Here is a 144179-nt window from a genome sequence, read left to right as displayed (position 1 = left end):
CCCCGCATTCACACTTGATGGTAGACTCTGAGTCATCTGAGGTCGTGCAGCTGCAGGTGTGTATGTTCTGCCCATGCATTCCTGCCTGAAAACAAAGTTACTTTGTGTACAGTACTTGCTGATGCATCTTTATGCTGAGAAATTTGTTTGGTGTTATCGCTGGTGGACATAAGTGCCTGGGCTATAGTTATGGCTTTACTCAAGTTCGGTGTTTCAACAGTCAATAGTTTGCGAAGGATAACCTCATGGCCAATGCTAAGCACAAAAAAGTCTCTTAGCATTTGCTCCAGGAATCCACCGAATTAGTAATGTCCTGCAAGGCACCTTAGTTCGGCGACATAGCTCGCCACTTCCTGGCCTTCAGACCGTTGACATGTATAAAATCGATACCTTGCCATCAGAACACTCTCCTTCGGATTTAGATACTCTCGGACCAGCGTACATAGTTCTTCATACAATTTAGTTGTTAGTTTCACAGGAGCAAGAAGATTCTTCATGAGGCCATAGGTTGTTGCCCCGCAGACGGTGAGGAGGATCGCCCTTCGTTTGGCAGCGTTCTCATTCCCTTCCATCTTGTTGGCCACGAAGCATTGGTCAAGTCGCTCCACAAAGGCTTCCCAATTGTCACCTTCTGAGAATTTCTCCAGGATACCAAAAGTTCTCTGCATTTTCGCGTGATGGTTCATTATCTATTACTCGTCGCCAGTTGTTATGTCTCAAATAAGGCGACGTGACTGAGTACTGTAGACTTGAGTAAATGTGACCTTAGTCTCTTTATTCTGACTCTAGAGTGCCGACACAGCATGGGAGGCCTGCTTATATGCAGTGCTACTAAGGGAGCTGGGATTCCTTGGGACTCCAACAGATGCGTCCTTGGTGGCACTAGAATGCTGGTTGCAAGGTGTTGCATACATAACAGTAAGAAGCATAGAGGAATCCGCTTCCCGCATTACTGACAACTCTGTGCACACCATGGAGCCCATCATTGCCAGTATGTAGACGATGGTGGACTCCCAGAGAGACCGTGCAGATCCAGACTGATACGTCCTTACTATACAGTATAAATGCACACGAGGCCCATGCTTGAGAGAAGGTCAGTCTGTGACCTGTCCTTTATTCCTTAGCACTCAAGTGCAGGAAGTGGGTGGAGCTTCCCCTTTTATATCTGAAGGTCTAGGTTAGGAGTGTCTCCCACAAGTTCACCACCTAGTGGTCAGTGTTCTCATGGTGTACAACTTAGGTCAGTTTATACATGGGTTACAATGCTGGTTGAATACATGACACAGACCTCATGTCGTGTGTCATGCACAATGTGGCAGCTGCCTTTGTGGCACAGGCAGAAACGACCCAATATCTTAGTGATGTAATGGAGAGGATGGCTGGTGGCATGGAAACTCAGACTCTCATGTTCTCATGCAGTCTCAGCAAGATGCCACGCAGCATCTTACTGCTGTCATGTAGTCAGTGGCTGGTGGCATTGAGTCTGCGGCAGCCTCACAGGGTGCTACACAATTTCCACGGCAGGGCAAAAATGGGTCACTGCGCATGGCGATGACGTCATCATCGCCAGCGCAGCGGTTCGGTGCGCTACTGGTGGGAGCGGGGCACTGCCGGTTTTCGCCTCTGCTAACTACTGGGCAATTTTATGGGAGATGGTAGCATGACCCCCCCTCTACAGCGAAGAAATCGTTTGCGCACCGTTAGCTCCTCCGGGGGGGAGCCAGCGGGAAGTGTAAATGATGCGACTGTCTCCCCCTTAGTCTTAAGTTAATTAAAAGCCTATTAAATTTAGGCATGCCAGGGCAGCTCAGTCCCACAGAATGCACATCCTGTGCCACATGTGCAGGAGGTGTCATCAGCTTGAGGAGTTTAAGCTCCGGGTTTTGGAGCTTGAGCAGCAGCTGGCTTCAATGCGGTTTATTCGTGAGGCTGAGAGCTTTGTGGAAAGCACGTTTCAGGTGGTGGTCATCCCATATGCAAGAGCATGCAGGCAGAGAGAGAATGGATTACCACCAGACAGAAGAGGAGGACCAGGCAGGTAGTGCAGGAGTCCCCTGAATGCATCTCTCTCTCCAACCAGTATTCGGTTCCGAGTACTGGCTAGGACAATGGTTCCTCTGGGGAGTACAGCTAGAGCCAAGTCCGCAGCACCAAGGGTGGCTCAGCTGTACAGAGGGGGAGGAAGAAGAGTGGGAGAGCAATAGTGGTAGAGGATTCAATAGTTAGATGAGCAGACAGGCTTTTCTGCGGCCGCAGACATGACTCCAAGACTGTATATTGCTCCCTGGTGCCAGGGTTAAGGATGTCTGAGCGGCTGCAGAACATTTTGAGGGGACAGGGTGAACAGCTAGAGGTCATGGTCCATATCAGTACCAACAACATAGGTAGAAAGAGGGATGAGGTCCTGCAGGCAGATTTTAGGGAGCTAGGAAAGAGATTAAAAAGCAGGACCTCAACGGCAGTAATCTCTGGATTACTCTCGGTGCCACGCACGAGTGAGTATAAAAATAGGAGGATAGAGCAGTTAAAAGCACCGCTGGAGAGATGGTGCAGGAGTGAGGGCTTCAGAATCCTGTGGCATTGGGACCGGTTCTGGGGGAGATGGGACCTGTACGGGTTGCACCTCAACAAAGCGGGAACCAATATCCCCGCAGGGAGTTTTGCTAGTGCTGCTGGGGAGGGTTTAAACTAATTTGGCTGGGGTTGGGCACCAGGATGTAACATTAGAAAGGGAAAATAAAGTGCTCAAATGATTGAGAGATGGAGAGCACTGAAGTAAGAAATAGTAAGTTATTAGGTGGGGTCCAACTAAGAGAGAATACAGGATAGTCTAAGATGGGTTTGCAGTGTATGTATGTGAACACACAAAGCGTAGTTAACAGGATAGGTGAACTGCAGGCACACATAGTTACATGGGAATATGATGTTGTGGTAATAACTGAGATCTGGCTCAAATTGGGTATTAAATATTCCTGGTTATAAGATATTCAGGAAAGATAGGGAAGGAAAGATAGGAGGTGGTGTAGCAGTAATGGTTAAGGAGAATGTTACAGTGCTGGAAAGGGAGGATATCCTGGAGGGGTCAAGGACAGAATCTATATGGCTAGAGTTAAGAAATAATAGAGGTGCCATTACACTACTAGATGTATTTATATAGACCACCAAATAGTGGGAAAGATACGGAGGAGCAAATTTGCAGAGAAATTGCAGAGAGGTGCAAGAACAGTAGAGTAGTAATAATGGGAGACTTCAACTATCCGCATATAGGCTGGGATCATAATAGTTTTAAGGACAGAGAAAGGGAAGAATTTCAGAAGTGCGTTCAGGAGAACTTTCTTGATTTGTATGTTTCCGGCCCAACAAGGCAGGAGGCATTGCTGGATCTGGTTCTGGGGAATGAGGTAGGTCAAATGGAGCAAGTGTCAGGAGGGGAACATTTTGGGAACAGTGATCATAGTATCATAAGGTTTAGATTTGCTATGGAAAAGGACAAGGAGCAATCTAGAGTAAAAATGTTTAACTGGGGGATGGCCAATTTCAGTAGGATGAGAACGGATCTGGCAAGGGTAAACTGGAAACAAAGATTGGCAGGCAAAACTGTAATGGAACAACAGGCTGCCTTTAAAGAGGAAATAGTTCGGCTACATTCAGTTGAGCTACATTCCCACTAGGGGGAAAGGAAGGGCAACTAAAGTCAGGGCTCCCTGAATGATGAAGGTATATAAATAGTAAAAATGTAGTAAGGCGGGTGGGGGCGGCGGAGGGGGGTGATTAGAGACCGAAAAGGAGATCTATGCATGGAAGCAGCAGGTATGTCTGAGGTACTAAATGAGTACTTTGCATCTGTCTTCACCAAGGAAGAAGATGCTGCCACAGACATAGTGAAGGAGGAGGTAGTAGGATAAAAATTGATAAAGAAGAGGTATTAGAAAGGCTGGCTGTACTTGAAGTAGATAAATCACCAGGAACGGATGAGATGCATTTTAAGATGCTGAGGGAATTGAGGGTGGAAATCAACTGGTCTAATATTCCAATCCCCCAGCGACACGAGGGTGGTGCCAGAGGACTGGAGAATTACAAATGTTACACCATTGTTCAAAAAATGGTGTAAAGATAAACCCAACAACTACAAGCCAGTCAGTTTAACCTCGGTAGCGGGGAAGCTGTTAGAAACAGTATTCAGGGACAAAATTAACAGTCACTTAGATAGGTGTGGATTAATTAAGGAAAGCCAGCACGAATTTGTTAAAGGCAAATTGTGTTTAACCAACTTGATCGAGTTTTCTGATGAGATAACAGAGAGGGTTGATGAGGGTAATGCAGCCGACGTAGTATACGTAGATTTCCAAAAGGCATTTGACAAAGTTCTATAAAGTTGAAGCCCATGGAATAAAAGGGATATTGGCAGCACGGATACAAAATTGGCTAAGTGACAGGAAACAGAGGACTAGACTTTCCACTTTGCTTGCTAGGGCCCAATAAATGCGATGTTCTAGCCTTAGCGATGTTTCAGCCTTCATGATCGTTGGACCATTGCCCATTTTTCGGCTCGGCGATAGCTCAGCGATGTGAACTGGGTGAATGAGAGCCCAGAGATGTGACATCACCCAGCGATCGCGCAGCGATGGTGAAGGCAAAAGCTTCCCTAGCAACGGGCTTCTGCGCATGCGTGTTTTTTTTTGGTGGACATATTTTCCTGCGTTTCGGGAGGTCAGGGGTCATCCACACATGCGCAGAAGGGGGAGAGAGATCGAGAGAGGATAGAGAGAGAGAAGGAAGGCAGAGACAGAGAGGAGAGAGAAAAGAGAGAGAGAGATAGAAAGAGAGGTAAAGAATATGTCTGACAGTGATGAAAGTGTTAGAGATGAGGAGAAGGGGAGGAATAGGTCCAAACCCTTTTCGGATGAGGTCAACGAGGCCCTTGTTCCGGAGGGATCCACTCCCTGTGGGCCCAATGGACCGGGGTTGGGGGGGGGGGCGTGGGGAGCGTGGTGGGAAGCCAGTACCATGGGCATACCATCAGATATGGAGCAAGATCTCCGCTATCGTCTTGTCTGCATCCCATGAAGCCAGGGGATCCGACCAGTGCCGCAAGCAATGGAACAGTCTTGTGGCTTCAGCAAGAGTAAGTACGATTTTATATTGTAATGATGCAAATTCTAAGTATAATTTAAATTGTAATAGTCAATCTCCTGGATTGAATGTAAGCTTGTTATTGTAACATATTTAAGATATATCATCCCCACTAAGAGCTGGACATGGCTATGAACCTGTGCCCTTTTTAAGTCTCTGGCTGCTGTCACTTACACAGGGACCCAGCATGGACTGGGAGCGAGCTGCCTTTGCTCACTGTCTGGCCTGGGACAATTTTGGACATTAGCTACTGTCATTGCCAAGTTCAATGTAGATTGTATTTGAGAGAGATGTTTGTGTTAAACATTAGTTCCTAAACACACTGATCTTTGTTATAACCGTGCATCAGTTGTGGACACAAATCCTATTACCACATAACGTTGGAAACTGTTGTCTATAAATGATATAATCTAGTCAAGTAGCTTATGCCATGCTCTTTTCACGTTTGCAGGGGAAGATATCTCATAATCAGGCGCAGCAGAGGCGCACAGGAGGAGGCCCTGCTGTAATACACCTGTAATACTGACTGGCCTTGAGGAATGTGCTGCAGCACTAGTGGGGGCCCACAGTCGCGTGGTCACCACCCGTGGTGTTGCCGGACCCTCCCATGCGTCACGTGATAATGTATCAAGCAGTGTTAAAGTAAGGTAACATCATTTCATTATAATAGAGTCGACGAATGATGTCATATTATGCATGCAGCCTCTGCGACTCTGTGCTACTCTCAGGTTGACAACATGAAAACATAAGAACATAAGAGCAGGTCATCTGGCCATCTGTCCCCTTCTCTATCCACACCCCGTAAACCCTCGCTCCCTTATCATTCTGTCTATCTGCGACTGATCCAGCCTCCACAGCTCGCTGGCACAGTGAATTCCACATAGATGTACCACCATATGTACTACCACATGATGCATTATTATGTAACGTCTCTCGCTCACAGTTATTGGAGTAGTGCTGTACCTCCTACGTATCCCTTCTATTCTAATAAGCTTAATTGTGTTTTGCAGGACTCCCAGCTCCAGAGACGCCAATGGAGGACACACCCTCACATACACTTGCCCCACTGCATGTGTCATTCACCACAGGTGGTGAAGAGGAGACCACCGAGCCAGAGGAGGAGGAATACTTGGAGACAGAGGAGGATGCCCCTTGCATCCCTCTGCCTGCTGAACCTGCGGCTACGACGTTGATTTCCACCGAAGAGATAGCGACAACAAGCGGCATGCAGTTGGCGACACCAAGGTGCACACCGGTGCTGTCGCCGAACCCACGGAGGCCAGGTCAGCAGCTTGAGCAAAGGCCTACCCTGGACGATCGTGTAGAGAGCCTGGCACGACTGTGCGAGGAGTCTGTCCCGATCAATCACGAGCAGCTCCAGGTGTTTGTGGGGTTCACGGAGGAATTCTCCCGGGTGTCTGCTCGCCAAGCAGAGGCGACGCAGCAGATGATCCACGAGTTACGTGGAAACACTGTCTCCCCTCATGCATTGCGGCATGCTTTTTTGGCGGCACACGGTGCTGCACCCCAAGATTCCGTGACCACATGCACCAGCACACAGGCGGGTCCGGAGGAAGCATCACCTCCTGACTCGGGAGACGATCCCCCTGTTTTGTCTTCCCCTCCAACAGCCCCCCAACAGGCGATCGTGCCACCATATCCCCCAGCATGGCAGGAAGTCTTGCCTTTGCCCACTGCACACCAGCTTCGTAGCAGTACCCGGGGACCAAAATGGGTGGGTGAGGTAAGGAGACGGGGGTGTCCAGGATCTGGAGGGAAACATGGCTGCAGGTAAGGAGGGGGGAGACCATGCTAAGGAAGCACTATTCAGCTAGCGCCTTACATTAGAACATAAGCAATAGGATCAGGAGTAGGCCACCTGGCCCCTCGAGTCTGCTCCGCCATTTAATAAGATCATGGATGATCTGATCATGGACTCAGCTCCACTTCACTGTCCACTCCCCATAACCCTTTATTCCCTTATCTTTCAAAGATCTGTCTATCTCCACCTTAAATATATTCAATGACCCGGCCTCCACAGCTCGCTGGGGCAGAGAATTCCATAGATTTGCAACCGTGGCTCCTTATTCTGAGACTATGGGCTAGACTTTCCACTTTTTTTGCATCGATACTGTCCACTTAACGTCCATTTTAGCGCAGAGATGAGATATAATGCCCAGATAGCACCCATTTAGGCACAAAATGGAAACTAACACCCATGTATCGATCACTTATCACCCAGCGGAACTTTCACAGTGGCTTAACGGCGAGAAATAATACCACCCGCCCACTTTTTATTGGCTTAAAGATCAGAATGGGCAAAACTAACGCCGAAAATATCGCTGAGCGTTACTTTCAGCATGTACTTAACGCCGGGAAATAATAATAACGCCCGCCCACTTTTTTAGCATGAAGATCAGATTTGCCAAAACTAACACCCAAAATATCACTGAGCGTTACTTTCGGCACCTCGCACACATATTGCCAAAAATAATTATTGCCAAAAAACCGTTGTTAAAAAGTTGCTCTCACCTGAACTAATAACAGCGGTATGGATGCCATTTTCTAACTTACAGGTCGCTTCATTTAAAGGGCTGCTTCAACTTCTGGGGAGTTTGAGGTAGTGTGGAGCTCTTTAAAGGTGATTTGAACATCTGAACAAACATGTTATCATACAGTGGACGATTGGAATTTAGTTTAGGTGTCTTAGTGGGAACCATTATTGTTTGTGAGCAATAGATATAATACTGATCGTTATTGGAATGGGGCCTGTCATTTCTCAGCCTGTCTTGATGACTATGCACATGCTGCAGACTAGAGATGGCAGAAGGTATATTCAACAGCATTATTTGCCCAGTCTAAGATGTGCCAGACTGCTGAGGAGGACGAGACCTTACACCCCAAGCACTTACAGGGAGAAGCAGTCTTACCTGAACTTGTCCGATAACACGTGCCATTGGAGACTGCACTTCTACAAAGAAGTTTTCAGTGAGATATGCCAGCTCATCAGGGGAGATGTGCAGCCTGCCAGCACCATCAGGACTGCACTGTCCATCGTGGTCAAGGTCACCGCGGCACTGTTGTACGCGTCCAGTTCCTTTCAGGCCTCAGCTGGCGACATTTATGGTATATATCAGCATACTACACATTGCTGCATTCGACAGGTCACTGAAGCCTTTTACGCACGCAGGATGGGCTTCCCTATGACCAGGGAGGCACAGACTGAGAGGGCTCTAGGATTCTACCAATTTGCTAACTTCTCCAAGGTGCAGGGAGCAATAGACTGTACGCACATCACTATGCGGACACTTTTTCAGGATGCAGAGGTTTTTTGGAACCGAAATGGATTCCACTCCCCGAATGTGCAACTCCTTGTTGATTACCAGCAAATTATAATGGCAGTGAATGCTAAATTTCCGGGCAGCATCCATGATGCTCACATCCTGTGTGAGAGCGCTGTATCTGACATGTTTACCAGTCAGCCATAAGGTCAATGCTGGATGCTTGGTGACAAAGGATATGGCCTCGCCATCTGGCTGATGACCCCCCTGTGTAACACCCAGACAGAAGCCGAGAAGTGATACAACGAGAGCCACAGAACCACATGCAGTATTGTCGAAAAAACCGTTGGAGTGCTTAAGCAGTGTTTTAGATGCCTGGACCACTCAGGAAGCAAGCTACAATACCACTCTGAACAGGTAGCTCAATTCGTGGTGTGCTCTGTGTTGCACAACTTGGCCATCAGGAGGGGACAAAAATTGCCAGAAGGGACTGCCAGTCCACCTTAGGAGAGAAAGGAAGAGGAGGACGAGGAGGTGGATGCTGACCTCGGGCCAGACATTCAGGCTGACATTCAAACCATGCCCCCGCCCCCCCTCTAGACCACAGGAAGGGGCCCGTGGTGGCTACATAGCTGCAAGACTCTTACGTCAGCAGCTCATAAAAGAGCGCATTGTTTGAAATAACGTTGCTGGTATTTACAAAGCTGCATCACTGCTGTGTCTGCAGCTCATACATCAATGGTGGGCATCACCTTGGTAACAGTTACATTTTAAGTTGATTCATGTTAAGTTTAATTATCTCCTTTCATGTTAAGGAATCATCAAAACAGTGCAGCTATCTGAGACAATGCGCAACAAGGTTAAGTTGCAAGTGCAAGGCATTCTTGAATTGGAAACAGCAAGACAACTCAAGTGCAAGAAAGCAGACCTACAGATGTTTGAAGGCCGAGGTCCAACAAAAAACTTGCAACCTAAAGAACAGATGGTGGGTGGAGAAAGCGCAGGAGATCCAGCAACTAGCCAGCAACCAGGATGGGCATGGATTCTTCAGTCATCATCATAGGCAGCCCCTTGAGATCGAGGAAGACGTGCTTCCACTCTAAAAGTGAGTTCTCAGGTGGCTGCACAGTCCAATGCGGGGCCTACAGTCTCTGTAACAGGTGGGGTAAACAGTGGTTGAAGGAAAGGGCGGGTGGGAAGCCTGGGTTGACGCACGCTCCTTCCGCTGTCAGCGCTTGATTTCTGCATGCTCTCGGCGACGAGACTCGAGGTGCTCAGCATCCTCCTGGATGCTCTTCCTCCATTTTGGGTGGTCTTGGGCCAGGGATTGCCAGGTGCCGGTGGGGATGTTGCACTTTATCAAGGAGGCTTTGAGGGTGTCCTTGAAACGTTTCCTCTGTCCACCTGGGACTCGCTTGCCGTGTCGGAGCTCCGAGTACAGCGCTTGCTTTGGGAGTCTCATGTTAGGCATGTGGATGATGTGGCTCGCCCAACGAAGCTGGTCGAGTGTGGTCAGTGCTTCGATGCTGGGGATGTTGGCCTGAGCGAGAACATTGACGTTGGTGCGTCTATCCTCCCAGTGGATTTGCAGGATCTTGCGGAGGCAGCATTTGTGGTACTTCTCCAGTGCTTTGAGATGTCTGCTGTATATGGTCCACATCTCTGAGCCATATAGGAGGGCGGCTATCACTACTGCCCTGTAGACTATAAGCTTGGTGCCAGATTTGAGGTCCTGGTCTTCAAACACTCTCTTCCCCAGGCAATCGAAGGCTGCGCTGGCACACTGGAGGCAGTGTTGGACCTTGTCATCGATGTCTGCTCTTGCTCATCTCACCAACGCTTTTCTCGATCTTCCTTGCTGCAATGTTCTATCTCACTCTCAACAAGCTCCCCGCTGGATTGGAACTAAACAAGAGAACCAATGGGAACCTGTTCAACCTTCGCCGCCTCCTGGCTAGATGAAGGTCGTCCCATCCTCTGCCGTTGGACTACAGTATGCGGACAATGCTTGCATCTGCGCACACTCAGAGGCTGAACTCCAAGTCATCGTCAACACCTTCACTGAGGCGTATGAAAGCATGGGCCTTACGCTAAACATCCGTAAGACAAAGGTCCTCCACCAACCTGACCTCGCCACACAGCACTGTTTCCCCGGTCATCAAAATCCACGGCGCGGCCTTGGACAACATGGACCATATTCCATACCTCGGGAGCCTACTATTCTTCAGTGCAGTAAAGACCACCTGTGGCCCAAGCACCTAAGGTCCTTACCCCATTGTGGTCCAAGAATGGAGAAGTTCTCATCAAGGACAGAGAGACAGTCAGTGCTCATTGGAAGGAGCACTTCGAGGATCTCCTGAACCGAGACTCTGTCATCGACGTGAGTGTACTCGTCTCCATCCCGCAGTATGCTACCCGCCATCACCTCAGTACAACCCCAACCTTACATGAGGTTGAAAAGGCCATTCGACAACTGAGGAACAACAAAGCCCCAGGAGCAGATGGAATACCCGTCAAAGCAATAAAACATGGCACTTTGGTGCGAATACATGAGCTCATTTCTCTTATTTGGAAGGAGGAGAGCATGCCAGGGGATCTCAGAGACGCCGTAATGGTGACCACCTTCAAGAAAGGGGATAAGTCCAATTGAGGTAACTACAGAGGAATTTCCCTGCTGTCTACGACAGGGAAAGTTATCACAAGAATCTTTCTCAACCGACTTGCCCCTGTGACAGAAGAGCTCTTCCCAGAGTCAATGCGGATTCGCCCACTAAGGGGCAGACTGAACATGATCTTCACCACGAGACAAATTCAAGAGAACTGCACGGAATAACACCAATCTCTGTACATGGTCTTCTTTGACCTGACAAAGACCTTCGACACTGTCAACTGTGAGGGGTTATGGAGCAACCTCTTCAAATTCAGCTGTCCTCAAAAGTTTGTCACCATTCTCCACTTGCTTCATGATGACATGCAAGCCGTGATCCTGACCAACAGATCCACCACAGACCCAATTTATGTATGAACCAGGATGAAGCAAGGCTGTGTCATTGCACCAACGTTGTTCTCAATCTTCCTTGCTACAAAGCTACATAGAAACATAGAAACATAGAAAATAGGTGCAGGAGCAGGCCATTCAGCCCTTCTAGCCTGCACCGCCATTCAATGAGTTCATGGCTGAACATGAAACTTCAGTACCCCCTTCCTGCTTTCTCGCCATAACCCTTGATCCCCCGAGTAGTAAGGACTTCATCTAACTCCCTTTTGAATATATTTAGTGAATTGGCCTCAACTACTTTCTGTGGTAGAGAATTCCACAGGTTCACCACTCTCTGGGTGAAGAAGTTTCTCCTCATCTCGGTCGTAAATGGCTTACCCCTTATCCTCAGACTGTGACCCCTGGTTCTGGACTTCCCGTCTCACCATCAGTAAGCTTCCCGCTAGAGTAGAGATAATCTATAGAACAAACGGGAAACTGTTCAACCTCTGTCACCTTCAGACCAGATCCAAGGTCATGCCATCCTCTGTCATCGACTCACAATTTGCAGATGACGCTTACATCTGCGCTCACTCGGAGGACGAACTCCAAACCGTCGTCAATATGTTCACCGTAGGAGAGCATAGGCCTTACACTAAACATCCGTAAAACAAAAGTGCTCTATCAACCTGCCCCCGCAACACAGCACTGCCCCCCGATTAGCAAAATCCATGTTGAGGCCTTGGACAACTTAGACCATTTTCCATACCTTGGGAGCCCACTGTCAACAAGGGCAGATGTCGATGACAAGGTCCAACACTGCCTTCAGTGTACCAGCGCAGCCTTTGGTCGCCTAAGGAAGAGAGTGTTTGAAGACGAGAACCATAAAACCATCACAATGCTCATGGTCTACAGAGCAATAGTGATACTTGCCCTCATATATGCTTCTGAGACATGGACTATATACAGCAACTGTGGTGTCCTTACACCTTACTATAGAATCATATGAGGCATGTACTGCAGACAAAGTCACTACGTGACCTGAACCTTTATTCCCAGGACCAAGAAGTGCTGCCCCTGTGTGGGACCTCCCTTTATATACCTGGATGACCAGGTGAGGAGTGTCTCCCACAAGTTCACCCCCTGTGGTCAAGGTGTATACAGTGTACAGTGTTGTTACATAAGGGTTACAGTTATGTGAAGGTTACAAACATGACATCACCGACCCCCAACGGGTCAAAGATTGAGTCTTTCAGGCGATCGATGCTCTCTTGTGGAGCGCCGCAGTTGGGGCTCTGGTGATTGGGCCTTGGCATGCGTCTCTGTCACCTGAGGTGATTCCGGCCTGTCCGGGCTGGCCGCAGGGACTGTGCATGCTGGTGAATGTCCTTATTGCTCGTTCACTGGCAGTGGTGTAGGTGACATCTCATGATCTTCCTCAGATTCCTCTGTGTCCATGCTGAACCTTTTCTTTACTTGGTCCAGATGTTTGCGGCATATCTGCCCATTGCTAAGTCTGACCACTATGATCCTATTCCCCTCTTTGCCAGTTACAGTACCCTTAAGCCACTTGGGTCCCAAAGCATGATTGAGAACGAATACAGTTTCATCGCTTTCTATGCATCTCCCCACTGAGTTGCGATCATGGCACTCGATTTGGGACTGCCGCTTGCCCTCAACAATGTCTGACAGGGCTGGATGAATGAGGGACAGCCGCGTTTTAAGCGTGTGTTTCATGAGTAGTTCCGCGGGCGGGACTCCCGTGAGCGAATGCGGCCAGGACCTATAGGCCAGCAGGAGGCGCGATAGGCGGTACTGAAGGGAGGGTCCTTGAATCCAGAGCATGCTCTGTTTTATGATTTGAACCACACTTTCCACCTGGCCATTGGAAGCCGGCTTGAACGGTGCTATCCTGACGTGTTTGATACCATTACCCGACATAAACTCCTGGAATTCATAGCTAGTGAAACACGGGCCGTTGTCGCTAAACATGATGTCCGGCAAGCCGTGGGTCGCAAAGACCGTACGCAGACTCTCCATGGTGCTGGATGTCGTGCATGAATTCAACATGATGCACTCGATCCATTTCGAGTATGCATCGACAACAATCAGGAACATTTTTCCCATGAACGGGCCCGCGTGACTACGTGACCATGGCCTGGTGGGCCAGGGCCACAGGCTGAGTGGGGCCTCCCTGGGGGCATTGCCCAGCTGGGCACACGTCGTGCACCTGTGAACACAGGTCTGAGTCAATCCCGGCCACCATACATGTGACTGGGCAATGGCCTTCATTAGCACGATGCTTGGGTGCTCGCTGTGGAGTTCCCTGATGAATGCTTCCCTTCCCTTCTGGGGGCATGACTATCTGGCTGCCCCATAGCAGTCAGTCGGCTTGGATGGAGAGCTCGTCCATCCATCTGTGAAACGGCCTGACCTCCTCGGGGCACGTTCCGTGTGCGGGCGCCCAATCCCCAGTCAGGACACATTTCTTTATCAGGGATAGGAGGGGATCTCTGTTGGTCCAGATTTTGATCTGGCGGGCTGTGATGGGGGAGCCTGTGGTGTCGAAAGCCTCAACGGCCATGACCATCTCCGCGCTTTGCTCCGACGCCCCCTCGGTGGTCACCAGTGAGAGCCTGCTGAGCGCGTCAGCGCAATTTTCGGTGCCTGGCCGGTGCCGTATGGTGTAGTCATACGCATCCAGTGTGAGAGCCCATCGCTGTATGCGAGCTGACGCATTGGCATTGACAGCCTTGCTGTCGGACAACAGGGATGTTAACAGTTTGTGGTCCGTTTCTAACTCGAACCTTCTGCCGAAAAGGTACTGGTGCATCTTTTTCACCCCGTAGACACATGCGAGTGCTTCCTTTTCAACCATCCCATATCCCCGTTCTGCCTGGGAGAGCAACCTGGAGGCATAAGCCACAGGTTGGAGTTGGCCCTCATCATTACTCTGCTGCAACACGCACCCAACCCCATAGGATGATGCATCACAGGTTAAAACCAGTTTCTTACAGGGGTTGTACAAGGTCAACAGCTTGTAAGAGCAAAATAGATTCCACGCCCGATTGAAAGCCCGTTCTTGACAGTCACCCCAAAACCATTCACAACCCTTACGCAGGAGCACATTCAGCGGCTCCAACAATGTGCTTAAGTTCGGCAGAAAGTTCCCAAAGTAGTTCAATAGTCCCAGAAATGACCGCAACTCTGATGTGTTGCCGGGCCTAGGCGCATGACGGATCGCCTCCGTTTTGGATTCGGTAGGCCGGATCCTGTCTGCGGCAACCCTCCTGCCCAAAAACTCGACCTCTGTGGCCAAAAACACACACTTGGACTTCTTTAGTCGCAATCCTACTCGGTCCAGTCGGCGTAGCACCTCCTCCAGGTTGTGGAGGTGTTCCTCGGTGTCTCGACCCATGATTAGGATGTCATCTTGGAATACGATTGTTCCAGGGATGGATTTAAGCAAGCTTTCCATGTTCCTCTGGAAGATAGCGGCCGCTGAACGAATGCCAAATGGACACCTGTTGTAAACGAATAGCCTCTTGTGCGTAGTGATGGTGGTCAGAAGCTTGGATTCTTCAGCCAGTTCCTGAGTCACGTAGACTGAAGTGAGGTCCAACTTGGTGAACAGCTTGCCACCTGCCAGCGTGGCAAAAAGATCCTCCGCTCTCGGAAGCGGGTATTGGTCCTGTAGTGACACTCGGTTGATGGTGGCCTTGTAGTCGCCACAAATCCTGACCGAGCCATCCGCTTTAAGGACAGGAACGATGGGGCTTGCCCAGTCACTGAATTCAACAGGTGAAATTATGCCCTCTCTTAGCAGCCTGTCCAACTCACTCTCACTTCTCTCACGCATCACATACGGCACGGCTCTGGCTTTGTGGTGCACTGTTCTGGCATCTGGGATGATGCGTATCACTACTTTGGTGCCCTTAAAAGTCCCGACACCTGGTTGAAAAAGTGGCTTGAATTTCTGTAGGACCTGTGAGCATGAACTTCGCTCCACAGATGAAATGGCGTGCACACCCCCCATTTCCAATTCATCTCAGCTAACCAGCTCCTCCCCAAGAGCGCGGGACCATTCGCCGGGACAATCCAGAGTGGCAGCCGGTTCTCCGATCCATTGTGTGTGACCACCAAGTTTGCACTGCCTAAAACTGGGATGATCTCTCTGGTGTATGTCCATAACTGCGTGTCAATGCGTTCCAGTTTTGGCCTGTTAGCTTTGAGCGGCCATAGTTTTTCAAATTTTTGGTCACTCATAAGTGGCTGGCTGGCTCCTATGTCCAGCTCCATGCGTGCCGGGATGCCATTTAATAGAACTTTCATCATCATAGGTGGCGTTTTGGTATACGAGCTGTGAACGTCTGCCACATGAACCCGCTGGACTTCAGCGTCTATAGCTTTGCCCCAAGCATCAACCTGCCTTGCAGACCCCTTGTCTGGTTCCTCTGCCTCGTAAACTAGCCTCGCTGCGGGCTTTCTGTACATTCTGGCCAGATGTCCACTGAAGTTATAGTTTCTGCAGATAAATTGCTGAAACCGACAGGTTCTCACAGCATGTTTGCCACCGCACCTCCAGCATGAGCTGAGATTTTTGTGAACAAAGGAACTGTTAACAGGCATTCCTCTCTGATTGTCTCTTTGATTACTCCTGATCACTCTGTTGCTGAGTGTCAATGTCCCATCCCGGGACGCATTGTCCCTTGTGATGGCGTGAATTGCCGATCCCCCTGCCATTGTCTCTGTTGCTGGCCCACCCTAGAGCCTGTTGCTGCCTGGACGGTATCGAATTGTCCTTGCCTGCCTGCGGGGTTCTGAATCTCGTTTACAATGTTAACTCCCTGGTCCATCGCCACGTTGGAACCAGAGCTGTGCGTGTAAATTATCTTGGTCTCCTCTTCCCCTGCCATGAAGGTCTGAGCTATCAATGTTGCCCTTTCCAAAGTCAAGTCCTTGGTCTCAATAAGCTTCCTGAAAATCCCGGCATGACCAATGCCCTCAATGAAGAAATCCCTTAACATCTCCCCCCTGCAGGAGTCTGTTAACTTACAGAGGCTGGCCAAACGCCGAAGGTCCACAACGAAGTCCGATATGCTTTGTCCCTCCCGACGCCGGTGTGTGTAGAACCGGTGCTGGGCCATTTGTATACTGCTCGCCGGTTTGAGGTGCTCATCGATCAGAGTGCTGAGCTCTTCAAAAGACTTGTCCGCCAGCTTCTCGGGTGCGAGCAGGTCTTTCATCAGCGCATACGTCTTGGATCCACAACTGGTCAGTAGATGCGCCCTCCGCTTGCCAGCTGCTTCCTCTCCCAGCCAGTCCTTCGTGACAAAGCTCTGCTGGAGCCTCTCAACGAAATCATCCCAGTCCTCACCAACACAATACTTTTCCTCTGTGCTACCAGTGGCCATCCTCGTGGGTCGTTGATTCCCGTTTCTCGTCGCCAAATGTGGTGTCCTTACAACTTACTATAGAATCATACAAAGCATGTACTGCAGATAAAGTCACTACGTGACCTGAACCTTTATTTCCAGGACCAAGAAGTGATGACACTGCGTGGGACCTCCCTTTATATACCTGGATGACAAGATGAGGAGTGTCTCCCACAAGTTCATCCCCTGTGGTCAAGGTGTGCATTACTCAGGTGTATACAGTGTACAGTGTTGTTACATAAGGGTTACAGTTATGTGAAGGTTACAAACATGTCAGCAGCCACAGCAGCCACTGGAGAAGTACCACCATCGCTGCCTCTGAAAGATCCTACAAATTCATTGGCAGGATAGGCGAATCAACATCAGTGTTCTCGTCCAGGCCAACATCCTCAGCATGGAAGCATTGACAACACTCGGTCAGCTCCGATGGACGGGCCACATCGTCCGCATGCCCGATACGAGATTCCCAAAACAAGCGCTCTACTTGGAGATCCGACACGGCAAATGAGCCCCAGGTGGGCAGAGGAAACACTACTAGGACACACTCAAGGCCTCCTTGAAGAAACATAGAAACATAGAAATCTACAGCGCAGAAGGAGGCCATTTTGGCCCATCGTGTCCGCGCCGGCTGACAAAGAGCCACACGTCCCTGAAGGCTATATATAAACCTATGAACAATGGCAGAAAGGTAAAGAGCACCTAGCCCAACCAGTCCACCCCACACAACTGCGACACCCCTTGCACCAAAACTACACTCCAACCCAACCAGAGTCATGTGATCTCCTGGGAGAGGCAAAAACCAGATAAAAATCTACACTCCAACCCAACCAGAGTCATGTGATCTCCTGGGAGAGGCAAAAACCAGATAAAAACACAGGCCAATTGGGGAAAAAAAAATCTGGGAAAATTCCTTTCTGACCCATCCAGGTGATCGAATCTAGTCCAGTAGATCACCTTGGCCGTATTTGATTCCCTGCAGTACTTACTATCATATCTGTGCCAGCCAACAAGAGGTTATCCAGTCTAATCCCACTTACCAGCTCTAGGTCCGTAACCCTGCAGGTTATGACAATTTAAGTGCCCATCCAAGCACCTTTTTAAATGTGGTGAGCGTTTCTGCATCCACCACTCTTCCAGGCAGTGAGTTCCAGATCCCCACAACCGTCTGCGTGAAAAAGCCTTCACTCAAATCCCCTCTGAACCTTCTACCAATCACCTTAAAACTATGCCCCCTCGTAATTGACCCCTCCACCAAGGGAACTAGACCCTTGCTATCCACTATATCCAGGCCCCTCAAAGTTTTGTACACCTCAATGAGGTCTTCGCTCAGCCTCCTCTGTTCCAATGAGAACAAACCCAGCCTGTCCAATCTGTCTTCATGGCTAAGATCCTCCATTCCAGGCAGCATCCTTGTAAATCTCCTCTGCACCCTCTCTTCTGCAATCACCTCCTTCCTATAATACGGCGACCAGAACTGCACGTAGTACTCCAGCTGATGCCTAACCAGAATATTATACAATTTAAGCATAACCTCCCTGCTCTTGTATTCTATGCTTCAGCCAATAAAGGCAAGCATTCCTTATGCCTTCTTAACCATTTTATCCACCTGGCCTGCTACTTTCAGGAATCTGTGGACAAGCACTCCAAGGTCCCTTTGATCATCTACACTTCTAAGTGGCCTATCGTTTAATGTGTATACCATTTCCTTATTAGCCCTTCCAAAGTGCATTACTTCACACTTCTCAGAATTAAATTCCATTTGCCACTGCTTGACCCACCTGACCAGTAGATTGATATCCTCCTGCAGTCCATGACTTTCCTCTTCATTATCAACCACACAGCCAATTTTAGTGTAATCTGCAAACTTCTTAATCATATTCAAATCTAGATCATTGATGTATACCACAAAAAGCAATGGATCCAGTACTGAGCCCTGCGTAAACTTGTGGAAACATCCTTCCAGTCACAAAAACATCCATTAACTATTACCTTTTGCTTCCTACCTCTAAGCCAATTTTGGATCCAACTTGCCACTTTGCCATGGATCCCATGGGCTTTAACCTTCATGACCAGTCTACTATGTGGGACCTTATCAAAAGCTTTGCTAAAGTCCATAAACACTATATTGTATGCACTATCCTCATCGACCCTCCTGGTTACCTCCTCAAAAAATTCAATCAGATTAATCAAACACGATTGTCCCTTAACAAATGAATCCTTGCCTTTCCAAATGTAGATTAATCCTGTCTTTCAGGATTTTTTCCAATAATTTTCCCACCACTGAGGTTAGGCTGACAGGCCTGTAATTACTCGGCCTATCTTTTTCTCCCTTATTAAACAAGGTTACCACGTTAGCAGTCCTGCAGTGCTCCGGCACCATGCCCAAATCCAAAGAGGACTGGAAAATGATGGTTACAGCCTCTGCTATTTCCTCTTTTACTTCGCTCAACAGCTTGGGATGCATTTCATCTGGGCCTGGGGACTTATCTACTTTCAAAGCTGCTAAAACCCCTTAATACCTTCTCTCTCACTATGCTTATTTCATCCAGAATTTCACACTCATCCTTGATAGCAGTATCAGCATTGCCCCTTTCCTTTGTGAAAACAGACGCAAAGTATTCATTAAGAACCATTCCAACATTTTCCGTCTTCACACAAAGTTTACCCTCATGGTCTCTAATAGGCCCAATCCTTTCTTTACTTATCCTCTTGCTCTTAATATATTTATAGAACATCTTTGGGTTTTCCTTAATTTTACTAGCCAAGAATTTGTCATGCTCCCTCTTAGGATTCCTAATATCCTTTTTAATTTTACTTCTTAACTTTCTATTTTCTTCCAAAGATTCTACAGTATTTAGCTGTCGCTATATGACATAAGCATCCCTTTTTTTCTTTATCCTCCCGTGTTAGGCCCGAGACATCCAAGGGGCTCTAGAATTGTTATTCCCACCCTTTTTCTTTAAGGGCACATATTTGGCCTGAGCCTTCTGGATCTCCCCCTTGAATGCCTCCCACTGTTCCGACATTGATTTATCTACAAGTAACTGTTTCCATTCCACTGTGGCCAAATTTCCTCAATTTGGTACTTTTATTCTTGGTCTATCCTTGTCCTTATCCATAACTAACTTGAATCTGACTGAATTATGGTAACTGGCATCCAAGTGCTCTCCCACTAATACCACTTCAACCTGCACAGCTTCATTCCCCAAAACTAAATCCAAAACCGCCCCCTCTCGTGTTAGGCTTGTTACATACTGACTAAAAAAGTTCTCTTGAATGCATTTTAAGAATTCCGCATGCTCTACACCCTTCACACTATATTTGTCCCAATCAATATTAGGATAGTTAAAATCCCCTACTATTATTGCCCTGTAGTTTTTGGACTTCACAGCAAATTGCCTACATTTTTGCTCCTCTATCTCCCTCCCAGTGCTTGGGGGTCTATAATACACGCCCAGCAGTGTGATCGTCTCTTATTTATTTTTCAATTCAACTCATATGGCCTCATTTGATGATCCCTCTAACATACCATCCTTCCTCACTGCTATAATAGTTTCTTTAATCAATATCGAGACCGCTCCCTCTTTTTACCCCCCTCTCTGTCTTGTCTAAAAATCCTGGAACCTGGAATATTGATCTGCCAAACTCGCCCCTCTTTCAGCCATGTCTCTGTAATGGTTATAATAGCATACTCCCAAGTGTTTACCTGTGTTCTTAGCTCATCCGTCTTATTCCTTGCATTAAAGTATATACCATTTAGCACAGGACGACCTCCTCAATTACTACTTACTAACCCTTGTTTCCTCTGTCTTCCAGATTCACTTTCTAAATTCTTGCTATGCAATTTCAGCTTTACTTCCTTCCCCATTGAATATGTTCTCAGGTTCCCATTCCCCTGCCAAGCTAGTTTAAACTCTCCCCAACAGCACTAGCAAATCTCCCCGCGAGGATATTGGTCCTGGTGCTGTTGAGGTGCAACCCATCCGGTTTGTACAGGTCCCACCTGCCTCAGAAGCGGTCCCAATGCCTCAAGAATTTAAAACCCTCCCTCCTACACCAACTCTCCAGCCACGCGTTCATCCTCTCTATCCTTCTATTCTTGTACTCATTAGCACGTGGCACCGGTAGTAACCCAGAGATTACTACCTTTGAAGTCCTACCCTTTAATTTTCTTCCTAGCTCTTTAAATTCTGCCTGTAGGACCTCATCCCTCTTTCTACCTATGTCATTGGTCCCGATATGGACCACGACCTCTAGCTGTTTACCCTCTTCCCCCCAGAATGCCCTGCATCTGCTCTGTGACATCCTTGACCCTGGCACCAGGGAGGCACCATACCATTCTGGAGTCACGTCTGCAGCCACAGAAACACCTCTCTGTTCCCCTAACTATTGAATCCACTATCACTAGAGCTCTTTTATTCTTCGTCCCTCCCCTCTGTGCAGCTGAGCCACCTGTGGTGCTTTGGAATTGGCTCTGGCTGCACTTCCCAGAGGCACTGGTACTCAGAGTCAATATCGGTTTGAAAGCGAGATGGACTCACAGGGGAACTCCTGCACTACCTGCCTAGCGTTCTTACTCTGTCTGGTGGTCACTCACTTCCCCATTGCCTGCATGCTTTTAAGCTGCCGGGTGACCACCTCCTGAAACGTGCTATCCACGTAGCTCTCAGCCTCGCGGATGCACCGTATTGACTCCAGCCGCTGCTCAAGCTCTGAAACGTGGAGCTCGAATAGTTGAAGCTGGAGACACCTCCTGCACACATGGTTGTCTAGGCTGTGCGAAGCATCCAGGACTTCCCACATGCCGCGAATGTGCACTCCACAGGATTGAGCTACCCTGCCATCCCTCTAATTAAACTTACCTATTTTAAAATCTAATTAAAAGAAAAAGAGAGATACTTACCAATCAAACAGCCAACCACTTACCTGCCCAGACGAGAGCTCTGAGATCCTCATTAGAATTGAACTCCTCACCGACCTTCAGGCCTCCTGCTCCTCGGACCTCCTGAACTCATGGACCTCCTGAACTTATGGAACTCCCGAACTCTCAGACCTTCCGAACTCACTGACCACCCAAACTCATGGAACTCACAGAACTCCCGAACTCACGGACCTCCCAAACTCACAGACCTCCCGATCTCCGGAACTCATCGAATTCGCAGAACTTTCTCGCCTCCCGAACTCTCGGACATCCCAAACTCACGGAACTCCCAACAAGAAGTGCAACATCCCCACCAACACCTGGGAATCCCTGGCGCAAGATCGCTCAAAGCTGAAGAGAATAATTTGGGAAGGCGTCGAACACCGCGAGTCTCTTTGTCGGGAGCAAGTAGAGACCAAGCGCAAATGGTGGAAGGAGCGCATAACATAAGAACATAAGAATTAGGAGCAGGAGTAAACCATTCGGCCCCTTGAGCTTGCTCTGCCATTCAATGAGATCATAGCTAATCTTCTACCTCAACTCCACTTTTCAGCACTATCCCGATATTCCTTGATTCCCTTGTAAGGTTACTAACCTTCAGAAAAACGCAGACCATGAACTAAAAAATTAATTGATTCAAACTTTTTAAGAACATTTTGTGGTCAAGGACATAAAACTGACTTCATGCATAACAACAATGGAGTTGTTATATGAGGCTTGAACTTGATTGACAAGGGTGGGGAAAACAGCCACTGGAAACATCAAGTCTGTAAAAAGACCGGGCAACAAAGGACCCCTAGGGAATGCAAATATTTGGATAACAGCATTCAGCATAAGGAAATATCTTTGCATTGTCGACTCAGTGTGCAAATTAGTAGCCATTCAAACTCATCACCAACCAGTTAAACAGATTACCACATCGATAATTGAATCTCGCTCTAGCGGGAAACTTATTCAAATCCTGGATATAAATATACAGACACAGACACACAAGCAGGTTACACAGGAAGAAACAACAAGCAGGCATGGAAGGAAAGGAACAGAAGCTGCAGACAACAGCCAGAAAATGAACTAACAGGTCACGGAATCAACGACCACGAATCTCTGGTGATTGTATGTCTAAAGTCAAATTTCTCTCAGCAGTCTAGTCCTGTAGTTTTAGTCGGTTTTTGTTGCATAATTAAACTGATATTGGGTTAAGCCTAACATTTTGTGTCACATGTTGTCCTTTCCCACTATAAGTTCCGAGGTCTAAGAATCAGAGTAGAGTGAACAAAACAAACACCTTACAAGGAGTAGGCCATTCGGCCCTTTGAGCCTGCTCTGCCATTCAATGAGATCATGGCTAATCTTCTACCTCAAGTCCATTTTCCAGCACTATCCCGATATTCCTTGATTTCCTTAATATCCAAAAATCTATTGATCTTTGTCTTGAATATACTCAACGACTGAGCATCCACAGCCCTCTGGGGTGGAGAATTCCAAAGATTCACCACCCTCTGAATGAAGAAATTTCTCCTCATCTCAGTCCTAAATGGCCGACCCCTTATGCTGAGACTGTGGCCCCTGTTTCTAGACTCCACAGCCAGAGGAAACATCCTCTCTGCATCTACCCTGTCAAGCCCTGTAAGAATGTTGTATGTTTCAATGAGATCATCTCTCATTCTTCTAAATTCTAGAGAATACAGACCTAGTCTGCTCAATCTCTCCTCAAAGGACAATCCCCACATTCCAGGAATCAGGCTGGTGAACCTTCGTTACACTCCCTCTATGGCAAGTATATCCTTCTTTAGGTAAGAAGACCAAAACTGTACACAATACTCCAGGTGTGGTCTCACCAGGGCCCTATATAATTGCAGTAAGACATCTTTACTCATACGCAATTCCTCTTGTAATAAAAGCCAACATACCATTTGCTTTCTTAATTCCTTGCAAGTTAACTTTCAGTGATTCATATACAAGGCCACCCAGGTCCCTCTGAACACGAGCATTTCCCAATCTCTCACCGTTCAGAAAATACTGTTCTATTTTTCCTTCCAAAGTGAATAACTTCACATTTCTCCACATTACATTTGCCATGTTCTTGCCCACTCACTTAGCCTGTCTATATCCCTTTGAAATCACTTTGCATCCTTCTCACAACTTACATTCTCCCCTAGCTTTGAATCATCAGCAAACTTGGATTATATTACATTTGGTCCCCTTATCCAAATCATTGATAGGATTGTGATTGGCTGAGGCCAAAGTACTGACCCTTGCAGTACCCCACTAGTTACAGCTTGCCAACCCGAAAATTACCCATTTATTCCTACTCTCTGTTTTCTGTCCGTTAACCAATCCTCAATCTATGCTGCTATATTACTCCCAATCCCAAGATCCCTAATTTCGTTTAATAACCTCTTGTTTAATAACCCAAGCACTTTCACAAACCGGCACTTCAACCAATGTCCTTTCAATCACCGTCAGCACAACCTGCAACAGAGACTGTAGTTCCCGCATCGAACTTATCAGTCATCTGAAAACTCATTTTTAATGTGGAAGCAAGTCATCCTCGACTTTGAGGGATTGCCTAAGAAGATTGACTTCAGGAAGACATAGACAGGCTGAACACGTGGCAGATGAAATTTAATGCAGAAAAATGTGAAGTCATTTATTTTGCTAGAAAAAATGAGGAGAGGACATATAAACTAAATGGTACAATCCTAAAGGAGGTGCACAAACACAGAGACCTGGGGGTATGTGTGCACAATTATTGAAGGCGGTAGGGCAGGTTAAGAAAGCAGTTAAAAAGGCTAATGGGATCCTGGGCTTCATGAATAGAGGTATAGAGTACAAAAGTGTGGAAATTATAATGAACCTGTATAAAACACTGTTTCGGCCCCAACTGGAGTACTGTGTCCAATTCTGGGTACCACACTTTAGGAAGGATGTGAGAGCCTTAGAGAAGGTGCAGAAAAGATTTACGTGAATGATTCCAGGAATGAGGGACTTCAGTTACATTGATAGACTGGAGAAGTTGGGGTTGTTCTCCTTGGAACTGAGGAGATTTGATAGAGGAGTTCAAAATCATGAAGTCTGGACAGAGCAAGTCTGGAGAAAAACTGTTCCCATTCGCAGAAGGGTCGAGAACCCAAAGACACAGATTTAAGATGATTGGCAAAAGAACCAAAAGCGATGTAAGAAAATCTTTTTTATGCAGCGAGTGTTTGGGATCTGGAATACACTGACTGAAAGGGTGGTGGGGGTAGTCTCAATCCTATCTTTCAAAAGGGAGTTGGATAAGTATTTGAAGGAAATAAATTGTTGGGTTACGGGGAAAGGGCAGGGGAGTAGGACGAGCTGAGAGCCGGCACGGGCTCAACGGGCTGAATGGCCTTCTTCCATTCTGTAACCATTCTTCTAAGGCTAATTCCTGGGAGCCAATTTTAAATCAGCGCAGAAATGGGTGACCCAAATTGGGCAGCAACCCCTGAAGTCATGAAGGAAGTAAGGCCAAGAACAATTTGGGCTTTTCAACCTGGAAAGAAAGCCTGTAAGAGGATTTTGGTGTATAAAATTGTAAATGTTATGGAAAAGGTAAATGTGGAATACTAATTGTGGGAGTAGGAAATGGTTCAAACTAGTACAAAGGAACATTAGTACTAGGAAGTTCTTCATGTCGAGGATAACCAACATTTCCAGATGGTGGGAGTAAAAAAACCTGGATGACTGCAAAGAAAATTAGATATTGCATTGGAGCACTCTATGGTGCTTGCAGATGGATGAAATAATAGGGAACCAATGGTCTTCCTCATCTGAATTTATCTCGTGATTCTTGCTTTAGGGTTGTAAGAACAATTTTAAAAAGTTTGGGAACCCTTCGTGTTGGGGTTCAAGACCAAGTGGGAATGTGGGCTTCTGCAATATACCGCCACCTACAGTTGCGGAAGAACACTCCGTTTTAATAGTCGCCGTTTGGGAGATGAGGCGGGGCGAAGGAGATCAACGGCTTTGCGTGATGACATCGGTGCGCCGGGAGTTTGTCCCGGAGGAGCTGTCGGAACGGGGAGTGAGGAAGGTAGAGAACGAAGGAACACGCACACTGCTAAGTGCTTGCTCGCGGTGTTCTCTTCGATCGACAACAATCAGACGAAGATAACGGTCCGTCCTTCTGGAGCGCATTCGATTTTCAATTAGAACGAGATCGAGAGAAGGAAAGAGAAGCTTCTGTCGGGATTAGGCGGCGCGAGCCCCGTTGAGAGGGCACGTTGTTTGAAAACAAGCTGAGAAAATGAGCAGAAGTTACAGCAAATCCAGCACGCTGAGGTGCTTGGACAGGGTGGCCGTGGAAGTAAAGAGTAAGGTGAGTGAGTAAATAAAAGTCTGCACCCCCTCCCCCACCCCACTCCAGGGTGAGTGATGGGAATGGGTCTTCCTCGGTCGAGGGGCGATGAGCCGAGATCGGGGTTAGAGTGGGAGTCGGGCTTTAAATGGGCGCTACTTGTTGCACGGCCGCGCTGCTTACTGCCTTGCACTCTCCAACCTCCTGCGTCTATTTAAATCTGGAGCGCAACATGTAGGTGCAAATGGCAGATTTTAAACTCGTTCTCTGAGAGGGGTGGGGAGAGTTGTTTCAGAAATAACACATTTTGAAAACTTTTCTCATTTAGTTTTTTTTCTTTATCATTGTAATTATATCTTCCAAGAAACTTCGATGTGAATCAACGATCCATTTATTTTTTTTTCTCTCTCGTAAAAGTTCAGGGCCAACATCTGGAACGTGTTATGTCCCTCCTTGTCTCACTCAATTGCCCCTCTTCCCTTCCTCTCCCCTCCCCCGAAAAGCACTTGGGCACTTCGGAGAGTAAGGTGGTGGAACAGACAAGGCAAGGCCACTTAGCAAAATTGCTTATCGAACTCCTGGAGAGAGTTGTTTCCCCTCTCTCTCACATAGGAAGAAGCTCATCACAGACGTTTTTTGTGATCTGTTTTCCCAGGGTCAACTGCAGAGAGATAAATTGGATGCAGGAGTTTGTGTGTGTGTGTGTATGTGTGTGTGTGTGTTCATTTGATACCAGAGCTGCAGTTCCTGTTTGTAAGTGGATAGTTGCTACAATTCCCAGACCAGTTTTGTTTGATCTGATGTGCCGTCTCTGCCCTTGCCGCAGCTCATCCGCTGCTGAAGCCCTTATCCATGCCTTTGTTACTTCTAGACTTGACTATTCCAACGCCGTCTTCCCACATTCTACCCTACGTAAACTAGTCGTGATCCAAAACTCGGCTGCCCGTGTCCTAACTCGCATCAAGTCCCGCTCGTCCATCACCCCTGTGCTCGCTGACCTACATTGGCTCCTGGTTAAGAAACGCCTCGATTTCAAAGTTCTCATCCTTGTTTTCAAATCTCTTTATGGCCTTGCCCCTCCCCTATCTCTGTAATCTCCTCCAACCCCACAACCCCCTGAGATATCTGCGTACCTCTAATTTTGCCCTCTTGAGCATCCCTGATTATATCGCTCAACCATTGGTGGCTGTGCCTTCTGTTGTCTAGGCCTTGAGAAGCTCTGGAATTCCCTGCCTAAATCTCTGCCCCTCCACCCCTCTCTTCCTTCAAGATGCTCCTTAAAACCTACCTTTTTGACGAAGCTTTTGGTCACATGTCCTAATTTCTCCTTATGCGGTGAGGTGTCAAATTTTTTAATCTTATAATACTCCTGTAAAGCGCCTTGGGACATTTCACTACGTTAAAGGCGTTGCATAAATGCAAGTTGTTGCCATCTTGGGCTGTATTTGTACGGTAAAGTGGTTTTAAAAAAAAAAATCGTACTGGATACAGAATTTTTGCAGCAATTTTCAAGTTGTTTCTTGATCTGAAAGCACTAATCATTTCAGACCTTGAATATATGATGGTGTTTGCATACAGCCAGCTCTGACCATCACTGTTAATTGACCCAAAGAATGGGTTTTTATTTACATCATCTTCACATTTCTACATGTATGAAGTTGTGTTTATTCAGCTTCACATGCCGAGGCCACTTCCTTATTTAGTCCTTCAGTCTCCACAACTGAAGTTTTCTTGGTCATGTTTTCTAACGTTTGTTTTGCAAACCATAAGTAAGGCACCACCAATAATCCATCTCTTAACAGTTCAAACTGCCTTGTGCTCCAGCATGGTTTGTTCCATCTTGTCAGAACTTACACATATTTCACCTCTAATTTGAGTAGCTCCTGCTTAATTCTGGAACATTAGGACCAGAACATCATTCAATTAAAATGAAGTAATTGTTCTCCTGTCAGAGGCCACTAAATATGGCAAGTCCTTGCAAACTACCGCCCCATCTCCAACCTCTGTTTTCTCTCGAGTACTTGAACGTGTTGTCACCCATTTTTCTCAATGCCCTGTTTGAACCCCTCAAATCAGCTCTCTGCCACTGCCACTACACTGAAACAGCCCTTATCAAAGTCACAAATGACATCCATATGACTGACCGTGGTAAACTATCCCCCCTCATCCTTCTCTGCCTGTCTGCAGTCTTTGGCATGGTTGACCGCATCATCTTCCTCTAATGCCTGTTGTCCAGTTGGGTGGGGCTGCCCTTGCCTGGTTCCATTCCTATCCAATTGTAGCCAGAGTATCACGTCCAATGGCTTCTCTACCCACTTCTGCACCATTACCTCTGGAAGCCCCAAGGATCTATTTCTCCACCCTCTTATTTCTCATCTACGTGCTGACCCTTGACGACATCATCCAAAAACATGTCCAGTTCCACATGTTCATCCTACCTCACCACCACTTCTCTTGACCCTTCCATTGCCTCTGATTTGTCATGCCACTTGTCTGACATCCAGTACTGGATGAGCAGAAATTTCCTACAAATAAATATTTGGAAAACCAAAGCAATTGTCTTTGGTCCACTCCATCCATCTCCCTGTCTACTGTCTGAGGCTGAACCAGACTGTTCGCAACCTTGGCCTCCAATGTGAGCTTCAACCCCATATCCGCTCCATCACTGAGACCACCTACTTCCATCTCCCGTAACATTGTCTGCCCCTGCCTCAGCTCATCTGCTGCAGAAACCCTCATCCATACGTTTGTTACCTCTAGACTCGACTATTCCAATGCTGTCCTGGCTGGCCTCCCACCTTGCACCCTCTGTAAACTTGAGCTCTTCCAAAATTCTGCTACCATTATCCTAACTCGCACCAAGTCCTGTTTATCTATCACCCCTGTGCTCACTGACTGCTACATTGGCTCCCAGTCTGGCAATGCCTCAGTTTTAAAATTCTCCTTGCTTTCAAATCCCCCAGTGGTCTTGCCCCACCTCTGTAACCTCCGACAGCCCTATAAACCTCCGAGATCTCTACGTTCCTCCAATTCTGGCTTCTTGCGCATCCCTGGTTTTAATCGCTCCATCAGTGGTGGCTATGCCTTTAGCTGCCTAGGCCCTAATTTTTGGAATTCCCGCCCTAAACCTCTCTGCCTTTCTACCTCTCCTCCTTTAAGACGCTACTTAAAACCTACCTCTTTGACCAAGCTTTTGGTCACCTGTCCTAATATCGCCTTACATGGCTTGGTGTCAAATTTTCTTTGATACCACTCCGGTGAAGTGCCTGGGGACGTTTTTCTACATTAAAAGCACTATATAAATGCAAGTTGTTGTAACTGTGTTAAATCTCCTATCAAAATTGATGAATAGAAGGAAAATACCACCAAATACTAAAATGGCAAAGTTCCTTTTATGCACTGTTGGGTTTTGCATTTTACTTTCCCTCCACAGTCGGCCTGTCCTATCAGTGGAAAGCACAAATTGGTTCAGGACACTTGAGTTATAAAAACATTCAAATAAATGTCAGGAATCATCCTACAGGCTATAAGTTAGCTTGTGGTATTGTGGAATCTGCCCTGTTTAAACTGCAGGGTGGATTCCACCACACCACAGGTGACACCACAAAACAATCTCTGGCTAAGTATGGTCCGTACAGATCAGCAACATGAAAACAACACTGCTCATGTATGTGTTCAGCCTGCCCATGCTCAAAAAGAAGTGGCTGACAGGTGTTGGCCCATGCTGACCCGGTTCCTATTTTAGCCTAACATCTATGGTTGGGAAAATGTTGGAGTCCATTATTAAAGAAGCAGCAGCAGGACATTTGGAAAAGCATCATTCAGTCAGGCAGATTCCTGGTGCATGAAACACAAAAGGTTAGCATACAGGTACAGCAAGTGATCAAAAAGGCCAATGAAATCTTGGCCTTTATTGCAAAGGGGATGGAGTATAAAAGCAGGGAAGTCTTGCTACAGTTATACAGGATATTGGTGAGGCCACACCTGGAATACTGCATATAGTTTTGGTTTCCATATTTAAGAAAGGATATACTTGCTTTGGAGGCAGGTCAGAGAAGGTTCACTAGGTTGATTCTGGAGATGAGGGGGTTGACTTATGAGAATAGGTTTAGAAGGTTGAGAGGTGATCTTATCGAAACGTATAAGATTATGAGGGGGCTTGACAAGGTGGATGCAGAGAGGATGGAGCAATAATTCCGATGTCCCAGGCCCGTACAAAATTTCTACGGACCCGGAAAGGCATCAGAAAAGCTGGTTTTCAGCGCGCAATGCGCAGCGTCGAGGAGGTGCGTGGAGAGGCATGAGTTTCGGGGTCGGCGAGAGGCCTATAAAGGCCCAACGCGGCGGCAGTCGGGAGCAGTGTCGAGGAGGTGCGTGGAGAGGCGTAAGTTCCGGGGTCGGCGAGAGGCCTATAAAGGCCCAACGCGGCGGCAGTCGGGAGCAGCGTCGAGGAGGTGCGTGGAGAGGCGTGCTTGTGCAGCTACAGGGAGAAGGCAAAAAGAAGTAGAAAGGAATCAAAAGGTGATGTCACAGCCAAGGGGGTAAGTGATTGGCTGGTGATTTGGTGAGTAGTTTTTCTTTTTTCTCTTAGATAACAGTGAGTAAACTTTAGCATTGTTGTTGCTTATCAAAGGGTTAAGTCATGGCAGGAGAGCTCGGTCACGTGTTATGCTCCTCCTGTACCATGTGGGAAATCAGGGACGACACCAGTGTTCCTGACGACTACGTGTGCGGGAAGTGTATCTGCCTCCAGCTCCTGACGGACAGCGTTGCGAAGTTGGAGCTGAGGGTGGATTCACTCTGGAGCATCCACGATGCTGGGAATGACGTGAGTAGCACGTGTAGCGAGTTGGTCGTACCGCAGGGAAAGGGTTCACAGCCAGATAGGGAATGGAAGACCAGCAGGAAGAGCAGTGCAATGAAGGTAGTGCAGGGGTCCCCTGTGGTCATCCCCCTGCAAAACAGATACACTGCTTTGGGTACTGTTGCGGGGGATGACTCATCAGGGGAGGGCAGCAGCAGCCAAGTTCATGGCACGTGGCTGGCTCTGTTGCACAGGAAGGCAGGAAAAAGAGTGGGAGAGCGATAGTGATAGGGGATTCAATTGTGAGGGGAATAGATAGGCGTTTCTGCGGCCGCAACCGAGACTCCAGGATGGTATGTTGCCTCCCTGGTGCAAGGGTCAAGGATGTCTCGGAGCGGGTGCAGGACATTCTAAAAAGGGAGGGAGAACAGCCAGTTGTCATGGTGCACATTGGTACCAACGACATAGGTAAAAAACGGTATGAGGTCCTACGAAACGAATTTAAGGAGCTAGGAGCTAAATTAAAAAGTAGGACCTCAAAAGTAGTAATCTCGGGATTGCTACCAGTGCCACGTGCTAGTCAGATTAGGAATCGCAGGATAGCGCAGATGAATACGTGGCTTGAGCAGTGGTGCAGCAGGGAGGGATTCAAATTCCTGGGGCATTGGAACCGGTTCTGGGGGAGGTGGGACCAGTACAAACCGGACGGTCTGCACCTGGGCAGGACCGGAACTAATGTCCTAGGGGGAGTGTTTGCTAGTGCTGTTGGGGAGGAGTTAAACTAATCTGGCAGGGGGATGGGAACCAATGCAGGGAGACAGAGGGAAACAAAAAGGAGGCAAAAGCAAAAGACAGAAAGGAGATGAGGAAAAGTGGAGGGCAGAGAAACCCAAGGCAAAGAACAAAAAGGGAAACTGTACAGCAAAATTGTAAAGGACAAAGGGTGTTAAAAAAACATGCCTGAAGGCTTTGTGTCTTAATGCAAGGAGTATCTGTAATAAGGTGGATGAATTAACTGTGCAAATAGATGTTAACAAATATGATGTGATTGGAATTACAGAGACGTGGCTCCAGGATGATCAGGGCTGGGAACTCAACATCCAGGGGTATTCAACATTCAAGAAGGATAGAATAAAAAGAAAAGGAGGTGGGGTAGCATTGCTGGTTAAGGAGGAGATTAATGCAATAGTTAGGAAGGACATTAGCTTGGATGATGTGGAAATCTATATGGGTAGAGCTGCAGAACACCAAAGGGCAAAAAACGTTAGTGGGAGTTGTGTACAGACCTCCAAACAGTAGTAGTGATGTTGGGGAGGGCATCAAACAGGAAATTAGGGGTGCATGCAATAAAGGTGCAGCAGTTATAATGGGTGACTTTAATATGCACATAGATTGGGCTAACCAAACTGGAAGCAATACGGTGGAGGAGGATTTGCTGGAGTGCAGAAGGGATGGTTTTCTAGACCAATATGTCGAGGAACCAACTAGGAGGGAGGCCATCTTAGACTGGGTGTTGTGTAATGAGAGAGGATTAATTAGCAATCTCGTTGTGCGAGGCCCCTTGGGGAAGAGTGACCATAATATGGTGGAATTCTGCATTAGGATGGAGAATGAAACAGTTAATTCAGAGACCATGGTCCAGAACTTAAAGAAGGGTAACTTTGAAGGTATGAGGCGTGAATTGGCTAGGATAGATTGGCGATTGATACTTAAGGGGTTGACTGTGGATGGGCAATGGCAGACATTTAGAGACCACATGGATGAACTACAACAATTGTACATTCCTGTCTGGCGTAAAAATAAAAAAGGGAAGGTGGCTCAACCGTGGCTATCAAGGGAAATCAGGGATGGTATTAAAGCTAAGGAAGTGGCATACAAATTGGCCAGAAATAGCAGCGAACCCGGGGACTGGGAGAAATTTAGCACTCAGCAGAGGAGGACAAAGGGTTTGATTAGGGCAGGGAAAATGGAGTACGAGAAGAAGCTTGCAGGGAACATTAAGACGGATTGCAAAAGTTTCTACAGATATGTAAAGAGAAAAAGGTTAGTAAAGACAAACGTTGGTCCCCTGCAGTCAGAATCAGGGGAAGTCATAACGGGGAACAAAGAAATGGCAGACAATTGAACAAGTACTTTGATTCGGTATTCACTAAGGAGGACACAAACAACCTTCCGGATATAAAAGAGGTCAGAGGGTCTAGTAAGGAGGAGGAACTGAGGGAAATCCTTATTAGTCGGGAAATTGTGTTGGGAAAATTGATGGGATTGAAGGCCGATAAATCCCCAGGGCCTGATGTACTGCATCCTAGAGTACTTAAGGAAGTGGCCTTGGAAATAGCGGATGCATTGACAGTCATTTTCCAACATTCCATTGACTCTGGATCAGTTCCTATCGAGTGGAGGGTAGCCAATGAAACCCCACTTTTTTAAAAAAAGGAGGGAGAAAACAGGGAATTATAGACCGGTCAGCCTGACATCGGTGGTGGGTAAAGTGATGGAATCAATTATTAAGGATGTCATAGCAGCGCATTTGGAAAGAGGTGACATGATAGGTCCAAGTCAGCATGGATTTGTGAAAGGGAAATCATGCTTGACAAATCTTCTGGAATTTTTTGAGGATGTTTCCAGTAGAGTGGACAAGGGAGAACTAGTTGATGTGGTATATTTGGACTTTCAGAAGGCTTTCGACAAAGTCCCACACAAGAGATTAATGTGCAAAGTTAAAGCACATGGGATTGGGGGTAGTGTGCTGACATGGATTGAGAACTGGTTGTCAGACAGGAAGCAAAGAGTAGGAGTAAAGGGGGCCTTTTCAGAATGGCAGGCAGTGACTAGTGGGGTACCGCAAGGTTCTGTGCTGGGGCCCCAGCTGTTTACACTGTATATTAATGATTTAGACAAGGGGATTAAATGTAGTATCTCCAAATTTGCGGATGACACTAAGTTGGGTGGCAGTGTGAGCTGCGAGGAGGATGCTATGAGGCTGCAGAGCGACTTGGTTAGGTGAGTGGGCAAATGCATGGCAGATGAAGTATAATGTGGATAAATGTGAGGTTATCCACTTTGGTGGTAAAAACAGAGAGACAGACTATTATCTGAATGGTGACAGATTAAGAAAAGGGGAGGTGCAACGAGACCTGGGTGTCATGGTACATCAGTCATTGAAGGTTGGCATGCAGGTACAGCAGGCGGTTAAGAAAGCAAATGGCATGTTGGCCTTCATAGCGAGGGGATTTGAGTACAGGGGCAGGGAGGTGTTGCTGCAGTTGTACAGGGCCTTGGTGAGGCCACACCTGGAGTATTGTGTACAGTTTTGGTCTCCTAACCTGAGGAAGGACATTCTTGCTATTGAGGGAGTGCAGCGAAGGTTCACCAGACTGATTCCTGGGATGTAGGGACTGACCTATCAAGAAAGACTGGATCAACTGGGCTTGTATTCACTGGAGTTCAGAAGAATGAGAGGGGACCTCATAGAAACGTTTAAAATTCTGATGGGTTTAGACAGGTTAGATGCAGGAAGAATGTTCCCAATGTTGGGGAAGTCCAGAACCAGGGGACACAGTCTAAGAATAAGGGGTAAGCCATTTAGGACCGAGATGAGGAGAAACTTCTTCACCCAGAGAGTGGTGAACCTATGGAATTCTCTACCTCAGAAAGTTGTTGAGGCCAATTCACTAAATATATTCAAAAAGGAGTTCGATGAAGTCCTTACTACTAGGGGGATCAAGGGGTATGGCGAGAAAGCAGGAATGGGGTCCTGAAGTTGCATGTTCAGCCATGAACTCATTGAATGGCGGTGCAGGCTAGAAGGGCCGAATGGCCTACTCCTGCACCTATTTTCTATGTTTCTATGTTTCTATCAGTGAAGCTGGAGCTTGACCGATCGTAGCCAGATCGGGTGCGAGGACAGTTGTATGTGCAAGTTTGGGCTATTTACCCATATCTTGCACGGCAAATGTCCTCAAAACTCTTGCGCCTGTAAATGCAGGCACGTAGCCTACTTTTACATGTGTAAGAGTTTAAAAACCTAGAAAAAACATGATTAAAATTTAAAAAACATATTTATGTTAAAACCTTGCCCACTCAGATAATATTATTTTAAACCCTAACCCTAACTTTTATTAAAAATTGGCAATTTTTTCATGTTTTTTTTTTAGTAGTTTGAGTTTTTTTTTAAATGTTTTATGTATTTTGGGGGATTTTTCTCATTCATTGCAATAGGAGTTTCGTAACTTACAAAACTCCTATTAGTGAATGAGAAAATACTTACCTGTGATTGGGTGTCCAGGCACACGTGACTCCTGCGCACATCCCTACGAGCACGTGCTGCGCGTCGCAGGGAGAGGAAGCCTGTGGATCAGGAGTTCAAGCGGGCGCAGCAGCTTCAAGTAAGTGCGCATTTTATTTCTAATCTTTATTGATTTGCCCATCGGAACTTCTGCCCCGATGTTTCCACTGATAGGGGAGACTAGAACTAGGGGGCATGATCTTTGAATAATGGGCCGCCCATTTAAAACTGAGATGAGGAGGAATTTCTTCTGAGGGTTGTAAATCTGTGGAATTCGCTGCCTCAGAGAACTGTGGAAGCTGGGTCATTGAATAAATTTAAGACAGAGAGACAGTTTCTTAACCGATAAGGGAATAAAGGGTTATGGGGAGCGGGCAGGGAAGCTGACCTGAGTCCATGATCGGATCAGCCATGATCGTATTAAATGGCGGAGCAGGCTCGATGGGCCGTATGCCCTACTCCTGCTCCTATTTCTTATGTTCACATGTTGGTGCAGGAAAACGAGTGCCACTTGAAGTAAATCTCTGCACTTTGGGGTGATTGCGCTTATTTTGCATAAGATCACCATTAATTCTGTGTCAGCTATCACTATGGTATATTTATAGATATTATCTGGTGCTATATGGAAATATAGCATGCTAATGAGTTTGGATGAAGGTTCTTACCCAATATGTTAAATGATTGACGCAGTATATTTTCTGTTTTTTACTCTACGCTTCACATTTCCATACATTAAGCCTGGTGTTTGGTACAGTCATGAAGTATATAACATTGCAGTAGTACTGTATTCAGAACTAGTCACTTGGGATTGAATGTTGGTTTCAGTTCTGGAAGGTTGTCTGATTTTTTTTTTCTTAATGGAGTTAAGTACTCTTATTGACTATGATTCACTGTTTGAAAGGCTGTATATTACAGAGGTTATAAATAGTTAAAAGATTATCTGGTTTTTATATTTCTTTTTCAAAGTCATTTTTATTGCCTCGTTTCCTGCTAGGCTGCTTCATAACATCACCACGGAATGTCATTTTCGTGTTTGGAGTGGATTTGTTGGAAGCACTGGGGGCCATAAGTTAGAACTAGCCTGAGAACCAAGCAGCTTTCTAGTGGATGGCGGGGTGGGTGGTTGGGGGCGTGGCAGAGAGTTGTGGCTCCAGATCAGATTAGCCTTCTGGCTAGTCTAAAGTGATGGCACTTCTTGCTTTCAGTAGAAGTGCAGTAAGAAGGGTGACCTGACATGGTAGTCTCCATCTCGTCAGGTGGTTCTCCACACATAAGAAAAGGAGTAGGCCATTCAGTCTCTCGAGCATGTTCAGCCATTCATATTTCAGTACCAATAAGTAATTGGCATTTGGAATCAATGTGTGTTGCTTATTGAAAAATACAAGTTCCCTTCTTTCTCTTCTCCCCCCGCCCCCTTTAAATTTTTAAAATTTTAATAATGAGCTGCTCTTCCAATGTTTTCAAGTTGCTCCTTTTTGAGAGATGTTAGGCAAATGGTGACTTTACATCAGCATGGTCATCATTGTATATCATGTGTTTTAAGCTTTAAATTAATCTTGAGCCATGAAGAAGACTCCTTTGTTGGCACAGTTCCTGACACTTTGGACAGGACAGAACAGTAACTGAGGAAAGAAAAGCTTCAATTACTGGTAAGGGTGGTACTAGCTACTCATCTCAGACTGCTAGCTGCAGTATGCATTTGGAGCTTATAGTATGCTGTTTTATTACTGTCTTGCTGCAATTGGGACTGTCGCATTCAGGAGAGAATTCTGCAGTTGCTTGTTTGTACCCAAAGTTCTTCTCCCACCCAATTAATTTTGAGTCTATGCATAGAAGCACCCTTATTTTTGGTACATTTTAATCGGCTCTTGATAAGTTTGTATAAAAGTGTTCAGGAGGTCTAGTGAAGTCCCTGAGCACTTTGTGGACTTGGTTTGACGCCAGGGGCTGCAATCATGTTCCATGCAGTATCAAACCCAAATGGAATGAGACTACTTCCTCCAGGAAGGTCTACAATCATGCTCTCCAGAGTTGGGATGGAACTCAATTTCAGAATTATACAGCAATATTTTGTTGTTGTAAAATAGAAATCAGTTTGCAGCAGTACTAAGATTGCAGTGTAAACTTAATTTTGAATGAAACCTACACTGATTAGATTTAGACTCTCCAATTATAATTTGTGAACCTTCCTGAAACATTATTTTAAATTATACAAATCTACTTAGTGAATAATCCTCAAAATTTATGTTATTTTAACTTGTGTTATCGTTGTCCCAGGGAATGAACACCTGAGCCACTTACACCACAGATGATAGATTCATCTGGAGTAATCCTTCCCCTACACCCCCTCTTTTGCTGGATACTGAATTGACTTGCACAACCTACTTTTGCATCAGGATAGAACTAATGTCTGATGTGAATATCCTGCTGTCTTTTGGGCTACAATGAGTTTACCTATTAATGTTGAATGACCAAGAGATGAGTGTACATCACTGTGAATATACATTGCTTGGATTGTGCTGCTTTCTAACGTTAGTGCACATTTTTGTTAATTTTGTAACCGCATTTGAAGACATTGATTTGGGAGGAACTCCTTTCATTTGCTTTAGAGATGTGAAGTGTTGAAAAAGTAGTCTTCTGTAGGGGAGGAAGTGAAGAGTGATGTGGAAATGCGTCTTCAAGTGGTATTAATAAAGTTCTTATAAATTATTTCTCTAAAAATGTAATTATAGGTGTCATTAAAAACAGAATGTTCTGATTAAGTACATTTTGAGATTAGGAAACCATGCTCTCAGCTGGTTGAGGATCAGGATAATTTACAAACTTTGAGACGGTCTCAAGTTCTGTAATTAGCCAGTAGTGTCTTTTTTTTCTTAAACTCAACTGGTTCCAACATTTTTCTAAACTTGCATCTTTTTCATTAAAAATGGGCATATCAATAATAGCTGTAGAGTTTGATGCTGAGATACTTAACTTGAAGTGTTTATGGGCCAGGAATAAAAATGATTTTTGAAACTATACATATCTGAGATGTAGGCATTATCCTGTTTATGTTCAGTAACTATACTGATATTTCTATTTTGCTGTAATAAATATTCAAAAATGTTTAACATTAATTTACCTTGACAAGATTATATAATGTGAGAATGCATGGAGTAATGTCTTAGTGTGTACATACTTCAGTATATCAAACTTGCATCTTTCAATCAATTTTGACTTACAGCTAACCTGTGCAAAGTGTTTACCCAGTAAAGAAGCACAGACTTGGGTCACCCTCTTGACTTGCTAATGGTTTAGTGGGTTTTCAAAATGAGGCATACAAACCGGGAAGGTTCCAGATTTAACCCCTTTTATGAGTTAGATAATATTGGCAGGAGTGACAATTTGTCTTAATGGCTCTGAAGGAGAATATTGATCAGGGTTCCAGTTCTTGGTTGATATCCACCAAACTTTCTTCACAGGCAAGTAATATCAGGATTGACCTCAGCTGACTTCCTCTGACCAGCCTCACAATTGAAGAAAAGCCACTTATGTGAGGTATTGGCAGACAACTACCATTCTAGAATTGCACCCCACCCAACATTCGATGGCCTGGATTTTGCGGCCAGCGGCAAAGAACTTTATTAATACCACTTGAAGACTCTAATTTCCACACCTCATTCATTAGCCTTACAGTTACCCACAGACTTTTCGTGGACTTTTCAGCAGCAATTTAAGGTTACTAGAGATTCTTTTCAGCGTTTAACTGCGCCTGTGTGGATGCTGGCATTTGCTGTCCCATTTACTCCATAATAACGATAAGTGCTGTTAGCCTCATCGGTATTCCTACAGCAAAATTTGGGCCAATATCTTCAGTTAAAGGAAAGGGGAGAAAATTATGCAGATGAGGAAAGTTTGAATCTTGTGAGCAGGAGTAGCTGGGTTTAAGCTAGTGGAAAGGCCTATATGTTTAAATGTTATTTGTTACAGGAGTCTTGCTATGGTATAATCCCTATTTACTGAATAGAGGAAAATATGCTGTCACTGCAGAGAATAGGCAGAGAGGGGAAATTCCTCATTATCAAGTACTTATCTATTTGAGTTTGTTTTTGGAATGGTGATATGCAGTACAAATATCTATGCATGCAGCATGCTGTGTTGCTGAAGCTAGGAACATAGGAGACCTTCATGGTTGAGGTGCGCATGATGTGCTGGAAAGGATTGCATTTCATGTTTAGAGAGCTCTATTGAAAACTCAGAAGTATCCCAATCCAGTTTAAGACTACTGGATTATCCAAGATTGTGTTGAAGATGGTGAGAAAAATGCTTTTTTTCATATCCTCGCATAATGTCTTAAACTGAAGATATTGTGGGAAATGTCTTGATGACCAGATATCGTCAACTGGTAGGTCCCAGTCAACCTCATTGTAGTCCTAAAAACTGATTTACAAACTTATTCAGACCATAACTGTATTGTATCTTTGAGGCATGGGTATTATTGGACAGAACTGCCGGCTCCTTAAGCGTCATTACTGAAATAATCCCAAACGTAAAAGTCCAAATTGATATTAAAAATTATGATTAAAGTTCAGTTGATCCTTTATATTGGAACAAGTACTCTACTCCGAGCTGCTTCACGGCAGGCGAGCTCCAGGAGGGCAGAGAAAAAGCTTCAAGGACACGCTCCAATTTTCCTTGAAAAATATAATATCCCCACCAACTCTTGGGAATCCCTGGCCCAAGACCGCTCAAAGTGGAGGAGAAGCATCTGAGAAGGCGTCCCGCCGAACACTTAGAGTCTTTTCGCCGGCAGCACGTGGAAACCAAGTACAACAGCAGAAGGGGCGTATGACAAATCAAGCGACCCACCCACCCGTCCCGCTAACCACCATCTGCCCCATCTGTGACAGAGGCTGTAGATCCCTCAACAGTCTCATCAGTAACCTTGGAACTCATCCTCGATTCTGGGGGACTGCCTGAGAAGAGAAGAAACTCTTAGAACCAACCTAGTTGCTTGTTCTGAAAATTTATAAAGAGAACTGAATCAACAAAAGTGGCTCAGTTTGCTTTAATAAACAATGAAATTAGATAATTGAAACAAAAAACTCTTAATTTATTCTGAATTTTATGAATTTGTAGCTCCCAATAGCAAACCAGCTTCACACCCTAATTTGTGGTGCCAAACTAAAATGGTTCTTGCAGTGCTTTTCTCTTCCTTAGTGAACCCGCCCTGCTTGCACGACTGTGTCTATCTACTGCTGTTTGTTTACCTATTCTGAAAAGCTGCCGAGTCTTGTTTCTTGGAGTGAGAGAGCTCTTACAAAACTAGTTCTGGTTTTTAAATTTGGAAATAAAAACTGCTTGTCCCAGCCCGTTTTTTGCCAGTCACGAACAGGTGATCTCTCTAGTTATCAGTTCAAGTTCATGCAACTCTTTTTTTTAACCATTTAAAATAATTGAGATGTATTTCAGAACTGATTGATGCGACTTTTGTTTGTCTTGTATTACTCCTGTAAAGCACCTTGGGGCGTTTTACTATGTTAAAGCTGCTGTATAAATGCAAATTGTTATGTTAGGAGTTGATTAGTGTTGCCTTGCTGAATGAGGATTGCACATGTTTTTAGTCAATTGCAAAGTTGGCTAATGGTTGGGCTATTTATGGATCTTTCAGATAAAGTATTTGGTATCCACCATTTTTATTGTGTAATTGCAGTTAAATGTTTTGATAGCATCTTTTTATGAAACCAGTTTCAACAACTGCCTCTTCAGCTTTAAGTGCTGCTATCTTCCTTCTTGGGCAGTCCTTCGGAGTTGAGGATGACTTGCTTCCACACTAAAAATGAGTTCTCAGGTGACTGAAGAGTCCAATGTGGGACCTACCGTCTCTGTCACAGGTGGTTGGAGGAGCGGGAGATTGGGGTGCCTGGATTGCCGCGTACTCCTTCCGCTGTCGATGCTTGGCTTCAGGTCAGGCAGTATCAGTTGGCGAGAGGCGGGAGCAGCGTCGGAGCGGCCTATAAAGGGTCAGCGGGTGTTCCACAGGCAGCGGCAGTTGGCGAGAGGCGGGAGCAGCATCGGAGCGGCCTATAAAGGCCCAGCGGGTGTTCCACAGGCAGCTGCAGTTGGCGAGAGGCGGGAGCAGCATCGGAGCGGCCTATAAAAGGTGTACTTGTGCAGCTACAGCGGGGAGAGAAGGCAAAAAAGAAGTAGAAAGGAATCAAAAGGTGACGTCACAGCCAAGGGGGTAAGTGATTGGCTGGTGATTGGTGAGTAGCTTTTCTTTTTCTTTTTTATATCAGTAAGTAAACTGTAACATTGCTGTTACCAATTTAAGGGTATCTAAGGGATAAGGCATGGCAGGAGAGCTTGGTCACGTGTTATGCTCCTCCTGTACCATGTGGGAACTCAGGGACACTTCCGGTGTCCCTGACGACTACGTGAGTGAGAAGTGTATCCGCCTCCATCTCCTGACGGACCGCGTTGCGGATTTGGAGCTGAGGGTGGATTCACTCTGGAGCATCCACGATGCTGAGAATGACATAAGTGGCACGTGTAGTGAGTTGGTCTTACCGCATGAGAAGGATCCACAGCCAGCTAGCAAATGGAAGACCAACAGGAAGAGTAGTACAAAGAAGGTAGTGCAGGGGTCCCATCTGGTCATCCCCCTGCAAAACAGATACACTGCTTTGAGTGCTGTTGAGGGAGATGACTCATCAGGGGAGAGCAGCAGCAGCCAAGTTCATGGCACCGTGGCTGGCTCTGATGTACAGGAGGGCATGAAAAAGAGTGGGAGAGCAATAGTGACAGGGGATTCAATCATAAGGGGAATAGATAGGCGTTTCTGTGGCTGCAACTGAGACTCCAGGATGGTATTTTGCCTCCCTGGTGCAAGGGTCAAGGATGTCTCCGAGCGAGTGCAGGACATTCTAAAAAGGGAGGGAGAACAGCCAGTTGTCGTGGTGCACATTGGTACCAACGGCATAGGTAAAAAAAGGGATGAGGTCCTACGAGACTAATTTAAGGAGCTAGGAGCTAAATTAAAAAGTAGAACCTCAAAAGTAGTAATCTCGGGATTGCTAGTCAGAGTAGGAATCGCAGGATAGCACCGATGAATACGTGGCTTGAGCAGTGGTGCAGCAGGGAGGGATTCAAATTCGTGGGGCATTGGAACAGGTTCTGGGGGAGGTGGGACCAGTACAAACTGGACGGTCTGCACTTGGGCAGGACTGGAACCAATGTCCTAGGGGGAGTGTTTGCTAGTGCTGTTGGGGAGGAGTTAAACTAATATGGCAGGGGGATGGGAACCAATACAGGGAGACAGAGGGAAACAAAAAGGAGACAAAAACAAAAGACAGAAAAGAGATGAGTAAAAGTGGAGAGCAGAGAAACCAAAGGCAAGAAACAAAAAGGACCACTGAATATAAAAGGGCTGCAGGAGGGGTCAAAACTAAAAATCATGGTTTAAAAACTAGGATGAAAACACTCTACCTAAATGTACGCAGCATTCGAAATAAAGTAAATGAGTTGACGGCACAAATCATTACAAATAGGTATGATTTGGTGGCCATTAGAGAAACATGGTTGCAGGGTGGCCAAGACTGGGAATTAAACATACAGGGGTATCTGACGATTCAGAAAGATAGGCAAGAAGGGAAAGGAGGTGGGGTAGCTCTGTTAATAAAAGATGATATCAGGGCAGTTGTGAGGGATGATATTGGCTGTAATGAACAAAATGTTGAATCATTGTGGGTGGAGATGAGAGATAGTAAGGGGAAAAAGTCACTGGTTGGCGTAGTTTATAGGCCCCCAAATAATAACTTCACGGTGGGGCGGGCAATAATCAAGGGAATAATGGAGGCATGTGAAAAAGGAACGGCAGTAGTCATGGGGGATTTTAACCTACATATCGATTGGTCAAATCGCACGGGCTAGCCTGGAGGAGGAATTCATAGAATGCATACGGGATTGTTTCTTAGAACAGTATGTAACAGAACCTACAAGGGAGCAAGCCATCTTAGATCTGGTCCTGTGTAATGAGACAGGAAAAATAAACGATCTCCTCGTAAAAGATCCTCTCGGAATGAGTGATCACAATATGGTTGAATTTGTAATACAGATTGAGGATGAGGAAGTTGTTTCAGAAACGAGAGTACTATGCTTAAACAAAGGGGACTACAGTGGGATGAGGGCAGAGTTGGCTAAAGTAGACTGGAAACAAGGACTAAACGGTGGCACAATTGAGGAACAGTGGAGGACTTTTAAGGAGCTCTTTCATAGTGCGCAACAAAAATATATTTCAGTGAAAAAGAAGGGCGGCAAGAGAAGGGATAACCAGCCGTGGATAACCAAGGAAATAAAGGAAAGTATCAAATCAAAGACCAATGCATATAAGGTGGCCAAGGTTAGTGGGAAACTAGAGGATTGGGAAAATTTTAAGCAACAGCAAAGAATGACTAAAAAAGCAATAAAGAAAGGGAAGATAGATTACGAAGGTAAACTTGCGCAAAACATAAAAACAGATAGTAAAAGCTTTTACAGATATATAAAACGGAAAAGAGTGACTAAAGTAAATGTTGGTCCCTTAGAAGATGAAAAGGGTGATTTAATAATGGGAAATGTGGAAATGGCTGAGACCTTAAACAATTATTTTGCTTCCGTCTTCACAGTGGAAGACACAAAAACCATGCCAAAATTTGCAGGCCACAGGAATGTGGGAAGGGAGGACCCTGAGACAATCACTATCACTAGGGGGGTAGTGCTGGACAGGCTAATGGGACTGAAGGTAGACAAGTCCCCTGGTCCTGATGAAATACATCCTAGGGTATTAAAAGATATGGCGGAAGTTATAGCAGATGCATTAGTTATAATCTACCAAAATTCTCTGGACTCTGGGGAGGTACCAGCGGATTGGAAAGCAGCTAATGTAATGCCTCTGTTTAAAAAAGGGGGCAGGCAAAAGGCAAGTAACTATAGGCCGGTTAGTTTAACATCTGTAGTGGGGAAAATGCTTGAAACTATCATTAAGGAAGAAATAGCGGGACATCTGGATAGGAATAGTGCAATCAAGCAGACGCAGCATGGATTCATGAAAGGGAAATAATGTTTAACTAACTTACTGGAATTCTTTGAGGATATAACGAGCATGGTGGATAGAGGTGTACCGATGGATGTGGTGTATTTAGATTTCCAAAAGGCATTCGATAAGGTGCCACACAAAAGGTTACTGCAGAAGATAAAGGTACGCGGAGTCAGAGGAAATGTATTTGCATGGATAGAGAATTGGCTGGCGAACAGAAAGCAGAGGGTCGGTATAAATGGGTCCTTTTCTGGTTGGAAATCAGTGGTTAGTGGTGTGCCACAGGGATCAGTACTGGGACCACAACTGTTTACAATATACATAGATGACCTAGAAGAGGGGACAGAGTGTAGTGCAACAAAATTTGCAGATGTCACTAAGATGCGTGGGAAAGCGGGTTGTGTAGAGGACTCCGAGACTGCAAGGAGATTTGGATAGGTTAAGCGAATGGGCTAAGGTTTGGCAGATGGAATACAATGTCGGAAAGTGTGAGGTCATCCACCTTGGGGGAAAAAAAACAGTAAAAGGGAATATTATTTGAATGGGGAGAAATTACAACATGCTGTGGTGCAGAGGGACCTGGGGGTCCTTGTGCATGAAACTCTTTTGGAGTTTACCTGAAAAAAAACATAAACATTAAACCGTGCCACCCACCCTGGATGACACACTAGACATTTACAAGGCCCTTTTTTTCCTTTTTTGTGTTTTTCTTTTTTTTTGGGGGCACTAAAATCAAATTTTTTCCTCCAGTGCCCCCTATAAAAAGGGAGGGGGACACGAAAAGCACCGGCAATTAAAACAAATTAAACTTTAAAACATAAAATCAAATTAAAATTTGGTTGCCGGGCGTGACGATGCACTCCAGTTCCTCCGGTGCCCACCTCTCACGGAAGGCCGCGAGCGTACCGGTGGACACCGCGTGCTCCATCTCCAAGGACACCCTGGCGCGGATGTATGCGCGGAAGAGAGGCAGGCAGTCAGGTTGAACGACCCCCTCGACCGTCCGCTGCCTGGACCGGCTGATGGCACCCTTGGCCGTGCCCAGGAGCAGTCCTACGAGGAGGCCCTCGGACCTACCCGCTCCCCTCCGCACAGGGTGCCCAAAGATCAGGAGAGTGGGACTGAAGTGCAGCCTCCTTGTGCATGAAACTCTTTTAAGTTTACCTGCAAAACATAAAAACATTAAACGGTGCCACCCGACCTGGGTGACACTCCAGACATTACAAGGCCCTTTTTTTTTTTTCCCCCCTTTTTTTTTTTTTTGTTTTTTTTTGTGTTTTTCTTTTTTGGTTTTTTTTTTTTGGGCACTAAATTCACAATTTTCCCCAGTGCCCCCTATAAAAGGGAAGGGGGACACTAAAAGCACCGGCAATTAAAACAAATTAAACTTAAAACGTAAAATCAAATTAAAATTTGGTTGCCGGGCGTGATGATGCACTCCAGTCCCTCCGGTGCCCACCTCTCGCGGAAGGCCGCGAGCGTACCGGTGGACACCGCGTGCTCCATCTCCAAGGACACCCTGGCGCGGATGTATGCGCGGAAGAGAGGCAGGCAGTCAGGTTGAACGACCCCCTCGACCGTCCGCTGCCTGGACCGGCTGATGGCACCCTTGGCCGTGCCCAGGAGCAGTCCTACGAGGAGGCCCTCGGACCTACCCGCTCCCCTCCGCACAGGGTGCCCAAAGATCAGGAGAGTGGGACTGAAGTGCAGCCTCCTTGTGCATGAATCCCAAAAGGTTAGTTTGCAGGTGCAGCAGGTAATCAGGAAGGCGAATGGAATGTTGGCCTTCATTGCGAGAGGGATGGAGTACAAAAGCAGGGAGGTCTTGCTGCAACTGTATAAGGTAAGGCCACACCTGGAGTACTGCGTGCAGTTTTGGTCACCTTACTTAAGGAAGGATATACTAGCTTTGGAAGGGGTACAGAGACGATTCACTAGGCTGATTCCAGAAATGAGGAGGTTACCTTATGATGATAGATTGAGTAGACTGGGTCTTTACTCCTTGGAGTTCAGAAGGATGAGGGGTGATCTTATAGAAACATTTAAAATAATGAAAGGGATAGACAAGATAGAGGCAGAGAGGTTGTTTCCACTGGTAAGGGAGACTAGAACTAGGGGGCACAGCCTCAAAATACGGAGGAGCCAATTTAAAACAGAGTTGAGAAAGAATTTCTTCTCCCAGAGGGTTGTGAATCTGTGGAATTCTCTGCCCAAGGAAGCAGTTGAGGCTAGCTCATTGAATGTTTTCAAGTCAAAGATAGATAGATTTTTAAGCAATAAGGGAATTAAGGGTTACGGGGAGAGGGCGGGTAAGTGGAGCTGAGTCCACGACCAGATCAGCCATGATCTTATTGAATGGCGGAGCAGGCTCGAGGGGCTAGATGGCCTACTCCTGTTCCTAATTCTTATGTTCTTATGTTCAGCTTGCTCTCGGCGAAGAGACTCAAGGTGTTCAGTGCCTTCCCAGATGCTTTTCCTCCACTTTGGGCGGTCTTGGGTCAGGGATTCCCAGGTGTCGATGGGGATGTTGCACTTTTTCAAGGAGGTTTTGAAGATGTTGTTGAAGTCTTTCCTCTGCCCCCACCCGCTCCCAGAGTCTCGCTTCCCGTATCGGAGCTCCGAGAAGAACGCTTGTTTTGGGAGTCTCATGTCAGGCATATGGACGATGTGGTCCGTCCAGTGGAGCTGATCGAGCGTGGTTAATGCTTCGATGCTGGGGATGTTGACCTGAGCTAAAACACTAACGTTGGTGCGCCTATCCTGCTAATGGATTTGCAGGATCTTGTGGAGGCAACATTGGTGGTACTTCTCCAGTGTTTTGAGGTGCCTGCTGTGCATAGTCCATGTCTCTGAGCCATATAGAAGGGCAGGTATCACTACTGCTCTTTAGACCATGAACTTGGTGCTGGGTTTGAGGTCCTGGTCTTCAAACACTCTTTCTCAGGTGACCGAAAACTGCACTGGCACACTGAAGATGGTGTTGGACCTCATCGTCGATGTCTGCCCTTGTTGATAGTAGGTCCCCAAGTTATGGAAAATGGTCCACGTTATCCAAGGCCTCATTATGGATTTTGATAACCGGGGGGGTCAGTGCTGTGTGGCGGGGGCATGTTGGTAGAGGACCTTTGTCTTATGGATGTTTAGTGTAAGGCCCATGCTCTCGTAATCTTCGGTGAAAGTGTTGACGATGGTTTGGAGTTCAGCCTCCAAGTGTGCGCAGAAGCAAGTGTCATCTGCATATTATAATTCAATGACAGAGGATGGGATGACCTTGGATCTGACATGGAGGCGGCGGAGATTGAACCGATTCCCGTTTGTCCTGTAATTAAGCTCCAGCTGAGGGTGAGATGGAGCATTGCAGCAAGGCAGATCGAGAAGAGCGTTGGTGCGATGTCACAGCCTTGCTTGACCCTGGTCCGCATGTGGAATGGGTCTGAGGTGGATCCACTACTGTAGTACTACTATACAGTAAATTTGACGGGTTGACATTTTTTTGAGTAGAAATGAATTTGTGGATTGCTGCATAGAATTAGGCGAATGATTCCCACGGGGAAATGCCTCCGATCCACAAATTAAATGCCCGTGTACCTGGTGGTCCAGGAGGTACGGAGATTCATGGTCCAGGGCCTTTCTGGGTACCCGTGGATAGAGACCCACGTATCTCGGGCACACGTGGTTCGCAATTGCCCCTGGGATCAAGTGGGCCACCCCAACCAATAAAAGAGGGAGTCCCCAGTCATGCCTATGGAGATTTCGTATGTATAGAAACCCCATAAGCATGAATGGGAATACCCCTAAAAATACATCGGCATATCAAATAAATAAAAATAAAACAATTACATATTTAAAATGAATTAAAATGCCATTTAATTAAATATTGAAAATTTTAACTTTTTTTGAAAAATTAATGTAAATGTTTTAAAGGGATTAAAAATAAACTTGCCTTTATTGCGCAGGTTTTTAATGTATAAATTTATGTTTGTTTTTAAACTCTTACCCTGCTTTTACCCGCATAAGAATTTCACAGGCATTCGCTGGGCAGAAGTTAGGCAAATAGCCCAACTCTCCACACGCGAATGCCCTTTTCCTGGGGATACGTTGACAGATTGTAAGTTCCGGGTTTTCATGCATGCGCTTCACGTGCCAAAACACGGAACTTGAGCGACCCTTGGGGGTGGGTATGCACCCGTAGGGGACGCAAATTACGGGCCAATGTTTTTTTTTGAAGCCTTGCTGCCAGTTAATAGCACTGTTTTGCCACCAGTAAGTGGGAAGCTGTAATTACACTGACAAGTTTACATAGGCAGTTTCCATTCTAAATGTGGAAATAATTTATTTTAATTTACTTTTAAGATCTACCTCCCTATCTCTCTACCTCGCTATTAGAACTGTTACTTTAGGACCTGAGCGCCGAATCTAGACTGAGTTCAGTGCTATCTTTCAGATCACACATCTACAAGTTCAGGTGGACATAAAAGATCCTACCAGCTGAAGCCAAAGTCTTTATTCTTTCTTGTATTTGAATTAGCATAGCTTAGTTATAACAATTAACCCCAATAATGACACAAAGCTTAATGGAGAATATGTAGGATGGTGACTATGTCTCCTGTCAGTCCTGATAAAACAAAGTAACACATTTCGATTAAACTACCCTTTAAAAACAAATTGTTCATCTGAACACTAGTTTACAGTTTTTACTATATAATAGCTTCCAGTGTAGGACAAAGATTTTCAAAACATAGTCATGAATTTATTATTTTTACTTAAGTAGAAATAATTCAATAAATAAAGTTTAAAAAGATTTGGGTTAAATATCTTTTTTCAGACTTCCAGCATCTGCAGTATTTAGATTTTGTTTTAGTGGGTTAACTATCTGTAGGGTTAAACATATAAATAGGTATGACAGGATCAGCGTCTGACAATGTGTGATGTGGATTTGCCTGGACTTGCATACCATGCAGGGTGAATACATATGTATGAAATGGCTCTCCTCAAGCGGAAAGTTGCACAGCTCGAATGTCAACTGGACATGCCCAGCAACATTTGGGAAGAGAACATTTTCTGGAGCAGAAGAGGGTGGTCACCCCACTGGTTGCTAGGAGTAGAGAGGCAGCTAATGGAGACTGGCCATCGGCAGAGAGAGCAGGAAGTGAAAGGTGAGGGTAGCCGAGATCATGCGTGGAGCTCGATTTTGTCCAATAGGTATGCCTATTTAGGTACCAGTCATGTGGACAAAAAGGGTGACGCTGACAGATGTACCCATGTCCTTGCAGAAAGGGTAAATAGATCAGATGGAGAAAGATTTAAACTAGTTAGGGAGATGGGAGGGAAAAATCTAAACTATAAGTCAGTGTGAGAAAAAGAGCAGCAGGACATATGGGCAGAGTGGGGAGTGTTAACCAGATAAAAGTTCTGTATACAAATGTGCATAGCCTAAGAAATAAAACAAGTGACGTTAAACCATAGTTACTTTAAAGGGTATGATGTAACAGCCATTTGAGGCTTGGCTACAACCTGAGAATGACTGGGAATGAAATATTCTAGGCTATAGAATCTTTAGGAAGGACAGGGAAATTGGGAATGGATTAAGTGCAGCAAAATGTACTTTCTTTGGGCTCAATTTTCCCCAGTATTTGCACCTTTTTTTTGGAACAGGCTGCTTTTTCTGGCCTAACTTAAGTCCCCAGTTTCCCCAATCAATTTGCACCAGCGTAACTCAGTTACGAATTTTTTAAGTCCGTTTTTTTTTCAGCCAAAGGGGGCATAACCAGCCACCTATGCCACTTCTGGCCATTTAGGGAAGTTTGGCCAGCTGAGAGTTACTCCAGTTCTGATTAGGCCAGCGTATGTGACATGTCCTGAAAAACCTTCCCTAGAGTTAAGAAAATCGGCGCCGGTAAGGAAAGCGGCGCAGCCAGATGCCTGGACACAGTGAAAGAATTGAAAAACACATAACAGCAACTTACCTCCAACCCCGCCTGAAGGCTGCCCGGTTCCATTCTCGGTCTCCGGTTCCATTCTCAGTCTCCGGTTCTCTCTCTCAATTAGAAAGCGACCGAGAGAGACCGCCTTCGGGCGGAGTGCGAGGTGGCTGTATGCTTCACTTTGCAGCCTCCGCTCGCGTTGTGTCCCTGGTTACCATTGCAGCCCGATCTTTTTGGCGCAGATCAAGGCTCCACCCCCCTCGCGTTAGGCCACTCCAAAATGTAGAGATCCAACGGGGAATCTTGCACCTTTTTTTTGGCGTACTTGCGGCCCTAAAAATCAGGCATAACTCTTCAAGTATGCCAAAAAACTGCTTTGGGGAAAATTGAGCCCATGATCCTTGACTGCACCTTTATGGCAACAGAATGATTTGCATTAAAAATTTAAAAATTTATACTTAATGTACATAAATTATAGTTTAATGGCTTTAAACTTTAATTTTCATATAGAAATATGAAGCCCAAGTTTGCCCCCAGGGTTAGAACGGCGCATCTCCGTGTGGTGCGCTGACTTTTTAGAACAGAAACTGCGCCTATTATTTACCATGGTATTCTCCCCTCCGTCCAGTCAATCCAGGCCCTTGGCACAGGTGCAGCAGAACGTGTGGGGGGCGGAGCCAGGTCCCGGCGCAGAAAACAATGCCGGGACCTCTGCACATGCGCGCTAGAGTGTGCGCGCATGTGCAGTAGCTCCTTGCCCCCGAGGCTGCATGGGAGGGGCCCGAAGCATGCCGTCCCTAGCCCTGGCCGAATGGGCTCACCGGGCGGTGAAGGTCGGACTTTGGCTCCCCTTCCTCCCTCCCGTTCAGCTCCTCCACCCCCTCCCTTCCTCCCTCCTGTTCAGCTCCCATCCCCCCCTCCCTCCCTCCCTCCCCGTTTAGCCGTTCCCCCTCCTTCACCCTCCTCTTGCTCCCTCCACGTCGGCGGTGGCGGGGCCTGCCTGCCCGCCCACAGTACTCCGTGGGAGTTGGCGTTATCGCCGGCGGGGCCCATTCAGCCCCTTCCTTTCCCCCCACCCCCTCCCAGAAACAGAGAGACTAACCAAGAGAGAGACAGACCCTGCTAAATATGTATTTCTGTGTTTTATGTACTGAAGTGGCTATCTCCTAAACAAGAGTACAATTTCAAGATAGCTTTGTGCCATGAATTATGCTTGCTGGTGACCACGTGAAATTAAATATTACATATAATGAACAGCTCAGAAACAGGCCATTTGATCTATCTGATCCATGCCAGTGTTTATGTTTCATCTCATCCTATCAGCATTTCTCCCTCATGTGTTTATCTAGCTTCTAAAATGCATCTGTGCTATTATATCTATTGCTGTTTAAATTATTACACTTATGATAGGTTGGAATTTTATTCCCTCTGAAGGTTGTGCTCTCCCTTTTATAGAATTTTGAAATAATGGGCAAATAAGGGAGAAATGAATGAGTGGAATGCGAAAAGGAAGAGATGCAAAAAAAAAATTAAAGGTCAAGGGGAATTACAAAGAGTTCAATCACAATAGTAAAAAGCAATGAAAAAAATTGAAATGTGATGGGACGATAAACCAAAGAAGGAAAAGTATGGTTCCTGTAATGAACTTGTTGGCTAGATGTGTTGACCAGAGGTTCATCTGGATAGTTGCCTATCTTGATACAAGCTTTCTCAATCAGTTAATTTTATACTAATTTGTTGTGGTGGGGAAGAGGAGGAAGGAGGCATGAAAGGAATAAAATAATTCCAAATCTTCCAATCTTAAAATGGTGCATCAATACCATACTACATTATTTTCAAGTTGAGTTTGGAAAACTTGCTTTAATTTTAAATTGGCTGTCTCGTATTGCAATAAATTTTAACACCTGTAAACCAAAGCAGTTATCCAATTTGTGTTCGGATGATGAATGTAAAACTATTGAACTTTGGTCTTGTTTGTTGTTGGAACCATTGAGTTGCTGTGCTCACTTTGTACGTTTCCATTATCCTCAAAAGCATAGTTGCAAAATACAAGAGTGCAGTACAGGTAGTGAGTTTGTTTGTCACATTGTGTCTTTTAATTCCTCTTTCCCCCTCTTCCTTCCTCCCTCCCTCCCCCCCCCCCCCCCCCCACCCAACCTAGCTTCAGCTTTGCAATCATGACCGCCCTTCTCAAGAGAGCCTGACTGGCATGCTGCTTTCAGACTTTGGTTAAGGGGTGGAGAAAGAAACTCTTGTCTCGCTTGTTTTTGAAGCAGCAGCCTAATGGAGATTGAGATTTTAGTGTTGATATTTATCTCTATCACAGAATAGTAAACTAAAGTTGGTTTTCATGTAACTGGCTGTTGTTCTATGTCATAACCAAAGAATCACCTGCAGTGGCTTCTCTTCCCGCTCCTGCACCATTAGCTCTGGTGTCCCCTAAGGATCTATCTACATCTACATGCTGCCCCTCAGTGACATCATCTGAAAACATTGGGCCCAAGTTTCCACACGATAAAAAACGGGCGCCCCTCCGAGCAGGGCGCCCGTTTTTCTCGCCTAAAAAAAAAATCGCGATTCTGGAGCGTTCTGCAGCTCCTTGTCTGCCTGGCGCGGTGCCCAGGGGGGGCGGAGCCTACACTCGCGGCGATTTTGTTATTGGGAGGGGGCGGGTACTATTTAAATTAGTTTTTTTTCCTGCCGGCAACGCTGCGCGTGCGCGTTGAAACGTTCGCGCATGCTCAGTGTGAAAAAAAACATTGGCACTCGGCTATTTTTGTAGTTCTTTGTAGCTGTTTAATTTTTGAACATTTTTTTAATAAAAGCACATTAGCATTTGCAGCCTTCTCACTGTCTCCTCCCCCCCCCCCCCCCCCCCCCGCGGGAAAGAACGGGCGCCTCCTCTCCCCTCCCCCCCCGCGGGAAGAACGGGCACCTCCCCGCCTCCCCCCCCCGCGGGAAAGAACGGGCGCCTCCTTCCCCCCCCCCCCACCCCCGCGGGAAGAACGGGCGCCTCAGGCTGATTGCAGCATTCTCTGTGCCTGAAGCACTTTCACACAGGTAGGAAGATGGTTTATTTAATCTTTTCTTTGCTTATAAATGTTTATTCAGGTTGGATTTATTTGTATAATATTTGTAGAAGTATAAATAAGGATTTATTGTAGAATTTAATGACTTCCCTTCCCCCCCCCCCCCTCCTCCCACCTCGTTCTGGACGCCTAATTTGTAACCTCTGCCTGATTTTTTTAATGTGTAGAACAGGTTTTTTCAGTTCTACAAAAATCTTCACTTGCTCCATTCTAAGTTAGTTTGGAGTACGTTTTCACTGTGGAAACTTTGAAATCAGGCGTCAGTGGCTGGACACACCCCCTTTTGAAGAAAAAATTCTGTTCCAAAGTAGAACTGTTCTACCTGACTAGAACTGCAGAAAAAAAAATGTGGAGAATTGCGATTTCTAAGATAGTCCGTTCTCCACCAGTTGCTCCTAAAAATCAGGCGCAAATCATGTGGAAACTTGGGCCCATAGTGTCAGTTTCCACATGTACCCTAACTACACACAGCTCTACCTCACCACTACCTCTCTTGACTCCTCCACTGTCTAAATTGTCACGCTGCTTGTCCAACATCCAATACTGGATGCATAGGAATTTTCTCCAGCTAAATATTGGGAAGATCAAAGCCATTGTCTTCGGTCACCACCAGAAACTCTATTGCCTAGCCACCAACTCCATCCCTCTTGCTGGCAATGGTCTGAGGCCGAACCAGACTGTTCACAACCTTGGTGTCATATTTGATCCTGAAATGAATTTCAGACCCCATATATCTATACCATCACTAAGACCGCATATTTCAACCTCTGTAAAATCGCCTGACTCTGTCTCAGCTTATCTGCTCCTGAAACCCACATTTATGTCTTTGTTACATCTAGACTTGGCTATTTCAACACACTCCTGGCCGGCCTCCCATTTTCTACCCTCCATAAACTTGAGTTCATCCAAAACTTTGCTGCCTGTCTACTAATTCACACCAAGTCCCGTTCACCCATTCATCATCATAGGCAGTCCCTCGAAATCGAGGGAGACTTGCTTCCATTCTAAAAGTGAGTTCTTAGGTGACTGAACAGTCCAATACGGGAACCACGGTCTCTGTCACAGGTGGGACAGACAGTCGTTGAAGGAAAAGGTGGCTGGGACTGGTTTGTCGCACACTCCTTCCGCTGCCTGCGCCTGTTTTCTGCATGCTCTCGGCGACGAGACTCGGTGCTCATCGCCCTCCCGGATGCACCTCCTCCACCTAGAGCGGTCTTTGGCCAGGGACTTCCAGGTGTCGGTTTGGATGTTGCATTTTATCAAGGAGGCTTTGAAACGTTTTCTCTGCCCACCTTGGGCTCGCTTGCCGTGTAGGGGTTCCGAATAGAGCACTTGCTTTGGGTGTCTTGTGTCAGACATGCGAACAGTGTGGCCCGTCCAATGGAGCTGGTAGAGTGTGGTCAGTGCTTCGATGCAGGGGATGTTGGCCTGATCGAGGATGCTAACGTTGGTGCATCTGTTCTCCCAAGGGATTTGCAGGATCTTGCAGAGATGACATTGGTGGTATTTCTCCAGCGATTTGAGGTGTCTACGGTATATGGTCCATGTCTCTGAGCCATGCAGGAGGGTGGGTATCACTACAGCCTTGTAGACCATGAGCTTGAGGGCAGATTTGAGGGCCTGATCTTCGAACACACTCTTCCTCAAGCAGCCAAAGGCTGCGCTGGCGCACTGGAGGCAGTGTTGCACCTTGCCCTTGTTGATAATAGGCTCCTGAGGTATGGAAAGTGGTCCATATTGTCCAGGACCGTGCCGTGGATCTTGATGACTGCGGGGTGGCAGTGCTGTGTGGCGGGATCAGGCTAGTGGAGGACCTTTGTCTTACGGATGTTTAGTGCAAGGTCCATGCTTTCGTACGTCTGTGAAGATGTTGACTATGACTTGAAGTTCAGTCTCTGTGCGCAGACGCAAACGTCGTCCACGTATTGAAGCTCGACAACCGGTTGAGACGGTCTTGGATCTGGCCTGGAGACGCCAAAGGTTGAACAGGTTCCCACTGGTTCTGTAGTTTTAGTTCCACTCCAGCAGGGAGCTTGTTGAGTGTGAGGTGGAGCATTGCAGAGAGGAATATCGAGAAGAGCGTTGACGCCATGACGCAGCCCTGCTTGACCCCAGTCCGGACGTGGATTGGGTCTGTGATGGATCCGTTGGTCAGGATCACGACTTGCATATCATTGTGGAGCAGGCGGAGGATGGTGACAAACTTTTGGGGGCAGCTGAAACGGAGGAGGATGCTCCATAGTCCCTCGCGGTTGACCATGTCAAAGACCTTTGTAAGGTCAAAAAAGGCCATGTACAAGGGTTGGTGCTGTTCCCTGCATTTTTCTTGCAGCTGTCGTGTCATAAAAAATCATGTCAGTTGTGCCTCGTATTGGATGAAATCTGCACTGTGACTCCAGGAAGAGCGCCTCAGGCACAGAGAGAAGACGGTTGAGGAGGATTCTCGCAACGACTTTCCCAGTAGCTGATAACCGGGAGATTCCTCTGTAGTTGCTGCAGTCGGACTTGTCCCCTTTTTTAAAGGTTGGTCACGATTCCTGCATCTCTGAGATCTCCCGGCATGCTCTCCTCCTTCGAGATGAGGTCATGCATTCGTGCCAAGAGTGCCTCTCCGCTATACTTTAGTGCCTCAGTGGGGATTCCATCCGCTCCTGTTGTCTTGTTCTCGAGCTGGCTGATGGCCTTTTCTACCTCGTGCAGGGCTGGGGTTTTGCTGAGATGGTGGTGGGTAGCATGCTGAGGGATGGAGTCGAGGACACTCTAGTTAAAGGCAGAGTCTCTGTTAAGGAAGTCTTCGAAGTGCTCCTTCCAGCGGACTCTGACTGCCTCGGTGTCCTTGATGAGTGTCTCCCCGTTCTTGGCTAGCAGCAGTGGGGTGGGGCCTTGGGTGCTTGGGTCGCAGGTCGCCTTCACTGCGGTTAGGAATCCTCGCACATCATGGCTGTCAGCCAGCTGCTAAATCTCCTGGCGCTTTCTCCACCCACCATCTATTCTTTAGGTCGCGGGTTTTTTGTTGAACCTCGGCCGTAAGCCGTCTGTAATGCTGCTTTGCTGCTCCCGAGTTGGGTGGTTGTTTTGGGTTCAGAAATGCCATGCGCTTGCAATTTATTAGCTCTTTGATCGCCTGGTCATTCTTATCAAACTAATCCTGGTGTTTCCTGGTTATGTGACCGAGTGTCTTTTTGCAGGCACTGGTTATGGTGGCCTGGAGGGCAGGTCAAGCACTCTGGGCATTCTGCATCTTGGGGTCATCAAGGTTAGCAGTGAGGCGCTGTCTGTATAGGGTTCTCGTATGAGTCTTTGCGTGCCCCGGCATTGACTTTTTTTAGGCACTGCTTCTGCTGCCGTCGACGCTTTGGGGCTGTGTTGATGTGATGGAACGGATTAGGCAGTGGTCCGTCCAGCAGTCATCAGCTCCTGTCATGGCACGGGTGATGCGCGCATCCTTGCAATCCCTGGCTCGAATGATGACACAGTTGAGCAGGTGCCAGTGTTTGGAGCGAGGGTGTTGCCACAATGCCTTGTACTTGTCCCTCTGGTGGAACAAGGTGTTAGTGATGACAAGGTTGTGCTCTAGGCATTTTGTCAGGAGCAGGGTACCGCTGGAATTGGTTTTCCCTACCTCCTCTCTGCCGATCACGTCTTCCCAGAGGGCTGTGTCCTTGCCGAGGAGGATCAGTTTGTCGTCCGTAGGGACGCGGGACAAGGATTTTGAGGCTGGAGTAAAAACTCTTTGGTCTCATCTGTTGCATTTAGTGTTGGGGCTTACGCACTGATGACTATTACCCCTGTGCTCGCTCCCAGTTAAGCAACACCTAGATTTTAAAATTCTTATCCTTGTTTTCAAATCCTTACATGGTCTTGCCTCTCATTATCTCCTGTAATCTCCTACAACTCTCCTCTAATTCTGGCCTCTTGAGCATCTTCGATTTTAATTGCTCCATTAGTGGTGGCCGTGCCTTCAGCTGCCAAGGCACTGGGCTCTGGAGTTCCCTGCCTAAACCTCTCCCCCTCTTTTTCTCCCTTGCTTATCCTTTAAGGTGCTCCTTAAAACCTACCTCTTTGAACAAGCTCATGGTCATCTGTCTTAATATCTCCTTATGTGGCTCTGTGTCAAATTGTGTTTGATAATGCTCCTGTGAAGTGTCTTGGGACTTTTTACTACATTAAAGGCGCCATATAATACAAGTTTTTGTTTATTAACCAAATGTTTCCTTGTGTAATGTTAAGTTTGCTTCAGTGCAGTACTAATATAACTTTTGTTTTTCATCAGTTTGGGGCCGAATTCCGAAGATTTTCCTTATGTCGGTATAAACCTGGAAAGTTTGATGAATTCTATGGTCTAATCCTTCATACGCATAACATTTCAAACATGGATATATTAATTGGATACGCTGATGTCCATGGTGACCTGCTGCCAATCAACAATGATGACAACTTCTGCAAAGCCATTTCCATGGCAAACCCATTGCTCAGGATTTTTGTACAACGGAAAGGTATGATTTTAGAAGACTTTCGTCTGAAAATAAATTGTTGAAGTACTGCATGATGTGCTTAGACCTAACCATTTTTTCCCTGATACTTTAAGAGCTCCATTTTCTCCCACCTCTTGTTTCTGGTCTCCTATGTTCTTTTGATTTTGTATTACAATAATTCACCAAATATTTATAACTAAAACATGTTTGGTGTGATTGTGCAATTAACCAGAAAATATAAAATTATCTTCATCTTTTTCAAATTTGATGTCCCAATCAATATCATTGATTAACTAGTAATTAGAGACTGTATACAAGTGTTTCAGTTTCCTCAATGAGGTGATGAAGACCTAATAACTCATAAGTGCTATAAATTCAGCATTCTACTTTACTTATACTTGCTATTTATGCAAGTCTTCAGTTAATGCTTTAAGTTTTAATGGGGGGTTATAAGCCGAGTTCCCACTAAGGTGTGCGCCTGCCCAGGCTGCTCACTGGCTTTTGCATTGTAGATACCGCGCATGTGCAAAAATTTGAATGGGCTGGGCATTGAGAGAGGCCAGACCGCACGAAGCAATGGGGAACATTGGCTGCAAGCATGGAAAGTTGATTAATAAATATTCTGTGTCTTGTGGCTCCCACTATTTAGATACTGCCATCTGAAAATTGTTATTTTATCCGCCACTTTTTTTGGGCCTGAATCCTGATATATAGATGATTGGAACATTTGAGCTACTATGAATATTTAGATCTGACTGGATGCAAAAATAGCAGGAGAATATTTTGCTCCATAAAATATGTATGAGAATCTTTTGCTCCAGGTGTCATATACACTGTAGTAAGAAAAGTTGCCCTTTCAGTCAGCAAAGTTAGTATGTTATTTTGAAAAATGTCCGGATATGGCAAATATACAGTATTAGTTGAAGATACACCAGTTGGTCATGTAACATGACCCCCTAATGTGGATTACCATAGTGCGTTTGTTATTTTTGTTGTGTAGAAATAAATTATGTTGTTTGGACTAAATGAATCTGATATTAATTATGACCCCCTTATTAACGGAACGGAGGATGAGGAGGCTCTGTCAAACTTGGCAGCATTTGAATGATTTTGAGCAGACTTCCACCAGACCAGATTGACTTGTGGAGGTGGCCAAACAATTGGCAGATGCATTTAAGCACAGTTAAGTTTAATGTTATGCACTTGAGCGTATGCAGTAAGCAGGGGGATTATAGAATTAATCAACAACAACAACAACTTGTATTTATATAGCGCCTTTAACATAGTAAAACCTACCAAGGCACTTCGCAGGAGCGTTGTAGAACAAAATTTGACACTGAGCCACCATAAGGAGATATGAGGGCAGATGACCAATAGTTTGGTCAAAGAGGTAGGATGAAAGAGCAGTAGCGAGGCGGAGAGGTTTGGGGAGTGAATTCTAGAGCTTTAGGGCCTTGGTAGCTGAAGGCAGGGCCACCAGTGGTGGAGCGATTAAAATCTGGGTGCCCAAGAGGCCAAAATTGGAGGAGCACAGATATCCCGGAAGGTTGTGGGGCTAGAGTGGGCGCCCGTTTTTCGTGCCTAAAAAAAAAATCGCGATTCTGGAGCGTTCTGCAGCTCCTTGTCTGCCTGGCGCGGCGCCCAGGGGGGCGGAGCCTACACTCGCGCCGATTTTGTAAGTGGGAGGGGGCGGGTACTATTTAAATTTTTTCCTGCCGGCAACGCTGCGCGTGCGCGTTGGAGCGTTCGCGCATGCTCAGTGTGAAAAAAACATTGGCACTTAGCCATTTTTGTAGTTCTTTGTAGCTGTTTAATTTTTGAAATTTTTTTAAAAATAAAAGCACATTGCCATCAGCACTTGCAGCCTTCTCACTGTCCCCCCCCCCCCCCCCCCCCCCCCCCCCCGCGGGAAGAACGGGCGGCTCCCCCCCCCCCCCCCCCCCTCTCCCCACCACCACGGGAAGAATGGGCGCCTCAGGCTGACTGCAGAATTATCTGTGCCTGAAGCACTTTCACACAGGTAGGAAGATGGTTTATTTAATCTTTTCTTTGCTTATAAATGTTTATTCAGATTGGATTTATTTGTATAATATTTGTAGAAGTATAAATAAGGATTTATTGTAGAATTTAATGACTTCCCTTCCCCCCTCCCCCCCCCCCCCCCCTCCCCTCCCCACCTGTGCCTGATTTTTTAATGTGTAGAACAGGTTTTTTCAGTTCTACAAAAATCTTCACTTGCTCCATTCTACTTTAATTGGAGTATGTTTTCACTGTGGAAACTTTGGAATCAGGCGTCAGTGGCTGGACACGCCCCCTTTTGAAGAAAAAATTCTGTTCCAAAGTAGAACTGTTCTACCTGACTAGAACTGCAGAAAAAAAAATGTGGAGAATTGCGATTTCTAAGATAGTCCGTTCTCCACCAGTTGCTCCTAAAAATCAGGCGCAAATCATGTGGAAACTTGGGCCCAATGAGTGGTGAGGCCATGGAGTGATTTAAAAACCAGAGTGAGAATCTTAAAAATGAGGCGTTGCTTAACTGGGAGCCAATGTAGGTCAGGAAATAGTAACCAGACAAATCAGGAAAGAAATCTGGCAGTCAGGAAGGCCAATGGGATGTATTTTATAAAAAGAATAGAATGTAGCTTGAAGGATGTTATGCTGCCATTGTATACAGCTTTGATTAGGTCACATATGTGGTTTTGTATGCTATTCTGGAATCTTCTGCAGAGGAAAGTTGTAGCTGAGCTGGAAAAGGTATGAGAATGAACCATAATGAAAGTAGGTTCTTTCAATAGAAACTCTTGTTGAAGAGAAAACTGTGGGAGATATTGATGGAGATATTCAAGTTTGATGGAGATATTTGATGGAGTTTTAAAAAAAAAGCTCAGGAATGTACAAGATCAATCAGGTCTGTTAGATTCGGTATGCAGAACGAAGGAGAATGAATATATGCTGAAAAGGGAAAATTCCAAATGGAAAGCAATACTTCACTGAGAAGATGGTCAGTTTTTGGAATAGCTTGCCTGGAGAGGTTGCAGGGAAAGTAGCTTAGATTTCTTCACTGTCAAATTGAACTAGATGGGCCTGAGATTTTCAAGGAGAGTAGATGAATCTATCATCCTTTCCAATCTTGAGGTTTTCTATGTTCTACTGAACTGTGAATCACTAGAGAGTCTGTTGTCCTAAACCAGGGTTTGGATCTCGTGATTTTCCTGGCAGACATTCCACGGGAGCAGGTCGAGCTCTGTAGACTCATCCAAATCAGGAAAAGGATTTTTTTTTTTTAATACTGTCGCATTTTCTATTTCTGAACATTGAAGCAGTTCCTTCGCAAGGAATAGTTTGAGTTGGTGACACTGCATCAGATTATTCAGGCAGTGTCCAGGAGACTATGTGGCCAGAAGGATATCTGCTTTCACATTGCCATTTATTCGGTCTTGTCATTGTAGTTATCTCCCATTTAGTTTTCAGGGTCATAGCTATCCTACAAGATACTCACCTTTGGTCTTTGTCAGCTCCCACAGTTTTTAAGATAAGTTCTATGGCACATCATCTAGCTAGGAAAGGCAATATAACAGCAAATGCTTTAAACTGCATGGCTGACAAAACTCACAAGTGGAAGGTTCACACTGGGGTAATCCAGAACATGTTCCAGACTTGAGTTTGGTCATTAATGGCCTTTGGTGACAAAACAATCTGCAACTTCTGTCATTCTGTTTAACAATCAATGATAAGTTGACCTGAAAGCATAACAATTTTTTTTTTCTTTGAAACAAATGCTTCTATATATATTTTCTCCATTTTCCCCAATACCCACTATTGCAGACAATCTGAGCACAAGGAGGAAATGTGATTCTAATCATGATTTGCCTTGCTAGCTTGTCTGGTCTTGCTATCCCATAGAAAATACTATCTCTCAATTGTGAGGTCAATTTTGCATCTGGATCCAGCAATCTTAATAACTATCAGCCTGGCTTTAGGCAGAGGTGATTTTGTCGACCAAGATAACCACCTCCGAGACACATCTGAGTTTCCTGGCAAAGATTATATCCCACTCCTCATAAATCAGTGAAAAAATAGCTTAATTGTTTAGATTTTCAAAGGACTCTTGTCTTATTATGCAGACTGTATCAAGTTCTTCCACTAACCTCGGCAGTTATATGTTCCATATGGCTCTAAGATACTTCTATAAGCCTGTTATGTTATTACGACTTGTCCAGAGGCTTGTTGATTGTACTTGCATTGCTACCATCTATCTGCAGGAAATCGAGTCAGTGAAAGGTCACTTTGTCCCCATGGCTGCTATCTGGGTATCCCCAAAACGGGTGTTCATAGCTAACGGGCTGGATTTTGCAGTAATAATAACGGTGAGGTCTATTGGTATAAATAGAGATGGATGTTGTTGACTTCTGATCAATTTTCTGAGTGTTGGATGACTTTTTTTTAAAACCTCTTGGTCAATAAGTAAATATATTTCCACATGCCAGTTTGAGTTGATGGTACAGGGTTTTGTTAGTGTTGGATTTGCTAGTTTATACTGGTTAGGATGGACATATGAAACTGGTAAGATGTCTTACTGCTGAAAGTGAGAACATTATCTATTTCCAAGCACTGTTGTTCGACACATTGGCCCAGAAATTCCAGCCTCCCTGGGTCCGTACGGAGTGTCTACGGACCCGGAAAGGCATCGGAAAAGCCGGTTTTCAGCGCACAATGCGCATGCGCTGAAAACCGGCTTTTCCAATCTGTCAAGCTCCAGCTTGACAGATCATCCGCATCTCGGCAGCGAGGACATTTGCAAGGGTAAGATTGCGGCATTTACCCATATCTTGACCAGCAGATGTCCTCAAAACTCGCGCCTGATGAAAGCAGGCGCATAGCCTACTTTTACAGGCGTAAGAGTCTTAAAACATAAAAAATAAAATTAAAAATATACATTTTATTTTTAAAAACCCTATCCACTATGTTAAATTTATTTTAAAGCATAATTAAAAAAACTTTGTAAAAACTCGGAATTTTTTTCCCCCAAGATATTTATTAACATTATTTCAATTACGTGAAGTGTGTTTTTTCTTTTTTAATTGGTGTTACTCTGTTTTTTCTCAATAGCAATGAGAACTCGAAGATACGGAGTTCCCATTGCTATTAATTGAGAATACTGAACCTGATTGGTTGAGCAGCCACGTGACTGCATCTTCTGCTTGGGAACCTCGAGGACGGGAGTGCGCTTCGCAGCGCAGGAAGAGAAGGCCTCCCCACCGGAATCGAAGACACCTCCGGGACCACTAGGTACTTTCTGAAAAATTCTCTGGTCAGAGGCAATTGCCCGCGGGAAGCATCCAACTGGAATTTCAGGGCCAATAAATACAAAATTACACTTTCTTTCAAAAATACAAGTTGCAGAAGATTATTTTTATTTGTGTAGATCTTAATCAATCCTCTAAAGAGTACAGGTTAAGGTGTCCCTTCTAGGAATCCAGAAAGGAAAAGGGAAGCAAGTAATTTTGTGAGCAAGGCTATCTTTTTAACTAACACTGACCTATCTGACAAATTTAAATGTTAATCCTTTAGTCTAATGGAAGCTTCACAGAATTTTGAGGCTACCTGGGCTGGTCATTTCTTTTTACAAAAGGAATTCATCTTGTGCACCATGACACTAAACCCTTAACATTTCAGTAATAAAACTACTTGGATGTGAAGAATAGCTCCTCTAATGTTAACTTTCTGCAATTAAAGTAGTTTTAAAAAAAAATGTTTTATTGACTGGTTCACTTCAGTTCACTGCCTTCCCCATTTTCTATTCTCCCCAATTTTTATTTAAGCTTGTATTTCTACCTAATAACCCCTATTACTGTGTATACTTTTTTAAAAGTCACATACCTATCATCTGTTTTCCTGAGCATTGGAGAATAGAAAAGACAGTCAACTCTGATTTTATTTTCTGCTACCACTTGTTGTTTTCTTCTCCATTCCCAGAAGCACAAGTGCATTCAATAATGTAATTTGTCACTACTCTGGAGTAGATTTGCTTCAGTAATCCTAGTTAATGAGCTAATGGGTTAATTGACTGGATGTTTTCTCTCAACGAACATTTTAATCGTGGAGGTGCTTTACAGCACTGAATTTAAAAACTGCTGTTATTTTGAATGTTGGCCAAACAGTTCCTGCCTGTTTGAAGCTTGTGTATAAGTGTCGTATAATGGTAGGTTTTGGTATCCTTTGGCTTGGTTGAAATATAAATAGTTTTTCCCACATGGGAAACATACTTGGGGTGGAGTAATGTTTTGTCGTACTACACCCTTCAAAAAACAGCAAACCTGCAATAAAAATGTTTGAGTTTCTCCCAAGAGAGGATTTGGAAATGTAACTATCTTCTGTTTACTTGGAGCTTTATCAAAATGACTCGTCAATCTTATAGATCTCTATGTTTAGGAGGTCAAAATATTGATTTCTTTAATTGCACTAAGATGTTGAAAATCTTTCAGTAACACTACAAACCTGCGATCATGCAGTAAGCACAAAGATAAGATAATGGAATTAAAATTGTGGGAGTAATTCAATAGACTAGTGTGTGACATATGTTGACAATCAAATTTATTAATCATCCACTGTTTGCTAACTGTTGTTCCTGACTTCTCTAACAATAGTTTTCTTCTGCTGTAAACATCTTATTGGATTCAAAGTATATAACATGCTTTATTGTAGATTTCTAGACTATATGACCGTGGCTACATTTTCCCAGGTTTCTGAATGAATGTCTCTTTCTTTACAGCTTCACTAAGGTTGTCCTTCAAGTGTTGTATTTTATTTTTTCCTGTCATCACTTGGCTATGGAATGCAGCTTTGTGATACCCTTCACCTGGGATACTGACGACACATTCAATCTAGCAGAGCTATATCTTTATAACCAGGCTATTGATCATTGATGCTACTCATGTTGACTCCGCTGCCTCACTTCGGTGTTCGTCATTCTGTTCTATCAATTTTCTTGCAAGATTACTTATTCCTTTGGTCAAATCTTTACTAGTTGCTTCATGTGCCTATGTCAGAGTTCAGATTTCACAACCATCTAATAGTACAATGCACCAACAGTTTGCTGTAGCTTCAGGCTGTGTTGGTTCCAAACAGGATTATACAGGCTTCTATATGCAGTATTGACCATTTTGAGGCTGTATCATTATCTTTTGAAGCAGCATGACCCTAGGCTTTCCTAGTACAATTTCACATCACAAATGAGTAACCGGAGTATGTAAACTATCCACATAGTTTGATGTTACCTATCATCATGATCTTGGGTTCATTGTCCCAGTGCAACCTGGTGTATAACTTGTCATTTTTAAGGCTGACCCAGTAAACTGGTCAATAATATGCTTGTAGATGGGCAAGTATATCCCAGTCACCAGTCAAGTGTTTTACTATGTACAAGATGAACAATCATTTTCAAGATTCAGTTTTGTGTTAAGCTATCTCGGAGAAGCATCTTCATTGTGTTAATAGAATGTGAATGATAGCAAAGTTTGTAAATACACTTCTGAATAGTTATTTTACCTGTTCTTGTTTTATAAATTGCTTACTGGTTTATAGCTTGGGAGAACACGTTCACAAATTACAGTGCCTTATTGTAGTTTTTGATCTTGAAATTGTTGAAGTTTGAAATACTGCCATCTGCCCAGAATTGTCTGTAGGAGTCCTTGTTGAAATCTATGGTGATGTTGTCCAGCATAGTACTGGAAAAAAAACTCAAAAGACTAATTGTGCATCAGCCTTCCTTCACAGCTATTTGTTATGGGGAGTATATTGGCAATAACTTCATTTCATGTGATTATGGAATATATTCATGTCTGAGTCAGACTTGCTCAGCATCATTAAGACTAATCATGTTGAAGGTCTTCATATCATCAATGAATGTTTGAAAACATGGACTGTCTTTGTTCCGGGCAATATGTTGCAATGCATATGTCAAAGTTGTGGCATCTGTGATGGAATCGGATAGCGATATCAAACTTGTCTTGAGAACAACAGCTTAGTATAGCGCCTTTAACATAGTAAAATGTCCAAAGGTGGTTCACAGGAGTGTAATCTGACAAAAATAGAGACCAAGCCAAAGGATATATTGGGAGGGGTGACTAAACTGAGGAGAGAAAGGTGGAAAGGCAGAGTTTTAGTGATGGAATCCCATAGCTTAGCAACTGGCCTTCAGTGGTGCGGTTAAGATGTGGAGAATACACAGGAGGCCAGAGTTGGGGAGCGCAGAGTTCTCTGTGGGTTGTAGGGCTGGAGGAGGTTAGAGATAGGCAAGGGTGAGGGCATGTAGGAATTTAAACATGAGTATTTTAAAATTGAGGTATTCGTGGACTGGGTGTGATTGTAGGTCAGCAAGTGCATGGGTGATGGATGAACTGGACTTGGTGCAAGTTAGGATAGGGGTAGCAGAGTTTTAAATGACTTTCACCTTCGTAGGGACTTTGGGCCCAAATTTGCCCAGGAGTTGCTCCATATTTTTCTGGGGTATCTTAAAAATCCCCATTCTGCACATTTAATTTGCGCTAGTGTAAATGAGTTAGTTAGGTTTTTTTTCAAAAGGGGGCGTCACCAGCCACCTATGCCCGTTTTGGCCATTTAAGCCAGTTTGGACAGCTAATAGTTGCTCCAAGCTAACTTAGGCCAGCTTATGTGGCCGCACAGAAAACCCAAGCGGAGAGTTAAGAAATCAGCGCTGGTAGCCAGAGATGGGGGTGGTGGGGGGGTGGGAAGGGAAGCAGAGAGGACCTTGCAAAGCATTAAACACCCTCACAACAATATTCAAGAAGTATAAAAACCATCAATAAAAAATAAAACTTGCCTTCCTAATTCGGCCTGGGAAGTCAGTGGGCCGGCTCGCTCTCTCCGGCTCCGGCTCGCTTGCTCGCTCTCTCCGGCTCCGGCTCGCTTGCTCGCTCTCTCCGGCTCCGGCTCGCTCGCTCGCTCTCTCCGGCTCCGGCTCAGGCTCGCTCTCCCCTTCTTTCTCTCGGCTCGCTCTCTTGCTCCGACTCCTCCGAGGGACTTGGCTTCTCTGAGGGCCCTCCGGCTGGGGGCAGGAGCTACTGCGCATGCGCGAAACCTCCAGTGGGCATGCGTTGAGCTGCCGGCACTGTTTTTCACGCAGGGCCCTAGCTCCGCCCCCTAATGGACAGACCACACCGCTCCAAGCCATGGGAGAGGCCACAGAGTGACCAGAATCCGGGGAGATCTTTTCGGCGCTGTTTTCACCCTAGGAAGTCAGCGCATCTCTGGTGAGTGCGCCGAAAAAAACGATTGGGCCAAATTTGGGCCCATAAAATGGGCATATCAGATTGGCCACCTAATCTGACATCCTGCCCGATTTTCTTTTCTATTGAAGTCAAAAGTACTTGTATAAAAAGGTAGTGAAAGAAATGGAATTAAAATTTGAAAAGTTAAAATCCAAGAAAAATGGAAATACAAATTTCAAATGTTAAAGTATTGAAGGAAAAATAGCAAAAACAGCCAAATAGGAAAGAGAGAAAAAAAATCAATGAGCAAAAACAATGAAACATGAAAAAGAAAACAAAATCCTGTCAATATAATGAAAGGAAAGAAATCTTGATGCCACTGAAAGTGATGCCATTGATTTGCATGTCCTAATTAAATAATTTAAAAAAGTTTGTAGCTATTGGGTCCATGAAATCCCAGTATATTTACTTTCCCTTTTGCAGTGCCAGCCGAGTTGTGTAGGGATCTTTTTTCTGCAAAGCATGGATGTAAAGCTGAAATCACATATGACCACAGAGAAGGAATAGGAGGAAAAATACTTGTTCTAAATTAATAGTACCTCTCCAAGAACCATTCCTCCCCCCTTGTTATGTTTGAGATTAATTTTTTGTGCCTTTGTAACTAATTTTGTTTGCTTCTTTAATGATTTGCTGTTTGTACTCATTTTGACTTCCTCTGTTTTTACAATTTCATCTTTTTGAAGTATTTTTATGTTTTCATTATATTATTTTCTCTCAAATTCTACATTCTTATTTATTTATTCATTTTCAGTTTTCCATTCATTTGTATTTCTCATTCACTGCTTTCATTTCTACATTTTCTCTCTTGCTCCTACTGCAGTCCCAAGTTACATTTGTATAACCGTCAGTTTTGATAGATTTCCTTCCCTCAAGCAATATTAACATGGGCATTTCTTCAGACCAATTGAGTAAGCCTCCTGGGAGATTAACCAAAGAAGAACTGTTGACTGAAGTCCATGACTTGGATCCTCCTACCCTACCGACTGAGAATAATATGGGTGCAGTAGAAATGGCGTGCAGGGAGGGGTAAAATATACATATTTTGAAAGAGAACAAATTTACAACATTTCCTTAAATAGATTTTAAGATCAAATGCAGCCCTTATAATTTAAAAATAAATAAATCATGACCGCATGAAGAATCTCACAGCTCTGAATGTTAGCCCATCAGTGTTTTCAGCCTACTGTAACTGTATCAAAACTGCAGAATGTCAAATGAAAACACAGCTATTTTTAATATTTCATTAATGCTAACTAAATCTAGGGATTACAGAAGACCCCTGCAGATGTTGAGAAGCCTCTGAGACCCTCATTGCTCTGACAATATCCTCTCCCTACCTGGCTCCATTATCCAATACCCAACTTGGTAGATGGAGGCTGCTACCTTTATCTACACCTTGGTTTTTAAGAAGGGCAAAAAAAATAAGTAAATTAGCAAAAGATTATGTGCAAGAAGCATTGAGGGTGTGAGAAACAGCAATAGTAAACACAAGTTTGGACAAGAACACTAGAAAGAACAATCAATAGAAGGTGCATTTGAATGCAAGCGAGTGTGAGATACAGAAATGGAGTGATTATCTGCACGAACACTTTTACACATACGTGCGGTATCCCGAAGCCGTGCATGCGTACCCGGTCCCCTTCTGCGCATGCGTGCTGTTTACCGAAATCTGATAAGCACAAAAGATAAAGGGCATATAAACACAAGAAAGTGGAGAAAAATATTTAAGTTTTGCATGAATAGTGCCACCGAGATCAACTCTCATGGTACACATTTTCTCCAAACTTCAGTGTATCTGTTGCAATGGCTTCAAAACTGGAAGAGTTTTGTCCTGTGTAGGATACTTTGCATACTTTGCCTAAAGATGGAACACTGCTTCAGTGAATGCAATTTCTTCAATGGTTATACTCCGACAATACTTAAATTCTCTTGGACTTGTATAGGTCTACACCGGTTGAGAAAGATGAAAGCCTGAAAATGTGTGGAATGTAGATAAATCCATGAAATCTGGGAAATAATCTCAGCTGTTGTCAGATTTTCGGACCCACAAACTGAGTTGAAAGTACAGGAAATAAACTCCGAGATGAGACTGGCAATGTTCCCTCAATTTTTTTTGTACTGAGCGGCCCATGAACTTCTTTGAGTGCCACCTTTTTGTCCCTGGACAAATTTTACAACTTTTACGACAATGACAATAGCAACCACTTAAAAGCATATATACAGTAATGCCATATTGTCAGCCCACCATCTCAAATCATGAGACAATCTGACAAGGTTCTATACAAGTTTAACATAACTTCTCTACTTTTGAAATCTATTCCTCTAGAAAAGAATCCCAGTGCTTTATTTGCACGTTTATATATTTTTTAACCTATGTTGCTATTTTAATGACTTTGAATCTATACCCCTACCCCACCTCTCTACCCATTTGGACTCTTTATTTTCCAAGTAGTAGGTAGCCTCTTTATTCCTGCTACCAATATGCACCACCTCATACTTAACATTGAAATTCATTTGTCATTTACATGCCCATTCTGCAAGTTTGTTTAGGTAGAATAATTAAAATCTTTTAGTTAGTCATGTACAAACATTTTTATTTAAATAAAAAATTACTTGTCAGAAATGACGGATATCAAAAAACTGCATAATAATGCATTAACACTTCAGAAACCTCACTCAGTTGCATGGTTATGCATCAACAAACAATGGTGGGCTGAAAGAGGCGTATCTACTCGTGCAATGTATTTTAATGTTTTCAACCTATTAGCCCATACCTCATGTCACTATAGACATGGACCCGTGCTGTACGTCCACATAAGTAATTAGAATATTAATCACAGCGCCACCAGGCAACCAACAAATATAAAGGTCTTTAGTTCGCAGGATTAAAAAGAACAGAACAAAAATGGGTATCTGTATTTTCAACTTCAATCACTTCCATTAATAAATGTTGTCTTCTTGAACCAGCAACGCCCCCCCCCCCCGCCCCCACCATGTAACATGTCAGAAATGCAGCACTTACTCACAAGTGCAGAAAAACACATACACAATTTGCGTCATCGAATTTTTTAAAAAGCAGGAAAAGCTATGATTTACCAGAAATAAACATTCATCTTTCTTCCTGGACAGGAGAACTAATCAAACTGACTTGGAAATGTTTACTAATATGGTGATGTAAAGAGATTAATTTACAATTTTTTTTCTCAAACATTCTCCACAATATTAATTTTTAATCTTCTATTTAATCTTCTATTTCAAACATTTATACCAAATCAAAATGGTATGTTATTGGTTTAATCAAGATTTTCTATGTCTTTCTCAATAAACAAATAGTGGTTTCTTCTAAAGTAGCTTCCTGCAATATTTATACATCATTACGTAACTCTTGTTTCTATTAACACTCCACTAAATGTTTAGTGGAAATCTATAATTACATTATTCATGGGACTTGTTAGGACTATAGAACAATAGACAAAATAAAATGGTTTGTCTTTTTCCCCTTTTTTGGTTCTCCTCCTAAACGTCTTGATATGTATTTTTTTAAGTACCTGTAATATGTAACTCCTACAAATCTGTCCTCCTCAACAGCATGGTTGCATGTTTGTGTAAAGCTACTCACTTTACTTAATCACTCAAAAGCAAATACTGAGAAATTTCAATTTTAAAAAGTTTTAAGCATTTCAGCTCCTCTTTAAAAGCATTTGGACCAAGACCTGGTTGAAACTTGTTTAGATGAGAGGAAAATTGATTTTTGCTTATTTCTGCAAAAACATATTTGAAATTTAGGGGCCAAAAACCACACTTTTTTGTGGAAAGTTCATTAAAAATCTTTAAATTCTTTTGAGTCTCATTGCACTTTTGGCAGAAGATATTGCTCCAAATTTCTCCTTCCCTCTTCAATGTTGTCGTTAAACATCCAACAAAAAAATAATAAACTAAACTCTAATTCAAATCGGAGCTCAAATAAGGAAGTTAATAAAATGGTTAAACTCCCCAATCATAAGAAGGTGAGGTTACCTATCCCCAGTCTTCGCGATGAGTTGAGATCAGTTTTGGAGATGTTGTTTTTCTCTCTTTCTGTTGCCGTTCCCTCCGTCTCGCTCAGACTCTGAGATACAAATGTTTTCCCTTCACTCATAACATGATTTAAATAACCCTGATAAACTCTTTCAAAAAGGGGACAGCACCTGGCAAAATTTAACTGGAACTTACCATGGGACATACATCAATTTCTCTCTTTTTTTCCACCTTTAAACAATTCTATTTAAAATTTTTTTTTAACATTTTTGTTTCACCGGGGGCCTAAAAATTGTTTGTTTTAGCCTCCTTCCAGTGGCCATTGTACATGTGCTGCACCTCTACCTGTGTTGTTCCAAAATGTGGCTGCCGCTCAATCCCTGGGAACGGATTGCACTCGCCTCCACAGAAAAAAGTACTGACAGAATCCCGAGACAGTGCTCGCCGGGTTCCAGGGCTCTGTATTTTAGCAAATGCTGTTCCAATTCGGATCGGCTCAGGTCCGCTCTAGCTTACCAGCTCACTGTACTACCTTTGAATTTAAGTGTGCGTGACCTTAGATTGTTGCACACCTTACAGGGAACACTGCCTACAACCCTCTGAGACCTACGCTCCTCCAATTTGGGCCTCTTGCGCATTCCTGTTCCACCATTGAGAGCCATCCAATATAAGAGGCAACCTTTGTTGCCCCCAGGCAGTTTGAATTCTTCAGCAGACAGATGTGCGAATTGGGTTGGCCTGTAGAAAGTGAGGTGCCTCAACATTTCTAAAACTATAAACCTGAGGTCAGGAATTTTGATTTTCAAAAGTAAGCTCCAATTTTCCCCACTTTTTATGTTAAGGTTTTTATTAACTTTCATCAATAACAAGACTAAAACCATAAATCCGCCCCAGTGCAATGTTGGATTTAGTAAAAAGTAGCCATTAAAAGTAAGTTAAACTTGTTAATCACTTTTCTTCCCCCTGCTAAAATGTTTCCTTGCTTCACCTAATGCTTGAAAGCCTGATCTTACAAATCCATCTACAGTAGGATCATTTTATTTTTAAAAGCAGATTCACGTACAGCCCAAAATTCGCACAAACTTGTTTCTCATTTTCTCTACTAAAACATGTCACTGCCATCTGACAGCAGCAAAGTACTTTCTTGCTCGCCTGTTGCGAGTAAAACTCCGTGACTCACTCACCTGTAATGGATTTAAAGCTGATTTTTAAAGCTTCGTCCAGCCCTATTGTGGTGGCCAGCTGCACTGATCTGGCCCGCTCCAATTTGCCCCGCGATGATAGCGGAGTTTGTGTAACACAGGTCCCTGCAACCGTGGCACTAAAGGAGATGGGGAAACAGGCTGCCCTCATCACCATGGGAGCAGGCTGAGCTCAACTCCTCTACAGTTTCTACCTGCAGCACACAGCATTTCTCAGAGGGTGGCACAATCGACACGTCGCCCACTCCCTTAGCATATGTGGCTGATGTCCCAACTCTTTTTTGTTAATTTCCAATTGGGATCGGCTGTGAGACCGCAAGGCTCGCAATCAACTGTCTGAGGATTCCCAAGCTGTTGTATATTGGGCCCCTACCTTTGACACCCAGGTCTCGTTGCACCTTCCCTTTTCCTAATCTGTCACTATTCAGATAATAGTCTGTCTCTCTGTTTTTACCACCAAAAGTGGATAACCTCACATTTATCCACATTATACTTCATCTGCCATGCATTTGCCCACTCACCTAACCTATCCAAGTCACTCTGCAGCCTCATAGCATCCTCCTCGCAGCTCACACTGCCACCCAACTTAGTGTCATCCGCAAATTTGGAGATACTACATTTAATCCCCTCGTCTAAATCATTAATGTACAATGTAAACAGCTGGGGTCCCAGCACAGAACCTTGCGGTACCCCACTAGTCACTGCCTGCCATTCTGAAAAGTACCCATTTACTCCTACTCTTTGCTTCCTGTCTGACAACCAGTTCTCAATCCACATCAGCACACTACCCCCAATCCCATGTGCTTTAACTTTGCACATTAATCTCTTGTGTGGGACCTTGTCGAAAGCCTTCTGAAAGTCCAAATATACCACATCAGCTGGTTCTCCTTTGTCCACTTTACTGGAAACATCCTCAAAAAATTCCAGAAGATTTGTCAAGCATGATTTCCCCTTCACAAATCCATGCTGACTTGGACCTATCATGTCACCATTTTCCAAATGCGCTGCTATGACATCCTTAATAATTGATTCCATCATTTTACCCACTACTGAGGTCAGGCTGACCGGTCTATAATTCCCTGTTTTCTCTCTCCCTCCTTTTTTAAAAAGTGGGGTTACATTGGCTACCCTCCACTCGATAGGAACTGATCCAGAGTCAATGGAATGTTGGAAAATGACTGTCAATGCATCCGCTATTTCCAAGGCCACCTCCTTAAGTACTCTGGGATGCAGTCCATCAGGCCCTGGGGATTTATCGGCCTTCAATCCCATCAATTTCCCCAACACAATTTCCCGACTAATAAGGATTTCCCTCAGTTCCTCCTCCTTACTAGACCCTCTGACCCCTTTTTATATCCGGAAGGTTGTTTGTGTCCTCCTTAGTGAATACTGAACCAAAGTACTTGTTCAATTGGTCTGCCATTTCTTTGTTCCCCGTTATGACTTCCCCTGATTCTGACTGCAGGGGACCTGCGTTTGTCTTTACTAACCTTTTTCTCTTTGCATACCTATAGAAACTTTTGCAATCCGCCTTAATGTTTCCTGCAAGCTTCTTCTCGTACTCCATTTTCCCTGCCCTAATCAAACCCTTTGTCCTCCTCTGCTGAGTTCTAAATTTCTCCCAGTCCCCAGGTTCGCTGCTATTTCTGGCCAATTTGTATGCCACTTCCTTGGCTTTAATACTATCCCTGATTTCCCTAGATAGTCACGGTTGAGCCACCTTCCCTTTTTTATTTTTACGCCAGACAGGAATGTACAATTGTTGTAATTCATCCATGCGGTCTCTAAATGTCTGCCATTGCCCATCCACAGTCAACCCCTTAAGTATCATTCGCCAATCTATCCTAGCCAATTCACGCCTCATACCTTCAAAGTTACCCTTCTTTAAGTTCTGGACCATGGTCTCTGAATTAACTGTTTCATTCTCCATCCTAATGCAGAATTCCACCATATTATGGTCACTCTTCCCCAAGGGGCCTCGCACAATGAGATTGCTAATTAATCCTCTCTCATTACACAACACCCAGTCTAAGATGGCCTCCCCCCTAGTTGATTCCTCGACATATTGGTCTAGAAAACCATCCCTTATGCACTCCAGGAAATCCTCCTCCACCGTATTGCTTCCAGTTTGGTTAGCCCAATCTATGTGCATATTAAAGTCACCCATATAACTGCTGCACCTTTATTGCATGCACCCCTAATTTCCTGTTTGATGCCCTCCCCAACATCACTACTACTGTTTGGAGGTCTGTACACAACTCCCACTAACGTTTTTTGCCCTTTGGTGTTCTGCAGCTCTACCCATATAGATTCCACATCATCCAAGCTAATGTCTTTCCTAACTATTGCATTAATCTCCTCTTTAACCAGCAATGCTACCCCACCTCCTTTTCCCTTTACTCTATCCCTCCTGAATGTCGAACACCCCTGGATATTGAGTTCCCAGCCCTGACCATCCTGGAGCCACGTCTCCGTAATCCCAATCACATCATATTTGTTAACATCTATTTGCACAGTTAATTCATCCACCTTATTGCGGATACTCCTTGCATTAAGACACAAAGCCTTCAGGCTTGTTTTTTTAACACCCTTTGTCCTTTTAGAATTTTGCTGTACAGTGGTCCTTTTTGTTCTTTGCCTTGGGTTTCTCTGCCCTCCACTTTTCCTCATCTCCTTTCTGTCTTTTGCTTTTGCCTCCTTTTTGTCTCCCTCTGTCTCCCTGCATTGGTTCCCATCCCCCTGCCAGATTAGTTTAACTCCTCCCCAACAGCACTAGCAAACACTCCCCCTAGGACATTGGTTCCGGTCCTGCCCAGGTGCAGACCGTCCGGTTTGTACTGGTCCCACCTCCCCCAGAACCGGTTCCAATGCCCCAGGAATTTGAATCCCTCCCTGCTGCACCACTGCTCAAGCCACGTATTCATCTGCGCTATCCTGCGATTGCTACTCTGACTAGCACGTGGCACTGGTAGCAATCCCGAGATTACTACTTTTGAGGTCCTACTTTTTAATTTAGCTCCTAGCTCCTTAAATTCGTTTCGTAGGACCTCATCCCTTTTTTTACCTATGTCGTTGGTACCAATGTGCACCACGACAACTGGCTGTTCTCCCTCCCATTTCAGAATGTCCTGCACCCGCTCCGAGACATCCTTGACCCTTGCACCAGGGAGGCAACATACCATCCTGGAGTCTCGGTTGCGACCGCAGAAACGCCTATCTATTCCCCTCACAATTGAATCCCCTATCACTATCGCTCTCCCACTCTTTTTCCTGCCCTCCTGTGCAGCAGAGCCAGCCACGGTGCCATGAACTTGGCTGCTGCTGCCCTCCCTGATGAGTCATCCCCCCCAACAGTACTCAAAACGGTATATCTGTTTTGCAGGGGGATGACCACAGGGGACCCCTGCACTACCTTCCTTGCACTGCTCTTCCTGCTGGTCTTCCATTCCCTATCTGGCTGTGGACCCTTCTCCTGCGGTAAGACCAACTCACTACACGTGATACTCACGTCATTCTCAGCATCGTGGATGCTCCAGAGTGAATCCACCCTCAGCTCCAATTCCGCAACGCGGACCATCAGGAGCTCGAGGCGGATACACTTCTCACACGTAGTCGTCGGGGACACCGGAAGTGTCCCTGAGTTCCCACATGATACAGGAGGAGCATATCACGTGACCGAGCTCTCCTGCCATGCCTTAACCCTTAGATACACTTAAATTGGTAATAACAATGTTACAGTTCACTTACTGATATAAAAAAGAAAATGAAAAGAAAAGCTACTCACCAATCACCAGCCAATCACTTACCCCATTGGCTGTGACGTCACCTTTTGATTCCTTTCTACTTCTATTTTGCTTTCTCTCCCGTTGTAGCTGCACCGGTACGCCTTTTATAGGCCGCTCCGACACTGCTCCCACCTCTCGCCAACTGCCGCTGACTCTCGAGCTCCCGCTGGGCCTTTTATAGGCCACTCCGACACTGCTCCCACCTCTCGCCAACTGCCGCTGACTCTCGAGGTCCCGCTGGGCCTTTTATAGGCCGCTCTGACACTGATCCCACCTCTCGCCAACAACTGCTGACTCTCGAGCTCCCTCTGGGCCTTTTATAGGCCGCTCCGACGCTGCTCCCACCTCTCGCCAACTGCCGCTGGTACTCGAGCTCCTGCTGGGTCTTTTATAGGCTGCTCCGACGCTGCTCCCACCTCTCGCCAACTACCGCTGGTACTCGAGCTCCCGCTGGGCCTTTTATAGGCCGCTCCGACGCTGCTCCCACCTCTCGCTAACTGCCGCTGGTACTCGAGCTCTCGCTGGGCCTTTTATAGGCCGCTCCGACGCTGCTCCCACCTCTCACCAACTGCCGCTAAGTTGGGTAAGTCCAGAACCAGGGGTCACAGTCTAAGGATAAAGGGTAAGCCATTTTGGACTGAGATGAGGAGGAACTTCTTCACTCAGAGTTGTTAACCTGTGGAATTCCCTACCGCAGAGAGGTGTTGATGGCAATTTATTGGATACATTCAAGAGGCAGTTAGATATGGCCCTTACGGCTAAAGGGATCAAGGGGTATGGAGAGAAAGCAGGAAAGGGGTACTGAGGGAATGATCAGCCATGATCTTATTGAATGGTGGTGCAGGCTCCTGCACCTATTTTCTATTTTTCTATGACGTGATGATCCCAGGACTGAAGGCCATCATAAGTTGTCTTTTTACCAGTACCTCCTCAACTGATGGCGAAAACCTATGTGGATGGGAGATTCATGGGCCACCCCGACCTGCAAGAGAACATCTCTGCAGGTCAGGGCTATAAGAAGAGCTGGAGCATGCCACTGCAGCTTCCAGCCCAAGCTGACACAAATGTGCGATGGCTTTGAGGCGGGCGACTGCATGACGTCATCGGGACCTAGGTAGCCGTTTAGAGCGTGGGCAGGAGCATCGGTGGGGTCCTGGTACAGCAGAGAAGCGGGAAGGTCGTGGCGGACTTGTGACGAGGGATCGTGGCTGAGATTTGGTGGGTGATCGTGACGGAGGTTCGGCGAATGTTTAGTGCGGAGGTGCGGCGGGAGATCGTGGTGGAGGTGCGGCGAGTGTTTTTGTGGCGGAGGAGCGGTGAGGGATCGTGGAGGAAGTGCAGTGAATGAGGATACGGGGCCCAGAAGAGCCAAGGGCCCAGGGGCAGCAAAGCGATATTTGTGCGCACTAGGTCCATGCAGCAGAGCAGGTCTCCAGTCGTCCTGGTTAACCCTTGCCACTGGATAAAGGCCTAGCTTTGTCAAGCCCGTGTGGTGGCTGGTGTGCAACGGTCACCACACGTTTTTTTAAAAATCCACGCACCGGCATCTTCCACCGGATTGGAGTTCAGGACTGGAACATCGGGTCCTTCATTGAAACATCTGTGAACTCAATGGAAGCAGGACATCCTCGTTTGAGGAACCGCCTATGATGGTGGATGGGAGATTCATAGACAGAATGAGTGAGCTCTAGCCAGGTTGACTGCAGACAAGTCAATCTGGCACATCAATTAGCTCAAAATGCAAGCATTACGATTCGCCCCGAGACATTTCCAAACTCTAGTTCACCATTTGGCATGCAACACAGTGGCGTTCCAGTACATTGTCAAAAGAGATGGGACTGACTTTGTGCTTCGGTCAAGATGCTGTACTACCTGCCCAATACTCTTGTGAGCTACTTGCTGCTTTTAGCACAGAATCTCGCTGGAGTAGACAATAACAATAACAACTTACATTTAAATAGAGCCTTTAAAGAATGTCCCAAGGTGCTTTACAGGAGCATTATGAAAGAAAATTTGACACCAAGCCACATCAGGAAATATTAGAATAGATGACCAAATGCTTGATGAAGGAGGTAGGTTTTAAGGAGGAGAGTGGAGTCGAGAGGTGGAAAGGTTCAGAGAGGGAATTCCAGAGCTTGGGGCCGAGGCAGCTGAAGGCATGCCTGCCAAAGGTGGAGCAATTAAAATCGGGTTGCACACGAGGCAAGAATTGGAGGAGTGCAGAGATCTCTCCTGTATAAAATTATTTTATTCATTCACTGGATGTGGTCATCACTGGCAACGCCAGCATTTATTGCCCATCCCTAATTGACTTTGAGAAGGTGGTGGTGAGCTGCTTTCTTGGACCACTGCAGTCCTTGTGGTGCAGATTCTCCCACAGTGCTGTTAGTAGGGACTTTGAGGATTTTAACCCAGTGACGATGAAGGAATGTTGATTATATTTCCAAGTCAGGTGTGTGATTTGGAGGGGAACTTGGAGGTGGTGGCCTTGTGCTTGCTGCCCTTGTCCTTCTGTGTTGTAGATGTCGGGTTAGGAAGGTGCTGTCATAGAATCATAGAAATTTAGGGCATACAAGGAGGCCATTCGATCCATTGTGTCTGTGCCGACCGAAAAAGAGCTATCCAGCCTAATCCCATTTTCCAGCTCTTCGTCCGTAGTCCTGTAGGTTACAGCACTTCAAGTGCATATCCAAGTTGCCCCTTTCCCTTGGATCCCATGGGCTTTTACTTTACTGACCAGTCTGCCATGTGGGACCTTGAAGCCTTGCTAAAATCCATGTAGACTACATCAAATTCGCGACCTTCATCGACCCTCCTTGTTACCACCTCAAAAAATAGAAACATAGAAATCTACAGTGCAGAAGGAGGCCATTTTGGCCCATCGTGCCTGTGCCGGCCGACAAGGAGCCACACGGCCCTCGGTCAGCAGTCCTGAAGGTTACATATAAACCCATGACAATGGTGGAAAGGTAAAGAGCACCCAGCCCAACCAGTCTGCCCCATACAACTGCGACACATCTTCCACCGGAACATTCTACACTCCACCCCAACCGGAGCCATGTGATCTCCTGGGAGAGGCAAAAAACAGATTTTAAAAACCCAGGCCAATTGGAGAAAAAAAATCTGGGAAAATTCCATTCCGACCCATCCAGGTGATTGAAACTAGTCCGCGGGATCACTCTGGCTGTATTTCATTCCCTGCAGTACTTACGATCCCTTCTGAATCTTCCACCAACCACCTTAAAACTATGCCCCCTCGTAATTGACCACTCCACCAAGGGAAGTGGACCCTTGCTATCCATTATATCCAGGCCCCTCAAACTTTTGTACACCTCAATGAGGTTTCCTCTCAGCCTCCTCTGTTCCAATGAGAACAATCCCAGCCTGTCCAATCTGTCTTCATAACTAAGATTCTCCATTCCAGGCAGCATCCTAGTAAATCTCCTCTGCACCCGCTCTCGTGCAATCACGTCCTTCCTATAATACGGCGACCAGAACTGCATGTAGTACTCCACTGATGCCTAACCAGAGTATTATACAATTTAAGCATAACCTCCCTGCTCTTGTATTCTATGCCTCGGCCAATAAAGGCAAGCATTACGTATGCCTTCTTAACCATCTTATCCACCTGGCCTGCTACTTTCAGGGATCTGTGAACAAGTTCACCTACACTTCTAAGTGGCCTACCGTTTAATGTGTATACCCTTTCCTTATTAGCCCTCCCAAAGTGCATTACTTCACACTTCTCCAAATTAAATTCCATTTGCCACTACTCTGCCCACTTGACCAGTAGATTGATATCCTCCTGCAGTCCATGACTTTCCTCTTCATTATCAACCACAGCCAATTTTAGTGTCATCTGCAAACTTCTTAATCATACTCCGTATATTCAAATCTAGATCATCATTAATGTATACCTCAAAAAGCAAGGGACCCAGTACTGAGCCCTGCGGAACCACACTGGAAACATCCTTCCAGTCACAAAAAACATCCATCAACCGTTGCCCTTTTGCTTCCTGCCTCTAAGCCAATTTTGGATCCAACTTGCTACTTTGCCCTGGATCCCATGGACTTTTAACCTTCATGACCAGTCTACCATGTGGAACCTTGTCAAAAGCTTTGCTAAAGTCTGTAAACACTACATCGTACATACAACCCTCATCGACCCTCCTGGTTGCCACCTCAAAATATTCAATCAAGTTAGTCAAACACGATCTTCCCTTAACAAATCCGTGCTGACTGTCCCTAATGAATCCTTGCCTTTCCAAATGTAGATTAATCCTGTCTTTCTGGGTTTTTTTCCAATATTTTTCCCACCACTGAAGTTAGGCTGACAGGCCTGTAATTACTCGGCCTATCCCTTTCTCTCTTCTTAAACAAGGGTACCACATTAGCAGTCCTCCGGCACCATGCTCAAATCCAAAGAGGACTGGAAAATGATGGTCAAGGCCTCTGCTATTTCCTCTTTTACTTCGCTCAACAGCCTGGAATGCATTTCATCCAGGCCTGGGGACTTATCTACTTTCAAAGCTGCTAATCCCCTTAATACCTCCTCTCTCTATGCTTATTTCATCCACAATTTCACACTCCTCCTTGACAGCAGTATCTGCATTGCCCCTTTCCTTTGTGAAAACAGATGCAAAGTATTCATTAAGAACCATACCAACATTTTCTGCCTCCACAAAGACTACACTCATGGTCTCTAATAGGCTATACTCTTTAGTTATCCTCTTGCTCTTAATATATTTACAGAACATCTTTGGGTTTTCCTTAATTTTACTAGTCAAGAATTTTTCATGCTCCCTCTTAGCATTCTTAATATCAATTTAACTTTCTCCAAAGGCTCTACAGTATTTAGCTGTCAGTATATAACAGCTTTATCTTCTCCTGTAAGTGCCTAGACATCCAGGGGGCTCTAGAATTGTTATTCCCACCCTTTTTCTTTAAGGGTAATGTTTGGCCTGAGCTTCCGGATCGCCTTCTTGAATGCCTCCCATGGTTCCAACACTGATTTATCTACAAGTAGCTGTTTCCAGTCCACTGTGGCCAAATCACTCCAACTTAGCAAAGTTAGCTTTTCCCCAATTTTGGACTTTTATTCTTGTCCTTATCCGTAACTTACTTGAATCTGACTGAATTATGGTCACTGCTCTCCCACTAATACTCCTCTCGTGTTGGCCTTGTTATATACTGAATTAAAACAAGTTCTCTTGAATGCATTTTAAAAATTCCGCACCCTATATACGCATCACACTATATTTGTCCCAATCACTATTGGGATAGTTAAAATCCCCTTCTATTACTGTCCCATGGTTTTTGGACTTCACAGCAAGTTGCCTACATATTTGCTCCTCTATCTCCCTCCCACAGTTTGGGGGTCTATAATACACACCCAGCAGTGTGATCACCCCTTTTTTATTTTTCAATTTGACCCATATGGCCTCATTTGATCCCTCTAACATATCACCCCGTCTCACCGCTGTAATAGTTTCTTTAATCAATACGGCGACACCCCCCTGCCCCCCCCTCCTAGCTTGTGTAAAAATCCTGTAACCAGGCATATTGAGCTGCCAAACCTGCCCCTCTTTCAGCCATGTCTCTAACAGCTATAAAGCTCATCTGCCTTATTCACTATACTCCTTGCATTAAAGTATATAACATTTAGCACAGAAAGACCTCCTTGATTACTACTTACTAACATTTACTTCCTGTCTTACAGATTTGCTTTCTAAATTCTTGCTATCCAATTTCAGCTTTACTTCCTTCCCTATTGAATTTGTTCTTTGGTTCCCATCCCCCTGCCAAGCTCGTTTAAACTCTCCCCAACAGCACTAGCAAAATTTCCCGCGAGGATATTGGTCCCGGCGCTGTTGAGGTGCAACCCATCCGGTTTGTACAGGTCCCATCTCCCCAGAAGCAGTCCCAATGCCTCAGGAATTTAAAGCCCTCCCTCCTACACCAACTCTCCAGCCACGAGTTCATCCTCTCTATCCTTCTATTCTTGTACTCATTCGCACGTGGCACCGGTAGTAACCCGGAGATTACTTCATTATGTAATTAAGTTCATCATACACTACCTTCCCTCAACAAATTCATGCTGACTGTAGTTGATCTGTGCCTTTCTAAATGGCAATTAATACTATTCCTCAGAATTTTTTCCAATAATTTGCCCACCGCCAAAGTTAGGCTGACTGGTCTGTAAATACTCGGTCTATCCCTTTCTCCCTTTTTAAACAACGACACAATGTTCGCAGTCCTGCAGTCCTCCGGCACCACAACTATAGAATGAGAGGATTGGAAAATGATGTCTGAGCCTCCGCTATTTCCTCCCTTGCTTCTCTGAACGGCCTGGAATACATTTCATCCAGACATGACGTTTTATCTACTTTCAAAGATGCAAAATCCCTTACTATTTCCCCTCTCACTATATTTATCTCTTGTAATATTTCACACTCCACCTCCTTAACAACAATGTCTACATCGTCCCTCTCTTTTGTGAAGACAGATGCAAAGTATTCATTAAGTATCATACCCACGTCTTCCACCTCCACCACAGGTTACCTTTTTATCGCTAAGTTGGAGATAGACAGATTTTTGAATCATAAGGGAGTCCAGGGTTATGGGAAATGGACGGGGAAGTGGAGTTGAGGCTCTGATCAGATCAGCCATGATCTTATTGAATGGTGAGCGGGCTTGAGGGGCCAAATGGCGTACTCCTGCTCCTATTATGTTCTGTTAGGCCCTACTCGTTCTTTAGTTATCCTCTTGCTCATCAGGTGCTGTCGAAGAAGCCTTGGCAAGTTGCTGCAGTGCATCCTTGTTGCACCCAGTGGTGGAGGGGGTCAATGTTTAAGGTGGTGGATGAGGTTCCAATCAAGCGGGCTGCTTTGTCCTGGATGGTGTCTAGCTTCTTGGGTGTTGTTGGAGCTGCATTCATTCAGGCAAATGGAGAGTATTCCATCACACTCCTGGCTTATGCCTTGTAGATGATGACGGAAAGACTTTGGGGAGTCGGGAGGTGAGTCACTTGCCGCAGAATACCCAGTCTATGACCTGCTTTTTTAGCCACAGTATTTGTGAGGCTGGTCCAGTTAAATTTCTGGTCATTGTTGATCTCCAGGATGTTGATAGTGGGGGGGTTTGATGATTGTAATGGCATTGAATGTCATGGGGTGGTTAGACCTTACAGCAACGTTCTAAAGGGACAAGGAGTGTTTTTAAAAAAAACAAGCCTGAAGGCTCTGTACCTCAATGCAAGGAGTATTTGTAATAAGGTGGATGAATTAACTGCGCAGGCAACTATTAACTATTATGATATAATTGGGATTACGGAGACATGGCTCCAGGGTGACCAAGGTTGGGAACTCAACATCCAGGTGAATTCAACATTCAGGAAGGATAGACAGAAAGGAAAAGGAGGTGGGTTTAGCGTTGCTGGTTAAAGAGGAAATTAACGCAATAGTAAGAAAGGACATTAGCTTGGATGATTATTGCTGAAGGTTATTGCTGAAGCAGCTGAAGATGGTTAGGTCTAGGACACTGCTCTGAGGAACTTCTGCAGCGATACCCTGGGCCTGAGATGTTTGGCGTCCAACAACCACAACCATCTTACCTTGTGTTGGGTATGACTCCAGCCTGTGGAGAGTTTTCCTCTTGATGCCCATTGACTTCAATTTGACTAGGGCTCCTTGATGCCACGCTCGGGCAAATGCTGACTTGATGTCTAGGTCAGTCACTCTCGCCTCACCTCTAGAGTTCAGCTCTTTTGTCTATATTTGGACCAAAGCTGTAATGAGGTTTGGAGCTGAGTGGTCCTGGCGGAACCCAAACTGAGCACCGATGAGCAGGTTATTGGTGAGTAAGTGCTGCTTGATAGCACTGTTGACAACCCCTTTCATCACTTTTTGCTGGTGATTGAGAGTAGACTGAGAGGGCAGTAAATGGCCAGATTGGATTTGTTCTGTGGACAGTGCATACTTGGGCATGTTTCTACTTTGTCGGGTAGATGCCAGTGTTTTAGCTGTACTGGAACAGCTTGGCTAGAGGTGCAGCTTGTTCTGGAGCAAAAGGCTTCAGTACTATAGCCGGGATGTTGTCGGGACCTATAGCCTTTGCTGTGTCCAGTGCACTCAGCAGTTTCTTGCTATCACGTGGCGGGATATGAAAATAATTGAGAATTTTTAAGTCGACGTATTGGTGCACTAGGAGCCAATGTCGGTCAGCGAGCACTGGGGTAATGGGTAGAACATAAGAATGTAAGAAATAAGAGCAGGAGTAGGCCATTTGGCCCCTTGACCCTGCTTCGCCATTTAATAAGATCATGACTGATCTGATCTTAGGCTCAGCTCCACTTCTCTGCCCGCTTCCCATAACCCTTCACTCCTTTATCGTTCAAAAATCTGTCTATCTCTACCTTAAATATATTCCCAGCCTCTACAGCTCTCTGGGGCAGAAAATTCCACAGATTTACAACCCTCCATATTTTTTCTCATCTCCGTTCTAAATCGGCGACCCCTTCTTCTTAAACTATGCCCCCTACTTCTAGATTCCCCCACTAGTGGAAACATCCTCTCTGCATCTACCTTGTGGAGCCCCCTCAGTATCTTTTATGTTTCAATAAGATCACCTCTCATTCTTCTAAACTCCAATGAGTATTGGCACAACCTACTCGACCTTTCTTCATAAGTCAACCCCTTCATCTCAGGAATCAACCTAGTGAACCTTCTCTGAACTGCCTCCAATGCAAGTATATCCCTCCTTTAAATAAGACCAAAACTGTATGCAGCACTCTTGGTGTGGTCTCACCAATACCCTGTACAGTTGTCGCAGGACTTCCCTGCTTTTATACTCCATCCCCCTTGCAATAAAGGCCAACATTCCATTTGCCGCCTTGATTACTTGCTGTTCCTGCATACTATCTCTTTGTATTTCATGCACAAGGACCCACCGGTCCCTCTGTAATGCAGCACTTTATAAGCTCTCTCTCTATTTAAATAATTTTGCTTTTTTATTTTTCCTGCCAAAGTGGATAACCTCACACTGTCCCACATTATACTCCATCTGCCAAATGTTTGCCCACTCACTTAGACTGTCTATATTCTTTTGCAGATTCTTTGGTCCTCCTCACAACTTGCTTTCCCACCCATCTTTGTATCATCAGCAAACTAGGCTACATTACATTCGGTCCCTGCATCCAAGCCATTAATGTAGATTGTAAATAGTTGAGGCCCCAGTACCAATCCCTGTGGCACCCCACTAGTTACCATTTGCCAATGGGAAAATGACCTATTTATCCTGACTCTCTGTTTTCTGTTAGTTAGCCAATCCTCTCTCCATGCTAATCCTCTACCCCCAACCCCATGAGCTCCTATCTTGTGCAATAACCTTTTATACAGCACCTTATCAAATGCCTTCTGGAAATCCAAATACACCACATCCACTGGTTCCCCCTTATCCACCCTGCTCGTTACATCCTCACAGAACTCCAGCAAATTTGTCACACATGCTTTCCCTTTCATACAGTCAAGCAGAGTCAGCATGGTTTTATTATACTTTTCCAAATGTGCTGCTACTGCTTCTTTAATAATGGACTCCAGCATTTTCCCAACGACAGATGTTAGGCTAACTGGTCTATAGTTTCCTGCTTTCTGTCTCCCTCCTTTTTTTAAATAGGGGTGTTATATTTGCCGTTTTCCAATCTGCTGGGACCTCCAGAATCCAGGGAATTTTGGTAGATTGCAACCAATGCATCCACTATCGCTGCAGCCACTTCTTTTAAGACCCTCGGATGCAGGCCATCAGATCCAGAAGACTTGTCCACCTTTAGTCCCATTATTTTACTGAATAATTCATCTTTAGTGATGGTGATTGTTTTACGTTTCCTCCCCCCCCCCCCCCCCATAGCCCCTTGATTATCAATTATTGGGATGATTTTAGTGTCTTCTACCGTGAAGACCGATGCCAAATTTTTGTTCAAAGTCTCTGCCATTGGATGCACGCAGCAGAGTTTTGGATTATTTCAAGTTTATGGAGATTGGAAGATGTGACGTCAGCCAGGAGAGCATTGGAATAGTCATATCTGTAGGTAACGAAGGAATGTGTGAGACTTTCAGCAGCAGATAAGCTGAGGCAGGGGCAGAGAAGGGTGATGTTACGGAGGTGGAAGTAGACTGTCTTGGTGATGGAGCAGATATGGGGTCGACAGCTCATCTCTGTTAAATAGGACACCAAGGTTGCAAACAGTCTGGTTCCACCTCAGACATTGGCCAGGGTGAGGGATGGAGTCGGTGGCTAGGAAACAGTTTGTGGCAGGCTCCGAAGACAACGGTGTCTCTTCCCAATACTTAATTGGAGGAAATTTCTTCTCATCCAGTACTGGATATTGGACAAGGTGCATGACAAATCAGAGACAGTGGAGGGGTCATGGTGAGGTAAAGCTGGGTGTTGTCAGCGTACATGTGGAACCCAATGTGTTTTTGGATGATGTCGCTGAGGGGCAGCATGTAGATGAGAACTAGATGGTTGCCATATTGTAAAAAAGATACAGAGGCACTGGTAAGATTCACCAAAGATTGCAAGGATGATACCAGAACTGTGAGGGTATACTGATCAGGAAAGGATGAACATGCGTTCGAAGACTTTGAAGAGGAAAAGAAAGACTTGCATTTATATAGCGCCTTTCATGACCACCGGACATCTCAAAGTGCTTTACAGCCAATGAAGTACTTTGCGTGTAGACACTGTTGTAATGTGGGAAAGGAATGTTAGAAATGGGGAGGTAGTTTGCAAGGACAAGGGTCAAGGGTGGGTTTTTTTTGGGGGGGAGGGGGACACAGGTGGTGATGGCAGATTAGAAGGGGAGGGGGGACAGTACTGAGGAGAGGGAACTGTTAACAATATCGGCTAACATGGAAGTCAGGAAGGAAAGTTGGGTGGTCAGCAGTTTAGTGGGAATATGGTCAAGGGAGCAGGCGGGTGGGTCTCGTGGGCAAGATGAGATTGGAAAGGGCATGAGGGGAGATGGGAGAGAAACTAGAGCAAGATACAAGTTCAGGACTAGGGCATTGTGGAATCTTGGGGGATGTTCGGCTTGGTGGGCTATGGGAAAGGAGGGAAGTGGCAGAAGCAGCTGAACAGATTGTCTCAATCTTAGTGATAAGCCCATGAACTTCTTGCACTTGTTATTGGAGGCAACAGTGGAGGGGGCAGGGGAAGAGGGGTTTAAGACAATGCAACAGTTGATGCCTTCAGCCAATTGGCAGTAACCAAGGTGATACAGAAGACATCAGGACCTGGGGTTAACATGATATTCATATCACTGGGCAGTTATCAGCTGCAAAGATTCCTAGTTTACTGCAAAAAATCATAGCGCAAACAATGGTAATTTTAGTAACCACCAACTGGACACTCAAACTGTGCTTCTCATACATGTTTGAAGTTCCAAAACTTTCCATACTGATTAGAGGAGTTAGAAAAGCCAATTAATTTTCACTGCCTGGGCAGTTATTTGGCAGAGCGGATCAGCCATCTGATTGTCATCCCATTGAAATCAGTGGGAGGAAAATCGAGCAGGTTCTACAATGGTTGAACCACCTGCTTTGCCAGATTAACACCCATGCGATGAGGTGAAAGTTAGTCTGTTATTTTCAGTCAGCTGGACTTTCGTCTGCGGTGTATTATGTTTTATATAATTTTGTAGGGCCTGAAATTTAAGGATAAAGCTCAAATATAATTTTTCTTAAATAGGTTTTAGAATTCCATTCTGGATAATAGTACAGGTATATGACCACTTAATGGTGGTTTCCTCACTATTTGAAATGTGTTTAATTAGAAATTTTGTTTTACACTAATTCAAAGTGTGAGATGTAAAGCCTTAAGTTCTAACATATGTTTTTAATGGTTGGTAGAATAGGAGCTTGGAGGAGAAGGGAAAGTATTATGCTAGTAATGTTCTTTAAAATCAGTTGGTGGTTGCTTGTAGCTTATTTTTCACTTTTATTAGCAATTCTTAAGGATTTTGCCAGGAGAAAAACCTGGCTAAGTGGGAATGTAATTTATCATATTTCTGAGCAGATTGTAGATCTGTGGCCATTATTTCATGCTCAACTCTCGTGCTTAGATATTTCATAAAGATAAAGGGTTGTACTTGGTTTTACCCAGTAAAATGTGAAATTGGGCACGGTTTAATTTCAAGGCCTTTAGAGGACTTTTCATTTGGGTTTTTTTAAGCCATCTGTTTCAGTTTATCTGCATTTTGGATGCCCTGTCTTTAGGACAGTCAAGAGCACTCCATAATTACCTTAATTTTCACTCGTATACATTGAAAATGGTATGTACGTGACACTTTTTTTTAATAGCTCTGCTTTTGGGAGGAAGAAGTTGTTTTCTGTTTCACAGTTTTTGATGGTACCTGTTATGGATGCATCTGTTTGTACTAACTGAAATGCAGCTGTTTCTCTGATTGGCTCTCCGGACCTATTGCTAATTGGTCCCCTTGGTAGGATAAGCCACACTCTGAAATTCTATTGGAATGTGTAACTGGAACTACCCAGCCCAAGTTCTGAGTGAATTTCCAATCTGTAATTAGATCCATTTTGACTTCAGAAATGTTGTGTATGGAGAAAGAGTCAGACTGAACACTGAGCTCAAAGTAAAGTGTGACCGTAGTCTTTTATTGCAGGTCTCCAGAGTGCCTCTCCAGCCTGTGAAGCCTCCTTAAATACTTGTGCTCCCAAGGGATTATGGGATCCCTTGGGACGTCAGGGAATAAGCCCTCTGGTGGCTGTACAGAGTAAATACAAGTCCACATATATAACAAGAAGCCACGGAGGATAGCTCTCCCCAAAAGCCACCAAGTTCCAGCCAAAGTTCCTTACCCCAGCGCAGGTGCATCCCTCCCACAGCCGATGTCCATTACCCCAACGTAAGTGCATCCCTCCGCCAGATGAAGGTCCTTACCCAAGCGCAAGACCTCATGTCCCCCCACCATAGATGGGGCATTGTGTGCAGATTATGAAGTGAATAGTGACAGTGTCGTGATTTCTGGATTTCATTCACCCCAACGTAGTAGTATTAGGCGGTCCCTCGTATCTAGGATGACTTGCTTCCACACCAAAAAGGGATGAGTTCACAGGTGTTTCGCTGAGGATCTAATATTCCAGGTCCCGAACTACATGTTGAAGGGTGGAAGATGCCTGTGCGTAGATTTTTTTAATCTACGTACCAGTGTCTCCCTTTTCCCTCCCCACCTAGATTCGCTCTCTTCTCTTTCCCCCCCCCCCCCCCCCCGGAGTGCAGGATCTAATAGATGTGGTTCACATGATGTCATTGAGTGCGGATTGACCTTACCCGATCACTCTTGGACGCCATCAGTGGGGTAAGTGATGAGGTAGCGGGACTGTCAGTAACAGCAATGACACGAGAAATGGGAACGATGTCCGGGACCATCAATGAGGGAATAGTGGCCATGAGGGAGGGCATGTCAGTGGTAGCTGATACGCTGTCAGTGACCATTAGGGAGGGAATGTCAGAGGTAGTGCAAACCACGTCACTGACCATGAGGGAGGGAATGTTGCAGGTAGTTCAGGCAGTTTTGCTCGACATGAGGGAGGGAATGTTGCAGGTCGTTGAGACACTGTCAGGGCGCATGGGAGACGACATGTTGGAGTTAGCTGCTGCAATAAGGGAACACGGCCAGACCCTGCACCCATTGACAGAATCAACTGTCACTCCCACTCCAATCCCCACACCAGCCTCTGAAGAACCCAAAGCTGGGCCCTCCAACTTGCCGCCTGGGTCCTCCAACTTTATTATTGTTGTTACTGTTGTAACCGTTCTCAAATTAAAAGTTTTTTGTAAGTTATGTAAATTTACAAGTTTAAAAGTTTGTAAGTGATCTTAAAGTAAAGTTTGTTATAAGAATAAATTTATTAAAGTTAAGCTAAATACAAAAGAACTGTTAAACTTTTGAATAAAATATATTTTACATTAAAATTGAATCAGTTACATTATTTGTTCCATTAACACAACACAACATTACGGAATAGCTCCAAACAATAAACATGGTCCATGTGGAATAGTTGTCGCTGTGCCCTCAGGCATCAGTAAAGCGTTCACGGATGAGCTGCTGGTGCAAGGCTCGAGCAATTGTTAAAGGGGCACAATGACCCGCCTGCCCTCTGCCGTCGTGTTCTGGCCTCAGGCACTTGCATAGCTTCCTCATCCTTGTCGTCTTCTTGCTCATCATCTGTATCTTCTACATCATTATCATCAGCCACTCTCACCGCAGGTGGGTCTTCCACTGCCAGTTGCTGCTGCCTCATGATGGCTACGTTATGCAGCATGCAGCACACAACAGTGAACTGACCCACAATCTCGGGAATATAGCAAGTAGCCTCCGGAATGGTCCAAGCATCAGAAACACTGTTTCAATAAGCCAATGGCCCTCTCTATGATGCTGCATGTCGCAATGTGCGACATGTTGTGTTCACGGTCAGCTTCCGTCCAGGTTACGCCTAGGGGCATCATGAGCCAGGTGGCGAGGCCGTACCGTTTGTCTCACAGTAGCCAGCTCTGCCCTTCTGGCTGCTCCTGCTGAAACATGGTAGATATAACGCTGTCGCGTAGGATGAATGCATCATGGGTGCCCCCCGGTGTATCTTGCATTGACTGACATGATATGATGCATGTCGTCACACACGAGCTGTACATTAATGGAATGGAAGCCTTTTCTGTTCCTGTACATCTCTGAATCCTCCAAAGGTGCTCGCACGGTGATGTGAGTACAATTGATGCAGCCCTGTACCTTTGGAAAGCTAGCAATCCTGGAGAAGCCCACAGCCCTGTCATGGATTGCTTGGGGCGGTCATGGGGAACTTTATGAAGTCATTCCTCTGCGCATACAGTGCAGCCGTCACCTGGCAAATGCAGACATGTGTTGCATATTGAGAGATGGCGCACACATCCCCAGTTGTAGCTTGAAACAAGCCGGAGGCATAGAATGAAAGTGCAGTTGTAATCTTCACTTCAACTGACAAAGCAGTCCTCCTTATGATGCTTGGTTGCAGGTCTGCTTTGACCAACTCACAGTTACAACTTCTTTGCGGAAACGCAGCCTTCTGACGCGGTCTGCATCGCTCGGGTGGAGGTACGAACGCCTGGCTCGATATACCTGAGGTGGGCAAGGCCTCCTGCCCAGCACCCTACAGGCTCTGATGTTCCTGATGCGATGACGTCGAATCAATTGTCTCCTATGTAGCACCATGATGCAGAAGGCTCGCACAAGGTATGGCACTGTCAGTATTGCCCCCATACTTAAATTTAACCTTTGAAAGAAGCTCAGAACGGCAGGAAAGCAGGCAGGACAAGTTTGCAGTCTCTTTCTCGCCAAGGTCTATATGGATGGTCCACACCAATGGTCTTGTGACTTTCCTCTCTTTCCCCCCCACCCCCGCCTTAACTAATTGCAGTCTTGTGACTTCTTCCCTTCTCTCTTTCCCCCCCCCCCCCCACTCATTGCAGTCTTCAGAAGCCTTCCGATCAGCACCTCGCTCCCCGGACTCGAAGTCCTCTTTCTCGCTCCCCCCCCCCCCCCCCGAGCCCCTGTGTCCGGGCGCGGAGCTGATTCTGCCAGCCAAAGCTACGACCCTCGAGCCCTGCTTCAAGACGTTCAGTGGTGGTGTGTGAGTGAGTAAAAAAATGAGAGAACTTTTGAAATCCAGCAAATTTACATTTACTATGTTGACAGGTTTTTTAAAAAGTTGAACTTTATTATTGATTTTTACAGTGTTCTTGACTCCCTCCAAAATGTTCGATTTAAAAACAATGGCTTCTTTCAGCGCCAATTTCTCAATATGCACTGGTTTGCTTAAGTGCCCAGAAGGTTTTTCGGGAGTGGCCAGATACGCCGACCTAGGAGGAAAAAATGTTGGCCAAACTGAAAAATTATAAAAACCGGCGCAGACATGAGGACGTTAAAAAAAAAAAAAAAAAACTGGCCTAGAAAAATTGTAACTACGTCAGTTACGCCTGTGCAGATCGCAGGGGGAAACACGCTAAAAAAAACAACTCGCGCCAAAAAAAAATGACACAAATGAGCCCAATGCTTTTACATGTCACAAACAGCAAAAATGCAGCTTCTCCCACCTGGAGGCCATCAGGTGGTACCAGTCTTAACTGCACTTTGAGCCACTACAAAACTACAGTTCAATTTGGAGGACTGGTTAGGGGGGATATTGGGCACTGCACCACCAGTCATTGCAGTCATTCTTGCCCTGAATTTAATTTTTTATACAGTTAAACTCCTGTGTAATTTGCATTTTTATGCCCTGTGTGCATTTAGAACTTACTGGGATATTCAATTGTAGAGCCTTGACTACTGACCCAGCTGAGTCAATTACATAAAAGAAATATAAAGTTGCACCTGCAGAAAGAGAAAGGCCTTGCCTTCTGTAAAATACAGCAGTCAAGCTAAAGTTGTGATGGCAGTAGTCTTGACCTGCTGTCATTCAAGATATCAGGGAGCGCATACTGCAGTAGGTTGAGGTGAAAAATTAAGGGGGTTATTTTGGTGAAAGGGTGAAAACATGCACTAAATGGGGGGTCCAGAACGACAGTCTGGTTTTAGGACCACAATTGTGTGCTAATTGCCGATTAGCATAATTTGAACTTGTTTGGAGATGCTGAAACAGACACCTTCAGGTTTAGCGCTGATCAGACGCAGTTTTCGTGGAACAGTATACGTGGGTTCCACTTGCCCACTTCCACTGAAGGTGGTGGAGTGTACTGGCTGACACACTGGCACATTTCAGGATGGCTCGGGGACCGAGTGAGCGGGCGCACAGGTTCTCTGATGCGGCACTGGAAGTCCTGGTGGAGGAGGTACAGCGGAGGAGGGATGATCTGTATCCGCAGGGGGGAAAGGAGGCCACTTCGCCTTAGTGTCCCTTTCTTCTGGTGACTCTTAAGGTGTCCAATAAGGTAGAGTAGCACTGCACTTACTCTTCTTAGGTGAAGCCCTCGGAGAATTTCCAGAATAAATGTTGTGTTGAAGTCTTGATAAAGTGTGCCAGAAAGTCTCCCGATGTGTTTTGAAAGTCCTCTTCACCCCTCCAGCAGCAAGTGAACAATAGCGCTTGAAATTCTCTACAACGACTTGTTTACTCCCAGTCAGCTGGTCGATGTTGGGGGAGGGCATAAGGTTAAGCACTATCCACCAAAATGCCGAGCAGCCTCGTTAATGAGCACTAGCAGGCAATCAGCCCCTTCCTTCCGGGTGGCCGTTCCGAGTGCAAGCTCCATTACCAAGATGTCATCTTGTGCTAAACGTGGGCTAAACCAGCACATCTTGGCCACCTCAGAGATTCTTTAGCGCCAAAGTATCCGGGGAAAATTGCCCGAGTCTGAAATATATGTATAAGGAATGAGATCTGAAGCAGAGTGTCATTTTAATTGAAAAAAGATTTAATATTTCTACAGCGATTTCAGATATTTGTCTTGACTTCCACTTATGTGGAATCCATACCATTTTGTTGTGGATTCCATGACCCTGGTGACAAGTGCTGTGTGTTTGACAACCTCTAACTTTTTATAAAATAAAAAATAAAAATTGCTAAAAGGGATATAACTGATGTGATTGTTTTAGTGGCAAAACAAGTGGTGACATGAAATATGCTGACATGTTCAGATTTGAATTGTAAAGACTACAGCTGCTCAGCTTTTGGAGAAGAGCAGGCTGGAAAAATAGATTTTGACATGAAGTATGCTGGCGTGTTTGGATTTGAATTCAAAATACTGCAGTTGCTGATTTTTTTTGTTTTAAAAGGCTATAAAATATTTTTTTTCCTGAACCACCAACAAATTTCAAGCAATTATTTTTTCTGCTAAGTAAATATTGCGAGTATTTAGTGCCTTTTATCAAAATATCTCCAAGTGCATCACACAATTAATCATACTTTGAAGTACAAAGTATTCTGCACCAGCAATATCTAATTAACGTCAATCGGAAGCTCTCTTTCCCCAATATCCAAATGACTTGCCCGTTTCACCAATTTTCTATGGTAACGAAGAAAATATTTTAACTATTATTAAAGAACTATGTGCATTTATATAGTATTTTCACACCCTCATGACATCCTATAGTGCTTTAAAGCCAATGAATTGCAATCAATGAATTATTCCATTAAATCCATTTTCAACTTTTATTGGCAACATTAGTTAAGATGTGAATGTTATCACATTCCTGAACGGACCCCGAGCCTCCCACAGCCTCGAGCCTCCCACAGCGCCGGGCCCTGAGCAGGCACCGAGCCTCCCACAGTGCTGCGGGCCCCAAGCCTCCCACAGCATCTAGTTCTGAGCGGGCACCGAGCCCTGAGCAGGCTGTGTGCCCCAAGCCTCTCGCAGCACCAGGGGGAGAGCATGGGGGGGGGGGGGCAGGGGGCAGAGAATGAGAGCGAGCCTGGGGGTGGGGGGGGCGAGGGGCAGGGGGCAGAGAGTGAGAGCGAGCCTGGGTGTGGGGGGGGGGGGGAGGAAAGAGTGTTGGGGAAAGAGCGAGCCTGGGGGTGAGTGGGGAAAGAGAGAGAGCCTGGGGTGGGGGGGGGGGGGGGGGAGGGGAGAGAGCAGGGGGTTGGGGAAAGAGAGCGAGCCTGGTGGGGGGGAAAGAGAGCGAGCCGGGTGGGGGGGGGAAGAGAGCGAGGCAGGGGGATGAAAAGAGAGCGAGCCTGGGGGGGGGGGTGGAAAAAGAGAGCGAGCCTGGGGGGGGTGGAAAAAGAGAGTGAGCCTGGGGCGGTGGAAAAAGAGAGCGAGTCTGGGGGGGAGTGGCAGGAAAAAAGAGAGCGAGCCTGGGGGGGGGGGAGGGGGGCGGGGAGAAAGAGCGAGTCTGGGGGGAGGGGTGAGGAAGAGAGAGCGAGCCTGGGAATGGTGGGGAAGAGAGCCAGTCTGAGAGGGGAGGGAGGAGAAAGACACACAGGTGGGGGGGGGGGGGTGTGGAAGAGAGGGAACTCAGAGAAGACAGATCATGATCTTCCTACCCCCTGGTGCGTGCAAGCTCGTTGTGTGTGTTACAAGGGACATCGTTGGGGTGGATGAAATCCAGAAATCACGGCACTGTCACTATTCACTTCATACCCAATAAACATGTTAACAATCTGCACACAATGCCCCATCTGTGGGTGGGGGGTTGGAGGGCAGGGTTATGGTCTTGCGCTTGGGTAAGGGTCTTCAGCTGACGGAAGGATACACTTGCGCTGGGGTAAAGGACTTCAGCTGGAACTTGATGACTTTTGGGGAGATCTATCCTCTGTGGCTTCTGAAGTCAAAATGGATCGCATTAACATTGGAAATTCACTCAAAATTTGGGCTAGGCGGTTCCAGTTACACATTCCAGAGGAACTTCATGGTGTGGCTTATCCTCCAAGGGGACCAATCAGAGAAACAGCTGCATTTCAGTTAGTACAAATATACGCATCCATAAATATTGGCCAGGACACCGGGGATAACTCCCTTGCCCTTCTTCAAAATAGTGCCATGGGATCTTTTACATCCACCTGAGAGTGCAGATGGGGCCTTAGTTTAATGTCTCATCTGAAAGATGGCACCTCCGACAGTGCAGCACTCCCTCAGCCTGGAGTGTCAGCCTGGAGTGGGACTTGAACCCACAACCTCTGACTCAGGTGAGTGTGCTACCCACTGAGCCACAGCTGAATGGAGATGATTCTGTTTGTGCACTGCAAAGATCTAATTATTCTAATACCTTAAGAAAAATATACTAAGAAACTTGGGTAAAAACTGTTTGGGCTTCTTTTGACCTAGTTAGGCAACATAATATTAGGCTAACTTTGTTTTCTTTTTACTTCGGCTACAAGCCAATTTTAATTTCTGGAAACCATGGGTAAACGTAGCATAAAAAGTGCAAGGCTTCAGCATGTACTTGGAAACTAACCCCTAAGAATACAGATATCTCCCCTTTACCCATTCTCACCATTCTTCACATGCAGCTCGAGACTGCACCCAAGTACCAGTCTGCGAGGAAGTCATATGGGACATAAAGATGCCAATACTGACTGGGACCGATTCCATGAGCAGCGCTGGGCAGGAGTTTTAGCGGGGAAACCCAGAAGTCCAGGTTTCCCCCCACATGCTGTGGAGCTCTGACTCCCACAGCGTGCATCTTTATTTTTTCTAGCAGGTTCCCCGCCTGAAATCCAAGCCTAATGAATAGGCTTGGCTCCATCAGGCGGAGTACGCTCTGGAGGAGGCCGCAGCTCGGGAGCAGGTAGGGAGCCTGCAGCTACGTTCGTGGGGGAAGAGGATCTAGATTGGGTGGATGGGGAGTTCCCCGATCTCTGGAGAGTTAGATCTGACCTCTTGAAAGTATGGGGGTGGGGGGGTGGCGGGTGCGCTCCGATGGCAGGGCAGCAGGTAAGCTTGGAGAGCTGAGAGAAAGCACTCCTGGTCCTCCGGGACCACAAGTAGTACTATAAAGGCTACTTTCCCACAATGCATTTCTCCTCTCCCTTGAGCGCCAGGTTTCTCGAAGCCCACGAAACCCAGCCGGCCAAACTTAATCCTGCAATACAAGTTACCTCATAATATTTAGTTGAAACTAGAAGTGGTCAGGTCATAGTTGGGTTTGAGATTTTTAAAATATTAACATCTCGCCTGACCCCAGCCCACCTGTATATTGTGTTTAAAATTACCCCCCAAAACTTTATTTGACATTGAAATGTCTCCGACATGGACTTTTCCACGTGGTTCAACACATGAGCCACACCCCCGAGCTTTCAGTTTTGCCTCATCTCATTTCTCAATATTTTCTGTTTCTGTGATTAGTTCTTTCTCTTACAAATTCTTATTACAAATTTGTTCCCACTTCCTTTGCATGAAGAATCATTGAAATTAAGACTACCTTAAGCACTGTTTAAAATAAACCCAGGCCTTGAAAATAACTGCTGTCTGTGATAACTCCTCCAGGTATCATTTATCCAAGCACAGTGGCTAAAGTAGGCCAGAATGTCCCAGTACAGCATTCCAACTCATAAACAATTCTTCTTGCCAACAAACTTCTGAATTTTACCCTTTTTTCCCATTAACTGTTTTAGCTTTTTTTCTTAGTTGCATTGTCTGGACTGAATTTGGTTAATTTATAATGGTTTTGTAATGTTAACTCCAGCATTTTTGAGTATTTTAGCCAGCAGATGTTGTGCATCATCGTCATAGGCAGTCCCTCGAAATCGAGGAATATTTGCTTCCACTCTAAAAGTGAGTTTTCAGATGACTGTAGAGTCCAATATGGGAATTACAGTCTCTGTCACAGGTGGGACAGATAGTGGTTGAAGGAAAGGGTGAATGGGTAGTCTGGTTTTCCGCACGCTCCTTCTGTCTGCGTTTGGTTTCTGCATGCTCTCGGTGACGAGACTCGAGGTGCTCAGTGTCCTCCTGGATGCTCTTCCTCCACTTAGGGCGGTCTTGGGCCAGGGATTTCCAGGTGCCGGTGGGGATGTTGCACTTTATCAAGGAGGCTTTGAGGGTGTCCTTAAAACGTTTCCTCTGCCCACCTGGGGCTTGCTTGCCGTGTAGGAGTTCCAAGTAGAGCGCTTGCTTTGGGAGTCTTGTGTCGGGCATGTGGACGATGTGACCCGCCCAACGGAGCTGGTCGAGTGTGGTAAGTGCTTTGATGCTGGGGATATTGGCCTGATCGCGAACGCTGGCATTGATGCATCTATCCTCCCAGTGGTTTGCAGGATCTTGCGGAGGCAGTGCTGATGGTACTTCTCCAGCGCTTTGAGGTGTTCACTGTATATACAGTAGATGTGCAGACTTTTTGCCACAGTAATTTGGAGTGTTAATTAATAAAGGGGAGATAATTGAGGGCACTTTCAAACATTCCATTGCCATTGTGATCGAATGGTTCCTTGGCAGCTCCCAAGGTGCTAGCCATCAACACTACTTATTTATGCAAGTTTCTGTAGCTTTTAAAAGACCCTGGGGGGTGTTAGTCACTTGAAATAGCCTGAAATGACTGGCAATCATAAAAGACCATGGCCTAGATATTTGATTATGCCATGCCTGCTTTACAGACGAGACATGTGGGCTCGCTCATTCATTCTGTGCTGAAAGTGTGCTGTGCCATATTGGATCATTTCATATACTTTTAAAATTCTTATCCTTGTTTTCAAATTGCTCCATGGTCGTGCCCCTCCCTATCTCTGTAACCTCCTCCAATCCTACAACCAATATTCCACTGCGCGGCCCATTACCAGTTTCGCACATGTGCGAAATTTAACATTGGGAAAGCTGGTGCCGCAAGAGCTGCGCGGCCACGCAGCTTAAAGGGAACGTTGCCTACAATCCTCCGAGATCTCTGCATGCCTCCAATTCTGGTCTCTTGTGTATCTCTGATTTTAATGACTCCACCAATGGCAGTCTTGCCTAGGCTCTAAGCTCTGGAAATTTCTCCCTAAACCTCTCTGCCTCGCTACCTCTCCTTGTTTAAGACAATCTTTAAAACCTATCTCTTTGACCAAACTTCTGGTCATCTGTCCTGTTACTTGTGTAGCTCTGTGACGGATTTTGTTTGATAATACTCCTGTGAGGCACCTTTGGACATTGTACTACGTTAAAGACGCTATATAAATGCAAGTTGTTCTTGAGGTCATCAAGGCTCTCTATGCAAGGAGGAACAACTACATTACTTTCCCAATGGAAAGAGCAACGCAGGCTGAGACACCACTAGGCATTTCCGGCAACTCCAGGGTGCACTGTGCCATGGAATTGATCCACATTGCCTTGCATTTTCCCCATTAGCAGCCTTGAATCTTTCTGTACAGAAAAGGATTTCACTCCCTCAACATCCAATTTGTTTATGGCCACAGGCAGCACATCATACAGGTTTGTGTCCAGTTTCCTGGCAGAAATCATGATTCATTAATTCTGCACCAGACCCCTCTGCTGCCTTTATTTCAACGAATCTGTCAGGCCACAAACTACTGTGTGATGAGGGCTATACCCTTGAGACTTATCTATGCTTCTTGTCAGAAGCCCAGGCACAGCGGCAGAGCTGGCATATGAAAGCCATGCTGCCACCAGAGACATAATGAAGCAGATTATTGTTGTGCTCAAGCAACACTGCTGCTACTTGGACCATTCAGGAAGAGTTGGCAGTGCCATCCTAAAAAGAAAGACTTGCATATTTATATGGTACCTTTCAGGACCACCGGTCGCCCCAAATTGCTTTACAGCCAATGAAGTTCTTTTTGACGTGTAGACACTGTTGTAATGTAGGAAACACGGCAGCCAATTTGTGCACAGCAACATTCCACAAACAGCAAGAGATAACTCTGATCATGTATCCACATTTGTGATCAACTGCTGCATGCTGCATTATTTTGCAACAATGAGGGATCATCCCTTATCACTGCCTGGGCATCAAGAAGTGCAGAGAGAGGAGGAAAAGGAGAAAGAGCAGGAGCAATATTATCCGTCCGAGCTGTTGTAGAGCAGTTTATCTAAAAAAATAAGTAACTTGCATTTATATAGCATCTTTGACGACCTCAGGATATCCCAAAGTGTTGGGAGCTAGACTCCTCTGAGCTATTGCGCTCAAACCTGCTGGTAGGCTGTCCAGTGCACCTAGCAATTCCTGATATATACCCATCAACTGCCTTTGATAGGTTGGTCCCTCAAAATCTGCATCTGAGTCCTCTGCAGCAGAGCTAGTGTGTAAGTAACATCGCTCCCTGGCAAGCTGGCATCCCATATCTCTGCCTTGGCTCCTGCACACTTGGCCAGTGAAGACCCCTCCTCCTCTAGCCTACCCTCTCTTTCCCTTAGTCTCTGAGCTGGGGCTTTCTGGGGTAAGTGACACTGCACTTTCAGGAAGTCTGGCCCCTTCTTCCTGAAGTGGCAGAAGGGCATCCATGTATTCAGTACCTGAAATGAAAGAGAGGGACAAGTTAATTTTTAGTTTGAAGGGCGAGCAGAGAGAGAAGTGGCTGGTGAAAGCAACTGCAGTTTCTCCTGTAAGGTATGTAGGATGAGATAGAAGTAAGAAGGGAAATAGAGGATAATGTGTGAAGAAACCCTGTGCAACATTTTCTCCCAACGTTGCCAGTTGTCAGCAGGTTTTCTTCCACAGGGAGGACCATGTGCAGGTGGGCTCGTCCTCCTCCGGTCACTGCCTTATATCGCAAGTTGTGAAGGAACATTCTGCAGGAAAGGGAGTGTATGAGGTGAAGTGTTTAGAGAAATGTGTCTGTCATATGTGTAGTTTTTACACATTTGCTTTTGTAGGTGATTTCTTTTTCCTTTTAAGTTGCAGATGTCCTGTGAGTTTATCTTTTTGTTTTCTGCCAGTATCCTTTTGGGTACTTTTAGAATGAGAGTCAAGGGCATCAATGTTTCATGTGTTTTTGCGATGTTGATTGCCCTATTTATCCATGTGCAAAGTAAACAACATTCTTGTTTTTAAGATTACTTTGCATGGAACCGCTCATTCATGATTGTGTGTAGGTCTTTTTTTTCTGTACAGGGAAAGAAAGGATGGTTTTGGCGTGATTATTGTTTTATTGTAAATTACTGTGGTAGGGAGAATATCTGCCAAAGTGATGCAAAAACAGCAAAATATTTCAATACCAGATTTGTAATGTAGGTGTTCAACATGTTTTGTAGTAGACCAGTTTGTTTACTCTTTGAGTAATGCAACTTTGGTGTACACGAGCAATGCCAGCTGGTGACCCAAGTCTCGCCAACCTTTAAGCTTTGTTGAAAGTTTGGTGAAAACACAGCTTAATTTCTGCTTTAATTGTCTAAGCATCTCTACACAGCCTTAACAAAATACATTTGGATGGTGCTTTTTTTTTCTTCTCCCCTTCTGCTTGCATAAAGATTCAGTCGCACTGCTACTCTTTACACAGAGATTTAATGCAAAAACGATCTTGAATACACATTGCCTGTATACAAGCTGCTAACAACCCATGCACCCAGAAAACACTTCCACTTCCTAAGTTCATAGGTCAAGTTTTGTTTTCTGACCTCCAACTACTCTTTCCTTCCCCCTCCCAACCAACATGGGCGTACAAAAAAAGCATTCTGAACAATAGCTTTGAATATCTTAGATTTTGTACATTATCTTATTTCCACTGAGTTATTTGTCCTAAAGTCACTGGATCACTGATGTTTGTTCTGGATGGATGATTCCTCCATGATCACATACTGATCAATTGTTTTGAGTGCAATCCTGTGTTAAAGTAGGTTCCTGTTTCTGGAAAGGGTTCCACCTTGACAGTGTGGTGTCTGCCATAGTAACTGTATACTCCACAGGCCTGTTGGACAGGCAGAGGTTTGTAGAGGCTAGAAATGTATTCTTCTGCCCCAAAGTTGCATGTTCAAATAAAAAGGAAAATTCATACTTTTTAAATCATTTGGTTTCAGGCTTGCTCTGGGTGGAGAAAGTGCTTGGTGCAGGGCTGATATTTGCAAAATCTAATCTACAACCAAACAGACTAGTTTTTAGAAATAAATGTTCATCTAATCCAAAGTAATAGTTAACTATACGCTGCTCTTTCTAATGCTGTAAGTCTATTCAAGATCTGATGCTTTTCAGTTTGTGTTTGTATGTTCTTTTTGAAGTGATATATATGGCACATACGCTATCATTAATTATTGTTTATTACACATGGCGTCATCTATCAGTTTGTCTTCAAGCCTTGGAGCAGTTACTATTTAGTATTGGAGCTGTCCACCAAAGGTTTTGTACCCTGTAATGCAGTATTCTGTTTGCTTAATGTTCTTTGATGGGCAACATCATAGAATCATAGAAATTTACAGCATGGAAGGAGGCCATCAGTAGTTGTTTTAATTGTTTCACAACAATCATTTTGTTCTTTTGTTGAATGTATACTGAGAATTAATGCCGGCTAATTAAATGTCATTTTTTGGAGTTGAAATTAATTTGAAGAGATTTATGGAGTAATTTGTTTAAACTATATGATCTTATACATAGTGTCCTTTTAATTACATAAAGGAGTTGTGAACTTCTTTTTCTTAGGCAGTCCCTCGGAGTCGAGGATGACTTGCTTCCACACTGAGTTCTAAGGTGACTAATTAATCCAATGCGGGATCTACAGACTCTCTCACAGGTGGTGGTTGAAGGGAATAGTGGGTGGGGTGCTTGGTTTGCCATTTGTTCCTTCCGCTGTTTGTACTGGGCTTCCGCGTACTCCTAACAAAGAAACTCAAGTGTTCGGCACCTTCTCGGATGCTTCTCCTCCACTTTGAGCAGTCTTGGACCAGGGATTCCAAAAAGTCGGTTGGGTTGTTACATTTTTTCAAGGAGGCTTTGAGGGCGTCCTTGAAGCATTTCCTCTGCCCTCCTGGGACTCGCTTGCCATGCCGGAGCTCGGGAGTAGAGTACTTGTTTCAAGGAGGCTTTGAGGGCACCCTTTCTCTAGTTTCTCCCCACCTGACCTCTCCAAGCTCATCTTGCCCATGAGACCCACTTCTAGCTCCCTTGACCCTATTCCCACTAAACTGCTGACCACCCGACTTCCTTTTTTGGCTCCCATGTAGGCTGATATTGTTAACGTTTCTCTCTCCTCGGGTACTGTTCCTCTCTCCTTCAAATCTACGGTCGTCACCCCTCTCCTCCAAAAAAAAACATGCCCTGACCCCACTGTGCTTGCTAGCTACCGTCCCATTTCCAACCCTTTCCTCCAAAGTTCTTGAACATGTTGCCTCACAAATCCGTGACCATCTATCCCAGAACTCCATGTTTGAATCCCTTCAATCTGGTTTTCACCCCTGCTACATTACTGAAACGGCACATAAAAGTCACAAATGACATACTTTGTGTGTGACAAAGGTAAACAATCCCCCCTCGTCCTAAGGACCACTCGCCTGCTTCCATTGTTATCTATCTAATAGTAGTCAGAAAATCTCCTGCAATGGCTTCTCTTCCCACTCCTGCATCGTTACCTCTGGCTTCTGGTGTCCCATAAGGATCTATCCTTGGCCCCTTTCTATTTCTTATCTATATGCTGCCTCTTAGTGATATCATCTGAAAACACCGAGTCAGTTTCCACATGTACGCTGATGACACCCAGCTCTACACCGCCATCACTTCTCTCGACCCCGCCATGGTCTCTAAATTGTCAGACTGCTTTTTCCGACATCCAGTACTGGATGAGTAGAAATTTTCTCCAATTAGATATTGGGAAGACCAAAGCCATTGTCTTTGATCCCTGCCACAAACTGCATTCCCTAGCCACTGACTATCTCTCTCCCTCACATCTATGTGAGGCTAAACCTAGGCGTCATATTTGACCCTGAAATGGGCTACTGACCACATATCCGTGGCATAACTAAAATCGCCTATTTCCACCTCCAAAACATTGCCTGCCTCCACCCCTGCCTCAGCTCTTCTGCTGAAACGCTCATCCATGCCTTGGTTACCTCTAGACTTGACTACTCCAACGCACTCCTGACTGGCCTCCCACATGCTACACTACGTAAACGTGAGATCATCCAAAACTGAGCAGCGCATGTCTTAATTCGCATCAAGTCACGATCACCCATCACCCTGTGCTCGCTGTCCTACATTGACTCCCAGTTAAGCAATGTCTCCATTTCAAAATTCACATCCTTGTTTACAAATCCCTCCATGACCTCGCCCCTCCTTATCACTGTAATCTCTTTCACCCTCACAACCCTACAAGATATCTGCGCTCCTCAAATTCTGCCCTCTTGAGTATCCCTGATTATAACTGCTCAACCATCGGTGACCGTGCCTTCAGCTGCTTGTGCCCTAAACTCTGAAACTCCCTCTCTAAGCCTCTCTGCCTCTCTACCTCTCTTTCCTTCTTTAAGCGCTCCTTAATACCTACCTCTTTAACCGAGCTTTTGGTCATCTGCTGTAATTTCTTCTTCTTTGGCTCGGTGTCAAATTTATCTGTGTTTTTTCTTATATCACTACTGTGAAGCGCCTTGGGAAGTTTTAATACGTTAAAGGTGCTATATAAATAAGCGTTGTTGTGTATAGCCAACTGGGACCCTGTTGGCGATAATGGCCCGGATTTTGGGGTCAGCTATTCTGCAGTTCAGCGGAAACTGCGGTCTTTGCCAACTTTAGTCCAAGGCCGATACAAAACATTCACAAGATACTTACCAATAAATTGCTGAAAAAGAATTTAAAAAATAAAAACTTTAACTTACCTTTTTTGCAGGTTTCCATAGCTACCGCTGTTTTTAGGGCTATAACGCAGGTTTTTCCTCGGGCTTTTTTTTCCGCCCAGAATACGGGTGCATCAAAATTCGGGACGTCGGAAATGCGCGCTGTGTCCTGGGGCTGGCTGCTCCCCTTCTCCCCACCGCCTCTGGTGTTTCCTCAGTCGGGTTGGCGCGCTGTGTCCTGGGGCTGGCTGCTCCACTTCTCCCCACCGCCTGCAGTGTTCCCTCCTTGGTTGGGTCAGAGCACTGTGTCCTGGGGCTGGCTGCTCCTTTTCTCTCCGGTGTTCCCTCCTTGCTCGGGTCAGCGTGCTGTCGGAAAATACAGTTACACGGAAGTCGGTCCATGGGTTTTCAGATTCGGGACTTCGGATTTCTGTTCCGAAATCCATAAATACCCAGGCGTTTCCAGATTCGGGATGTCGAAAATACATTCGGAAATTTGGAAATACCTGAAATCCAGGACGGCCTCAGTCCCGAGGTTTCCGAATTTCGGAGGTTAAACCTGTATAATATAACCTGAGGGTGTAATTTGATCCTATATTGCTTTGAAAACATTTGAATGTTGAGTGTTTAGCAGCATCACATGTAAATTGATCTGTAAATGTACTTCATGGTATGGTATTGAATCATAAATCCCAGGATGATCATCAGTTCAATAAGATTTGTGCTGAACTGGCTCGTCTTTACTATGGCAGTAGTGAAGATGCTGCAATTGGCCTCACTGTCCCTACGCTACGGAGAGAACAATTGGACAATGTTCCCATTCTTGCTATCCAATGACCATCTACTTGAGATATGGATACGATCCAGATCTGCAATGTTTTCTCTTGCTTCTCTCCCTCCCGAAATAACATGCTGGCACTTACTGTCCAGGTTTCCTTGAAGAATGGGCACTTGAATGAGGTACAAGAGTGGAACCTTTACTGACTGACTGGCTATAGAAGGGGTGTGAGTACCGGGGCGAATCGAAAGAAAAAGTTTATAGGGCCGAAATTGAGCCCCGCCCCAAACGGTGTGCACTTATCGACCTTTGAAGTTTCGGAGAGTCTGGCGAAATTCAGCATTTGTAAACTTTCCAAGCGGGGTGGTGTTCAGAGCAGATGTGGCCTTCGGTCGTGTCAACCACCCCGCCCAGTAATCAGCACTGCTGATGAAATCAACATGACACAGGCATGCTGTGTCGTGCTGACTCATCGCAACATCCCTCCCCTTCAGTTAAAGGGGAGGGCCGCTGCGAACTCTGCATACTTTTAAGTTAGGTCCACTGGATCACCAGGGTGAGTTTCGGCTGGGTCAGCAGCCTAGCATCCAAGAGAGGGAGCCAGGCTGCAAGTTGTGGCCCGGCCGAACCCATGAGCATTATTGTCAGCCCGACCTGGCCATCGGCCAACAAATAAAATAACATGGCATCCGCAGCAGTGCGCCCTCCCCTTTAAGCGTGGACGCACCGTCCAGGGACTCTCAGCTTCCTGCGGGGGAAAACTGTCAGTGGTACCAACCGGCAGCGGCACCACTACCACAGGGCAATTTCCCATGCAGGGCGGAAAGGGGCTCATTGGTGCAGAGGGGTAGCATGGTCTGAGCGGTAGCCCAGGTAGGGCAGTTTCAAAAAAGATCTTTACTCCGTACCAACTAGGTGGAGAGTAATTACTGACCCCTGCTGCTCTTTTTTTTAAAAAGGGGGCAATTTCGGCCTTTATGTATCTTTCAATTCAGCAGGATTACTGTCATTATCCTACATGGCTACAGTTGGTGCTATCACAAGGTGTGCCACCAGAGGGCACAGCAGTGGGAGACTTGTAGGTTACCTGTACAGGTGTGCCTGGCCTAGTATAAAAGGCAGGCCACCAGGAGTGATCCTCACTCTGGAGTTAACAAATAAAGGACTACGGTCACTTCAGTTCAAGTACCACACATTACCTCATGGAGTCATTATTAGAGCATCTAAGGACACAACAATTACAATGTTATTTTTAAACCCAGCAATTTCTACTGCTAAAAGGGAGTATTCATGTGGCCTGGGAATGAATGATTAAAGTTTAGAAAATAGAATTGGCTAAAGAGAACCTAACCCTCTCCAAGTCTAAAAAGCCATATTTAAAAATTGTTTGGAGAGGGTAACTATTTGGCAAAGTTTTACAGCTTCATATAGGGTGGCATTGTAGTACAATTGCTACTAGATGTAAATGATTTTGTATGCTATCCATCAATGTTTTCGAGCTGACAATATGGGGAAAGGTTCTTTTGTAATTTCTTAGCCCTCTAAAATGGCAAATTGATAGCATCTCAAGTTTTAGTAAAGTGACAGTAATGTTCTTTTTTTTTATTCATTCTTGGGATATGGGCATTTATTGCACACGCCTAGCAATGTTTTCCCCTAATTTTTGGGGGGGTTTCGCGGCCCATTCACAGTTTAGTGCACGTGTGAAACTTAACATTGCGCGGCTGCACAGCTTAGAAGGAATGTTGATGCACAGTTGCCCTTGAGAAGTTTGTGGTGATTTTTGAACCGCTGCAGTCCAAGTGGTGATGGTATTCCCACTATGCTGTTGGGTATGGAGTTCCAGGATTTTGATGTGGCGCTGATGCAGGAATGGCAATATATGTCCAAGTCAGAATGGAGTGTGACTTGGAGAGGAACTTGGAGGTGATGGTAGTATCTGCATGGGAACACCATGTCCTTCTAGGTGGTGGAAGTCACGGGTTTGGAAGGAAAGAGCCTTAGCGACTTGCTGCAGTGCATCCTGTAGACACTATACACTGCAACCATGATATGCACGGTGAAGGGAATAGATATTTAAGCTGGTGGATGGGGTGCTGATTAAGTGGACTGCTTTGTCCTTGAGTGGTGTTCCAGCTGCACCAATCCAGGTAAGTGGAGAGGATTCCATCCCACTCCTGACTTGTGGCTATCCCAACCCTTCATTACTCTTTGACGTTCCTAATCTTCTGCCGTCGTCCCAGGTTCGACTCCCTTTTAGACAAGCCTGCAGGTTCCCTCTGTGCCTCATTTGGCATTCTCCGAAGGATCCACCATGGCACTCGTTGCTTTCTCCTCACAAGCAGCAAACCCAACTATCCAATCCAATCCTACTCTCTCCGCGACCTTGCCGCCCAGTTTGCCCAGGGGGATTAAACTTGCAATTTCCTTCCCGTCCAACTCATCCCTCCAAGCACTGACAATGTGAATGCTGGCAGTGGATCAGCCATCACGGATCCTCTCCAGATCTTCTTGCAGAATGTCCATTTACCTGCGAACAAGGCCCTTGCCATCCATGACCTTACCGTGGATAATTGTATCGATAGCACTGACGGAAACTTGGTTGAAGGATGATGACACATTACCTTAAAATAAAGCCTCCCCGCCCTGCTATGCCTTCCACCACTTGCCCCGCCCAGACTGCCGTGGTGGTGGTGCGGCTCTCATCACCAAATCATACCTTGGTCTGACCCCTACTCCTCCGGCACTTTCTCCTCCTTTGAACATCTCCCCATTATTCCACCCCTCTCACCTCTCACTTAAAATTCTCGTTCTCTACCGCCCACCCAAGTATGATAAAAAAAAAATTGTATCACGGATATATCCTCACTGCTTTCCTCCCTCAGCCTCTGCACCGAGCAACTTCTCACCTCGGTGATTTCAATCTCCATCTCAATTCATCGTTCTCTCTCTCCTATAAGTTCACTACCCTCCTGTTCTCTCTCCATGTGAATTCCTCAACCCATATTCACGGCCACCCCCATGACCTTGCCATCTCTCGTGGCCTCGCTATTCCAACCATGTCAATTACAGATATGGCTATTTCTGACCGTTTCCTTTTATCGCTCTCCACCCATATCCCCTTTCCCCAATCCAAACCTACTTCCTTCTGCATCCACCCCTGGAAAAAAACTCTCTCCAAACTCTCTTATAATTGCACTTATCAACTCCAAACTGTCCAACCTTTGGCCCTCCATTCACCATGATATTTCTGCAGCCACCATCTGTTCAACCACAGCCTCACCATCACCTATGATGCCCTAGTCCCTATTAAAACCATTACTCACTCTCGCCCTGACCAATCCCCCTGATACAGCCCTCATCTTCGTTCCCTCAAGTCCAAAGGGCACAGACCTGAACAGATGTGGTGGACAACTGGTTTAGCCATTCACCGCCAGATCTGGCTCGAACACACAAAGCATTATCGGGTCCTACTCTTGTCTGCAAAAACTGCTCACGATTCCAGGATCATTATGGAATGTAAAGATAGAACCCGGCTACTATGCTCTACTGCTAACCGTCTTCTTAAATCCCTGTCTCCAACACATTCACCTCCAACAACAAGTGTGAGGAGCTCATCGACTTCCTTGTCTCAAAGATTGAGACCATCCGATCAGGTGCCTCTGCGAGTTCCCTTCCTTCCCCTTGCCCACTGGGCCAAACTTCCTCCGAGGTTCCCCCCCTGCCCTAGCCCTAAACCCGCATCTTTCTCTAGTTTCTCTCTAAATCTCCTCTCTTGACCTGTCCAAGCTCATCTTGTCCATGAGCCACTTCCAGCTCCCTTGACCCTATTCCTACTAAACTGCTGACCATTCAACTTCCTTTTTTGGCTCCCATGTTAGCCGACATTGTTAACGGTTCTCTCTCCTCGAGTACTTTTCCCCTCTCCTTCAAATCTACGGTCATCACCCCTCTCAAAAAACCAACTCTTGACCCCACTGTGCTTGCTATAGCTACCGCCCCATCTCTAACCTCCCTTTCCCCTCCAAAGTACTTGAACGTGTTGTCGCCTCCCAAATCTGTGACCACCTTTCCCTAAACTCAATGTTTGAATCCCTTCAATCTTGTTTTCGCCCCTGCCACAGTACAGAAACAGTTCTCATAAAAGTCACAAATGACATCCTTTGAGACTGTGACAAAGGTAAACAATACCTCCTCGTCCTCCTGGACCTGTCTGCAGCCTTTGACACAGTTGACTACTCCATCCTCCTCCAACGCCTCTCCATCATCCAACTGGGTGGGACTGCACTCGCCTGGTTGCATTCTTATCTATCTAATCATAGCCAGAAAATTTCCTGCAATGACTTTTCTTCCCATTCCCACATCGTTACCTCTGGACTCTAGGATCTATCCTTGGCCCCTTCCTATTTCTCATCTATATCCTGCTCCTTGGCGATATGATCCGAAAACACGGAATCAGTTTCCACATATACGCTGATGACACCGAGCTCTACCTCTCCACCCCCTCCATGGTCTCTAAACCGTTAGACTGCATGTCCGACATCCAGTACTGAATGAGTAGAAATTTTCTCCAGTTAAATATTGGGAAGACCGAAGCCATTGTCTTTGGTCCCTGCCACAAACTGTGTTCCTTAGCCACTGACTCCATCCCGCTCCCTAGCATCTATGTGATGCTAAACCAGGCTGTTTGCAACCTAGGCGTCATATTTGACCCTGAAATGAGCTTCCGGCCACCTATCCATGGCAGCACTAAAACCGCCTATTTCCACCTCCGTAACATTGCCCCTGTCCGCCCTTGCCTCAGCTCTTCTGCTGCTGAAACCCTCATCCATGCCTTTGTTAACTCTAGACTTAACTACTCCAACGCACTCCTGGCTGGCCTCCCACATTCTACACTACGTAAACTTGAGGTCATCCAAAACTCGGCAGCCCATGTCCTAACTCACACCAGGTCCCATTCACCCATCACCCCTGTGCTCGCTGACCTACATTGGCTCTCGGTTAAACAACGCCTCGATTTCAAAATTCTCATCCTTGTTTGCAAATCTCTCCATGGCCTTGCCCCTCCCTATCTCTGTAATCTATTTCCGCCTTACAACCCCAGGAGATGTTTGCGCTCCTCAAATTCTGCCCTCCTTGAGCATCCCTGATTATAACTGATCAACCAGCAAATTGGCTGCCGTGTTTTCTACATTACAATAGTGACTACACTACAAAATGACGTCATTGGCTGGAAAGTGCTTTGCAACATCCTGAGGTTGTGAAAGAAATAAGTCTTGCATTAATATGGCGCCTTTCATGACCACTGGGCATCTCAAGTCGCTGTACAGCCAATGAAGTACTTTTTGAAGTGTCGTCACTGTTGTAATGTAGGAAGCACAGCAGCCAATTTGCACACAGTAAGCTCTCACAAACAGCAATGTGATGATGACCAGATAATTTTTTAGTGCTGTTGATTGAGGGATGAATATTAGCTATGACTGAGGATGACTCCCCTGTCCTTCGAAATAGTGCCATAGGATCTTTTACATCCATCTGAGAGAACAGACAGGCCTCGGTTTAACATCTCATCTGAAAGATGGCACCTCCAACAGTGCAGTACCCCCTCCGTACTCCAGTGTTAGCCTAGATTTTTGTGCTCATGTCCCTGGAGTGGGACTTGAACCCACGACCTTTTGACTCAAAGGGGAGGCTATTACCAACTGAGCCAAGTGCAAGTTATTTTAATGCCATTGAATGTCATAGGTAGGTGGTTAGGCGCTCTCTTGTTGGAGGTGGTCATTGGCTGGCATTTGTATAGCACGAATGTTACTCGTCACTTATCAGACCAAGTCTGGATGTTGTCCGGGTCTTGCATCTTAAGATCAGATCCCATAGAAGATTCTGGATAAAACTTTTATGTTTTCTAGGGATAAGACTGCTTGAATAATCTGTCCTCTAGTTTTATTCTAAAGATGAGGTTTTATTCTAAAGATGGGGTTGGCAAACAGTAACTAGTGGGGTGCCACAGGGATCAGTGCTGGGGCCTCAACTATTTACAATCTATATTAATGACTTGGATGAAGGGACCGAGTGTAATGTAGCCAAGTTTGCTGATTATACAAAGATGGGTGGGAAAGCAAGTTGCAAGGACACACAGAATCTGCAGGAAAAATAAAAAAGCAAATTATTATTTAAATGGAGAGAGATTATAAATTGCTGTAGTACAAAATGGGGGTCCTTGTGCATGAAACACAAAAAGTTAGTATGCAGGTACAGCAAGTAATCAGGAAGGCAAATGGAATGTTGGCCTTTATTGCAAGAAGGATGGAGTACAAAAGTAGGGAAGTCCTGCTACAACTGTACAGGGTATTGGTAAGACCACACCTAGAGTACTGTGTACAACTTTGGTCTCCTTATTCAAGGAAGGATGTACTTGCACTGGACGCAGTTCAGAGACTGTTCGCTAGGTTGATTCCTGAGATGAGGGGGTTGAGTTATGAAGAAAGGTTGAGTAGGTTAGGCCTATACTCTATGACGTTTAGAAGAATGAGAGGGGATCTTATTGACACATAAGATACCGAGAGGGCTCGACAGGGTAGATGCAGAGACGATGGTTCCACTCGTGGGAGAATGTAGAACTAGGGGGCATAGTTTAAGAATAAGGGGTCGCCCATTTAGAACTGAGATGAGGATGAATTTCTTCTTTCAGAGGTTCATAAATCTGTGGAATTCTCTGCCCCAGAATATATTTAAGATGGAGATAGACAGATTTTTGAAAGATACGGAAAGTGGGCAGGGAAGTGGAGCTGAGCCCAAGATCAGCTCAGCCATGATCTTATAGAATGGCAGAGCAGGCTCGAGGGGCCAAATGGCCTACTCCTCCCATTTCCTATGTTCCTTTGTATTCCTTAGCTGCCACTCATATGTGAAAGTAATTGTCCTTTTGAATTATATTCAAAGCTGTCAATTAAGCCTCCACAATTCCCAGAGGATGGAATAAGTACAGAGGCAGAATTATAGTGGGCAAAGTAAAATGTAATTGTGTGAAAGTTTAGAAATCTCCTTCACTCTGGAATTCAGCTTTTGTTTAATCTTGTCTGTCTAAGTAATATCGGGCTGGATTTTCGGGTTTTAGCCAGACTTACTGTTTTCACTGTGCTACCGTTTTTTAGGCCGAACTTTTGGCCAGGGGCACATCGGTAAAGGAGGCGTTGCACGATAATTCAACTTTAGTCTGGGGCCGAGAGCGCTGTGAGAAAGGCCTTGGGGGAGGGGGGGTGGAAACAAACAAAACAAAAAAAAATTCCAAAAATACACACACATTTACACGACCATTATGTTTCGAATCGCAGGAAAAAAATAAAAAAATGAAAACTCTGATTTACCTTTTTTGCAGATTTTCATGCTTACCGCTGCTGGCAGGGCTGCACCGACAGGTTTGACCTGTCCGTATTCTGGGCACAGCGTACGGGTTGGGAGAATGCCGAAAGTACGACGGTAACGCAATCCGCGGCGTTGCACGTCGGCGCATCTCTCCTCAGAGGTACTTGAAAGCGTTGCCGCAAAGGGGTACCCGAGGATCCCGTCGACTGGGTTTTCATCACGGAGGGTCAAATCGCGGCGCAAACCCGGTCGTAAATCCTTATTTCTGCCTAATAATTTTATATATAACAGTTGCATACTACAAATGGAGGTAAATAATTAAATGATTTGTTTTTTTTTAAACAGATTTCTCCCCCTTAACCCCCCCCTCCCCCCCCCCCAAAGAAAATACAGCTGGAACTGGAATATGCTACAAATTTGCTTTCTTTTTAAAAAATTTATGAAATATGGTTTTAGCCACAAACTGTTCTGATTGTTGCCTTTATAGTATAACTATTGCAGTATAGCTATTAAATTCTTTCACAGGTTGAGCGTCCAAAATCCAGAATGTTCCAGACTCCAGGATGATCTGTGGCAGGATCGTCCAGAATTCGCAAAATGTTCCGGAATCCGGACACCCTGTCAAACCATTTTCGCTGCCAGCCGGGCCCAATGAAAAGTCAAAAACTGAAATCCAACTACTGTACAGTGACAAAAATTGCAAGAATAAAAACGCCAATCCTACCCATTACAGGCCAGGTCTTCATAATCACGCACTGCTGCTCCTGAGCGTCCCAAGCAACTTTGCACAGCACACAAGTCCCTTTGGCCAGAACCAACCAAGCTCCCACGCACAAGTACCCGGCCTGAATCAAACTCTGCACAGCAAAAACAAGAGAGGGAGGCTTACCGTGCATTGCGAAGACTACAAAGCCTGCAAGAAGAACTGCAAGATGACTTCAAAAACCGGAAATATCGCAATCTGGGCCCAGGCATTTCTGGACTCTGGACGTGCTTCTGGCGTTCCGAAGTCCGGAAATAGCCGAACCTGGACTCTGGCGTTGCTGGATTTCGGACATCAGAAACACGTTCCGATGTCTGGGAAAACTGGCTCGGCCTCCCAAGGTTGCCGGATTTGGGAGGTTCAATCTGTACTGGCCAAGTACATTCTGGCTGTGGTACAGCAAGTTCTCAACAGAAATTACTAACAAAGAATTTGGGGGGAAGCCAAATTTCCACAAATTGACAAGTTGTAGCAATGTACCAGTTTTATTAATATGACTATTACAGTATTGTGATAAGCAAGCTGCAATAAAATGAGGCTGGAATAGCATGAGGTAGATGATTATGGCTGGTAGCTTTCCATCTATGAAATGGGCTCTTTAATCCTGAAACAAAACAGAAAATGCTGGAAATGCACAGCAGATTAATTAGCATGTGTATAGAGAAAAGACAGGTTACTATTTGGTATAACCCTTCTGTTAAAAGTATTGTCTGCTTCAAGAACATATATATGATTATAAAACTTTAAAAAAAAAATACTCTGTTTTGCTGTCCAACAGAGATCCGTCATTTTTCTCCTCTTCTTAGACAGTTCCTTGGAGTCGAGGATGACTTAACAGTGGAAGATGCCTGTGCGTGAATTCTTTTAACGTGGGGTGGCAGTTGCACACCAGCTACCACATGGGCTTGACCGAGCAAGGTCCTGGTCCAGTGACAAGGGGATCCAAGACAACTGGAGACCAGGCTTTGCTGTATTTTAGACAGTCTCCTAGTAGATTACTGACCGGGGGGGGCGGGGCGGGGAGGTGTGTAAGAATATTCAAATCGGACAAACCAAATATGGTTGCAACATAATCCATTTATTGTGTTCAACCAAGTCCAGACACATGCAATGTCTTTAAGCAGTAGACATGCAGAGAAATAAATGCAATTACCCTGTTCTTCCTTGTGTAGAAATGTAACCTTTAATCGATCCTTTCGATCCCAACTCTCTACACATTGTTACAGAAAGCTCAAGATCTTTATAGGCCCTTAGTCATGCACACAGCCCTTGCTGATTCATTGTGGCATGACATGGCATGACAAGTGTTACTGTGAGCAAGGCCTACAGAAATGAGAGTGTGAGGTACCAACTTGTTTATCGTCTTGGCCTATGGTCCCACTTCTTATCTCAAGACGGTCTTGGCTATCTCGTTTCATAATGTGGCGACAAAAATAAGTCAACAGGCACAAATCACACATCCTGCACCTCAGCAGAAACCAAACGACACAGTCAGCTAAATTGTAGCCATGACACATTAATCCCTAACGCATCCTGGGAATGAACAACTTAACCTTTTCATTATTTCTAGCTACAATACAAATCCACAAGTCATTGTAAGTAAAAAGAAAGCAAAAACCTCAATCATACGAGATTAAACCAACTCCTAATCCTACATGTGTATATTTGTGTGTGTGTGTATATGTTTTTTAAATATATAATATATATATATTATATACACACACACACATACATACACGACTAGGGTATCTTATAGGGGAGCTAGTTGTGTCCTAAAGAGGCTCTGTTTATTTTAAAGGAGTTACAGACTTTTGGATCAATTGCCCATACTAGCAGGTGATGGGGACAAACAAACCTATTCTATAGAGTTGCATCAATTCTAGTTGGCTTCATTTCTGATGAGTCCTGAGGCTCGGAACCTTAAGTCAGCAGTGGGAAAAAGCTGATCCAATCCACCTGGCCTAAGGAAAATGCGCTACTGGATGAGTACGCTGCATACTCTGTCAGTAGCACGTTTCCCAATGTGACCCTGATCTGCTTCCAGGCTGGTTCAAAGTAGTGAGATCACAAAAGGGGATTGTCTTCTCTAATAAATCTGATGTGTGGATTTTCTTCTCTAATAAATCTTCAATGATAAGAGTTTTCACTGCACAAGTTGGTCAGGTTTGAGTGAGTATTAAATTGCAGTGTGAAGTATGACTATACAATATTTCTAAAGCATAAAATTAGTTTGAACTTGATTAGCAGATAAGTTTGTTGAAATTGCTTTGTCTAATTTCATTATTGCAAATTCGAATTGTTGTTCAAAAAGTGAAAATACATTGGCCCTGAAATTCCGATGTCCCGGGTCTGTACGAAGTTTCTATGGACCCAGAAAGGCATCGGAAAAGCCGGGTTTCAGCGTGCAATGCGCATGCGCTGAAAACCGGCTTTTCCGATCTGTCAAGTTTCTGGCTTGACAGATCATCCGCAGATCGGGAGCGAGGACACTTGCAGGACAATATTTCCGAATATCTTGCCCTGCAAATGTCCTTTAAAATCTTGCGCCTGAAAAATCAGGCGTGTAGCCTACTTTTACAGGCACAAGTGTTTAAAAATACACAAACATTTAAAAATAAAGTTAAAAAACATATTTTATTTTTAAAAACCCTCCCCATTACGGTAAGTTTATTTTAAGGCTTAATTAAAAAAACTTTAAAAAAAATATTTTCCCAACTTTTTTTAAAAGAACTTTAATTTAAATGAATATTAAATATGTAGTTTATTTTCTATTTTTTAATGTGTTTTGGATGTTTGGGGATGGAGTTCTCATTTATAGTAATAGGAGTTCTAGACTTATGGAACTCCTATTACTATGAATGAGAATCTATACTTCACCTCATTGGCTGTTGTCTCCAGATCCTGGCCTGCGCACGACCCCACGTGCGTGCGCTGCGATGCGCAGTCACGGGAGGCCTCAGGCTCGGAGGTTCCAACAGGCGCAGCAGCAACAGGTAAGTGCGCATCTTTTTTCTCTCTGTTGTTTACCTGCGGGAAGAGCTCAAATGGAATTTCAGTGCCAATTATTAAAAAGTATAGAATAGAGTCAAATTCATTTTATTTGAATAAGTTTAAACTACCTTCAAAAACAACATTGTGCATTTGAAAATACATCCTTATCCAGATTCAAATAGAAACATGTGCTTAACATATTTTTGAAGTCTTTTTTCTGTACATTATGTTGAATTTAAAACGTTATTTAGAAAAATGTTTTTTTCAACTTTTTCAGAAGAGGTAGACTACGATCTCTTTGGCACAGATTCGCTGACACGAAAGAAAAAACCTTTGGGTAGTCTCCGTAATGATACCCTCCGAAGACGAGTTCATCTCAGCATTAGTATTCCTCAAGACTTCAGGCCTGTCTCTTCCATCATTGATGTAGATATTCTGCCTGAAACTCACCGGAGAGTCCGACTCTACAAGCATGGGTGTGAAAAACCCTTGGGATTCTACATTCGAGATGGCACCAGTGTCAGGGTGACTGCTCATGGGCTAGAAAAAGTTCCAGGTATCTTCATTTCGCGGCTAGTGCCTGGAGGCTTAGCTGAAAGTACAGGGCTCCTTGCTGTTAATGATGAAGTCCTAGAGGTGAATGGGATTGAGGTAATGGGTAAAACTCTTGATCAAGTTACTGACATGATGATTGCCAACAGTCACAACCTTATCATCACAGTAAAGCCAGTGAACCAGAGGAACAATGTCATCCGCAGCAGTCGTATGTCTGGTAGCTCTGGCCATTCCAATGACAGTACAGCCAGCCATCATAGTCTCCCCTCTGCCCCTGTGGTGCAGAACTATAATCCTGAAGATGAAAGTGATGAGGAAGCTGACATTATTATTGAGGGTTGTGGTGAACCACAGAGCATTCCAGTTAAACTGCCATCTTCATCCTTCACCACTTCTCGAACAAATGGTGGTAATCTGAGTCAGAGATTGCAGAAGGAACTGACACTCAATGGCTCCATAAAAGAAAGCAATGGAAATATACTTAAAACACTGAGCGCAATCAAAGCTGAAGCAAGGCATAGTCTAGCTCTCAGTAGAGGGGGCATTGAGGAGGATGGAACTGTCATAACGCTTTGAAATGTTTGGTTTAGATTAATGTAAAGTGCCAACAGAGAACAAATGAATTTAGATATGTTCATTTTTACTTTTTTAATTTCAGATATTTTTGGGAACATTTCCCTCGTTTACTGGAATTCAGTATCTTACAAGACATTCTTTCAATTGCCTTTAATGTTAAAAGGCTAATACTATTACTCAAATATAGTTAGTAAATGGCTGTGGACATTAAAACCATAAAATTATTTTTAATGAAAGTGAAGTTTTTAAATAAACTATATCAAAAGGCGCAATACCAAATTATTTTTAAACAAAAAAAATCATGGAGCTATCCTGTGAGCAAAAATGATCGTGTTGTATAGCACCACTTGTTGGATAAAAGCAGCAGTTTATATTTGTTGCAATAATTGTGGATACCAATTTAGATTACAGTAGATTTTTCAAATTCAACCTGGTCATGGAAATTGCAGCTGATAATTCATGCATAACCAATGAATTCCAGATTGTGTTTTAAATTATTTTTATTCGATAATGCATTGTTAGAGAATAACAATTGGAATTAGCTACTGCAGTCCAGAATTTTGCAGCATAAAAATGCCCAGTCCAATTTACACATCCAGTGTTTTATGTTTGTATGTTTTAATGTTGAATATGTTTGGAATTTAGTCACTGCAAATGTTGAGAAATGTGTCGCTGAAAATAATACTCTATCAGCAAATTGGAGATTGTGCTAGTTGGTAGTTTGTAGAGAATAATGGGTACCCAAGAATGATGTACAAATTGGTAATATAATCGAGAGCTTTAGTTGATATCATAAACAGCAAGAACAAAGCTTGAGCAGTTCGTAATTGTTATCTCAGCCTCTAGATTAGGCTAGAAATCACAATGGTATCTTATTTATAGTGTATACATTTCCAATTTTATATGTAAAGTGTACTGTTATTTTGGGTCTGTTTTTGTATCTGCACTGGCTGTCAGTGCACCTGTTTAACCACTAAATACAGAATGTGGAAATCAGTGTTGTGCTTTGTCTTATACTTGAAGAAAATTATTATATTGTGATTTGAGATTAATATTGAACTTTATATTCAATGTCCTTGTGTTTCTGGGCACAATTTTCAGTACCCGTCCCTTTACAGGTTCTAATTGGTCCATCAATGAGGGTGCAAGCTGGCAATGCTGTGCTAAGTTACCATTACAATGGTTTGCTAAAGTACCATTATATTTTGAATCAGAAATTTTCAATTTACAGTAATATGTTGATCTGTGCCTTTTTATTACCAAATTTAGACAGTTGTACATAGTTTCCAAAACATGTTTTCAGTAGCTTTGGGGTGAACTTTTTATGAGAACATTTTATTCTATTTGTTGTTTTAAATCACTGAAATCCTGCACTGTTCGTTTTTTCGTACCCAGGTTCCAGGAATCTGTATCAGCAATGTTCAAGGAGGTTTATGTGCCTGCTGCACTAGAATTTATTTTTGTGATAGCCTTGCACCACAATGACTCGTGCTATAGCATCCAAGTTGCTTTGCGGTCTTGAGCACTCAGCCCTGCAGGATATGTACTTGCTTGGATTTGCTTCTGTCTAAGTGTATTATACTGCATTTATCTATATTCAAAGATATCTCAGCAGATATGAGCCCATTCTTCAACTGCATCTGCCAGTCCTTCTGTCTCTTCCTCTGATATCCAACCATTTATCACCATCAAGCTATAAAAGATGAACTGGGTAATTTTTGATCCTGCAAGATATTTTACTTAAAACACAAGGAAAACCTAACTAGGGCTAAATGATGCCAGTACAGGTGCAGCGTTGAGAATCCAGAAAATTTGGGACCGTTCCACATTCCGGGCTTTTCCGGACTATTGATTGTCGTTCTGATGTCACGAATCCGGAAACATCCGATCCCAGGTTCGGGTATTTCCATATTTTGTAACATCAGCAAAAGGGGGTAAGGGGGGTGGGGAGGGGGGCGCAGAGTGTCCCCGCTGAGGAGCTGTTCAAGCCACCAGCCCCGCCGATGAGGTTGCTTGGCAGGGCCCCACCGCCGAGGAGCTGTTTGGGCTGCCAGCCTCGCCAAGGTGGTGTTCGGATGGGCCCCGCCACTGAGGAGCTATTTAGGCTGCCAGCCCTGTCGATGAGGTTGCTTGGCAGGGCCCCGCCGCCGAGGAGCTGTTTGGGCGGGCCGGCGCGGAGGCCCTGAGGTAAGGGTAAGGCCGAGCAGCGGCGGGACCCCAGGGTCGGCAGGTCCAGATTCGGGAACATTTTACAGATTCCCGACAACTCTGCCACCGATCGGTCCGCATTCCGTATAATCAATCGTTCTCCAACATCACATTCATATAATTATTGGATTCACACACATGTAGTGGAGAGATCTGCTAATTTTCCTCAGTTATTCAATCAATTGTAAATGCTATCCATTTCTGCAGCACTTTCCCAAACTTCACATGCAGTCATATCATTGCTCCAGAGAGATTCCTTGCAGGATGGTATTATGGTAAGATGTGATGTGCCTCAAGGTAAAAAGAAACGCCTTCCATTCATATTGTGCCTTATAGCCAATAAAGTACTTCTGAAGTATAGTCACTGTGTAGAGAAATACAACAGTCAATTGGTGCACAGCAAGGTCCCACATGGTACATGACCAGATAATCTGTTTATGATGATGCTTGAGGAATAAATTGGCCAGAACCCCAAGAGAACTTCACTATTCTTCATCAAATAATGTCATGGGATCTTCTGCATCCACCTGCGAGGACAGATGGGACCTCAGTTTAACATCACGATCATCATCAGCTGTGCCTTCAGCCATTTGGACTCCACACTCTGGAATTCCTTTACTAAACCTTTGTCTCTCCCACTGCCTCTCCTCTAAGGCTATCCATTAAATCCTCCTCTTTGGACAAGCTTTAAGTCAACTCTCCTAATATTTTTCTTCTTGTTGTAATTGTTCTGGTAGTAATTATTAAGGAGCCCATTGTCAACCCTTCAGGGCCAATAAGACAAGTCCCAGGATATCTCTTGAAAGTCTGGCCTTTGGCAATGAATTTGGGGGTGATCAAAATCCTGTACTCACACCCTACATCCATAATGTGTACCAATGGCCAAAGCTCCTCTGCCTTTCCTTTCATTGAGAAATCAGACAAGGATGTAACTTTGCCCTGGACTTGGAGCGCTTAACTTCCTGCATGAGGGCAAATCTTGGCATCCACTAAGGCTGGATATTAGATATATGTCTACTGCTGACATACCATTTATGTAACGTCATAAGAACATAAGAACTAGGAGCAGGAGCAGGAGTAGGCCATACGGTCCCTGGAGCCTGCTCCGCCATTCAATAAGATCATGGCTGATCTGATCATGGACTCAGATCCACTTCCCCACCCGCTCCCTGTAACTCCTTATCCCCTTATCGTTTAAGAAACTGTCTATTTCTGTCTTAAATTTATTCAATGTTCCAACTTCCACAGCTCTCTGAGGCAGTGAATTCCACAGATTTACAACCCTCTGAGAGAAGAAATTTTCCTCATCTGTTTTAAATGGGAGGCCCCTTATTCTAAGATCATGCCCTCTAGTTCTAGTCCTCCCCCATTAATGGAAGCATCCTCTCTCTATCCACCTTGTCAAGCCCCCTCATAATCTTACACGTTTCGATAAGATCACCTCATTCTTCTGAATTCCAATGAGTAGAGGTCCAACCTACTCAACCTTTCCTCATAAGTCAACCCCCTCATCCCCGGAATCAACCTAATGAACCGTCTCTGAACTGCCTCTAAAGCATGTATACCCTTTCGTAAATATGGAAACCAAAACTGCTCACAGTATTCCAGGTGTGGCCCTACCTATACCATGTATAGCTGTAGCAAGACTTCCCTGCTTTTATACTCCATCCCCTTTGCAATAAAGGCCAAGATACTATTGGCCTTCCTGATCATTTGCTGTACCTGCTTTTGTGTTTCATGCACCAGTACCCCCAAGTCCCGCTGTACTGCAGTACTTTGCAATCTTTCTCCATTTAAATAATAACTTGCTCTTTGGCAGAAAAAATCAAAGTGCATGACCTCACACTTTCCAACATTATACTCCATCTGCCAAATTTTGCCCACTCACTTAGCCTGTCTGTCCTTTTGCAGATTTTTTGTGTCCTCCTCACACATTGCTTTTCCTCCCATCTTTCTATCGTCAGCAAACTTGGCTACGTTACACTCAGTCCCTTCTTCCAAGTCGTTAATATAGTTGGGGTCCCAGCACTGATCCCTGCGGCACCCCACTAGTTACTGGTTGCCAACCAGAGAATGAACCATTTATCCCGACTCTCTGTTCTCTGTTAGTTAGCCAATCCTCTATTCATGCTAATATATTACCCCCACCCTGTGAACTTTTATCTGGTGCAGTAACCTTTTATGTGGCACCTGGTCAAATGCCTTCTGGGAGTCCAAATACACCACATCTACTGGTTCCCCTTTATTCACTCTGTTACATCCTCAAAGAACTCCAGCAAATTTGTCAAACATGTAATGTAACTACCTCACTCTCTGGCATCTTCTAACACGAGAATTTGAACAATTTCACATTACAACCTCAGCTACACCAAAACAAAGAGTATGTCGGGCAGCACCACCCCATGCACAAAGAGGTGTCCTACAACTTTTGCATGACAAAGGATTAGCATTAAATACCTGTTGCAGCACAACTTGCCGCTCTGTACAAAAGCAGCTCTTTTGCCACCTCTCCCAAACAGCATATATACTCTAATTCATATTTAACCAAAATAACATGTAAATCAGACATCGGGTTAAAACTGGATATTTTTCTTGTGAAGGAAAATATCGTTCGAGGGGTAAAAAAGTGATCCTCAAAAGCCCCAATTTGCTGCAAATTTCTTGACCATAGAATGCAGTACACTGAGCTACAGACTTTGAACCAGCTACATGCAGCGCCATATGAATATCGCAAGGAAGGAATATTCATGATAACCTAAAAAGGAAACCACCAATGGACTGTCAAGTGTTCCTGTAATGAGCAGATGTGTTGAGGCCACTGTGGAGCAACATATGGAAATAATGAAGAAAAGAACTTTGAAATTGTGCCTTCTGCATGCATTAAGGAAAAACCACCGATTGCACCATTGGAGATGCAAACCTTTTGATTTATGATGAGGACCTGTCCTTGATGCATGTGATTTTAGCAAGACTTAGGTATAAATCCAAATATTACATCTTGTGTATATTTTTATTCACTAAAATGTAAAACATTATCTGAAATACTGATTTTCTAACACTATTTTCTAATAGATTTAAGGGGGTTGTAGTCTAATACAAATTAATTCAGCAAAGCAAACATTTTTCCACACTGATGTCCAAGTCTCTCACACTCCTGACTGGGACATATATCGCCATTCCTCAGTCATCGCTGGGTAAAATCCTGTAATCCTTTACTAAACAGCTTTGTAGGCGTACCATCGCCATAAGGACTGATGTAATTCAAGCAGAAGGTCCATCATCACCACCAGCTCAGCAATTGGGGATGGGTAATAAATGCAGCCTTGCCAACATCATGAACATCCCAAGATTAAATTTTTAAAAGGTCATAAGCAGAGGTTACAGGGTAGATTTTATAAATTCACATTCGAGCCATATCAAAAATCTAGTTGTAGTGATCAACAGGTCTGCAGAATTTTCCATCCATTAAAACTAGCACTGTGCAGGCGCTGACCAGTTTCATATCCAAAATGGCAATCAACATCCTATTTACGTCATATTCGGGCCTATCACCTGAATCAAGTTGGTACTTTGGGCACCCAAACATAGGCCCCTTTTAAAATGGCACTGGCCGCATTACCTGTTAATGGGGCATTAAGGGGACCAACTCTAATTTGAGGTCATTTTCACCCCATCAACGGCAGGCAAAGAGAGTGAAAATCAACATCAGAGTCTGCAGAAAACTGCTGAAACATAGTATCTGCAGCATGTCCAAATCTGAGATTCGCAGTCTCTTTGTGGTTGGAACTAGCTGGTTCGTTCTTTGTGTAGTTCTGATCACCTGGTAGATAAATCTAGGTCACATCTGTTTGCACCACCAGATTTCTGATTGGTCCCCTTGAAAGACTAGACCAGATTTCTGTTGGTCTCTCTGGAGAACAAGATACACCCGGCAGTTTGTCTGGAATGTGCAATAAGATGCTGTCTGCCTAAGTAATCAAGTACTTTGTAATGTATAATTTGAGCCATTCATTCTGATCGCCAGGCTCCAGAACTCAGAGAACATACAGGGCTCACCCTCGCAGGTTAGTACCTCCTCAACCCCCCCCCTGCCCCCAAGTTCCTGACCTCCCCCATCCCAAGTTCCTGATCCACCCCCCCCCCGCGCCCTCCAAATGCTTATGGCATTGTGTGCAGGTCACTGATTGTTAACAAGTTTATTGGGTATGAAGTGAATAGTGACAGTGTCGTGACTTCCAGATTCCATCCAGTCCAATGATGTCACTTGCCACACACACACACACACGCACACCAAGCTTTCTGAGAAACCACTCGGGTCTAGGACGAGGAGAGGGAGAATGTGGTGCACGTGTAAAGATGCATGATCCATCTGGATCACGTTCTTTTCCCCCATCCCCACTGTGCTGTACGTACTTTTTACCCTCCTGCTTCCCCCCCCCCCCCCCCCCGAGTTCCTGGTCTCCCCCTCTGATCCTCCCACTCCCCTCCGCTCATCCCCATCCCCACCCTCCATACGATCTCTCTCCACTTCCGATCCTCTCTCCCCACCAACCTCCCCCCTCTGCTCTCTCTCTTCCCCTGCCCCCCTCCGTTCATTCTCTCTCTTCCCCTCCGTTCGTACTCTCTCTTTCTCCATCCACCTGCCCCCCCCCCCCATAGCAAAATCCCGTAAAGACTTGCATTTAGATAGCACCTTTCATGACCACTGGACTAACATCTTACAATTAATGAAGTCCTTCTGGAGTGTTGTCACTGTTGTAATGGAAAACGCGGCAGCCAATTTGCGCACAGTAAGCTACCACAAACAGCAATGTGATGACCAGATCCATTTGTTCTCTCTCTCCCTTCCCCCCCTCCCCTCCTTCATTCTCTCTCTCTCTCTCATCTGCTCTCTTCCCACAACCCCCCAATCTCTCTCTGATTTCCCCCCCCCCCTTCGATCCTCTCTCCCATTTCGATCCTCGGTCTCTCCCACCCTCCCCCCAGCCACTAACAGATCCCCTGACCTTAGCACAGAGCTGAGGAAAGCAAGACCCATGGTGCAGGCCGCAACTGCTAGTTGGATACTGCGCTTGCGCGACTTCGGTATACCGCATGCATGCACAGAAGGTTGCAACGGTGTTCATGTAAATAATCACAGCAAATCTGAGCTACTTATCACCTTTCCTCTAAATATTGAGTGAAGGCAGTGGATCTCTACCATAGAGACATCGAGTCTCTGGAATGCTGAGCTGATAAAAGTTAATGTAAACTAAGGGTAAAGATCATTCAATGTCCTGGAGCAGAGGGTATGATAATCAGACCAATGTAACCCGAAGTTAGGGGAGGATCGAGGATTGGCCACTCTGCTACTGAACTCGGCAATTGTAACAGGAAGTTTTCCGCAGCCTTCACATCATTGCATGTCTCTGAATATAATTTCCTCAAATATATGCCCAAAAGAATCTGCGTCTAGATCGCGGGCATAACTCCAAGCTTCTCTCTAGCAATTCTAATGACCCAATTTGGAAAGAACAAATGTGTACTTAAATAGCATCTTTTCACATTATCAAGGCATATCAAAGTACTTCACAGCCAATGAATTATTTTTTGAAGTTATATAGCCAAATTTCTACATTACAACTGTGCCTACATTTCAAAAAGTACTTAATTGGCCGTAAAGCGCTCTATAAATGCAAGTCTTTATGGGATTTTGCTATGCACAATTAAGAAAAACTTGCATTTATATAGCACCTTTCACAACCACTGGACTGCCATCTCACAGCCAATCTGTCACTGTTGTAATGTAGGAAACATGGCAGCCAATTTACACACAGCAAGCTACCACAAACAGCAATGGGATGACCAGATAATCTATTTTTGTTATGTTGATTGAGGGATTAATATTGGCCAGGACACCGTCAATAACTCCACTACTTTTCTTTGAAATAGTGCCCTCGCATCTTTTACGTCCACCTGAGAGAGCAGATGGGGCCGTGGCTTAAACTGCACTTCTGACAGTGCAGCATTCCCTCAGCACTGCACTGGAGTGCCAGTCTAAATTTATGTGCTGAGATCCCTGGAGTGGGACTTGAACCCACAACTTTCTGACTCAGAGGCGCGGATGCTACCCATTGAGCCACAGCTGACACTTATATAAATAGCCCATGAGGTGCACAACCAGTTCATCATCTTCCAGTTCTGATGAAAGGCCATTGATCTGAAATGTTGACTGTTTCTCTCTTCAACGATGTTACCTGCCCTGCGAGGAACAGATGATCTGGTCATTTATGGCATCACTGTGGGATCTTGCTGTGCGCAAATTGGCTGCCACGTTTCCCTGCATTCCATAAGCCCTGCAGTGCACGTCTTGCATTTGATTGCCCAGCAGTTGGCTGCCACCTTGTCTTTTAACTACAAGCTCAGTTCATTTGTTTTTAATCTAACAATTAACCCCCGAAAAACAGTCAAGTAACAAATGCATAAAGGACCAAGGAGCTGCATACCTTTGAGGGGGACATAGAGTACACTCCAATGAATTGGCCCATAATTCTCAATGTTAAAAAGAAATATATCTAAACACTTAATGGTGCCTCTCACGCATTTGCTGTTTTTTAGGCTGCGTATCTGCTTTTGAGAGAAGCTTGGACTTCTATATTTTTATTTGCTGTTTGGATGTGGGTGACACTGGCAAGACAATCATTTATGGTCTATCCCTAGTTGTTGTTAGGGCATTAAGAATCACCCACATAGTGTAGGACTAGAGACACATATAGGCTAGCCTAGTTGAAAACAGCACATTTCCTTCTTTAAAGGACATTTAGTCAACAAGTTATTTTTTACGACTTTCCAACAGTTTCATGGTCACTTTTACTGATAGCAGCTTTATTTTTTTATATCCGTATTTTTTTAAAACTGAATTCGATTATTGGTCCAACTTTCTGGATTTAGAGTCCAGTAACTACTACACTTCCGCAACCATTATAACAAATATGAAAAATATTTAGTATAAATCCAATCTCCACATACCATGAACAACAAACCGATGTATTCTGTTTATGCAATGAAAATGTTTTGAAACAAGAGCACTCTCCATCCTTTGAAATTATGAGTAATTTTTTTATCAGGTGCTCCATTTGCTAGCTCACAGCAACTGATGATTGAGTTAGACAGGTGATTAATAGCAAATTTGAAAACAAAAATCATTGATTCAACTCCCTTCAAATGTAACCCCCACCCTAAAAAAATCATTAATTTTGGTAAACAAATTAGTTTGTAAGGAACAAAATAACTCAAATAACAGAGTCTGCACATGATCAAGACTCTGCTGCATTCAAATTACAATCAAAAATGTTACTCCATTTGTTCCCCAAATACTACACCATTACATTGGTGAAATAACAACCGAGTGGCGGGAAAGAAAGAAATTGAAGGAATGGTACACATCAGGATAAAATACAGAATTGAAGAGTTTGAACACTAAATTCCTAAATATGTAACTCACAACAAATGGTAACTATCAAAATCGAAAGTTTGTTAGGTGGACGTGCATTTTAATGACTCATTTATTAGTTCAGGAATGATTTGAGTTCCTGCAACAACGGAATGCACTGATCCAGAAGTGATAATGTACTACAATAGCTATCTTGTCAAATATAATAGTATGACATCTTAGTAAAGACTACGACATTGATAGTTAAGGATAACCTTGACCTCTTCAGGCAACCTCATTGCCTTGGCTTTGACAGAAATGGCCAAATCAAAGAGTGCAATAGCTGAACATTGGGAAATGGCAAGTAGCCTCCTGCTTAGTCTGGGTTATTGGTTTACTAAGCAAGTTGTTGATGAGATGTTAGGCCAAAATTGCTCTTTTCCTTAAGACCTTTTAACACCGGAAATTGGCGGCCATGCTGTGGAGTGCAATAGCCAATGACTTTTCATGTAATGGCCGCCATTATCAAAATTCCGCTCCTGCGGTATCCCGGCGGTAACCCGCTCCCTACCTCCCCTCCCGCAACCCCCCCCATCCCACCGCTCCGCTGCTGCCGATCTGTCCTAAGTGCATCATTACAGTGCACACTGCCGATGTTCCCCCCCGATGACAAAATTCCGTCGTGACAATCTTCCTCCTGCCGTGCGGTGCCAAAACCTGCTTTTTCCCGACAGTGCAGTGACTGTGGCCGTCTGCAATGGCGGTGCGACTCCCATTAAAGGGGAGGACGCACTACGGCTGCCACCATGTTTTTTTTTGTCCGCCGACTGCCATGTCGGGCCGACAATTATGCCCCCAGGTTTGGTCGGGCCACCAACAGGCCCGGCCGAAACCCTCCCTGGTCTAAAAGGTGGGGGGGAGGAGGGGGAGGTGTGGAGGGTTGAGATCCAGATGGTAAGACGTATTACGTTCTTCGAACCCCCCCCAACCCTCCTTTACATCTGCACCACATTCTCCCTCTCCTCCCCCTACATCTGGTTGATTTCTCAGAAAGCTTGGTGCATGTGTGGTATGTGATATCATTGGACTGGACAAAATCAGGAAGTCACGACACTCTTACTATTTACTTCATACACAATAAACTTGTTAACAATCCGTGACACACACACACAATGCACTGGGGAGGGGGGTGTGGAGGCTAAATTCAGGAACTTATTGGGGGAGAAGGTCATGAATCTGTGAAGGGGGGAACTTGGGCAAGGGGAGAAGGTCAGAAAACCAGGGGGGAAGAATATCAGAAACTTGGGGGAGGGTGAAGGTCAGGCACTTGGGCTGTTGCGGATGGGGGCAGGAACTTGTTTGCAGGGGTGGGAGAAGGTCTTAATCCATGAGAATGAGCCCTGTCTGTTCCAAGTGAGCTCTGTTCTGTCTAGAAACGGCAGTCAGAATGGCTCAAATTACACTTTGCAATGTCATTGATTACCTAGGCAGGGCGGTTCCACATTCCAGTGAAACTGCTGGGTGTGTCTTATAATCCAAAGGGACCAATCAGCAATCAGATCTTGTGATCAAGGGGACCCAATCAGAACTTTAGGTGTCTCAAATAAATGCTTCCTTAAATTTTATCTGCCATGTGTCTGCCCATTTCACCAGACTGTCTGTCTCCCTGAAATCTATCACTCTCCTCCTCACTGTTCACTATACTTTCAAGTTTTGTGCCATCTGAAAATGTTGATATTGTGCCATGTACAATCATGTCCAAGTTATTAATATATGTCTAGAATAGCAGTGGTTCTAGAACTGACCTCTGGGCAACACCACTGTATATCTTCCTCCAGACCGCAAAACAACTAACTGTTCATCACTACTCTCTGTTTCCTGTCACTTAGCCAATTTTGGACCCAAGCTGCCACTGTCCCTTTTATTCCATGAGCTTCAATTTTGCTGGCAAGCCTATTATGTGGAACTTTGTTGAACACCTTTTGGAAATCCATGCATACTACGTCAATCACATTACCCTCATCAATTCTCTTTGTTACCTCATCAAAAATTTCAATCAAGTTGGTTAAACACGATTTGCCTTTAACAAATCCGTGATGGCTTTCCTTAATTAATCCACCCCTATTCAAGTGACTGTTAATTTTGTCTCTGATTACTGTTTCGAAAAGTTTCTGCACTACCAAGGTTGAACTGACTGGCCTGTAGAGCTGGGTTTATCTTTACACCCTCTCTTGAACAGTGGTGTAACATTTGCAATTATCTAGTTCTCTAGCACCACCCCCGTATCTATGGAGGATTGGAATATTATGACCAGTATCTCCACAGTTTCTGCCCTCAATTCCCTCCGCATCCTGGAAGTAATCCCATCTGCTCCTGGTGATTTATCTACTTTAAGAACAGCCAGCCTTTCTAATACCTCTTTATCAATTTTTATCCTATCAAGTGTCTCCACTACCTCCTCTTTCACTATGTCCATGGCAGCATCCTCTTCTTTGGTGAAGACAGATGCAAAGTACTCATTTAGTACCTCAGCCACACCCTCTGCTTCCATACAAAGGTCCCTTTTTTAGTCCCTAATCAGCCCCACCCCTCCTTTTACTATCCTTTTACTATTTATATGCCTGTGGAAGACTTTTGGATTACCTTTTATGTTGGTTGCCATTCTATTCTCATCTCTTTGCCCCTCTTATTCTTTTTCACTTCTCCTCTGACCTTTCTATATATATATAGCCTGATTCTCAGATGTATTTGCAACCTGATATCTGTCATATGTGCACTTTGTCTGCTTCATCATGTTCTCTATCTGTTTCGTCATCCAGGGAACTCTGACATTAGTTGCCCTGACTTTTCCCCTCGTGGTAATGTACCTCAACTGTACCTGAACTATTTCCTCTTTAAAGGTAGCCCATTGCCTGCCAATCCATGATTATAGTTTACCCGGATCAGATCCGTTCTCATCCCACTGAAATTGGCCTTCCCCCAGCTCAACGTTTTTACTCTAGATTGTTCCCTGTCCTTTTCCATAGCTAATCTAAACCTTATGCTACTATGATCACTGTTCCCTAAATGTTCCCCAACTGACACTTGCTCCACTTGACCAAACTAATTCCCCAGAACCAGATCCAGCAATGCCTCCTCCCTCTTCAGACCGGAAATATACTGATCAAGAAAGTTCTCCTGAACACACTTCAGAAATTTTCCCCCATCTTAGCCTTTAAACTATTATGATCCCAGTCTAGGGCCTCAATTTTCCCAAGTCATTTGCGTTTTTTCTGGCGTAATTATTTAATTCAAAGTTTCCCCCCTGGCGTAACACCTTTAGTTACGATTTTTTATGTTAGGTTTTTTGGACGTCACGTTCCCTCATGTCTAAGCCAGTTTTCAGCATTTTTTGCAGTTTGCCCAAAATTTTTTTATCCTAGGTCGGCGTATTTGGCCACTCCCGAAAAACCTTCTGGTGAGTTAACAGAAAGCAGCATACATTGAAAAATCAGTGCTGAAAGATATCATTGTTTTTCATCAAAGTTTTTGGAGGGAGTCTCGAACACATGAATATCCATAATAAAGTTCAACTTTTTTTTACCTTTCAACGGAGTACATGGAAGTTTCTTGGATTTCTGAAGTTTTCAGTTTTTTTTACTCACACACCACCACCGAACATTTTCAAGGGCTGGAGGGGGGGTTGTAGCGTCAGCTGTCAGAATTGGCACCGCGGCGGGACACAAGGGCTCGGGTCTCGGCTGGAAAACAAGCCCGGGGGAGGGGGAGGGGAGAGGTGGTGATCGGAAGGCTTCTGCACTGAGCCCGGGAGGGAGGTGGCGATGGGAAGGCTTCTCCACTCAGCCCGAGAAGCAAGGTGGTGATCGGAAGGCTGCTGCACTAGACACAAGACTGCTATGAATTTGGGGGTGGGTGCGAAAGGAAGAAGTCACAAGACTGCAATTAGTTGGGGTGGGGGGAGAGGGAGGAAAAATTACAAGACCTGGGTGTGGTCCATCCATACAGACCTTGGGGAAAGAGAATAAAGAACCTGTCCTGCCTGCCTTCCTGCCGTTTTGAGCTTCTTGCAAAGGTAAAATTTAACTATGGGGGCAATACTGACAATGCCAAACCTTTTGCGAGCCCTGTGCATGATGGTGCCATGTAGGAGACAATTGATTCGACATCATCGTATGAGGAACATCAGAGCCCATAGGGTGCTGGGCAGGAGGCCTTATCCACCTCGGGTATATCGAGACAGGCATTCGTACCTGCACCTGAGTGATGTAGACTGTGTCAGAGGGCTGTGTTTCCGCAAAGAAGTTGTAAGTGAGATCTGTGAGTTGGTCAAAGCAGACCTGCAACCTAGAAGCGTCAGGAGGACTGCTTTGTCAGTTGAAGTGAAGGTTATAACTGCACTTTTATTCAATGCCTCTGGATCGTTTCAAGCTACAACTGGGGATGTATGTGCCACCTCTCAACATGCAATCCATGTCTGCATTCGGCAGATGACAGCTGCAGTATATGCACAGACGAATGATTACATAAAGTTCCCCATGGCCGCCCAAGCAATGCGTGACAAGGCTGTGGGCTTCTCCAGGATTACTGGCTCCTCAAAGGTACAAGGCTGCATTTATTGTACTCATATCACCTTGCGAGCACCTTTGGAGAATTCCGAGATGTCCAGGAACAGAAAAGGTTTCCACTCCATTAATGTACAGCTCGTGTGTGACGACATGCATCGCATCATGTCAGTCAATGCAAGATTCCCTGGGAGTACCCATGATGCGCTCATCCTACGCGAGAGCGTTATATCTGCCATGTTTCAGCAGCAGCAGCCAGAAGGGCAGAGCTGGCTACTGGAAGGCAAAGGGTACGGCACCTGGCTCATGATGCCCCTACATGTAACCCGGACGGAAGCTGACCGGGAATACATGTCACACATTGCGACGCGCAGCATCATAGAGAGGACCATTGGCATTGAAACAGCGTTTCCGATGCCAGGACCATTCCGGAGGCTACTTGCTGTACTCCCCTGAGATTGTGGGTCAGTTCACTGTTGTGTGCTGCATGCTGCATAACGTAGCCATCATGAGGCAGCAGCAGCTGGTAGGAGAAGACTCACCTGAAGTGAGAGTGGTTGATGATAATGATGAGGAAGACGCAAATGACGAGCAGGAGGATGAGGACGAGGAAGCCATGCAAGTACCTGAACCCGAAGTATGACAGCAGAGGAGGATGGGCCATCGTGTCCCTTTATTGATTGCTCGAGCCTTGCGCCAGCAGCTCATCCGTGAACGCTTTTGCTGCCTAAAGGCTCAACAACAATTATTTCACATGGACCATGTTTACTGTTTGGACCTGTTCCATTATGTTGTGTTGTGTTAATGGAACAAATGATGGAAATGATTCTTCTTTACTTCAAAAGTTGTGTTAAAATCGAACAAATAATGGAAACTATTCTTCTTCAGTTCCAAAAGTTGTGTTAATAATGGAACAAATAATGAAAATGATCAGATTTAATATAAAATATATTTTATTCAAAAATTTAACAGTTATTTGTACTTAACTTTAATAAAAATTATTCTTGTATCAAACTTTCAAGTTTTTAGTTATGATCACTTACAAACTTTAAGATCACTTCAAACTCTAAGATCACTTAAAAACTTTAAGATCACTTATTAACTTTTAAACTTGAAAATTTACATAACTTACAAAAATCTTTTATTTGAGAACAACAGTTACAACAGTAACAATAATAATAACAACAACAACACCAGCAGCAAAGAAAGGCTGCACCCATCTCTCCTCCACCTTATTCTAAGACCGCCCGTCGCGCTTGTTCTTGGTGACTCCATCACCCCTGCCCGCAGGCGGTGGCGTGTTTCTAGGTTTGGTATCAAGCTTATTCTTTCTAAGATCTCGGGTAGTGCGCAACTGTTGGGGGGGGGGGCGGCGGGGAGGGGGGGCGGCAGGTGGCAATGTGGAAGGTCCAGGCGGCAATGTGGAGGGCTCGGCTTGGGCCTCTTCAGAGGCTGGTGTGGGGATTGGAGTGGGAGTGCAGATGATTCTGTCAAAGGGCACAAGGTCTGGGCGTGTTCCCTTATTGCAGCAGCTAACTCCAACGTGCCGTCCCTCATGCACCCTGACAGTGTCTCAATGACCTGCAACATTCCCTCTCTCATGTTGAGCAAAACTGTCTCAACTACCTGTGACATTCCCTCCCTTGTGTTCAGTGATAGTGTTTGCAGCATCTCTGACATTCCCTCCCTGATGTTCACTGACAGCGCATCAGCTACCTGTGACATTTCCTCCCTCAAGGTCACTGACATGGTTTCAGCTGACTGAGATATTTCCTCACTCATGGTTCCGGACATTGTTCCCATTTCTCGTGAGATTGCTGTTACTTCTCCCGACAGTCCCGCTACCTCATCACCCACCCCACTGATGGTGTCCAAGAGTGATCGCTTAAAGTCAATGCTCTCCCCACTCATTGCCATCATCTGAACCACATCTGTTAGATCCTGCACTTCAGGAGAGCGCGGTCAAGCTTTCCTTCCCCTTCTCCCCACATGTGTGGCTCGCACCCCACCACTGGGACCCACAGCTTTGGAAGGTGGGGCCCTGGGTGTACCTCGTGCACCCCATCACTGGAACCACAGCTTCGGAAGGTGGGGCCCTGGGTGTGCCTCGCTGCACCACACCACTGGAACCCGCAGTCTTGGACATTAGGAAACAATGGAATGTCCCACCAACACTCAAACTACTAGTCACGGAAGGGGCTGGCACCTCAATCGGTGGCACCTGCATCTCCACCAAAGTCAGTAAAACAGTGGGGGCTTCATCCATCTCCATCCCCTCCCTCTCACCCTCACCCCCATGCTCTTGGACTGGAGGGTGAGATTGGAAGATGTTCTCCTTTTCAGGCTCACCCTCGTCTGAATCTTCTTCTGCATCATCAGGGTCGGCCTCAAGTTCTGCAAAATATAATAGAACACAGACAAATGGTTAGCAGCAGAGGAGTGGGCAGGGTGGGTGGCATGAGTAGGCTCACACATCGCAGGCAGCAGGCTGATTTGAAGGACCACGATGAATGACAGCACTTTGCATCAACTGAAGCGTAGCTGATGGAGACATCCCCAGGAACTGAAGCATGGTTAGCCCGTGCAGTACTTAACATTTAGCAAAGCCAGACTATAGAATTTGCAGGACTTACCCTCTCCCTTGAGTGTGGGCCCTGCTTGTGCAGTGGTGGTTGCTTTTCTCCAGGCAGGACCCATCAAAGCAGCTTCCCTCTTTTCCAATGGTGTCAGTGGATGCAGATTTGCCGGGCCTCCTCCTGTTCGAGTTCTTTCCCTTTTATTATGTGCCACCTTCCTCTGCAAAGATGTAAATGCAACTTTTCAGAGAGGGTGTCTTTCTGCTGGGTGGGACATATACAGCTGATCACATTTACAATTGCAATTCCATTGAATAAGTGAAAATATTACTTACACCAAGGTCCTGTCACTTCTTTTTACTCTGGCCTTCAGATCTCGTGGTGGTCACCACTTCTGCAACTTGGTTCTAGCGTTTCTTCATTTCTTTGGGTGGAACTTTTATGTGACCTCTGCTGATGTCCAGCTCTGCCACCTGTTCTCAATCACAGTAACTAGTGATTCCACTTCATCCTGGAAGAAATCTTTGGTCCTTGCACCGCGTTGCGTCTTGTATTGCTGCAGATCCGATTTTTTCAATGCTCTCACACAACTGGTTCTTTAAAAATGGCCGATTGCCAACCGCTGTACTGCACACTCAAGGGAGAGGGTAAGTCCTGCAAATTCTATAGTCTGGCTTTGCTAAATGTTAAGTACTGCACGGGCTAACCATGCTTCAGTTCCTGGGGATGTCTCCATCAGCTACGCTTCAGTTGATGCAAAGTGCTGTCATTCATCGTGGTCCTTCAAATCAGCCTGCTGCCTGCGTCACTTTTTTTGTCGCGCATGCGCAGAAGGTGCAGCATCGCTTTTTCGCCGCAGACAGCAGGCTCCACCCCCTGAGGCGACTGCACACACTGCGCGGTGCCAAATTTGAATTATACATCGGGGAAACTTTGGCAAAATACTTCTGCCGCACTTCTGGCCTAGAAAAATGGGCGTAACTCTGGCAATATACCAGAAAACGGGCTTGGGCAAAATTGAGCCCTAGATTAGGATAGTTAAAGTCACTCATTATTACTACTCTATAGTTCTTGCACATCTCTGCAAATTTGATCCTCCATATCTTTCCACTATTTGGTGGTCGATAGTGCTATGTATGGAGAAAGAGTCAGACTGAACACTGAGCTCAAAGTAAAGTGTGACCATAGTCTTTTATTGCAGGTCGCCAGAGTGCCTCTCCAACCTGAGAGGCCTCCTTAAATATCTGTGCTCCCATGTTCTATGTTTCTATGGGGTACTGAAGTTTCATGTTCAGCCATGAACTCATTGAATGGCGGTGCAGGCTAGAAGGGCTGAATGGCCTGCTCCTGCACCTATTTTCTATGTTCTAAGGGATTATGGGATCCCTTGGGACTCCAGGGGATGAGCCCTCTGGTGGCTGTACAGAGTAAATACAAGTTTACATATATAACAACACAGCTCTCCAAAGTCAGAAGTGTAACTATTTACAATGTGAGTTGATCTGAGGCCTTCTTGCCCTGGTTGATCGTCTCGGTGTGAAAGCTGGTATTGTTGAATCATTTGTTGGGCCCTCGCTGGGCTGCTGTAGAGCTGGCCTTGCTGGGCTGCCTGGTGTGTTGGGTCCTGCTGGGCTGCTGTGGATGATGGGTTCTGCTTCGTGGTCAACCGTGGTGCCGGTTGCCATTGGTGTGTGTGTTGGGGGATCAAAAAAGGTAGGGTCCAAGGTGGGTTGCTCAGGATAATCCGTAAATCTGAGTTTGATTTGGTCCAAGTGTTTCCGGTGAATGAGTCCATTTGAAAGTTTGACCCGAAACACCCTGCTATCCTCTTTGGCCATGACAGTGCAGAAAGCCACTTGGGACCTTGTCCATAATTCAATACAAATACAGGATCATTGATTTCAATCTTGTGTGACACATTTGCGCTATCATGATATGTTCTTTGTTGAAGCCACCTGCCCTCTACCTGTTCATGTAGATCAGGGTGAACTAACGAGAGCCTTGTCTTAAGTGCACTTTTCATGCGCAGTTCAGCAGGTGGGATCCCAGTGAGTGAGTGGGGTCTCGTGCGGTAGCTAAGTAGGACTCGGGATAGGCGAGTCTGCAGTGAGCCTTCAGTTACCCTCTTCAAGCCTTGCTTGATGGTTTGCACTGCTCTCTCTGCTTGACTATAGGACGCTGGCTTAAACAGGGCAGATGTGACATGTTTGATCCCGTTGCGGGTCATGTATTCTTTGAAATCAGCACTGGTAAAACATGGCCCGTTGTCGCTCACCAGGACATCGGGTAGGCCGTGTGCGGCAAACATGGCCCGCAAGCTTTCTGTAGTGGCAGCGGACGTGTTAGTCGACATTATCTCACATTCAATCCACTTAGAGTACGTGTCTACAACCACAAGGAACATTTCACCCAAAAACGGGCCTGCATAGTCGATGTGTACCCTAGACCAAGGTTTGGAGGACCAAGACCATAAACTTAGCGGCACCTCCTGGTACATTGCTTAACTGCGAGGATGTATTACATCTGTGAACGCAGGACTCTAAGTCCACATCAATACCACACATGGGATCTGGCTATTGCTTTCATCATTACGATGCCTGGGTGGGTACTGTGGAGATCATTGATGAAGGTATCTCTGCCATTCTTGGCAACCACTACACGATTGCCCCACAGAAGGCAGTCTGCCTGTATAGACATTTCATCTTTGCGCCGCTGGAACGGCTTTATCTCTTCCTGCATTTCCACTGGACACTGGACTAGCTCCCGTGAAGCATACAGCTTTTGACTAGGGATAATAAGGGGTCCTGGCTTGTCCAGGTTTTGATCTGCCGGGCAGTGACGGGTGATTGCTCACTCCCAAATGCTTCCATAGCCATGGCTAGATCTGTGGGCTGCGCCATTTCCACCCCCGTGGTGGGCAATGGCAGCCTACTGAGAGCATCGGCGCAGTTTTCTGTGGCTGGCCTGTGGCAGATGGCGTAGTTGTATGCGGGCAACGTGAGTGTCCATCTCTGGATGTGGGCCGATGCATTGGTATTTATCCCTTTACTCTCGGAAAACAGGGATATTAGTAGCTTATGGTCTGTTTCCAATTCGAATTTTAACCCAAATAGGTATTGATGCATTTTCTTTACCCCATAGACACACGCTAACACTTCTTTCTCAATCATGCTGTAGGCTCTCTCAGCCTTAGACAGACTATTGGATGCATAAGCAACCGGTTGCAGTTTCCCGAAATCATTAGCTTGTTGCAATACACACCCGACGCCATATGATGACGCATCACATGCTGGTACCAAACGCTTACATGGATCATACAACGCAAGCAATTTGTTTGAGCATAACAATTTTCTCGCTTTTACAAAGGCATTTTCTTGGCTTTTGCCCCAAACCCATTCATCCCCTTTTCGTAGTAAGACATGCAGTGGTTCTAACAGTGTGCTGAGATCTGGTAAGAAGTTCCCAAAATAGTTCAGGAGTCCCAGAAACAACCGCAGCTCCGTCACGTTCTGTGACCTCGGTGCATTCTCGATTGCCTCCGTCTTCGCATTGATGGGCCTGATGCCATCCGCCGCAATCCTCCTTCCCAAGAAGTCCACTTCAGGCGTCAGGAAAACGCACTGCGAGCATTTTAACCTGCGCCCCACACGGTTGAGTCGACTAAGAACCTCCTCCAACTTCTGCAGATGCTCGAATGTGTTCCGAGACCAAGATGTCGTCCTGGAAGACCACGGTGTGCGGGACTGACTTCTGTAAGCTTTCCATGTTTCTCTGGAATATCGCCGCTGCTGATTGAATTCCAAACGGGCATCTGTTATAAATGAAGAGACCTTTGTGCGTGTTGATGCAGATGAGGCTCTTTGATGATTCCTCCAGCTCCTGCGCCATGTAGGCCGAGGTCAAGTCCAGCTTCGTGAACGTCTTTCCTCCCGCCAGCATTGCAAAGAGGTCGTCGGCCTTTGGTAGTAGATATTGGTCCTGCAGGGAGAAACGATTGATAGTTACTTTGTAATCGCCACAGATTCTGATGGTGCCGTCTCCCTTGAGAACAGGAATGATCGAACTGGCCCACTCGTTGAACTCGATCGGTGAAATGATGCCCTCTCTTTGCAGCCGGTCTAGCTCGATCTCTACCCTTTCTTGCCTTGTGATGGATGGGTCGCGCCCCCGGAATTAGATGGATCTGCACTTTTGCTCCCTGGAATTACCTGATGCCTGGTTCGAACAGCGAAGGAAATTTGTTTAAGACCTGGGCACACGAAGTGTCGTCGGCGGGCGATATTGCTCGGACATCATCCCAGTTCCAGCGTATCTTTCCCAGTCAGCTCCTGCCGAGCAGTGTGGGACCATCGCTTGGTACCACCCAGAATGGTAGCTTGTGCACCACTCCATCGTAGGAGACCTTTATGGTAGCACTGCCGATTACGGGAATCAGTTCTTTTGTGTAAGTTCTTAGTTTCGTGCGAACTGGAGTTAAGACTGGCCTTGAGGCCTTGTTGCACCACAATCTTTCGAAAGTTTTTTTGCCCATGATGGACTGGCTCGTCCCTGTGTCCAGTTCCATTGACACCGGGAGTCCATTTAGTTCAACATTCAGCATTATCGGGGGACAATTCGTGGTGAATGTGTTACCCCGTGTACCTCTGCCTCCTCGGTCTGAGGCTCTGGTTCTTCATGATCCTCCGTGGATCTGTCCTCCTCTGCAACATGGTGGTTTGCAGGTTTAGCAGGCTTTGCAGTTCACGTGCACCTATGTTGGAGGTGTCCCATTGTTCCACAGCCCTTGCAAATGTATCCTTTGAATCGGCAGCGCCAACAAGGCATTCATCACCCTTGATGGTGGACTCTGAGACATCTGTGGACGTGCAGCTGCAGGTGTGTGACCTGCCCTGTATGTTATGATTCAAAAACAACATCACTTTGTTCACAGTACTTGTAGCAGCACTTGTGTGCTGAGAGATTTGCTTTGTATTGTCACTGATGGCAATGAATGCCCGGACTATCGCTTGCTCAAGGTTGGGATCCCTACAGTCAAAAGTTTGCAAAGTATGGTTTCATGGCCAATGCCAAGTACAAAAAAGTCTCAGAATGTGCTGCAAATGTCCTTCAAATTCGCAATGTCCTGCAAGGCGTCTTAGCACGGCGACATAACTTGCCACTTCCTGGTCTTCAGATCTTTTGTAGGTGTCGAACCGGTACTTCACCATCAGAACGCTTTCCTTCGGGTTCAAATGCTCTCGGACCAGTGTGCACAAATCGTCGTACGATTTCTCCGTGGGTTTCGCTGGAGTGAGCAGATTCTTCATGAGGCCATACGTTGGTGCCCCACAGATGGTGAGGAGGATCACCCTTCGTTTGGCAGCGCTCTCTTCCCCATCTAGCTCGTTGGCCACAAAGTATTGGTCGAGTTACTCCACAAAAGTTTCCCAATCATCTCCCTCCGAGAATTTCTCCAGGATGCCCACTGTTCTCTGCATCTCATCGGCAGTTGTTATGTATGGAGAAAGAGTCAGACTGAACACTGTGAGCTCAAAGTAAAGTGTGACCTTAGTCTTTTATTGCAGGTCTCCAGAATGCCTCTCCAACCTAAGAGGCCTCCTTAAATACCTGTGCTCCCAAGGGATTATGGGATTCCTTGGGGCTGCAGGGGATGAGCCCTCTGGTAGCTGTACAGAGTAAATACAAGTTTACATATATAACATATAGAATACACCGAGTAGTACAATGACACCTCTATTATCTCTTAACTCAAGCCATATTGATTCCGTCCTTTACCCCTCCAGGAGATCCTCCCTCTCCAGCACATTAACATTATCCTTAACCACTACTGTCACACCACCGCCTTCCCTATCTTTTCTGAACACGTTATAACCAGGAATATTTTATACCCAATCGTGCTCTTTTTTGAGCCAGGTCTCAGTCATTGCCACAACATCATATTCCCATGTGGCTATTTGTGCCTGCAGCTTCCTTACCTTGTTGATTATGCTTTGTGCGTTCACATACATATACTAAAACCATCTTAATCTATCCTGTATTCTCTTGGTTGGACCCCACCTAATAGCTTACTATTTCTTTCTTTAGTGCTCTCTGCCTCTCCCAATTCTTTGAGCACTTTATTTCTCTTTCTAATGTTACATCCTGGTGTCCATCCCTCTGCTAAATTAGTTTAAACCCTCTCCAACAGCACTAGCAAACCTCCACATGAGGATATTGGTTCTGGCCTTAGTGAGGTGCAACATGTCCGGCCTGAACAGGTCCCACCTCCCACAGAACCAGTCCCAATGCCCCAGGAATCTGAAGCCCTCCCACCTGCACCATCTCTCCAGCCACGCTCTATCCTCACTTGCATGTGGCATCATGAGTAATCCGGAGGTGACTACCTTTGAGGTTCTGCTTTTTAATCTTTCCTAGCTCCCTAAAATCAGCCTGCATCCCTCTTTCTACCAATGTCGTTGGTACCAATATGGACCACGGCCTGTAGCTGTCCACCCAATCCCCTTAGAATGTTCTGAAGCTACTCAGTGACATACTTGATCCTGACACCAGGGAGGCAATATACCATCCTGGAGTCACATCTGCAGCTGCAGAAACGCCTGCTTCCCTAACTAACGAATCCCTTACCACTGTTGCTTTCCCATTCTTCTTCCTTCCCTCCTGTGGAGCTGAGCCACTCGTGATGACGCAGACTTGCATCTCGCTGGACTCCCCAGAGAAACCATTACCGTCACTAGTACTCAGAACCAAATACTGGTTGGAGAGCGAGGGGACTCCTGCACTACCTGCTTAGTCCTCCTTTTCTGTCTGGCGGTCACCCATTCCCTCTCTGCCTGCACACTCCTTAGTTATAGGATGACCACCTCCTGAACTATGCTATCCACAAAGCTCTCAGCCTCGCAGATGCACCACAGTAACGCCAGCCGCTGCTCAAGCTCCGAAACCCGGCGCTCGAGCTCCTCCAGCTGACGACATTTCCTGCACACGTGGTTGTCCAGGACATGGGAAGCGTCCTGGATTTCCGACATGGCACAGGATGTGATTCCACAGTCCTGAGCTGCCCTGCCATGCCTTTATTTATTCATCTATTAACTAACTTTACATAAATTTAAGACTACTATGTATCTATTCAAATTATTAATATAATTTAGTATTAATAGTTACAAATTTAATATAGTATTCAAAGTTACTAATCTCCAAGCTACTGCTTCATCACTAACCAACTATTTAACTCAGGCCCCTAACCGGAAGAGAAAAAAAGGTCGTGACCTTTACCAGCCAATCAGTTACCAGCTATCCTGTGACATCACTCCTTGTGTTTTTCTAAAATCGCTGCTCAGCTCCGTTTATGCTGCTGCTGCTGCCTCCACTGCCAGTGCTCCCGCTCCGGTCCGCGCAGTTTCCTGGGCCTTCTCCATCTTTTCCTTTAAGCTGCTGCCAAAGCTCCCACTCAGGTCAGCGCTCAGAGTATTTTAGAAATGGTGAGTGTAATGTATGTGCTTCATGGGTTCTTTGCTTAAGAACTCAGATCAACACATTGCTGTTAAGAACTAGTTAGTTTATTAACAAAGTTTTAACAATCACACTACACATTACCAGTTCATCCACTAGGCTCACAACTGCATACCTCATCATGGATGACTTAGACCCAACTGACTGGGGTTTTATTGCATCTTGAGAACATCACGTGACTGGCTAAGCCACTCACGATGCAACAGCTCTACAACTATTTTAAATTAAACGATAAAGCCGAGTGCCCCTTATTAAATGGACATAAGAACCCACAAATTAACAATAAAACTTTAAACTTAGGAGATCAAATTAAAATTTGGTTGCCAGGGGTGATGATGCACTCCAGTCCCTCCGGTGTCCACCTCTCGCGGAAGGCCTCGAGTGTACTGGTAGACACTGTGTGCTCCATCTCCAGGGACACCCTGGCGGGAACGTAGTCATGGAAGAGAGACAGGAAGTCGAGCTGAACGGCCCCCTCGAACACCCGTTGCCTGGACCTGTAAATGACCATCTTGGCCAGGCCCAGCAGCAGTCCTACGAGGTGGCCCTCCGACCTGCCCGCTCCCCTCCACACCAGCTGCCCAAAGGTCAGGAGCGTGCAGCCAGAAATCGAGGAGCAGCCCCTTCAAATAATGAAAGAGGGGCTGCAACCTCACACATTCTACATAAACGAGGAACTCTTCCAGACTGCAGAAAATGCAGGCGGCCTGGGAGTCCGTGAACCGACTTAGAAACATAATTGCATGGGACTGCCCTCCTGGCCAAGTCCTCAATAGATAAAGGGAGGACTTCCGCATAGAGAACCCTTCATTGGGTACCCCCGCCTCTTCCGGCGGCAAGCTGATGTGCCATGACGTGTCTGGATGGCAGACAAGGATGGCAAAATGGATTGAATGCATGAGCAGCCTATACAAGACACCCCTCCACGTAGAAATGAAAGGTATCGAGGGGATTTCCCGGAAGCAGCTCAAGTTGTGAGGTGCCAGCTCCCAAGGGAGGTTTCAGGGCTTGGCGCGATGAGGAATTCTGTCCGGACGGGATCGCACCATGTATTTGAGCTTCCTCGATACACCTAGTGGAGTCAGGGCCAGTGCCATTTTTAGCGACTCGATGGCTTTGGCCACGAGCCAGACGTCAGCCTAGGATAGGCACCACACCAGCGCTTCTGGTGCCACCCAATGCGCTCTTCTGCCATCCAATAGGTCCCTGACTCTGGTCATCTTGCCAAACACAACCCTCTCGTCCGCCTGCCACCTAAAACTGTGATCGTGGAGGTACGGATTCCTGAGCAGCAGCTGCTGAAGGACAGCCACCACTCTAGATGGGTAAGAACTGTGATTGCAGGCGACCTTGTTCCAGACTCGAATGAGTTGCTGGTAAAAGACAGGCAGCCCCCACACGGAGGCCTCGATGCCTCCCAGGTTTATAAACAGGAGCTGCATGTCATTATTGAGGCCGTACTGCTGGCAGAAGAAATACAAAGAAATCTGGGAGGATGCGCGATGTACAGGTATCTCTGCAGGGTCTGAAGATGGAAAGTCGCAGCCTGGGTGCACATGCACACCAGTGCCTGACCGCCCTCCCCAAGCGGGAGACTCAGAACCGTGGCAGAGACCCAATGCTTCCTGTTGTCCCAGAAGAAGTCAACGAGCTTCTTCTGTATCTTGGTGACAAACGCAGGGGAAGGGGGTCAAAGTGACCAGCATAGCAGCCACCAGTTGGTTTATGACTAGCGCTCGACCCCTGTAGGAAAGCACTCGGAGCAGTTCTGCCCAGTGCCCTTAGCGAGTGATGATTTTGGCTTCCAGCTCTTACCGGTTCACCGGCCAGGCTTCCTCGGCACGGCTAAGGTAGACTCCCAGGTAAAGGAGATGGATGGTGCTCCAAGCAAAAGACCTGAACTCCTCCGGCAGGGAATCCACCCGCCACTGACCCACCAGGAGTACGGAACATTTCTCCCAGTTGTTCCTTGCGGAGGACGCGGCCGAGTATATCAGCTGGCAGTCACGCATCCTCTGCAAGTCAAGGGGATCTGTGACCATGAGGAGCACATCATCGACATAAGCCGAGAGGACGACCTCCATGCCCGGCCCTTGCAGAGCCCGTCAACCTCTTCCGCAAGAGGCACAGGAAAGGCTCCAAGCATATGGCATATAACTGGCCGGTCATGGGGCATCCCTGACGCACCTCTCTCCTGAAGCAAAGGGGCGCTATCAAAGAACAGTTAACCTTAATCAGACACTCCGCGGCGGCATAGAGTAGTCGAATCTGGGCGATGAAATCCGCCCCGAACCCAAAAGTGCGCAGAGTCCCGAAGAGATATTTATGGTCCAACCGGTCGAATGCCATCTCCTGGTCTCGGGAAACTATTACAGCGGTGAGCCATATGGTCGAATTGCAAAATAAAAAAGGGGCGATCACACTGCTGGGCGTGTATTATAGACCCCCAAAGAGTGGGAGGGAAATAGAGGAATAAATGTGTAGGCAGCCATCTGGGAATAGACCAGCTATCTGGGAATGGTGGACCAGGTCCCGGACCAGATGGGTGTTTTCATGGATAGTCCGGCCCGGGACCGTGTAGGACTGGTCGGGGCGGATCATGTGGTCCAGCACAATGCCAACGCGAGCAGACATGGCCCTGGCAAAAATTTTGTAATCCGTGCTGAGGAGGGAGTCTGGGCGCCAGTTCTTAAGTAGGCGCAGATCGCCCTTCTTAGGCAGCAG

General features: G+C 45.3%; 1 protein-coding gene across 1 annotated transcript; it reads left to right on the top strand.

Annotated features, from left to right (window-relative positions):
- The first annotated feature begins 25765 nt into the window (after nucleotides 1-25765).
- Nucleotides 25766-118185, top strand: pard6ga (par-6 family cell polarity regulator gamma a). Its single transcript, XM_070879867.1, has 3 exons — nucleotides 25766-26089; nucleotides 57502-57724; nucleotides 116336-118185. Exons 1-3 carry the CDS (start codon nucleotides 26018-26020, stop codon nucleotides 117187-117189), a joined length of 1149 nt encoding a protein of 382 aa, XP_070735968.1. The 5' UTR covers nucleotides 25766-26017; the 3' UTR covers nucleotides 117190-118185.
- The last annotated feature ends 25994 nt before the right edge of the window (nucleotides 118186-144179 follow it).

This window comes from Pristiophorus japonicus, chromosome 5 (assembly GCF_044704955.1).
Source record: "Pristiophorus japonicus isolate sPriJap1 chromosome 5, sPriJap1.hap1, whole genome shotgun sequence".
Lineage (NCBI taxonomy): Eukaryota > Metazoa > Chordata > Chondrichthyes > Pristiophoridae > Pristiophorus > Pristiophorus japonicus.
The sequence above is the reverse complement of the archived record's forward strand: the minus strand, read 5'-3'. Positions and strand labels throughout refer to the sequence as shown.

Coding starts and splice junctions, on each gene's coding strand:
- pard6ga (XM_070879867.1), top strand. CDS start 26,018: ATGAGCAGAAGTTACAGCAAATCCAGCACGCTGAGGTGCTTGGACAGG. Junction 26,090..57,501: donor CCGTGGAAGTAAAGAGTAAG/GTGAGTGAGTAA, acceptor GTTTTTCATCAG/TTTGGGGCCGAATTCCGAAG. Junction 57,725..116,335: donor GATTTTTGTACAACGGAAAG/GTATGATTTTAG, acceptor CAACTTTTTCAG/AAGAGGTAGACTACGATCTC.